Here is a 117,726-nt window from a genome sequence, read left to right as displayed (position 1 = left end):
GGCAGCATTACTTGCTCTGTTACTTTCCCGCCGGAGTGGCACATATTGATCTATTCACATTTGCATTTTTTTTAACTGCTAGGTTGGCAGAAGCTGGGGCTAACAGCAGGAACTCACCCCGCTCCCCGGATTCAAACCACTGACCTTTCGATCAGCAAGTTCAGCAGCTCAGTGGTTTAACCCGCTGTGCCACTGGGGGCTCCAGTTTTATACAGGGGTTCAAATATTAAGGTCTTCCAAATGTTGTGGAACTGCAATTCCCAGCATTAATAGCCAGCACAGCCAACTGATAACTGGGAGCTGCAGTACACTCAATTTTACTGTAACCAAATGGTACATGAATGGTCCTTAAGAAATGCTTGTTGCCTTTCCATCATCACTTTCTATTGTCATCATTTTCAATACCCTGACTCTAAATCCCTTGTGGGAAGAAAATCCTCTTTTCTTATAATATGCAGAACCATGTTTGACAGGTCTAAAGAATGTTGCCTTTGATATGTAGCCCCACTCGATTATATTTTTGCAGCACATAGTGGAGTCATGGAAGACATTTATTCTACGATATTCTCCAAATGTTAACCTGACTGCTTGGCTTTTATTTTCCCTTTTTTCCTAACACACCAATCTCACCTTAGAAGTGTCCTTTCAACAGGGACTCCAGCAATTCTTTTTGGCAGTGAGAACTAGTCAGAAATATGCAAAAGATCTCTCTGGAAGAAATCACCTGCTTTACTTAGGTACCGGGACTGATACCGGTCAATGTTTCCGTGATGCCTTTGCCTCTTCCCTGAGTTCAACCCACTGCTCTTGGGATGAGTCTGGATAATCTCACCACCAGGCTCCAGCACAAAGGCTGAGTTTCTCTGGTGTCTAGGATGGAAAGTTCCTCATTTGTTTCATAATCCACACATTATTGTGGTTTCCTTGGCTGGGGAGTTTCATTTTTATTTCTAATCTCTGCCATGTGTCCATCAATAAGACGAATGCAGGCTTTGCCTAATCAATCCCTCAGCTTTCCTGTGCACGCATCCAGCTCTCCATTCCCTGTTGCCAACACATTGCTCAAACTGGCTGGGAGGCTGCCATGGAAGAGAGCTGGGCTTTTTTTTGTGAGCTGAAAATAAAGGATTCTGGTATGCAACATTTGTTCCATCCCCTACAGAGATTTAGTGGATAACGGCACGTATAAAAGCAATTAGCAATAAGCTCTGCCTGCTTTTCTTTGGTGGCTCCAGAGGTTTAGCCAGTGGACTAACCAGCAAAGTGTCTCTTCTAAAAGGATATAAATAGCCTGTCACTCAGAAACCTGGATCTTTTGTCTTTCTAAGGCCCCTTCTAAACTGCCATATAAAATCCAGATTATCTGCTTTGAAATGGATTATATGGCAATGTAGACTCGGATGATCCAGTTCAAAGTAGATAATGTGGATTATCTGCTTTGATAATTTGGATATGGCAGTGTAGATCCAGCCAAAGTGGTGTCAAACTGCACTCATTCTACAGTGTAGATTCACCCCAAGAGGGAAGAACTTACCATTCAGTTAAAAGGAGGCTGCTGAATGGCAGAACATCCAAGACAGTCTTTAAAATGTCAGCTCCCACTGGAAGAGAAGGTGTTGTTCAAATGTGGCACCAGATTATGGAGCCCCCGGTGGTGCAGTGGGTTAAACCCTTGTGCCAGCAGGACTGCTGACTTGAAGGTTGGGTTGACATGAAGGTTACCGTTTCGAATCTGGAGAGAGTGAGGATGAGTTCCCTCTGTCAGCTCCAGCTCCCCATGCAGGGACATGAGAGAAGCCTCCCATAAGAATGCTAAAAACATCAAACATCAGGGTGTCCCCTGGGCAATATCCTTGCAGACGGCCAATTCTCTCACACCAGAAGCAACTTGCAGTTTCTCAAGTCACTCCTGACATGGAAAAAAACCCAGATTATTTCTAACAATTGTTTTAAAAACACTAAAAATAGAGCAGTGTTTCACAATAGTCTGGGTGGGACACAGGTGTTTTAGTCATAGTATTAAACACCATTCCCCTTAACACTATTGCTATTTTTAAAACTTCCATGATTTGCGCTTGACGGTGACTCCGGCAGTAAAATGCATGTGTGTCTTCGCTTTTCTCCCAAAAGCAGCATTTGAAGAATAATTGTTACTAATTATTTTGCTTTGTTACTCTCAGTAATACTATTTCAATTTTGTGCCCTTAAAATTAGCTGTGAAATAAATTTAATAACAGAGCAAACATATAGATAGCTTTTTCAGAAAAAGTGAGGTTTTAGTTGCCGGCATAATAGGCCCCAGTTTCTTTGATAGATACATTAGTAGAACTTAAGACACAAAAGATAGAGGTCTCCTGACCTAGAGGACATGGCAGTAAACAAACAAAACATTTATAATGCTCCCAAAAACAGAAGGAAAGACCTGAAATACAGGAAAGACCTGACTTCACCAAGTTCAATGTTAGCAGCTAGAGATTTTAACCACAGACTCTGCCAATATAGGCAGTCCCCAAGTTACGAACAAGATAGGTTCTGTAGGTTTGTTCTGAAGTTGAATTTATATGTAAGTCAGAACAGGTGCATTTTTAAGTGCAACTCCAGCCAAAAATATGTATCTTTTAGCTCTGAGTAGTATAAGCAAGGGTGTTTGTTTTGCTGTCTGAGTTCTTGTTCAGAAGATTTCACCTCACTTTGTTCCTGTGATAATTCGATTCTGAAAAATTTTGCTTCTTGTGGAAAAAAAGTGCTAAAGCTTCAGTGGAGACACTTTTCTCCCATGATAATTTCCCTTCCGAAGTCCCGAGTGATATATTTTTCTCACTTCCTGTTGTCTCATCCCTGTTCCTATGTGTAAGTCGGACCTTTGTAACTCAGGGACTGCCTGCACTTCAGTCCAGGATTGTGTACAAACATAAAGGATGCACAGGTCTCAGAGAGTGAGAGAAGAATGCACTCACAGCCCTAATCTCAAACCATTTATTAGTGCAATTCTTAACCCATCTGTCACCACAGTCCAGAAAACAAAGCAAAAACCTGCATTTCCTCAAATCCTTTCCATGGATTTTCTTGAACTCCTTTCAGCATTGGAATTCATTTGAGCCAGAAGATGGTATATTTAGCCTGCTGATGGGCACGGTTTCAATACTGCAGATCCAAACCACAGTTCTCAGATGCATTTAATAGTAGGTTCATAGCCTATTTAGATCTAGGAAAGCTGCTGCCAATGGAGGAGATAAAGAGCAGAAAAGCAATGGAGGGTAAAGCATATACACTACCTTCTCCCTCAAGTTGTTTTTCAATTTCTTCCCCAGTGAATTTTCCAGCCATAGTGTGTTAAATGCATTGAAAAATCAATTTAAAGCAGCTGGGAAAACATTTGCCTTCCAGCTGTTTTGGCCAATGACTTCCATCAGCACCACTTAGCATGGAAAGGGAATATGGGAGTTGTAGTCCAAAACAGCTGGAGGGCCAAAGGTTCCCCATCCAGGAGGGTGACATTGATTAGTTTTACCTACACACACTACCTTTCGACAACTCCTCCATCTGAAAGAATGTAAAAACTATCTGAAACCCAACAGAAAGAAAATCCAAATATTTGTGCCAAGAAAATAAATCAAGAACTTATTTGGTTTGATATATAACAAACTTTAAATATTTAATAATGATCCTATGTAATAGAATCCCGTGTTACAGGTAAGCAAATGTGGTTGCCAAAGCACAACAGGTGGGTTAGTTTTATATTTGGCCAAATGATAGGACCCCAGAAATAAAATCTCAAGATTTAGAAATGCATAGCAAATAACATGGCTTTCAGAGAGGGAGAAACACATAAAAAGGCCAGTACAAATCAACAAAAATACATTTTCAGGAATGTTAACAAGGGAAAAATATCCACAGAGCACACAAGAGTAGTTTAAGTATATAAATAAGCATTGTGCAGGTTAAAATCAGTATTAATCCTATAACAATGTACAGGGTTCTCTTTAAATATATTTGGAATGTGTTGGGAAACAATATGATATTTCAAATCTTTGTATGGTGTTCCCTAACATGGGATTATATTTCAAAGACAAAATTAGTGTAAGTATAAAAATGCAAGCACAGAGTGACAGCCTATTTCTCTGAGTTGGTCTGCTAAATCAGGTTATAAAATCGGCTTAATAAGAATGAATACGTAGGTAAAACCACTTCTGCTGTGTTGGATTTAAACCAGAATTCCCAAGTCAATTCTTCCCTTGACCTCTTTGCAGTGCCTTAGCTGAACCGTGTTGGCAGTGTTGTATCTTCTTTATGGTTTATTGTATGTCATATATGCTCTGAATGCATCACGACCCCATATTATTGCATGTACATATGGATGGAAATTGATACTTCCAAGAACAATCAATCAATCCCATTTCACAGATAAATTTACAAGTCTCTAATATTTGTGCCAGATTCCATAGATTAGGGTGCATTTGCTTTTTGGTCATAAACAAGAGAGGAATGTTATAAAGTGGAAGACAATCCTGGACTATTACCAGTTGCGTGCTGATCAAACAGAAATTATCCCACCAACTAGATAACAACTTATATCTAAATACGTACAGATTTGCTTCATAGGAGAGAGATATACATATGTACATATCCATGTAAACACATATGGTAATTATTTTTTTTACAATGGAAGCTGTAGACAACGGGGAATGCGTACAAGATACACAAAAAAATGATTTCTCTGAAAAGCCTCCCTGCTTTAAAAAGAAGACATCTCAATATACTGCAACAATCAGCTGTAGAAAAATAGATCACCTTCGGTTTAAAAAAAGTCGCTTCATTGAAAGGGGTCTACTATAATAGATCTCTTTCATCATGTAAAACATTTTGAGTCCAAAAGAAAAAAGAAGGAAGGAAGGAAGGAAGGAAGGAAGGAAGGAAGGAAGGAAGGAAGGAAGGAAGGAAGGAAGGAAGGAAGGAAGGAAGGAAGGAAGGAAGGAAAGAAAAATATATAGGGAAAAACATAACTAGGCAATAGTTAAGTGCAAAACAGCAGCAGTCAGCATGGTATTGGTATTGGTTTGGTAGCAATGGCTGTACAGGCTTGTGATTATATGTACATTGATGTTTTGGCCTTCAGACTTCATTTTTATCGAGTATTTGCCCTTCTATTCTGTGCATGGAGCAAGTAAAAGATGCAAAATCAAAGCCCCTTCCAACGGTCAAACTCTAAGATAATTTCACAGTCCGTCAATCAACTTTCTTCCTCTTTGGTTTCCATTCCCATGAGGCAGGGGAAAAAAAGGTGACGGCGGCCGCTGTCTTTCTCCCTGCTTCATGGCCAAAGTTAAACAAAGCTTAAGAGTTCAGAGGTTCGGATGTTTAGCTTACAAATTCACATTCTTTCAGAAATCATTTTGCTAATCTCCCCTGTTTACATTTTGCATAGAGGCATTAGCCAACCGCCCCTCCAAGCCTCTCCCGTCTTCATCCTGTTTACCATCCTGGCTGCTCAGCACAGTTTTAAAATGACCAATCCGTGCCAAGCAGAGGCATTAAGTCTTAATGCTGCAGAAAAACAGATGGTTTCAAAGTGGAGATTTTTGTTCTTTCTTTCGCTCCCTCTCGCGGGTCTTGCTGCCTTTCACGCAGGCATAAAGCAATGGAAAATGAAGCGCTGATCTTCTCCATCCCTCCCACCGACAGAAATGAAGGCTTTGTCAGTAGCTGCCAAACACTGAGAGTCAACACTGTTGCCATGTACTGGAGCCCAGCAAAAATGTCCCACAGAAGAGTCAAAACTCATGCGCTTTCATATCACACTCTTTCAACTCTGGTGGGATCGTACACATCTGTGAAATGGAGAAGATGGATATTATTATTAGCAATTGTAGCAGTCATTTATAATAATTCCCCTGTCTCAGTGTGTTAATGGAGCTCCTTACAATTTCAGTGAGAACAATCCACTTAAACCAACTAGAGCAGGGGTCCTCAAACTTTTAAAGCAAAGGGCCAGTCTACAATCCTTCAGACTGTTGAGGGGCCGAATTATCATTTGGAAAAAAAAATGAATAAATTCCTATGCACACTGCACATGTCTTATTTGTAGTGCAAAACAACAACAACAACAACAACAATGAAAGAACAATACAATATTTAAAAATGAAAACAATCTTAACCAACATAAACCTATCAGGATTTCAATGGAAAGTATGGGCCTGCTACTGGCCAATGAGATAGTCAAGTTAATTAGGATTGTTGTTTGTTGTTGTTGTGTGCCTTCAAGTCATTTCAGAATTTGGGTGAGCCTAAGTCTAAAATTAATTATTTATTTACTTACTACATTTATTCACTACATTTATATCCCACCCTTCTTACCCCGAAGGGGACTCAGAGCAGCTGTATGTACATACAATATATTATATTATTAGCATAGCACAATATTAGCATTATACATTACTATATTGAACTATACCACTATACTGTAATACTATATGTAATATATAACATATAATTAATATTATTATATGGTATTATTATTAGTATTATATTGTATATTATAATATTTTTTATCAATATTAAATGTATATGCAATATATTATATTATTAAAACTGATATAAAATGTATTATCAAACTGAGGTTGGGGACCAGGTAAATGACCTTGGAGGGCCGCATTCGGCCCCCGGGCCTTAGTTTGGGGACCCCTGAACTAGAGTATTTATTTATTTATTTATTTACATTATTTTTACCCCACCTTTCTCTCCTAGGAGACTCAAAGCGGCTTACAGTAAATAGGCAAAAATTCAATGCCTAAAACAATGTAAAAACAGCAATTCATATAAAACAATCTACAAAACAACAGTTCATATAAAACAGATACCATTACAAAATAAAAACACATTATATAAAATTTTAAGAATGTCCAAGATTAAAAACCATTCATCCAGAATCCTCAAGTCTTTGTACAGGTCATGTAAAGTCCATGTTCTCATTCATTAAAAGCCTGTGTGCACAACCATGTCTTTAAGGCTTTCCTGAAGCCTAGGAGAGTTGGTATCTGCCGTATGTTGCTGGGGAGGGTGTTCCACAGCCGAGGAGCCACCACCGAGAAGGCCCTGTCCCTTGTTCCCACCAGCCTTACCTGCGAGGCTGGTGGGACCGAGAGCAGGGCCTCCCCCGATGATCTAAGAGTTCTAGAAGGCTCATAGGGGGAGATACGTTCGGACAGGTAAGATGGGCCAGAACCATTTAGGGCTTTGTAGGTCAAAACCAGCACTTTGAATTGGGCTCGGTAGCATATCGGCAGCCAGTGGAGCTGACTCAACATGGGAGTAGTACGCTCCCTGTAAGCCACTCCTGTTATTAGTCTGGCTGTCGCCCGTTGTACTAGTTGGAGCTTCCGAGCCGTCTTCAAAGGCAGCCCCACGTAGAGCGCGTTGCAGTAGTCCAAACGAGCTGTAACCAGAGCGTGGACCACCGTGGCCAAATCAGACCTCCCAAGGTACGGGCGCAGCTGGTGCACAAGGCGGAGTTGTGCGAAGGCTCCCCTGGCCACCGCCGAGACCTGGGGCTCCAGGCTCAGCGATGAGTCCAGGAGAACCCCCAGACTGCGAACCTGTGTCCTCAGGGGGAGTGCGACCCCATCCAACACAGGCTGTAACCCTATACCCTGTTCAGCCCTGCGACTGACCAGGAGGACCTCTGTCTTGTCTGGATTAAGTTTCAATTTGTTCGACCTCATCCAGTCCGATACAGCGGCCAGACACCGGTTCAGGACCTGAACAGCCTCCTTAGTGACAGGTGGGAAGGAGTGACAGAGCTGGACATCATCTGCGTACAGATGACACCTCACCCTGAAACTCCGGATGATCTCTCCCAGCGGCTTCATGTATATGTTGAACAACATGGGGGACAGTATTGACCCCTGCGGGACCCCACAAGTCAATGGTTGTGGGGCCGAGCAGGTGTCCCCCAATGACACCATCTGGGAACGCCCCTCCAGGAAGAACCGGAGCCACTGCAGAACAGTACCTCCAAGCCCCATCCCGGCAAGGCGCCCCAGAAGGATACCGTCCTGTATTAACATGGGATACATTCTCAGAGTTTGTTTGGCTATATTATACCATAGATAATAGTGAACTCCATTGAAATAAAGAATTTCTGGTGCATGAATACCAAAGAGTCATGCTACACCTTGAAAATTCCTAGTGTGGACATATTTCATTGTACATGGAATAATGAAATTGTAGGTGCTGATCCTGTGGATACTGGAGTTGCTCAACCTCACAACAGCCTAACACATTAATTGCCTTTTACACAGAGATTAACAGCTTGTTCCAAGAACAAAAATTGATCGCAAAGCTATAATAGAACTTGAATCAAGTCCAGTGAACTACACTAGTCAGTTTTATTCATGACATGCTATACTTCACTGGCTGGATTTTGGAAAGGTAAAGCAAAGGTTATCATCACCCCATCCAATGAAACAAAGGCAAAGTTATGTCTTGCTACGATAGATGAAAAAGATACCTTTTCTTTAGTTACAAGTGATTGCTTTTTTAAAAAGTGTATCTTAGAATTATGTATATTCAGTATGGCAAAACTACAAATAATGAGGTTTAAGTATGGCTTTGATTATAGCTTAAGTTGAAACTACATCAATTCTTTGATAAATGTAGCAAGCTTTATAATTGCACAGAACTCTTCTTCAAACAGTGGAACCAGGTGTTGTGATTTGGTTTTAACTTATACCACTGGCTATTACATAGGAAGGCCTTTCTGAATGCATCGCAAACCATTTAAATCAAAATCAAAACTTGTTCTTTTCAAACCACACAACTGTCAAACAAAATGTAATGCAACATAAACAGATAAATGAAGCTGTGTAATACTATGTTGAAGGCACATCTGTTGTCAATATAAAAAGTCTGATGAAGGGTGGGGTGGCAGGGTGTCATATACCTAAGCAAAGGTCTCATTATTTGAATATTGAGCTTTTAGGAAAGGGAAGCTGTGACTTTCACAAGCAGCTTGGATTGATTGCCTCTTCCTCACCACATTATGTTGTTTTCAGATGTGATCAGTACAAAGAAAGCAACTTGATGTATTCATTATGTTTTAGAAACAGTGGGTTGATGGTTTGCCTCCCATGATGTTACATTTCCACTGTTTTCATAATGAGGTATAATGGAGATATTCCAACTAATGCTGCAAGACCTCTTTAACTTTAATCTAACCCAAGCAGTTGTTGTATGCCCTACAGACTGACTATAGTGTGAGATTCCAACATGTCTATGTTGCTCATTATATGGAGGGGCTGTCTTAATTAATATCAAACCAATGTTTATTTTATCTACTTTTGGTAATGGTTCTGCTTCAATCTCTGTTTGCCTCTTTAGTGCAATGAAATCTATGTTGTGCTATGATGACATGCTCTTGTAGACTAACACAAACTGGGGCGCATGGAAGTTGGATACAGAAAACACTTGGAGAGTCATGAGTTTGTCATTTTTGCCTTTTGTTTTTGTTAACTACCATCAAGTTGAGTTCAACTTAGACAACCCTGTGAATGAGAGACCTCCAAATTCCTTAGCGGCTTGTTGGCCGCTAAAGGCAGCAGAATAGAAAGATAACTAGTAAGGATCTGAAGACTTTTCAAAACTGCTGGTTGTGGAAATAAACATTATCTCCTCAATGTGGCTTTTTGGTAAAGCCAGTACTCTCATTACAAAATTATAGATACTTTTTATAGTTATCTTAAAAGTCACTCTGTAAACTGGCCCAGGCTTTTAAAGTAAGTAAGGGCACCAGTTTGGAAAGGCAAGGGGAGGAAGGGACTCACCACATACTTCAAATCACATGTGATCATGCCTCAGCAGTACCTAAATAACTGCCTATTATGAGATAGAAAAATTACACTAATGATACACAATTTCAAAACACACTGCTGTTTGGCAAGGCTTTGAAGCTCACTAGGGTCAACATTTCTGCTACTTTAATCTCTCATCACTACTAGTTTACCCAGGAAGCAGCCCTATTTAAAGTTGCCATCTAAATCGTCCAGATGTGCTGGAATGCAATACCCATCACTTGAAACAACATGCTGGCTGGGGACAAAGAGAGTTTCAGTTCAATATATATGGAAGGTGTCAGGTTGTTGGAAGCCACTTTAGAAAAGAGGCTGTTTCATTAGCACATGTAATATATTTCTTTAAAAATGATCTTACACATTGAGTACTGGAATTTTAGGTAAACACTAAAACCTAAATGCATCCGCTAATACCAATTTAGTTTTGTTCAGATTGAGACTTAACAATGGGATGTACATCTAAAAGATTATTAGGTTAGCATCTCCATTATATTGTTTGTATTTAAAAGGATCTCAAATATATAAAGCACAGAGATGATAAAGGTAGCATGCTGTCACACTGCCTTTCCCTTTCCAAGTGATCCCGATTCACCCTTGAAACCACCTCAAACTAAAAACAGCAGAAGAAGCAGTTCTCATACTGATTTGTTTTGACGAGTAGGAACTATTTTTATTTCAAGTGGAATCTCAGGCCCCTTTTACACTGCCATATAATCCAGATTATCAAAGCAGTAATCTGAATTGTATATGGCAGTGTAGAAGGGGCCTGAGATGGTTTGATAGGAACCCAGTAATATTATGCATATATATCCAACAAAATATTAATACGCAGCAGTGTAGTATTTCTAAAATGGATATTGCAGGATTAAATTCACACAAGTATGTGTACATATAGCAAACCAGTATGAGTTTAATTCACTCTACTGCTTAAAGCATATAGTGCTGGGTTCAGCTTTTACTCATATATGCACAAGTAACAAAATAGTTAGAGTTCAATTCACTCTTTTGCATCTTTCTATAACAATATTATAGTTGCGCAGTATGCTGCAATTAGTTGTCTTCTTTTGCTTTCCTGCATATGAGGAGGAGATTGGTAGGTAGAAATGTGAGAAGTCTCTGATATGAGAAATGTTTGTTTTGTCCTTAAACGGATGCACGACAAAGAGTCCTGGGTTTTTTTGTTTCGGGTCGAGCCCTTCTTCAGGTTTTTTTAAGGTCAATTGGGTTGCAGAGACTCTATATTCTCGTTGAATTCTCGTTCCTACATAAATATCAACAGACAAAAAATATTCATAATATTATTATTTATCTGTCATTCTGTGTGAGTGGGTGCCTTTTGGCATATCTATTGTTTTTTGTCTGTTGATATTTATGCATACTGCGCAACTATAATATTGTTATAGAAAGATGCAAAAGAGTGAATTGAACTCTATTTTGTTACTTGTGCATATATGAGTAAAAGCTTAACCCAGCACTAAATGCTTTAAGCAATAGAGTGAATTAAACTCATACTGGTTTGCTATATGTACACATACTTGTGTTAATTTAATCTTGCAATATCCATTTTAGAAATACTACACTGCTGCGTATTAATATTTTGTTGGATATATATGCATAATATTACTGTGATTTAACAGACACAACCTTTATTTACCTCCTCTATATTGTATAGATATCTGTGATTTTTTGGATTGATAGGAACCCAGCCATCAATTCCTCTTTTAATTCTGTGAAACCATGGTAGGTGAATGGTGAAGAACTAACCAGATGACTCCCATAAGACATAGCAACCATGTCTGGGCATTTAAAAATATAATGAGGGAGCTGAGAGAGTAATTTACATTGGTAATACAATGCAAGAGGACAGCAGGTTTAACCATGCTTTTGCCAGAATTTGTTCTGGCATGTAACATACACAGTCAGCCCACCACATCCACTGAGGTTGGGAGTGCAGGACCCCTGCAAAAATGAAAAAAAATGCAAACAAAAAACCTGTGTTTTTTTCATCTAAGATAACAGCTGTCTAGAAATGTTTGGGTCCTCAAACAGAACTCTATGGCCAACTTCCAATGGAAACTGACCACAATATCATGCTGGAGGACCTAGAGATTCCTAGAGAACATTTTTAATTTTGTCTACAAATAAAATTACTAAGACAAATCACAAAGGACTATATGCATGATATGTACTATATGTATTGTATGTAAGGAAAACAATTGAACTGTTCCTGATATCTCTTCTCCATTCCCAGTTCAACAGCAACAGCAACATTTATACCTAAGGTGAAACCAGTTATGAACTCTTTCCCTTCAAATATTCTTCAGAGAAAATATTTACTCATCTCCCACTAAAGAACTGATTGCAGAAACCCTTGAGCAATCAACATCTCACCTAATGAAAATGAATGCTTTCCAGTTTTCTTCTCATTTCTGTTGTCCAAAAGTCCATTTTCAGCCAGAGAGATGATGCGCTTGGATACAGAACTTCTGTGGGACAACTTACGGGGCAGTTCATTATTCTCAGAAGTGGGATCACTTCCTCTCTCATCTAGGCCCTTCGGCTGTTTCTCCTCCTCTCCATCCTCTCCTGAATCTGTGTTCTTTATGCTCAGACGCCTCATACGAGAAACCGAGTGAACTTCTTTCATCCTCACCAGACGGTCCATGGCGGCTCGGCTCGGAGAGGCTGCAAGTTTGCCTTGTAAGGTCTCGATCACCTTTGAAGTATTTCTGCCTTTCTTTTCTGCATTAGGTGGAACAACCTGCCTCTCAACAAATGGAAGCACAGCAGACTCAAGCGAGGGAATATGGTCTTCTCTTTGTCTGCTAAGGCTTTCATGCTGCTCAAAATGTTCCGCTATCAATGTTTCTTCTCCAGGGATCTGGTCTTCAGTAGACTCCAATGAGATATTGTCTCCAACAAAAAAGGAGCTTTCTGTCCAGCCACACTTTCGTCTTCCTTCAAAAGAAGTCACCTTTGTTTCTGTCATATCCCCCAGTGTCCTTTCAGCTGATAATTTGAGGCTGAAGTTGTCAGAATGTAGGTTTTTGTCCTGAATTGTTCTGTTATTGGGTACAAGTGCCTCCACAGGTACCTCTATTCCCAGGATCCTAGCTGCTCTTGCCTGGAGTGATTCATTGGGGGGAATCTCAGGCACAATAGGCTTTCCATAACAATCGAGCTCACAAGTTCCAGGTCCTTGGTCTTCATCTAATCCCACACTCCTCAAATCAGGTTCAGAAAGACCTTGACTCCTATTCGTTAAAGATAATCGGGTTGCAGATCCTCTTTCCAATGCTAGGTTAATCCTGGGTGCTGCATTTTTCTTCAGCCTATCAAAGTCAACTGCACTCTCATTTTTCACATGGCTTTCATCCCTGAAGTTGAAGCTATTGAATGGATTGTAGTGATTCTCATCATCGTAGGAATCGGACAGAATTCTTTTGGTTGTTTGTGGACTGACAGCATGTTTTATTATCCTTTTCCCAGCTTCCTGTTTTTTTGGTTCAGCAAAAAGGTACCCATTTGTCACCTTGGTGGATTCACCTATCTCTCTGGCCTGCAAACATCTAGAACTCACATGAAATTCACCACCTGTGACTCTAGTATTTGAACTTTCAGAGGCACTTACACTTTCAGATCTACTTTTATCCTTATCCTGTGCACACACAGGAGTGACTGCTATGAGAGGTTCTGACTGTGTACCAAGTCTATGGTCCGGCTCCTGGCTCATCTCATCATTCCTAAAGGTAACACTTTCTTTTCTTCCTATTTTTTCCTCCTTTTCCCTTTCCTGCCTGCCATCATTCTCTATACCATCTTCACTACTTTCTTCTTCTTCCTGAAGCTCCTTATTGAAACTTTCTAGCTCACTTATGATATCCCAAGGGCGGCGGCTAACAGGTTTCAAGAGGAACTGTCCAAACAGTTCCTTGCTTCTAGAAAGGGTGCTTTCTTCCTCCACAAAGACAGAATTACTGTCCTTTTCCTGCCCAGGAAAAGTTGCACTTGAAGCAGGAGGCAGATTGGGACTTGCCTTTGGGTTAAGCACAACAGTCCTAGAATATACACTATTGCTGGCTTTGCCCTGTTCTTTCACACTGGATGTAAATTGTTTACCCTGTCTGTTATCAGCAGACTGTACAGTTAGGGTTGGCTTTGTGGTAGAAGTTCCATCTCTTAACACTTGGAAAGCTCTTGTTGTATTGGATCTCTTGTGTTCTAAACCTTGGAGAAGTTGCATGACTTTGGGGTCTTCAGTGAAGCTGGTCTGTGTTTGTTGGTCCTTGTACTGATCACCTGGCCATGAGCCAGAGTACTGGAGCTCCTTGTGTTTCGCAGGCTGCAGGAATCTGAGGTCATTCGTTTGTTTGAACTTCGGTTTCCATGACTCTTGTTTTTGTAACTCATTCTTATTGGTCATGCTTCCTGTAAGGGCTTGGAGTTCCAAATCAGTGGAAGAAGTGCTTAGGAGACTTTGTTCCCGCAGAACCCCACTGTTATCAAGTCCATTCTTCTCCTCGGCCCCCTGTGTTACGTTGTTGTTCCTGTCGGTATCTGGCAGGTTCAGATCAGATTTGACAGGGATGGAGACCAAGCAAAATATTGTTTCATTTGTTTTTTTCTTTGAACTCTTCTTGCTCTGGATCTCCGTGCCAGGTTCAAATGTTTTCACTTTAGTTATAGTCTCACATGGCAGTTGTGTATGAGGACTTTGTACAGACAGCCGGCCTTTGGAGTATTTGCGATTCAGGTCATTACCTGCATCATAACTGTCTCTTTGGAGAGGCAAGGCACAACTGTCCTGATCTATGGTTGACTCTACTAGCCATCTGCTGCTCTGTGCAGAGCTGCCAGGGACCTGATCACACTTCACAGCAGTACTTAGTGAGTCTGGCATATCTGAAAAGGCACTGTTGTACTCTGGTTCCAGAGAATTCCCTTGGAAGGCATATAGACTTGTCCTATTTGCATCCCCAGCAGCTCTGACATCCTCCTGAAGACCATCTGTGTGTGCTATTTTAATATGCCGGATCCGTGGGTCATCAAAAGGAATATACTGCACAGAAGACAAGTAGTTCTCCACCTGTTTTGGATGGCTTTTATGGTCATAAGAAGTTGGTTCATTTTGATAATGTTCACCCCCACTCTTAAATATGCCAACAGAGTGGGGATGGACAAAGTTGGTTGTTTCAACAGGACTCTGTATGCCATTATTAAAGCACATATCATAGTCAGGCACTTCACTGGGCAAATGCTGATCCATACTTTGCTGAGCTGGTGATTTATAACATGGAGGGGGAACATACAATGGGGGCTCCAGGCTTGAGTCTTGAGTACAAACATCCTGAGTCGGGTCACTAATTTTAGTCAAACTTGAGATGGCTTCATCTTTTCGCAAGTCATCCTGCAGGGAATTGGTTTCCAGACTTCCCCTAGTTTGTTGATGAAGTTCGTAGGAAGGAGGCTTCAGGGGTCTCCCATACTTGGGCTTGGGCAAGGGAAGGAACTGGGCCACTGCATTAGGGTACCTAGAAGTTTCCAGGCTCAGTCCAGTTGGGGGACAAGATACTGTTTTCGTTCCACTGAACGAATGTTTTTTGGTAATGAGGGAGGGCATTTCAACACACCTTAGGCTCTCTGGTGAAAGAACTCTTGGCAACGATTGTGATTTCCCCTTAGCGTGGGAGGTAGCAGCAGCATTGACTTGTCGGCCTGAATATTTATCTTGGAGCAGCCTTTCCTTGTCACCATGAGATACAAGTCCTCCAAATACAGTTGGCTGGTCCCAACTTTCTGTTCTTAAAGTCTGCCATCGATAGTCAGCAGATGGTTTCCACTTCTCCTGCATGTTGGTTCTTCTAATTTTCTCTCCTCCACCTCCTACCTCCCACTGACCTTTTTTGTCATGTCCATACAAAGCACAAGGCACAGCCATTCCCTTTGTTTCAGAGTCCTCCTTGCCAGTGTTGCCCAACAATGCACTAAAATCCTGGCCTCTTCTTCTCCAGTAGGCGAGATCTTTTTCTGTCTTGGGGCAGGAAGACCAGTTTAACTGGGATTGGTCATAAAACCTACAAAAGAAAGAAAGGATCAGTGAAAATGTAATTAAGCATCATATTCGCTTCTAAAAATAAGTATAGTAAGAAATATGAGTGAGCCACCATATGGGTATACCAAGTTGATTTCCTTTCCTAAATGTTTTGAAGAAGCTATGCTTGAAGGTTTTCTGTGAGGAACCACAGCTGAAGTTCTACTTTATTCTGATTTATCTTGATTTCTCTTTTATTGAGATTCCAGCTAAGCATTTGACAAGACTGCCTATATTTTAATTAGCAACTGATAAAATATGGAAATACAGCCAGATGACACCATAACTGGTTGAAAAACTATGCTCAGAGAGTCTAAGACTGCACTTCAAGCTGGAAAGAATCCTTGAGTGTCTCAAGGTTGTGTTCTGGGGCCAACACTCCTCAGTATTTTTATCAATGACTTAGATGACAGGCTGGAGGGAATCCTTAGCAAGTTTGCAGATGATATAAAACTGTACTCCATCTACAGAAGTGGGTTTATATCCATGAAAGCTCATGCAAAAATAAAGATCAGCTTGTCTAAAAGGTTCAACCACATTTCTCTTTCTGTTTTTTCTTCTCTTCACTGCCCCCCTTTTTTTACATTGGGAGAGAGGGACAGAATTCAAAAGGTCCATAATAAACCTGAAGATTAGGCAAAAACTAATGCTCTGAAATTCAATAGAGACAAATGCAAGATTCTACATTTAGGCCGCAAAATCAAGTGCACAGGTATACATGATTCAGGATGTAAAATCCCTTTAGGATCATTGTTGATTATAAGGTAAACATGAGCCAACAGGGTGATGTTGCAATAAAAAGTGAATGATATTTTGTACTGCAATAACAGAAGTGTAGTTTCGAAATCAAGTGAAGTAATAGCCCCACTATATTCTGGACTGATCAAACATCATGTAACGTACCATGTTCAGTTATGGATACATAATTTTTAAAAAATGACATGGACAAGTTAGACCAAGTTCGGAGAAGGACAAGAAGGATAAGGAGAAGTATAGAGATCAAAGTCTATGAGGAAAGGTTGAAAGAGTTGGGCACGTTCAGTTTGGTTAAGAGAAGACTGAGGGCAACATGCTTAAATACCTCAAGGGTTTCCACAAGGGAAAGGCACAGGCCTATTATCTGCTGCCCAGAGATTAGAACCAGGTCTAATGGTTTGAAATTACAGTAGGGTAGGTTTTAACTGAACATCATAAAGAACTTCTTGATGACAGGAGTGGTTAAAGAATGGAAGCAATTGGCTAGAGAAGTGATAGGGTCTCTTTCTCCGGATGCCTTCTAAAAGAAGCTAGCCAGCTACCTGCTGAGATGCTTTAGTTGGAGGACCAACACTTAGCAAGGGTTGATAGCCCATAAGCCCCCTTCCAACACCATAATTACGTTGCAGTGCAGTTTTGTTCCTGGATGGAAGTATTTCCATCCAGATTTGTAGCCATGCCTTTCAGCAAAATAACATTCCCAGACAGACCCCTCTAATTTTCCTTTCCAACTGACACTCAATATTCTATAGCTACTGAGCATGTTCAGTGGACTACTTTGTTGTAAAAAATGTATTTCTTCTTATGCTTCACCTATGCATGCGGATACCTTTTTTTCACCCTCCATGACCCTACTTTAAATTAATTTCTGTTGCCACTCACCAGATGGAAATGCAAGGTGGTCAGAATCTGCACAGCAATGTTTTCTTTCTTTCTTTCTTTCTTTTTTTAGGCAGATGACTTAGAACATAATATCTTCTATTGTTATTCTCTCTTTGTAGGGCATCTTCGGTTCTGGCTGCACTTGGGCCAGTAAAAGATATCAACAGAAACAGACTCATAAACAGTGACTCATCTGGTCACCTGCAGTGAGATTTGTTGTCTTTTGTACTACAGATGTGGTACAAAAGACATGGGGAAAGAAGGAAAAAAGGCAATTTTTTCCACGACACCAGCTTTTCCAAATTTCTAAGGAAGAAAGCTGCTGCATGGGGAAAAGGTGCTTATGTGTCTCACTGCTGGTACTATTTTCCATTGCATATACAATGAAACATACACATATTTGAGACTGTGATTTGAGTCCACATGAAGAAGGTCTTTTCCTAAATTTCATATGTCTTACAAGGAAGCATTACTGAGTTGGGAGCAGGTATCAGTGAAGTAGCTCTTTGTGAGAAATGTGCACAAATTCTTGAAATTCACAAATATAAAGAGGTTTAAATATACAGCTACCAAGCCAAATAAAATACAGGATGTTTGAAAAAGAACCCCCTATCCACCATTTAATTTAAATTTACTTTAATTCTCCATCAATCCTAACACTTAATACTCTGTACCTGGTTGAGAGATTTTGGAGGGGAGGGGGAAACCCAAGAATTCCTTTCATCTTTAAAAAAAATCAAAAATAAAACATGCTCACATAGCCATTGGTAATCCATGTTCTGAGCTCTGTTCAAATTGCTTCCGTTTACGTACATAGATTCATCTCATCAGTTCACTGCAAAAACTGAGGTAATATATTTTGTTTTCAACAGAAAGATTAAAACAAATCATCTGGCAAAATGTCCAGGGTGGAAAATTACTTCCTTTCCAGGCCAGAAATGGCAAATCACTCCAGTCAATACCATACAAGATTAACACAGATGAAAATACATTGTAGGCAGGAAAGTTTAGTACAGCGAGAATAAACACCAACTTTTCTCCCATGTGTACAGGAGACTTCCATCAGCATGATGAGATTGATACAGATCTCTTGCTTTGACTGATGGTGAGAAAGCAACATAGAGATGTTTTATTACAGCTACAGACCACACAGTATAAAGATGGCCCTAAATGATTCTAGAGTATTCAAAGACACAAACACTGTCTTTCCTCAACATAAGTCAAATTGGTGTCCATGGGTTTTGAAGTGGTCTCTTATCCAAACACTAACTTTTTCCTGGTTTCTTCAATCTAGAATGCCTTCTCTTAAGATCCTTAAGCCTTCATTTGAAGGTCTTACCACATGCACCAATAATGAATTGAAGTTGTAATGATATGTTCTCAGAAAAATACTGCACATTTCTTTTTCAGTATGTGTCACCTAAGCATTTTGAACCTTCCCATGAGGTCTTGTTTGCCTGTTTCTTTTCCAAAAAAAATTATGGGTTTTTCAGTGCTCAGTGTTATGCTGAATGTTGTAGGATTAACTCTATTGTACAGTCCATCAATTTAAAATATGGATTGAATTGGTCAAATTGTTTTATTATTGATCCCAGAGTTAGACAAGATGCCTTTTAACTAGAAGATACAGTGCAATCCACAAATCTGTGGAGGATACATTTCTGAACTTCTCATAGATATGCAAAACCGTGGATAATAGAGACATCTACTGAAATGAAGGACTTCTAGCACAGGAATACCGTAGTATTACATGCAGGAGATCCTTGAAAATGTCTATAGAGGGGGGAGACTTGGCTGTCTCTCAGGCATGGAGATGCCATGTTGAAACTGACCTGACAACAGTTAACAGCAACAAAAAGCAGGGTCCCCATGTCTTCTCTGCTCTTTTTTTGGCCAATATCTTTTCTGTTTTTAACAGATATGGATATACCAACCTGTATTCATCCCAACAAAATTAAGGCTGCAAGAAACTGAATTTAATGTAAAAAAATCCCCAAGAAAACATAGAAGGCAGAAAATACTCACCTTGCCTCGGGAGCATAAATATTGGTTGAAGCTGGGACATCTTGATGGTAGACAGAGACTGGCTGCCTCCCTCTGAAGACATGGCTGCTTTCATTGTCATTCAGGGCACTTTTGGTTCCGGTCTTTTTCTTGCTATTTGCAAAGGCTGCAGAGTTGGTCGGGAACCCATTCAGTGGTCCATGACTAACCCGCCTATCTGCGACTTCATGCTGGAATCCATCACTTCTGTTCTCATACAAGTTGGTGGAATTTTTAGACAATTTGTATCCATGAGAAATTAGGAGGTCTTCTACACTGAACATATTGTGTTGGCTTCATTTACCGTGGTACCTCTTGGAAGTTTCTGTGAACTGGGCCCATCACTGAAAGAAAAGGCAAAGGAGTTTGTGAGTATAGGAAGAACCATTTCGTCAACTCTAAAATAGATCAATTCAGTAATCCAATAATAGGAGACATCTATTTCAATGCTCATTTATAAAAAGCCATGAAGTTAATGCAAGATGTTCTTTACACTTTTATTTGATAAATATTTTCAATTCAACATGTGAGGTCAGTTGTTCTATTGAATCTAGGAGCCAATTACTTGTCCATCAAGTTTATGGTTGATATGGAATTCTAATGAAGTTCTTTTGAAAATCAATTTCATGCCAAAGAGATGTCAAGATCTTTGCAACTTTGAAGTGGCATACAGGATGAGGTTTAACACATTTTAAGTTTCTCCTCTTCCTGTTTTAATATAGGAAAAACCCAGCAACATGTCAAAAAACCAGCAATATGTCAAAACCCAGCATCAATATGTTAACAACTCAAACCATAGCTTCATCAAATGCCTGTTATTTTTTGCACATTTCTGGGCTTTATTTAATTGGTTGTTTCACAGATTTATGTATTCATTTATTTTTCATCCTATCTTTCACTATGGGATCCAAGATGGCTTAACAGTACAGCACTAAAATGATTGCAGGTTTCAGAAGACTGGATGGCCATCTGTTGGGGGTGCTTGGAATGTGATTTTCCTGCTTCTTGGCAGGAGGTTGGACTAGATGGCCCGCGAAGTCTCTTCCAACTTTATGATTCTATGACTTCTCCATAAATAATCTGTACCTCTAAGAAAAAATGATAAAATACATAGGAGCTAACTTGAAATTTGTTGACATCTAAATGCACAGATTTCAGAACTATGGTATAAACTCACCTATGCAAAAAAAAAAAAAAAAAAAGGGGGGGGGGAGACCATGGACTGCAGTAACAGTACTAGAAAAAAAAACCTAGTTAAAATGTAATTAAAGAGATTATTTAAAGCCTTAAGACAACACTTAGCTTTTCTTCTCCTTTCTCTGCTGAATGTATAGACAACCTGTGGTAAAGGGTGATGCCAGATGCCAGATTTGTCGAGTGAGTGTGATTTTCAACCCAGAGCTTGTGAATGTATGTATTTATTAGAGGTGTGCGCAAAAAATTTCCTTTGTTTCCTTCATGCTATCATTTCATTTTTACCATTTGTCTACAAAAAACGAATGACGACATTTTTGTAGGAAATGAGAGGCAAGACGAAAATGAAAGCTGCACAGTCATCGTGCTTGCTTTTATTTTCCTTTCGATTCGGCCCCGTAACAATAAGCAGGTACTGATAGAGGGCTGCTTTCCCATTAGAGCTGATGTGTACCACTGGGTGTTAATAATAATATTAATATAAATAACAATAGCTACTCTGAGACCCTAAGCTGAGTCTGGGAGAGGAGTGCCTCCCCATTACATCTGATGTGTGCCGATGGGTGTTAATAATAATATTATTAATAACAGTAGTACTCTGGGAAAGACCCAAACGTTTTAAAAGTTGGTGGGCTAAAAGGAGTCGAAATGCCCTCAGTGTGTGGCGATTTTCAGCCCTCTAGCCCAAAAACCAAGCCGGGGGGGGGGGGGTGAGCCTCGGAAGCCATCCCATTGCCACCAATGGCACACATTTTTTTGTGTTTTTCATTAGCCAGAAAAAAATCATGTCGTATAGGCAGCCCATTTTCGTTAGCGGGAACCAAATACAAAAATGAGACGACGTGAATGAAAATACACAAAACGAACAGCAATTCCATACAAAAGCAGAACACTACTATTTATGTATAGTTGGTCCTTCACAGATGGGACTACAAAACACACGGAATCTAGCAGAAATCTTTCACCACTATCTCCTGGAACTGAGGTTCACAGCATGTGGAGGTGTAAATACTCAAGTCTGAAGGAGAGCCAAAACCCCAAAATGGGTGAAGTATCTACATTTCTGCAGTTTGCAAAGTTCCGTAGGCTCACCATATCCATAGATTGAAAATATTCCTCTTAAAAAAGCAAAATTTGATTTTGCCATATTATATAAGGAATATAATTTCACTATGCCACTGTACATCCACAAATATTGGTACCCATAAGGAGCCAAATCAAATCAGATACCAAAAGCGCACTATATATAGTTTATATTGCACTTTTCTCCCATATGGGGCCTATAGTGACTTACACTAAATGTTAAAACCAGGTATCTCAAACAATTTGTATACAAAAATAATGATAAAACATTTAAAAAGAATCAACTTAAAACCATTAACTTAAAGCAGCAAAAACATGTTAAACACAATTACATATTAAAGCCAGAATGGACCTTCCACTACTCCAACCAGTGAAAAGCTGGGGATGCTCACATTAGGGATATAGCCTTCCCAATAGTCTTCTTTTGAACTACAATATTCAAAAATTTCCAGAAAGCATGGTTAATTGTTCTACTCACTTGGGGATTTTGGGAGTTGTCATCCAAAAGAACAACTTTCCCAGACTGATTTCAGCTAGGCTTTGGTTTCACCAAGCACTCATCACATCTTCAAGCTGCTCAATAACAAGTACATATATGTAAATAATATACTCTAAATTTCATGTAGGAAAATATGGAGGAAATGGATAAAACCTCTGTAAAATCTGAACCAAATCTATCCTTATAAAAAACTACTGTACTCCAAAATGCAACCTACATAAGAAGAAATGAGCCCTCTCTTTTAAATAATGTCTTTGGAAGAATGAACTCACAATACTTGAAAGTATCTTACGGAGCAGAGAGCAGGTTCAGGGCAACTTAAATTATTTCTCCATCCCTAATTGTTTTTTCAAGTGTGAACACCTGGGACTATGTGAGGAACAGCAAGCACAGAACATGGAACAGCTGGCTGCTAGAACAATTTACCCTCGAAAAAGAAGATCCACTGTGACTACCGTAAACAATGGGACGGTGGTTGGCAGGTCACAGGTGCAAGGAAGAAATGTGCTTTTCCTGGCTGCTTATAACACTCAGTTACAGCTTTGTGAGCAGCGTCCATTTTCCGGCCATTGACACATTGCTGTCTGGGCAAAAATAGTTACAGAAGAACCTCATGACAGTTCCTGTAATAAGTGGACAAGCTAAGGAAGAAAATAGCCCCAGCCAAAACTGCAGAGCGAGGGAAATGGGTCTTGGATAATGGCGGAAACTTTTATTATGTCCCTTAGGGTATCTGCTTAGCTTGCTTTCTAGCTGTGAAAGGGATTTAAAATATATATTTCAAAAACACTCTCCTTATAGGTGTGAGGGAAGGAAGATTCATGTGTTGGAATTGGAAATGGGACCCAGAGAAGTGTGAAATCCAAAGGACTTGTTCCAGTCTGACATTATTCAAAGAAAGGTGGATTGGGTCACATTATATTACCGGTAAGTTTAATCAAGAACAAATTCCTTTGGCATTGCTATCTCACAAAGAACAACCACACAACCAACTGCACAGACAGCATGACTAGTATTGCTGATTACCTCCTACATCTTGACACAGCCAAAAACAGAAGGATGATGGCAGCACTTGCAAACATGTATATATTTCCTTGAGCTTGGAAATTTACCAGATTCAGAGACACACCTTTCAAAATGTAAACACATACAGAAACACCATCTTTAGAACTGAATCTTAAAGTAAGATTGTGCACACAGTAAGGACAGAGAACAATGACAAATGTCAATGGACAGACGAGCTAGAAATATTGAGAGCTGTAGTTCAGCATACTTGGGCACTAGTAGGTTGGAGTCCATAATTTGCTTTGTAAAATACTAATTCCACTTATCACTTAACATAATCCAAATTGTACTTTAGTTATAGAATTCTTTTATATACCAAAACCTGCTTTGCACACCATGTTCATAAGCACACGGGACTCAGACATAATTGTTGTGTCAACTCTACATTCTTTAAATATAAAAATCCTTCTTTACATATTCCAACTGCCATTGCTCTGTCCTTTGGGGAGAGAAGAGCAGCCAAGTCCAGCTCCATCATGCCAATGGCATTTAGATTATGGAGTTGGAGTACTCCAACTGATCTTTGAGAAACAGAAGAGCAGCCAGGCATAGCTCCTTCTACTTTTGCCCTCAGGGACTGATGAGATGCCTTCCTTCCATGTTCCAATTGCCATTGCTCTGGTCTCTGAAAGAGGAGAAGAGCAGCCAATATTTTCTGCACTTAATCTTGTTGCACAGTCAGTCCCTTTTCATAATATGCAATGCCTTATTTAGATTACAAGATTAGGGATAAGGAAGCCTTTTTGGTTGCAGAACAGGAAAGAAACTAAATGGACAGACAGACAGGCAAATAAGCATTAAGGACGACTTAAGTAAAGTCACAGAGCTTTGGAAATCAAACCTGCATCCAAGGGGGTAGCAGGTTGGAAGACTAGCTGATGAGATGCTATTTCTACAGCTAGCGGCAAGTATCTGTACAAGAGCCTTTGTTGACCAGAAAATACATTCAGAGGCTACTTTTGTGAGACATTATACCTACATAGGTAAAGGGACAACATAGAGTTTGAAATTGGCCAAGGAAGGACGGACACATTTAAAGGAAATTTCTTCAGTCATCTGGAAGAAGGTTTAGATGGCTTTAAATGGAAGGGTGTTAGAACTCTGGAAAACTTGATGAAGGGCAAATACTATCCACATGGGTACTCACCCAGCTCTACATTTCCACTTGTATGCCATGAAATGCTTGAGGTGCGGAGGTTCTTCGTTACACAGAAGTAAATCAGAGAGCAGTTGTCCCCAAGATGTCCAACTGCTTGATGAAAGCAAGAAGTCCAGGGTTGGATGTGTTTCTGGTCCATAAAGTTTTGCATGAATTTAGTGATAAACCCAATTCTGGCCAATTTCTATATTAGTGTGTGAATTTCAGAAAGAAAGATCAACAGTGGGAAAAGGGCATCATTTTAGATATTAGTAGATTGCAATGTCCACCATTTATCACAATGGCCTGTTGACCTGAACTGATGGGAACAGTAGCTGAAAAAGTTCTGAAGGGACATACTTTAACCATCTCTCTTATAGATAAATATTATGTGTGTTATTTATGTATTCCATATATATTTGAAAAATCAAGAAATAACTAGGCTCCAACCTGTAAAGTGTTCCAGGAACTGAAAATGGGCAAATTGGCTTCAAAATATAGTCCAAATGAGGTTCTCCTGTCTGTGGAATTGGAACATGGAACAAAATGTATTTTTGCTCTTGTCTGCCCCCTTGACTTGGTTCATTGTGGCCCAAGCCAACCATAGAGTACATTCAAAGTGTATAACCACTGATAAATTAATAAATGTAAGAGGCCAAAAACCCATGTGAGAGCAGGCTCTTTCTCTCTTCCTATCCCAAAGTGTCCAAGAATGACTATCCAGGCTTCCAGACCTGATGCAAGGTTTTCTTTTTAAAGGATGGAAAAACGGCGTGCCTTCCTGGAGCTCCTTTGTTTTGTTTGCCAGCGACATCACAGATTTCAGAGAGATCTCACTTCCTCAGGATGCTTGCTATCTCCCCAGAGTTTCCGACTTGTCAAGGTTTAGCCAGGCCAGTTCTGTGGAAACATGAGCCAAGCTCTTTTTGGCTATCTCTAAGCAACACGGGATATATTTTGGTTGGAAATACTTGCTTGCACACAGCCCTTGCAGAAAAAAGATGGGAAGCAATGAGATCAACCTTTCCCTCTTGATCTTTTCTCCCCCCCACCCCCCCCCCCCAACCTTTCCATACAACAGAATTATACACATGTCATAGGACTGATCTGAAGGACGAACAAGCCTGCTGGAGTAATGCAAAGACATTCCCAGCCAACCTCCCTGACACTTATGCAAAAAGGAGCCACCACAGGCAGAGCGGAGCTCTGGAAGCAAGGCTTTTTTCAAAACGGATTACATTTCCAATACATGAACAATAAATGATACGATGGAAAGAGAAAACCAAACAAAATGGTCATTGTTCTCAAAATGCCTCGACATCTTCCCATACCCATTGAAACATTTGGCATTTCACAAAAACAAACCTGCACAACAGACTCCATCATCCCAACCAGCAGAGCCACACTAACTGGATGATTGGAGCTTCACTGGAGGAGATTGGGAGGGTTCCAGTTAGCAAAAGGCTTGATCTGAAATCTAGACTACAAACTCCATCATCCTGGTCAGCACAGCCATGCTAGCTGCATGATTGGAGCTGTAGTTCAACACCTTAGGAGGTAACCAGCTTGGGGAAGGTCTGCCCTTAAATAAGTTTCAACTTCAACAAGAGACTCTGAAATACTGTATAAGAAATGTATGAAATAAAGGCTGTGTATACTGAACCATCAACAAACAAAGGCATCCACTCATGCGGCCAGTTTTGGAGTTTGGCATAGTTCAGGTTTTGAAATCCAGATAAATGATGCTCAACTTGTACATACATCAACATATAGAGAGTTACAAATCTACTGTATTAACAAAAAATAACCTCTATCCATATAAGGAAGATTGTAGTGTGACATTTGTGCTGTCAGCACAGTAGAGAACTATATTTTCCATTAGTCAACAGGGTGGCATATTTCCGCCAATCTCTAAATGCATAGGAGAAAAGTACACATGCAAAAGTGGCATAATTTGTACACATCACAAAATCTATCTTTTGTTTACTGTATTAGTTGGATGCATAATTAATGCCCATGATGATATCCTAGAGCCAGCTAATTTTCTCTCATAGGAAATTGTTAATGTTTATTTTATTTTTATCCCTTTTTTCATATTTTAGTCTTTATTTGTCATTTTGTTTATCAAGCTACAGTTAGTTTGTTTATATTGTCTAATATGTCTTGTCTTGATGTAAAATGTATGAATGTTTTGCTTTGGGCATTGATTGGTTGCTATATTGTTGGAAACCACCCTGAGTCCTTGCGAGGAGATAGGGTGGTCTATAAATAAAGTTTATTATTATTATTATCCTTTTTTCAAGGCAAACAAAGAAATGTTTTTCCATCTTTTAGAGCAATAAAACAAAACATTAGTTTATAAAGGGCTGCCTGCGATTTTTATTTGTTGATGTGCTCCAAGAGTTATATTAGTAACCAAAAATATAATGAAAACTATGTAAGATGTATTCCAAAACCCCACCCTTTCCTTTTCATGGACAAAAATAACAACAACATGATGATGATTAGGATGAAGATGATTAAGAAATGGAAAAAGGAGAAAATGGGGGAGAGAAAACAGAAGGCTGAATCAACTGATGCCACTAGCATTCCATAGCAATTCTCTATCTTATTTCAAGGCAGGGATTGTTATAATGAGGAACAAGGCAGATTAGCAACACAAGACTAAGAAGTACAGCCAAGTGATATCAATCTACGGTGAGTAGCAAATTCCTTAATGCAACTTTCTTTAACCAATTAGTTTCCAGTTGCATTGGCTTACCACTCCTATCATTCCTAGTAGCATGGGAAGCAGCAAACTATGCTTAGAATGAGGCCTATCAGTATTGTTGAAATGCAGCTCCCATCATCCTTTACCAGAGGGGAAATGTGGGTTCCCCCCACAAAAAAGTAGAACTGGAATTTGAAGGTGGTATAGTTCGATCTCTTTGGCTGAGGTCTAACTGTACCAGCCCGAAAGACATACAACAACCCTGTACCACCTTCAATTCCACTCAGTCATATTTACACATCATTTCCATTTCAAGCTGTAAAAGTCTGATCCAGTCAAAGTTGGAAATTGTATTTCAGTAAAAGATGATGTGAATATGTGGATAGCAGCAAATGATTTCATTTTGTCTTGGTGATTTTTCCTCAGAGTTCCAGTATGTCCTAGTGGTTTGAACGTTGCATTACTTCAGACCCACCTTTGAGGGTCTTGAAAGTAGATCACCAGCATCAAAATCAATTCCACTCATTTTTAATGGCACTGACAGCAAGAGAAGATGACAAAGAGCCACATTCCAACTAAAAGAACAGACCACATTTGCTCTTGCAAAGGGGGAGTGATTTCTATGCAGCATTCACTGGCATTCCACACAGAAGATGTCACAGAGAGCCCTTGGCACAGCAGGACGTGCATTTCCTCAAAGTGCAACTCCACTTCCACAGGTTTTGATGAACTAGCTGTAATGCAAGTTGATTGGAAAGTAGACCTACAGACAAAACACCAAAATGAAAAAATCTTAAACCCTGCCAGTCTCTCCTACTGATTAGGAATCACAACCTCATTTCTCCTAAGGCAGTTTTTAAGGATGCTTCAAACTTCTATTCGAACAAAACTACATGTGAACTTTGCAAGAAACTGTAAGTATTATAGGAAGAAAAACAGAAGTTCTATGGGTTGACACACAGCTTTCTACTTGAAGCTTACAATGCTCAGATCTTGAGATTCTCCATCTTCTATGGGTTTATCAACAGTATAGGACTAATGCAGTATGATACAACTTTTAACTGCCATGGCTCAGTACAAAGCCTTTAGACTTCACTGCCAAGGAATGCTGGTGTCTCGCCAAATTACGACTTCCATGATTTCATGGCAATTCAAAAGTGATGTCAAACTACATCTTTTCTACACTGTTGATGTACCCATTAACTAAATATGAACATCGATACCTGGATAGTTTTTGGGTGGTAGGCCTGGTCTTGCTCACAGAAAGCCACCCAAAGTGAAAAGACTAATTGCCAGAAACAGCAGGTCTTGCAAGAGAGTTACAGATATATGAAATAGACTCTGTAAGTGATCTAGAAGCTTACTCTTCTCCCATGTCTACTCAGAAAACACTACTTGCATGGTGTAAGAATATCATGTATGACATCAGGGGTCACATATTGGCTTGACCTCAAGTGTGAAAAATGCCAATATTGGCTAATAATGTTTCACTGCATATTGTACAGGATAAACAGGATACCCTTCTTGCAAATAAGAGGAACTGAACATAGATCTGACATCAGAAGCAGAACAAAAATTGGAAGAACACACCTCAATCTGACAGAACACTCTGTCTCTGACCTCAAGGTGGCTATTCTGAAACAAAACAATATTGAAGACATTGTCCAAGGAAAACAACTAAATAAAGCTGTTTTAAGTTCCAGTTCGGGATTGACAATTCAATACTAAATAAACAAATAAGTAATAAATCATCAAGAGGCGTGGATGTCTCCTGGGATTCAACTGAGTTTTTTTTCCCTCTCACTGCATGTACCAGACAGCTTATTTATGCAGAAATGGCTGTATGACTATTCTTTGTTTTTCGTTCATAGCAATTAAAAGAAATTCCTTTAGCCTTTTTACCACCTGTGTTGTTGTTTATTTGTTCAGTTGCTTCCGACTCTTCGTGACCTCATGGACCAGCCCACGCCAGAGCTCCCTGTCAGCTGTCACCACCCCCAGCTCCTTCAAGGCAAGCCAGTCACTTCAAGGATACCATCCATCCATCTTGCCCTTGGTCGGCCCCTCTTCCTTTTTCCTTAGCATCATTGTCTTCTCCAAGCTTTCCTGTCTTCTCATTATGTAGCCAAAGTACTTCATCTTTGCCTCCAATATCCTTCCCTCCAGTGAGCAGTCGGGCATTATTTCCTGGAGGATGGACTGGTTGGATCTTCTCGCAATCCAAGGCACATGGTGGACAATGAATAGTCTTCCAGATGATTCTAGACTTTAATGAACATCAACCCTGATCTACATAATCAATCAATGCTGAGGATTTTTTTCACCTGAAAGTCTACACTTTTTAAATCTTTGTTCTAATCATTCTTCATGACCTGGCTCAGAAGAATACTTTTTATCATAAATGCGTTAATCTCATCTGTGCTAGGATGTCTGTATTACTTCCCAACTTTTTGCTAAGAAACACTGTGAAAATAATCATCATCGTTTGTAGCTATTCCTTTTCAATTCCCATACTTCTCCCTCCCACTCAAACATGTGTATATATATATATCTGCCTATTGCTGCAGCTCTTAATGCACAGTCCATCAAAGCTTGTGCCAAATCAAAACTAAGTGGATACTAGATTCTTTGTTGATATGACAGATCATTTCTCTAAAACAAATTCAGTACACACAATTCTTGGAAGACCTTGAAAATTAAAAGAAGCACTCCTGTGACGTTAAACATTTTCTTTAAAAACAGAATGCAAAGTTGTTTTCAGGTTTTGTAGGCAAGAGCAAATTCATAACATCTGAATTTAGTTATCAAGTGTAACAAAGTATTTTAATAAAATATAGATCGCAAAGTTTATCAGATGATAAACCTTATGCTCCATAATCAAAAGAAACACACACATTGGCATTTGACAAACCACAGCAAGATTGAAAGGTCATTCACGCTGGGATATAAAAGAAAAGGATGTGATATTTTAAATCTGGTGCAATCTTATGTGGTAGGCTAGCAATTTTTGGTTCTAATGTACGAAGGACTGTGCCCAATTTGTGTCCAATAGCTGGAAGTGCTTCGCTGTTCTTTGGACATTAATCATGGACCAGCAGCTGACGATTCATGGACTACAACTAATCCATGAACCACTACTTTGAGTAGCATTGCTTTAAACAAATGCTTCCTGGTGTTTTTCCAAAGGCGCTTGTTGATTGGGTTGTAGACAGAGCTGAATCCAATTATCCAGAGGGCTAAGAGATAAAGATCACTATACACACTGGGGAGACAGCTTTCTAAGTACATGCTCCACCCAAGTGGTCCGTTTCCTTGTTGGCTCCGTTTTCTTGGCTCACTCACATAACCATGTTGGTGGCTCACTTTTTTGTGGTTAAGGGAGGTGGTCTAGTTTTTATCAAGCCTGAATGAATCAGAGTCACGAAGCTATTGGCATAAATAAGTCTCCTTCACATCCAGCTCAGAATTACAGACGGTCGTAGTTTGAGGATAGAAAACTGCCAATGTGTTTAATCTGAGTGCTTACTTATTGCACAACTGAGTTTTTTCACTGAACTCTAAGAAGCCAGACTTCACCTAAGTCTAGATAAAGACTTAAACCTTTTGATTTCCTGTGACATTATACAGTATTGATCTTTTGTTTCTATAGTGAATTCAATGCGTCTCTCCTGTCCTTCATCTTTTATTGACTAACCTATAGTCACATGTTATGCCCATGTGTGTATTCTCCACATTAGTGCTATAAGCATAGTAGCCCTGCTGACTGGAGACTCTGGCATCGTAGTCCAAAATTATAAGTTTTCACATTGCCTTTAAGTTGTGACACTGAAGGGTGCTCTTACTTTTTGAAGACTAACAAGCTAATTCAGTGTGGAATAAATAGGAACATGGTCAGGTGCTGGAAAACAACATTCAGAGAATTGTCATTATTAATGACTGCACTTCAAACCTGAAGGAGGTCTCAAGTGGATAGGAAATTACTCTTCAACATTTTTATCAATGATTTAAATCACACAGTGGAGGGAATCATCATCAGGTTTGCAGATGACACAAAACTTGTCGTGGGTGTCTACTACAGACCTCCGAGTCAGGATGAAGGACTTGATGAAGCTTTCTGTCAACAGCTGACCAAACAGGCACAAAGAAGAGATATAGTAGTCATGGGCGATTTCAATTATCCCGATATCTGCTGGAAAACAAACTCGGCCAAGAGTACAAAGTCCAACAAATTCCTTACTTGCCTTGCAGACAATTTTATGGTCCAGAAGGTAGAAGAGGCAACAAGGGGATCAGCAACTCTTGATCTAATCTTAACAAATGTGGAAGACCTGATCAATACAGTTGAAGTGGTTGGATCCTTAGGGGCAAGTGACCATGTGCTCCTGCAGTTTGCAATACAAAGGAATGCTGAAACTAAGACAAGTCAAACACACATTCTGGACTTTAAGAGAGCTGACTTCCAAAAAATGAAGGAATTACTGAGCAGCATCCCATGGACGCCGATATTAAAAAACAAGGGAGTTAAGGATGGATGGGAGTTTTTCAAAAGTGAAATACTCTTGGCGCAAATGCAAACAGTACCAACAAAGAAGAAAAATAAGACAAATGCAAAGAAGCCAGAATGGATGTCCAAAGAACTTCTAACTGAGCTAAAGCTCAAAAGTGACATGCACAAGAAGTGGAAAAGGGGAGAAATCACCAAAGAAGAATTCAAACGTATAGCCAACACCTGTAGGGAAAAGGTTCGCAAGGCTAAAGCGCAAAATGAACTCAGGCTTGCCAGGGACATAAAAAACAACAAAAAAGGTTTTTTTGCTTACGTTGGTAGAAAAAGGAAGAAAAAGGAGGCGATAGGGCCTCTGAAAGGAGAAGATGGGGTGATGGTGACAGGGGATAGGGAAAAGGCAGAACTGCTTAATGCCTTCTTTGCCTCGGTCTTCTCACAAAAAGAAAGCCATCTTCAACCTCAGCAACATGGAATGGACGAAGGATTGGGGGAAATCCAACCCCAAATAGGGAAACAAGTTGTCCAGGAACACCTGGTCACTCTAAACGAATTCAAGTCGCCAGGGCCAGATCAGCTACATCCAAGAGTATTGAAGGAACTAGCGGAAGTTATTTCAGAACCACTGGCAATCATCTTCGAGAGTTCTTGGAGAACGGGAGAAGTCCCAGCAGATTGGAGGAGGGCGAATGTGGTCCCTATCTTCAAGAAGGGAAAAAAGAACGACCCAAACAATTACCGTCCGGTCAGCCTCACATCAATACCAGGCAAGATTCTGGAAAAGATCATTAAGGAAGTGGTCTGCAAACACTTAGAAACAAATGCGGTCATTGCTAATAGTCAACACGGATTTACCAAAAACAAGTCATGCCAGACTAATCTGATCTCTTTTTTCGATAGAGTTACGAGTTGGGTCGATACAGGGAATGCCGTGGATGTAGCCTACCTGGATTTCAGTAAGGCCTTCGACAAAGTCCCCCACGATCTTCTGGCAAACAAACTAGTAAAATGTGGGCTAGACAAAACTACGGTTAGGTGGATCTGTAATTGGCTAAGCGAACGAACCCAAAGGGTGCTCACCAATGCGTCGTCTTCATCATGGAAAGAAGTGACAAGTGGAGTGCCGCAGGGCTCAGTCCTGGGCCCGGTTCTGTTCAACATCTTTATTAACGACTTAGACGAAGGGTTAGAAGGCACGATCAACAAGTTTGCAGATGACACCAAACTCGGAGGGATAGCTAACACTCCAGAAGACAGGAGCAGAATTCAAAACGATCTTGACAGACTAGAGAGATGGGCCGAAACTAACAAAATGAAGTTCAACAGGGACAAATGCAAAATACTTCACTTCGGCAGAAAAAATGGAAATCAAAGATACAGAATGGGGGACGCCTGGCTTGACAGCAGTGTGTGTGAAAAAGACCTTGGAGTCCTCGTGGACAACAAGTTAAACATGAGCCTACAATGTGATGCGGCAGCTAAAAAAGCCAATGGGATTTTGGCCTGCATCAATAGGGGAATAGCGTCTAGATCCAGGGAAGTTATGCTCCCCCTCTATTCTGCCTTGGTCAGACCACACCTGGAATACTGTGTCCAATTTTGGGCACCGCAGATGAAGGGAGATGTTGACAAGCTGGAAAGCGTCCAGAGAGGGCGACTAAAATGATTAAGGGTCTGGAGAACAAGCCCTATGAGGAGAGGCTTAAAGAGCTGGGCATTAGGCTTGCTCAAATAATTTGATTTTCCCGTTACCCGTTATTAATTCGTTATTTTCGTTTGTTTTGAAGCAATATAGAACCTTGGTTGTCCACACGTCTGGATATCGCGGTTTCGAATCGCGAGAGGCCGTTTTTTTCTTATTTCTTCGTTTTTTTCGTTAAGAAAAAAAGCTTTTGCAAATCACCCAAACTCCTTTCCTTTTGCCCCTCAGCCAATGGGAGGCTCAGCCAATGGGAGGGGGCGAGGGGGAAGGAGGCCGAGGAGGAGGAGGAAGACGGAGGGGGGAAATGGCCGCCGCCGCCGCCTCGCCTCAGCTCAGGCCTGGAGAGACCGAGAGGGGCCCGGCGGTGAGGAGGAAGAGGCCCGGGATGCGAGGGGGTGTGGGCCAGGCCCGTCCTCGGCTGCTCCCAGGGGCCCAGATTCGCACCCTCCCTCCCCCCAATACAGGTCTCCAGTCCATACCACGCTACATGAACTTGAATGGATACTGTGGTTGTGTTGTCGAAAGCTTTCATGGCCTGGATCACACTGTTGTGGTATGTATTCCGGGCTCTATGGCCATGTGCCAGAAGCATTCTCTCCTGACGTTTCACCCACATCTGTGGCAGACATAGAGGTTTTGACGTCTGTGCGAAGCTAGGCAAGTGGGGTTTATATATCTGTGGAAGGTCCAGGGTGGAAGAAAGAACTCTTGTCTGTGGGAGGCAAGTGTGAATGTTGCAATTGGTCACCTTGATTAGCATTGAATAGCCTTGCAGCTTCAAAGCCTGGCTGCTTCCTACCTGGGGGAATCCTTTGTTGGGAGGTATTAGCTGGCCCTGATTGTTTCCTGTCTGGAATTCCCATTTTCTGGGTGTTTCTGGGAAGGTAATGGCACTCCATGTAGTCATGCCGGCCACATGACCTTGGAGGTGTCTATGGACAACACTGGCTCTTGGGCTTAGAAATGGAGATGAGCACCAACCCCCAGAGTCAGACATGACTGAACTTAACGTCAAGGGATACCTTTACCTTTACCTACACACACACACACACACACACACACACACACACACACACACACACAAGCAGGGACTATATATATATATATACACAATATATATCACACACACACCAATTTAACAAAGTTTCAGCCACAAAAACAAAGTTTCTGAAGTAGAACAATGACTTTCACAGTAAAGACAACCCAATTTAACAGGAAATAAGACTTTCAAACCAGGAACAGATTTCTGCAATTATTAAAAAATGGTTTATTATAAAAGCTATGAAAATTTGCCAAAACTCAGAGGATAAGGGAAACGTTCCACATTTTGGTGAGCTATCAGTGTTAAATGTGTTCTACCACTGTACCAAGTTTGAAGAAGATCACTCAAAAAATGAGGGCGGGAGAGCCCCCTAAGTCCCCCCCCTTCGGGCTGTTTTTGGGCCACCGCGCATGCGCGTCCGCCATTAACGAATTAATTTAGAAAATAACGAATTTTCGTTAATTTCGAAAAATTTTGGGGGCCAAATTCGTTATTAGCAACAAAAACGAAAAACTGCCCCCTCTAGTTTTGAAACGAGTTTAGAATCAAATTTTTCATGGATCGATCAAGCCTACTGGGCATGTTTAGCCTGCAGAAGAGAAGGCTGAGAGGAGACATGATAGCCATGTACAAATATGTGAGGGGAAGTCATAGGCAGGAGGGAGCAAGCTTATTTTCTGCTGCCCTGCAGACTAGGACACGGAACAATGGCTTCAAACTACAGGAAAGGAGATTCCACCTGAACATTAGGAAGAACTTCCTCACAGTGAGGGCTGTTCGGCAGTGGAACTCTCTCCCCCGGACTGTAGTGGAGGCTCCTTCTTTGAAAGCTTTTAAGCAGAGGCTGGATGGCCATCTGTCGGGGGTGCTTTGAATGCGATTTCCTGCTTCTTAGCGGGGGGGGGGGGGGTTTGGACTACATGGCCCATGAGGTCTCTTCCAACTCTACTATTCTATGATTCTATGATTCTAACTAGGAATGGTGGCTAACGGATTTTAGATAGGAATAGAATTCGAAAAGGGCCTTGAAAAACAAGAAAATATAAAATTTTAATGATTATCATCACTTTGCAGAGGAAGGTTCTGATGATGTGATTACTAGAAGACCACAGTTCAACACACTTGCTGTATCTTAGTACAGCTCTTGAATGGTAGGGATTTCAATTAATGTTATTCTTCACACCTGTAGAGTAAATTTTGCAGACATTTAATTTTGAACCATATTTTCACAGGCTGCGTTTGAACTTTGTTGCCAGCTGACCCCACTGGTTACAATGCTTTGCTTTTTTTTTTTTTTTACAGCAAAGAGATAATACCATCAACTACAAACAGAAACTTCAAGCATCTAATAGAATGGAGTTTGCCAAGTCTCTGAAATCTTATAATAGCAGAATGATTAATTTAGATTTCCTGATTCATTCTCTTTTAGCAGCCCATGAAGAACACTGCCAAAGTGTTTGGAGGAGGAGGAGGAGGAGGAGGAGGAGGAGGAGGAGGAGGAGGAGGAATTAAACCTTGCTAAATATATCCCAAAAATTATATTCTCTTACATCAGTCTCCAATCCTATCAATCCATCAATCCTATCCCGTTACGGATATGTCAGGCATTCCTATGTCCATGTGCCTTTAAGTTCCCTGTGTACATTGACTAAAATGTCACCAGAAAGCCCCTGACACAAACCACTGACGGGGAACTCAACTTTCACTAGATTATCAATTGCCCTCTGTTTACAAGAGTTCACTCAAAAATGAAAATGGTGTTTATGGTTTTCAAGATGCCTCAGATTTCAAGTCCCTAACTCTCTCACAAGGTGCATACTGGCCAAAGTCTAAGAGAGTTGTAGACCAAAATCATCTGTAGGGTCACTACTTCCCATGCCAGTTGTAAAGTATATCATAAACATACATGCTAATATAGTCTTCAGTTACATACCATTATGATTATGGCTTTACTTTACTTTACTGTGCTTTTGAGATCGCCACCAGCCTAAACAGTCCTCCAGCTAGATCCTAAAGACTGCAGATCCAAGCTATTGATGACTAACCTACCCTTTTCCTTGCAGCTGAAACAAGCAAGAAAACAAACTTCTCCCAGAATTACACGAAGCCATGAGCCTTTGAAACAATGCACAATGGTGAGCAAGATAACCTTTTCCACCGAGAGGATGGAAAACAACATCTGTTAAAGTCCAAATCAATGGCTTGACTTAAGACACCCAAAGGATTGTGGAGGTGCAGTTTGAAAAGAAAAGTTAGAACATAACAACTTTTGCATGTCATCCCATATTTCCACCACCCATCAAATACATGCACACCAACGCAAATTAATTAGGCTGGATTCCAACCAGATCTGACGACATGGGAGATGTGGACAGCATTTCCTAGTGAGTGGGTCAATTCTCCAAAGGACTTCAGAAATCACCATCCTGAATGGATTTATATTTGGGCCAGAAGGAAGCCTTCATTTGTGCAGGTGGCAGTCTTGGCAATCCAAAAAAGAAAAATAATATTAGTAAAGCGATCTTGCCTTAAGAAGAATCTGGAAAAGATTGTTTGCTTTCTCTTCTGTAGAACAAAAAGCCCTTTGTTTCCATCCCCTTGCGTTTCTTAGATCATCAGAGTCTAATTATGTATCTGTAGAACAATTTACCACTGTAATCTTTCAAAACTGAAGATACGTCAACATCACTTCAGCTCCATTAGCTATTCCAAAGCACTTAGAGGGAGGTTGTTGAAGAGATCCAGATACTACTTGTAACAGTTTTTCCAGGCACATGTGGTTATTTCTTCCCTTTTCCTCCCTCCCACACTGTCAGTCGTATTAGGTCACAGGAAGGCAATTTGCAAATCTAAGGGCCCTTCATCACACTACACAGTTATACTACAATGATTCCTCTGACATGGCAAAAATCCTATGCAGTCCTGAGATCTGTAGTTTGGGAAGGGTCAAGAGCTCTCTGGCTGAAAATTTGAGTACTGCTCCTTCAATTGCAAGTCCTAGGATTTTGTAAAGTATACGAAGGTGAGTCGCAACACTATAATTATGTAGTGTAGCCTTAAGACTTATGGTTCTATTCACAACTGCAGTCAGCTCGCCGCATTTACTGTATTTAGGAGCACAGGATCCAGGAAAAGTGGGGAAACAGTGAATAAAAACCACTATTTTTTAAGTGGAGAGAACACTTTTCTAGGGATCTTTAGGTCCTCCAGTGTGACTCTATGGTGGAGTATAAATATAAACAACCAGAGGAACGTATCCTACCAAAAAAAATCTCATGAAAAATTGGTCTTAGAATAAAGATAACTGGGAAATATCAAATAGTTTATCCTTTTCCTTGATGTCCTCCTAGAATTCTGAGATGAGAAATTCCTTCTATAATTTTAGCCTGCTTCCCGCAACCTTAAGGAAAGAGAAGGGACAATCCACAACAGTTTTCTGTCTGATATATCACATGTACAGATGATGGGACTGGAAATAGAAATGTATGCCAACACTAGCCACGAGAGCATCCTCCAGAACACCAGAGATAGCAGTTTAGTTTTTTGGCGGGAAAAACAAGGAAAGTTGTGGGATCGCTGGAAACATCTGTAAAGTCCACAAGGAACTAGTGGGAAGCTGTCATTGTTCTTCGCTTTAGCTTCTGGCACCTGAGGGGGTTGCCTCTCTTTGTTTTCAAGACAGAAGCAACCCTGGAAAATGGTATTACTAGAAAGACAAATGCTTGGACCATACCAAAATGAGTTCTCCAGCAATGTCAATTAAGGCAAGCTCATCCAGGTAGGAAACCAAGTTCTGCTTGAGACCAAAGAGTGTTTCTAGGTGAAGAACAATTCCCAATAGCCCTTTTTCTGATTTTGGTGTATAAACTACAGGCATAACTTTTTGCTTTCATGTAAGAAAATACATTTACATGTCAAAAAAATCAAAAAGTATCTGCAGAGAGCATTTCGTGAGTCTTTAGTTCATCTTTGTGACTCTTTGGTGGGGATGCACATGCACCAAGCTATGCTGTCAGGTACTATTTTGCTGGATTATGGCTGAAAATCCCTCAATCCTCCTTGTGAACAAAAATATGATTTCACACACACACCACAGGAAAGAAAGGGGTTTGTGGCAATCCAAAGCAAGCATGAGATCCGCTGCTAGTCAGAAATGTAGAGCCTGGCAACCTGGCAGCCAGTTTTTAATCAGGAGACTGGGAGGGCAGTATTTTGCTTTTAAACTGCACACATCCAAGTTCAAATGTATCTTGTACTTTTTCTCTGATCAGATTACAGCTCCCAATTAAACAGAACAGGGTTACCAACTTTTCATCAGGTGTCTGCAACTATGCCTCCAACACGATCTTGCTTTACAGCGACTGCAGTTGGATGGGATGCCTATTATTACTGACTTAGAAAAAGATGTGTTTCAAAGACTTTCATGGCTGGAATCACTAGGTTGCTGTGAGTTTTCCGGATTGTATAGCCATGTTCCAGAAGCATTATCTCCTGACGTTTTGTCCAAATCTAAACAGATCTACAGGCCAATGGATACTCTACCTCAGACATGAGAAGAGCTGCAAGACCAAGAACAAGCCATGAGAGTAAAGACAAAGATCCACCCAGAGGAAAAGTGTTCTTACCACACATCAAGGGAACCACTGACCACATAGGAAAGCTGATGAAGAAACACAACCTACAAACTATCTACAGACCCACTAAGAAAATCCAACAAATGCTATGTTCAGCAAAGGACAAGAGGGATCCTCTCACCTCTGCAGAAGTCTACCATATACCATGCAGCTGTGGACAAGTCTACATAGGGACCACCAAATGCAGCAGCATTGCCCAAACACGAATCAAGGAACATGAAAAGCACTGCAGAGTAATCCAACCAGAGAAGTCAGCCATAGCAGAGCCCTTGATGAACCAACCTGGACACAGCATATTATTACAGAACACAGAAATGCTGGACCACTATAACAATCACCATGTCAGACTACACAGAGAAGTCATTGTAATGCACAAGCATGTGGACAATTTCAGCAGAAAGGAGGAAACCATGAAAATGAAAAAAAATCTGGCTACCAGTATTAAAAACTCTAAAATCAGGACAGTAAATAAAGAAAAATACTCAAAAACAGGGGAATTCCAGACAAGAAACAATCAGGGCCAGTTAATCACCTCCCAACAAAGGATTCCCCCAGGCCAGAAGCAGCCAGGCTTTGAAGCTGCATTGCTATTCAATGCTAATCAAGGTTATCAACTGCAACATTCACACTTGCCTCAAGCAGACAAGAGTTCTTTCTCCCACCCTGGGCATTCCACAGATATATAAACCCCACTTGCCTAGTTTCCAACAGACCTCACAACCTCTGAGGACACCTGCCATAGATGTGGGCGAAAAGTCAGGAGAGAATGCTTTTCAAACTTGGCCACACAATCTGGGATACTCACAGCAACCTTAAGAAAAAGATGTTCTGATGATTTCCTCCTGAAAACCATGCTGTTGTTGGGAAGGCACTTGAGGATGCTGGACTTGTTAAAAAATTGGCCAGCTGGGCACAGAAAGACACAAAAACCCCACATTTGAACGAACTACATACAGTGGGCATTTGCCCAAGTTTGTGCCAGGACTCCTGTGGATACCAAAGTTCCGTTAGATACAATGATAAAACGCTGTTGGTTACATAAAAATGACCCAAATCAAAGTCTGCTTTCGGGAATGTCTTTTTTAAGACTGTAGAAATAAGACAGTTAGTTGGGCACCACTTGAACTGGCATGGCTCAGTGCTAGGGAACCGTGGGGGTTATAGTTTGGTGAGACACCTCCACTCTTCGGCGGAGAAGACGTTGAAAAACTACAACTCCCAGGGTCCCACGGCATTGAGCCGGGAGTGGAAGGGACCCCGGCCAAAGCCAGAAAAGGCCATGGATTAGATGGATGGTTTTCTGCGGCTCCGGAAAGGCAGCTGAAACTTTGGCACCGGGAGAGGCCGGGCTGGGAGCCCTCCGCCTGGGCTGATGCGGGTCGGAGAGAAGCCTGAGAAGGGAGAGAAGGGAGGACTTACCCTGCGGATCGGCGCCCATGGTGGCCAATGGACCGGGCAGCCCGGCAATGAGGAGCCTCTGGACTGAGCAGAAGGAAGGAAGGAAGGAAAAAAGGACGGAGGAGAGATGCTGCGCGCCGCCGCCTCTGCCTTCTGCGCGCCCCTCCGGCGCTGCCGACTGACTGGCTGGCTCTCGGGGCAAGTTTCCCAAGCCTCTCCTCTCCTCTCCTCCGACCCGCCTCTCCTCTCCTCCCCGAGCACCTTGCCGCTTTCCTTGGGCTTCCTTCTCCGCCTTCTTTCGAGGGGAAGCCAAACTCCGGCTTAGTAGAGACAAGGCAATTGCTGCTGGGTCGCGCCGGGCTTCTCCATCTCCACCGGAGAATGAAGGCAGGCAGAGCCCGCTTCAAGGCTCAAGGCGGTGGGATCCTGGGAGGAGGCGTCTTCGGCAGAGACCCCGTCGATCTACCACTCCCAGGATTCCAGAGCAATGAGCCAGGGCAGTTTAAGTGGTGTCAGACTGTATTAATTCTGCAGTGTAGATGAGTGCTAAGACTGATGCCTAAATCAGGCTCCTTCGACTTTTTCCACTCGTCGCGAGTGGAAAAAGTCGAAGGAGCCTGATTTAGGCATCAGTCCCTTTCCACCTAAGAAATGTTGACTCGACTCCAGTTATATAAAATACGTAAAATACTGATAATAGACCAGCATTTGCAAGGCTTGCTAAACTGGCTGGTTTCCCTTTTTGTGGAGTACAGCTGAAGCATCATTTTCAGAGCCCACTGTAAACACTGCATCATGATATTGGTAACAAATGATGGAGTGCTCAAGAGGGATTCCAATGGATGAGACTGTGACGTCATGAAAAATCAAAATATGTAGTCTACGCACTGCCTTGCCAGAGAAAGAAGAGAATGTGCCACGCAGATGAACAGTAAAGAACAAGTGGTCAGGTTTATTCTTTTTAACCCCAGAACAACATACAGTAGAGTCTCACTTATCCAACATAAACGGGCCGGCAGAAGGTTGGATAAGTGAATATGTTGGATAATAAGGAGGGATTAAGGAAAAGCCTATTAAACATCAAATTAGGTTATGATTTTACAAATAAAGCACCAAAACATCATGTTATACAACAAATTTGACAGAAAAAGTAGTTCAATATGCAGTAATGCTATGTAGTAATTAACTATTTACGAATTTAGCACCAAACTATCACAGCATCGACTACAGAAACATTGACTACTAAAATAGTACTTATAATATTGATAATATTATAATGTAATACAATATTATACTAATTAATAATTCAATATAATATTAATTATATATTATATATTAAATGTAATATTGCTAATAATATTACCATAAAATTATATAGTACAATATAGTAATTTAATGCTTATATTGTGCTATGTTAATAATATATTGTATGTTCATTTGATTTGTAAGCCGCTCTGAGTCCCCTTTGGCATGAGAAGAGTGGCATATAAATGTAGTAAATAAATAAATGGCCGACTGTGTTGGATAATCCAGAATGTTGGATAAGAGGATGTTGGATAAGTGAGACTCTACTGTATGTACAATGTCCTCAGTTGCACCAACTCAGATCATGTCCTTCCTTTGTCCATGTGGATAAATTCCTTCCAGCAGCTCATGAAGCAAGAGCACACTTCAGACTTGGTGTCTCTCTTCCCTGCTTCTCTCTTCAAACTAACTCTGCACCTACTTAGCTCCAGCCTGAACAAAATTGCAACAGTATCAAAGCTCCCAGGCTTAACGACTCTCCAGACTTCAATCAATCAGCTTTATGAATCTTATTTTGCCGTTGACACAGACACATTAACTGATTTCTTACATATCTTATGACAGTGGTTCTCAACCTTCCTAATGCTACAGCCCTTTCTAGTATTTTCTGTTGGTCATGGGAGTTGTGTGTGCCAAGTTTGGTTCAATTCCATCATTGGTGGAGTTCAGAATGCTCTTTGATTGTAGGTGAACTATAAATCCCAGCGACTACAATTTCCAAATGATAAAATACATCCCTTCCCAACCCCACCATTATTCACATTTGAGCGTGTCGGATATTTGTGCCAAATTTGGACCAGTGAATAAAAATACATCTTGCATGTCAGATATTTACATTAGGTTCATAACAGTAGCAAAATTACAGTTATGAAGTAGCAACAAAAATAATTTTATGGTTGGGGGTCACCACAACATGAGGAACTGTATTAAGGGGTTGCGGCATTAGGAAGGTTGAGGACCACTGGTCTACACTGTAGAATGAATGCAATTCAGTACTATTTTAACTGCCATGGCAAAGGCTCTGGAATCCTGGAAGCAGTCCTTTGGTGAGGCATCACAACCCCTTGGCAGAGAAGCCTAAAGGCCTTCTAAAACTACAACCATCATGGATCTAGAGCACTGAGGGTGAGAGTAGATACACCCTACAACGGTAGATTCTGAGTTCAAATCCCTGCTTGACCATGTTATCTTTGAGTGAGTCACACTCTCTCAGTGTCAGAGGAAAGTAAAGGCCTTTGAGCCAATCTGGCCATGAAACTAAGACAACAATGTTTCAAGCCCATTTGACTTTAATTTTGAAACAAAATGAAAACTCCATGCAGCCATTCAAACGCATCTTTATTGACCTAGAGTTGAGATGTCAAAAGATTTGACACTGAAACCTGAAGAATGATAATGTAGTTGGCCCTTCATATCCACAGATTCAGTAGTCTGGAAATCAACACCAGTGGATATCAAGAGCCCACTGTTATTTGTTCAAGAGGATTTTTTTGTGGGGGGAATCAACAGAGGATTTTTTTCTTGGTTCAATAATAATATGCACCCCACCCATCTGTTATCGCTATAAAGCAAAATCCTGTTGGAAGCATAGTTACAGACACCCGATGAAAAGTTGGCAACCCTGATCATTCCATTGTGGGCTGTAATCCAACCAGAGACAATGATTGGAAAAAAGGGAAAAAATACATGTGAACTTGGATGTGTGTGGTTTAAAAGCAAAATACTGTACTTCTCCCAAGTTTATCCTGCATACAGAAGAAGAGTTAATAACTAAAATATATATTCATTGGAGTCATTAACAAACAGAACTGAAAAGTAGCCACATGCTTTGATTTTTTCTTTCTGCCATTGCAAAGGATAAAACTGAGCTGCATCCAAGGTGACAGATTAGACAACCTGCTTCCAACATTCTTCAGTGAAGGATGGTTTTATGTATTATCAGGTGGAGGCCAATTACACACAGACACAAGTGTGTACACATATGGAGTACATATGTTTACAGCACCAAAATGCCTCTCTTCAGTTACTTTTAATGCACTTAACACTGTTGTCTTTTTTCTAGCTTGATGATTAACACCAAATTTCATAGATTAAAAAAAAAGAAAATTAAAGAATTATCTCAGGTGAATCACATTTATGATGGACACTCTTAAAGTGAATGGAAACTAATACAGATTTGCTTGCATATTTTCTGCTTATCAGAGCTGTTGGTGCATTTAGTTGGCCACCAACTATAGCAGGCATGGGCAAACTTTGGCCCTCCAAACAGCCTACTGTTAGGAATTGTGGGAGTTGAAGTCCAAAACACCTGGAGGGCCAAAGTTCGCCCATGCCTGAACTATAGGGTTTGCGAACTAAAATTCAAGACAAATGTTATGGGATTTCAAGGCTGCCACCCCTATTGACACAAATCAGAGCCATTGAACAGAGTGGAACTGTCATAAGTATAAATGAATCAGAATGTTCTGCAAAATAGGAGATTAAAGGTATACTCTCCCATAGGATTCTTGCTGACTTTTGGGATGGACATGCTCAAACTGTGTGCAAAAATGAGGTGACAGTGTTATACCATGAAATACTGTTTTACCTCATTGGAATAATACCCATCATTACTAGGGATTCAGAAGTTACTTTTTGGGCCCTTTGTTTATTGCCATATAAAATCCATACTATCTCCTTTGATTGGATTATCTGGCATTGTAGACTGTGGATTATCTGCTTTGATGATCGGGATTGTATGATAGTGTAGAAAGGGCCCTGCATTACATCTGCTAGAATGTAATACTAAGGTAAAGGTAAAGGTTTCCCCTGATGTTAAGTCCAGTCATGTCTGACTCTGGGGGTTGGTGCTCATCTCCATTTCCGAAGAGCCAGCGTTGTCCATAGACACCTCCAGGTCATGTGGCCGGCATGATTGCATGGAGCACTGTTACCTTCCTGCCGGAGCGGTACCTATTGATCTACTCACATTGGCATGTTTTTGAACTGCTAGGTTGGCAGGAGCTGGGGTGAACAGCAGGCGCTCATTCTGCTCCTGGGATTTGAACCTGGGACCTTTTGATCTGCAAGTTCAGCAGCTCAGCGCTTTAACACATTGTGCTACCAGGGGCCCAGAATGTAATACTAGCTGGAGAATTTTGGGAGTTGCAGTCCAAAAAGTAACTTTTTTCAAATTGTGAGTCTCGCATGCAGCAATGAATCATGGAATCTTAGAACTGAAAGGGAAGTTGATGTCCACTCAATTCTTTGCCCACCATCCCTGAAATATGATCATTTATCCTGAGTCCACCACTGAAGCAGGCTGTTCCACTGCCAAACAGCTCTTTCCATCAGGACAGGATCCTTCAGGTGGTGACAACTTAACATACTTTGGCCTAAATTCCGTTCCTAATAAGAGCAAGTCAGTTGGATCTGTCATATCTACATATGCATTAATTCACTATCTGTTAATTCTAGTTAGGATTAACAGGTTGGATTCAAGACAAAAGCACCTAGGATGATAATGTCACCACTTTCCTTACCCAGCAAAGTGTAGTGCAGGTTGGCACAGAGCTAAGCCATACCTCCCTGTTCTTTGCCTGATTTCAGGCCGGTCTGCAGAGTGCCAGGAAGGGAGAGCACCAGCCAATCAGTTTAAACCTTCTGTTTGAATTGATTGGCTGGTGGGCCTGACCAGAATACCAGATGTCCTGCCAAGACATCCAGTCAAGACTGACCAGGACCAAAGCCAGAAAAAAATGGGGGGGGGGGGGGTGAAACCTTTTTTTTTTTAGTGAATCATGAAGAGTAGTTCCATAACACAAAATAATTTAGAACTCAGGCTACATCGATAAACTTCAGTGGACACTCATGGGGATTTGGTTAACTAGTTAATATTCATTAGTAAACCAGGTTTTTTAAAACCTGAAAAATTTGGGGGGGGGGAGGTTAAACCCCTAACCCCCCCTCCCTTGGCTACAGCCCTGAGACTGACCTCTAGATATTTAGAGAAGGGTTCCCCAAAATTCAGCAGACTGCACCTTCACAGTGTGCTATGCACCCTCCTCTTGTATTGGCTGAGTTTTAGAAGTGTCATGGATTCTAGATGTAAGCATGCCATCATAACTGTTGGGACATGAGTCCTGGATCTGGGGTGGACATGGTCTAGGATCAAGAAACAAAGTAGGAGAGTGACCTTTGTGACACCAGCATGTTCTTCAGGCAACCAAACAGTGGCTGTATATATGTGGACATCACTAGAAACCCAGTACTAAAACCACAGATGAGATATATATAACTTTAAAATGAGTGAAGTAAATATGACATTAAAATAGTTAACTATTTGCCATTAATAAAAATGGAGACTTCAACTTCCAGAACTCTCCAGCCAACAGAGCTACTGGCCACGTGGCTGAGAGATGCTGGAGGACATAGTCCCCAAAAAATAACATTTCTAGGAACCAGAGGACTATTGCTTTTGGGCCCCAATTGTCAACTTTCCAATGGCATCTGGTTGGCCACTGATTGAAACAGAATGTTATTTCCCCATCCCATAATACCACTGCCTTCTACTTTCCTGTATTTTTTTGTTTCCTGTCTATGGTGGATTCATTTCCTATTAGCAGAGCCTCTGCCCTCTGTTTGGCATCTTCATCTGTGTTATCTACATGAACCAAGAGCAAAATCTCCGGCAGGAGCTTGATGGGTTTCCTGCCAGCTGGACACACCAATTTTGCTCCCCAGAAAGGTTCATCAAAAGGCTTAGACTTGTATTAGGAGAATATAGCCCTCAACGTTAGGGCCTCTCAATAAAAATGAGTATTCATATGCCCCCGTTAGACCTGATTTTCATCAGTAACAGCTGTATTTTTGAAAACTTGCTGCACAAACAGCTGGTTTTCAGGAGCCCAAGCAGACCTGCATCTATTCTCTTGGAAAAACAATGCAGAGGAAGCCTCAAGCCTCTGCCTCATACATCCTGGAACAAGAAGCAACTTGCTCCACCATGATCAGTTTTGGCAACAACAGAATTTATGAACAGGGATTGCATTTATAAAGTTGATTTTGCACCAGAATTGATGCTGCTGGTTGCTGAACAAATATTTGCAGTTCCTTCTTGGATGAGACACAAATGTCATTGTGTACCCAAGGAGAAAGAAAAGCCCTCTACCTTAACTTTTCTGGAAAATATACCATATATCAACCATTATAGTATAACAAGGGAAGAAAGAAAGGATGCATTTACATATTTAACACACTTTGGGATGCTACCCAAGACAACCTAGCAATCCTGTCACTTCAGAGATTTTTATTCTAGGGCTTCCCAGAAGCCAAGAATCTAATTAAAGGTAATGGCAGCATGTTTTTAAAGGCAGACAGGGAGTTTCTTTTTAAAGGAAGGGCACAAGGGCAATTGTCCCAGGCTGGCATAAGGAGCAGAATCATATGTGGAAGGGCCCACATCAATATTGGCACTGTTGCATTGGCGCCAACTCCTTTCTTTCAGAAACCTACCCACCTGAGTTACTTACACCTAATGGGATTTTTTAAATTGTTGTATGTCTTCAATTCACTTTCAGCTTTTGGTGTATATCTGGAGATAAAGGACAACTGACATTCTAGGAAATAATGTTATGGGACGCAGGATATTTTATTTAAATACAGGACTATTTCTTAAAATCTGGGATGCCTGGCAAGCCAACGCGAATCTATCCCAGTATAATCTTAGTAAGAGTGGGGTTGTCTTTCTTTCAGGAGGAGAGAATGTGACTGGCCCAGGATCACCCACTGTGTTTCCATGGCCAAGAAAGGATTCAAACCCTGACCTCCCAGACCTCCAATTGTTAAACCATTACACCACACATGTTTTTATTTATTTATGGCAATATCATTTTGTCATGTCAATGTGGGTAAGATGGTTACAACCACATGCAGTAGTATTAGTAGCAACTCAGCCCAAACATGGTCATAGTCAGATATATTTTTCATTGTGATATTTATAGGAAAAGCTTCATTTATCACAATAGCTTATCCCTCCTCCTCCCAGAAAAACGAGGAAATTGTTTTTAAAAAGAAAGAAAAGAGCTATCAAGAAGAAAAGGAGTTAATAGACAAGGCTGATCACAGAGAAGTGGGATGGAAAACCATTATTTTGTCCTGCATCTACAGCTAACTGTAAATATTTGGATCTAATAAATGGATATTTTGGAAAATAACAGCAAAACAACCAATATCTGTTAGAGGCGTGGGTTGGCTTGAATGTGGGAGCCTAAATTGGGGTTTCTAATTTGGCATGAGGAGCTAAATCATTCCGCCTTCAGTTTTATGACACAGCATGAGTTTTATGAGTCACTTGATGCCAAGTTAAGTTCTGGATTTGTTAAACATCAAGAAAGAAGAGCCACACTATTGTCTTCAACCACAGCAAGGATCAAGGCACGTAATCCTTCCAAACACAGGCACCCTAATTTCTTAGCCCTTTCCATCTTTGACCAAAGCCAGTTATTTTCCTCCCTGTTCAGAAGAGACTGGACTTTTAATCTATTGCTTTATTTTCTGATCATTATTATCTTTGGAACTAGTAAGATTTAGGCAGAATTTGGGGAGGAGAGCATACAAAATGCCTAGTAGTCCCATGGTGATGATGACGACAACGATGAATATAAAGATGATGACATAACACTTCTGGAAATTACATTTATATGTTTATGTGCTTCTAGCAAGTTGCCCAACTGGGAATAATAGCTACTAACAGTGCATAGGATACACTTCAACATTTAACAGATGAAAACTGGAAAATGTTGGGTCAAGCAATGTGTGGTCAAGATGACAAATATTATTAATAAGAACACACACACTAGGAGTTTGCTTTTTGCATGATTCTATTTGGGAAGGCAAAATTCAGCCTCCTCTTCTCTTTTGCACCCTAGGTGCAGACTACATTTGTAATTTGACCCTTTGTACAGTAATTGAAGTCAACTATTGTTGTAGTCTGACAAGCGTCAGAAGATTTTTCTGAAAGTTCAGAGGATAAAGGGGGATGATGGGCTCCAAAATGAGGCATCTGTGAGTGTTCAGGGGGAATGGCAGGCAGATCAGGCTGACCAGGTTGATGTTTGGAATTCTTTAGATCGTTCCCAGGCAACTGGGGAAACTGAAAGTACCAGTTCCCTTGAGAAAAAGCCTTGGGAAGATGAGAAGGTTTCAAGGAAGTGTCAATTAGACTTGAGAACACAGGACGTGAAAAGCAGCCAAACTAGGTCTTCCCAGCGGATCTGAGATAAGATTTTGAAGTCCAGGTGTGTTAGACATGATCTCATGGGAGCCTGAATGGGCTTAAATTAAGTGGTTTGGCTTAAAGTATCTCAGAGGAGACAGCGTTGCTAATAGGGATCGGTCTCCTATTCATGTTTTCAAATTCCTGGTTCCTGTATTGCCAAGATTTATATTTCTGTCTATGCTTATATACCTTTGGAGAGTTTACCTGGGAGAGATTCCTATGTTCATGTTCATGGAAATACCTTCCATTAATTCTGTGTTTTTGAATTCCTTGGTTCTGGGATTTACCCTAACATTATTGGATTACTGCTACTGAATTCTGGTTTATTTTCTGTATTTTTATACCTGACTGTCTCTTTTGGCTTTGCCCTCGTCTCCCTTTTTATATACTTTCTTAAATAAACATTTTAATACTGGATCACTGGAGTCTGGTGTGATGATGGGTGAAAAGATGTCTCAGTGCTTGGGTTCAACAACTGCAGACAAAGGGGGAAAGTAGGTAAGATAAACTGGGATGTTTTGAAAGCAGCTGAAAAAAAAGCAGAAAATTAATTGGGACTATCCCTGCCAAATTGAGATAGAGGGTAAGATGTATCTCTCTCCCTCTCTCTCTCTCTCTCTCTCTCTCTCTCTCTATATATATATATATATATATATATATATATATATGTTTTATATTTGTAAGCCGCCCTGAGTCCCCTTGGCGAGATGGAGGTGGGATATAAAAATAACATCATCATCATCATCATCATCATCATCATCATCATCATCATCATCATTATTATTATTATACACACACACATGCACACATTCAGAAATAACCCTCTTTAAGGTCAGTAGTTACAGGGTTGGAGCCTACACAGTACTTGTGAACTTATGCATCTGGTTTCACTTTGCAATGTTACTAAGTGTGTTAATTTTTCATTTGAGCCTTTTAACAGTTTTTTGCTGTAGCCCTTGAGTTCTGGTTTGTATTTCAGCGCATACACTAAAACCACCAAATGCCTGAAGGCTACCATAACTAACTTAGCACATATGTAGATTAAATGTATAACTGTTCTCTACCAACCTCCACTCCTAATTTACATGACCAATTTTCCCAGAGCTATTGCTGTGCAGTATATGCTGTTGCAAACCACAATGGTCATTTCTCTCTTGGTGCAAAACGTGTCCCTAGATGGCTAGTCACCTGTTTAGAAAAATGTGGTGACTCTTTTTTTCATTGGGCCCAAAGGAGTACCCAATATTTTACTGCCACGGTGCAAGGAGGGGTCAACTGCTGTACAGGAGACATTCCATGGTTTGCTTTCTTTTTAGCAGCATTTTTGACCCCGGTCATGCAGTGATTACATTTCTTAACAGCTTTTCCAGCTTCCGAAACATTCCTTCACCTGTGAAACATTGGAGCTTGTGAATGGCAGGGAATCCATGTAAGGAATTGTTTTCAGAGTGGGGTGTTTGGCATACTAAATAGATTTATTTACTGCTTCCCCATGTGAAGCAAAGTGCACCTTGCAGTCCTCAGATCATTTACTCCAGAACTATCCCACATGAATCTGCTTAGTTACCTTCAAGAAATGTGTTAGCCTACTAAGTAGTAAAACAACCACAGAGTAACTATTTTTTGCAACTTATATACAACAAATGAATATGTATACAAAGAATATAAGACTGTCATATAAAGTGATTGATTATAGCCAAGAGAGTTCTCCAAAATAATCTTATAGCAATAATTTTCTTCTGGAGAGCTGCGTAAAGATCTTCAAAGAATGTCAAGAGTTTATAACATTAAGTTTTCCCATCTCATTCTCTCCTTCCCCAAGCCTCTTCGTTCCTTATCAAACATTATTTTGTGAGGCTCCTTGACTTTCCAGAAAAGTTTTTGGGTTTTTGCAGGTGGCTGTGGAGGGAGAGGACACAAAGCCTTCTTCCCATGAGCTTTGTTAAATTGAGTGATCCTGGCTATATTAAATATTTTTGAATTGTGTAATAGTAAATCAGGTGATTTTGCACACAATTAGAAGATAATCTTTTCAGCAGACTTTCAGAAAATGTCCATATCATATCCCTGAACCACTGGACATCCTACTTTGATGACATTCAATTAGAAAGACAATCAAAAAACTGTTTCGGCTGTAATTTCATCTAGAGAATGGTGTAAAAAAGACTAGAAAGAATCAAGGGTAGCTTGAGACACTGCCCAAATTTAATACCGCTTTGAGTCTTCTTGAGGAGACATAATGAACATAACAACAACAACAACAACAACAACAACAACAACGTGTCCCTAGATGCCTACTTACACAAAGGTTAGCTGAAAAATAAATCCAATTTCGAAGCTTTTTGGTTTCTCTAAAATAGCCTTTCCCAAACTGTGAAATGGCCACAATGGCAGTGGATGATAAACATTGTGGCTTGTGATACCCAGAGAGCATTCGCTTAAACAAGGAATTACGAATTCAGCTAAACAACATTTGATCCTCTAAATCAAAGCTGACATTGTGTGAGTTCTCAGGTTCTCTGTAGTTCAATTAAGATGCAGCAGATAACTTTAATAAGAGGTTAACTGCACATCAGTTAAGGTTAAAACCTACCCAGTCAACATTTAACTATGAAATTTAAACTCATGTCTTGTGTTTTCTGTATTTTAATCTTTGTTCTGTGTATTTTGATATATGTATTTCACAGAAATACATTTTAATATATGTCTTTTACATAATGTTATATAATTATGTGTTCTTAACAGTGTTGTGCCCCACCTCGAACCTCGAGAAGAGGTGGGTAAGAAATCATCATCATGTTACTAGAAGAACAACATATGTTAAAATCTACCATTCAGTTTCAAGGGAATGCTTTAATATATTTTGCTTATATATACCGTACATGCTGCAAGGTTTCTGAATTAAAATTAAAATGTTTACACTTTTTGGTTTCACTTTCCAACCAGTAATCATGGAATTCTGGGAAAGGGAAGGGCAAAAATAATCATCACAAGCAAGACAACATAAAACATAAGTTACTAGTCCGCCTACAATATATACATATGTTAATTATCCATGTTCAAAATAAGAAAAAAAAACTCAGAATCTTTGCAGTTACTTTTCCTGCAGAAGAAATAAACTTCCATAGGCTATATATTTAACCTAATTTTATGCTATTTGGACTTTAAAATCTGTGCAAATTATACCACAGCAAGCAAATGGACAGGTAAATTCGAGGCCAACTTCTTTGACACGAACAGCAGAAGGAGTGGGACGTCCACCTTCTTGCCACAGAGGTTTTCCAACTTTCCACAGTTTGTGAATCATACTGATCTGCACACATGATAATGTTACTCTTGTCTTTTAACAACAGAAGGTATGTGGGCACTGTTTGGCAGAAGAGGAAAAAAGGGAGACATTATTCAGTGTTAAGTAAAAAGTTTTGAGTTGAAGCTGAATTCATTTTAGGAGGTGCACAGAAGAGAAGTTTTCCATCCCATCTGCTCCTTCTCTCGTCAGACTCCAAGTCTCATCCCATGTAGCTGAGGGAGACTCCTGCCCTCTGGCCCCAAAAAGTGCCAGAAGTTCATTTTGGTTTTATGAAGTCCTGGAGGTTGTGACAGAACTTTTAGCCAGGTAGCAATGAAATACAGCAGCCGTCAGAGGGAGTAAAACAGCCAAAATATATTTCCATAGCAGTTGAACACTGGTTCCAAACTCATCTCCTCAAATACAGTTTATTCCAGTGCTTTCAAATCATAATCTCAGAATGAGATGGGGTGAAACAGAAGATTTACTCCAACTTCCAGAGCTCAATCCAACCAGAGCTTCCAGAGCTCAATCTAGCTCAACTTCCAGAGCTCAATCTAGTTTCTCACTAGATTGAATAGAGAAAAAATGATTTCCCTATATATGAGCCTCACAAAGGAATGAATATATAAATATGAGATAACCACACCATAGGTAAACACATCATGGCTTTGTTCCCTATCCTTTAACATTTCAGTCAGGTTTAGACTGACTAAAAATGCCCTGTTTGTCCAAGTACAGATATCTCAATCTGATCATTTTTGGAAATACTCAGCAAGAACACATGCATTGCAACATGTGCATGGAAATCGCTTGATTTCTTATCACTGGAATCTATCTAGCACCTTTATGTGTAACTGGACTGTACAAAAGGGGATCCAAACTGAGCCATGAAACTAGGTGTATATTGTAGCTGTGATTGCCTGCTCACATATGAATATACTTTCTTGATGCTGGAATACTACACCATTGAATATTGTTTCTGTCATTTGCCATTAAGTCGTCTTTGATTAATGGCAACCCTATGAACACGAATAAGTCCTTGCAAACTTAGACCTGTGGCTTTATTGACTGAATCAAGCTTCAACACAACAATTACACCACTCTAAAAGACAATTACATAAACTAATCTGTATGGATGAATATTCCACAAATATTGCCATATATCTGAAATGACATAATACAACCTGCTTGTCACAGATTGTGTATTTATGTGTTTTTAGGTCACCTGTTGATTTATGGTAACCGCATGAATTTCATAGGGTTTTCTTAGGCAAGGAATAAGTGCCACTTCTTTCCCACATTAGGGTTGTCATAAATTGAAAGCAACTTGACTAAATGGCTCTGTGTCTCTTCCTACATGCAAACAGCTGTATAGCATTCATCTAACATTTTCCCACCTTCCTGCTTGATGTTCAGCTAGTAATCTGAGCTTGGGTTATGATATGTGGGGAGCCAGCTTTATTGAAAGTACCTTAAGTCAGAGTTTCTCACTAGATTGAATAGAGAAAAAATGATTTCCCTATATATGAGCCTCACAAAGGAATGAATGGTTGAGAAACTTATGCGGCGAGTTTGTTTGATCTGCTGGCTATGCTCCCTCACTGGAATTTGGCTATCTGGTTGGGTGATCTGACAGAAAGCTTTCAAATGCAGCCATATGAGAACTGCCAGATTTCTCTGCCCATATGATAAAGCAGTTACAGACCCATGAAACAGCAACTCTTGCACTTTTCCCTCTGGTAAGACCCTGTGCGAACAATATGCTTTATTCATTATTTCATGCAGTTTGGGGATCTTTCAATACACCCTCTATAAATGTTCTCTGACTACAGGAAAGCCTAGATGATTTAGCAGCTCCAAACCTACTCCCACGAGCAGTTCTTTCATTAGATCTGCCATCAGTAGATTAGTCAACACTTGGGTTTAGCTCACGTGTGCATGCCATGATGTGGTTGAGTAATCTGCATTCTGGGTTTAAGTGCCCTGGATGGTGGTAAGGCCTCTTAGATGTTAACATGGAACTTTCCATTTAAAAATGTGGTAAGCCTGCTGTACTGTGCTGCCTTGCCCTATCCCCATTATATTGCATGGAGACCTAGGCTTCTGCTTCCATGCCAATGGTGTCAAAATTGTGACCCTCGAGGTGTTTTGGACTTCAGATCCTAGAATTCCAGGCCAATGGATAAGCTGACTAGGACTTCTGGGAGTTGGAAGCCCAACCATTTGGAGGGCCACAAGTTTGATACGTTTGCTCTATGCATGTCACTGCCTGCATTCATGTAGCAAGGTTGAATATTCCCATTGGGACAACACCAGGGATTAGAAAGGCTCTCTCCTTCTTTGCATATGTGTGTGGTAAACTTATCCTGACAGCCAACTGAGCCTCCAGGTTCAGAGGAATTTGTTGGAAAACAACAGAACACTTTCTCACTTCTCAGAGTCATTTGTTGGAAGATAACAATGGCTAAAAGTATTGTCTGCATACTCTGCTGGTGGGCCTCCCAGAGACATCTGGCTACCCACTATTGGAAACACATTGTGCCATCCTTGATCAAATGAAAGGCTTCCTTGAAATAAAAAAAATGAACACTGTATATTGAAGGAATGCTTGGATGCTAGTACGTGCTACAACAACAGAGACCTTAAGGAGGATTCTGGGAGGTCTGAAGATACCATGAAGCAAGATGAATTCCCTCCTTCAGGGTGGCAGAAGAGCAACACAGCAAATTACATCCCCACTGCAGGATCACTACCATCACTACAGAGGGCTTTGGCAGCAAATGCCATAGACAGGGGAAGCCTAACAAAAAGTGGCTGATGTGGCTGGGCATGACATATTGCTACTGTTCAGTTGTTGATTCTGTAGAGCAGTAGTTCCCAATCTTTGGTCCTGTAAGTGTTTCAGACTTCAACTGCTAGAATCCCAACCAGCTTGGCCAAGTCTTGGGAATTCTGCAAACTAAAGTCGAAACTATCTGGAAGATCAAAATGTGAAAATCACTGTTCTAGAGCAGGCATCCTCAAACTTTGGCCCTCCAGCTATCTTGGCCTCCAAATCCCAAAAGCCCTAGCCAGCTTGTTCAATGGTCTGGAATTCTGGGAGTTGAAGGCCCGAACTGTAGGAGGGCTACAGTTTGAGGATACCTGCTCCAGAAAGTCAGTCTGGCTGAGTTGACGGCAACACTTGCTGCTTTCCTGCTGAAGAGAATGCCACACACAAACAAACATCTAAAATGGCTCTCCACAGGTTCTACCAGTCTACATGTGTCTGGCTCTGACAGGTCTTTCCTTAGAGCAGTGGTTCCCAAACTTTAGGCCACCAGGTGTTTTGGGCTTCAACTCCTAGAAATCCCAGCCAACTTACCACCTTTTAGGAACTGTGGAAGCTGAAGTCCAAAACACCTGGATGCCCAAGGTTGGGAGCTACTGCCTTAGAGCAAGCAATTATGGGTGGGCCATGAAGACTACCTGATCCGTAGCAGGACAATCAGTCTCCTTCACAGATTTCTGTCTTGTGAAAATACAAGGATGAAGTAGTAGAAACAGAAGGGAATGTTACAGGTGAAGGACATCATTGTTTGAAATCTCTATACAATTTAAGAAACTAGAAAGAGTGATTCCACGATAAAAGCATTGCCCGAAACCATTCTAACTCTTAATCTAACCCCTTGTCTTCAAGTAGCTTATGTTTTCCTGATGCTAATGTAAAAACATAGGAGGAACATGGATTTTGGTCCTGGGTTCTTAGAATGCTTGCAAAAATATGGGCAAGCACATTTAAGAGCACATAATTTTCAATGAAAAACAAACTATGCTCACGTCAATACAATTGATGGAGAACATGAGCTTAAACTCAGGAGGGAAGGAAATTATTTGGCAGAGTCATGCTCAGTCTCAGCATCTTCTTTGCCAGCCAGTACAGAAATGTGTCCTGCATAAAATATGCATGCACATGTACACAACAGGGAACAGAATAAAAAGGACTAACATGAGGGTGAACAGTTCTGAAGATTAAAGAGGTCTATGGTCCTGTGTACTTGTTACCCAGTTTGTTCCTTGCAGCTGACAGCTATTCTGCTACAGAGGCATTACATTCTCTCTTTCTAAGGGACCATAAGCTCTCCTAAAATTACCAGGCACCGTGGAGTTGGCAAAGGTTGCTTCAGGGAGCAAACGTGTCTTTGGGTCCAAATGAAAGAGGTCCAAGTAGCAATTTTCGTTAAGATCTGGCATCAGATGGAAGCAAGAAAGCAACTTGTATTGTCGAAAAATAATTATGGTTTCTTTCCTCTTTCCTGAATTATGTTGTTTGCAATAATTACAGCAGTGATATGCTATCCTTCTGTCAAGTTCAAAGTCTTCATGTTTAGAACAGTCAGTCACATGGAGATAAATAATACAGTGCTTGCAACCAACTAGGAGGGGGCACCCTTAGCAGCAGCTGGCTGGCAATGGCCTACTTTTGCAAATCTACAGGGAGACGTGGATGCCAGTGTACCCCAGGACATGTCCCTGGATAAAAAATAAATAAATACTCTGCCTCTTTGCAGCAACCCTTGAGCAGCAACACAGTTGAAAGAAACAGTACTCGGTAATCAGCCACCAGCATCCTAATACATCCACTACCTTGAGAGAAACTGGTTGTGCATTGTTTTGTGAGAATGTTAAAGAATCTGACATCTTTTCATTGAAAATCTGAAATGATTACAAGCAAGGATTTCTCTTGACAAGCCAGGAGGCAGCACCCATAGGAATGCTGCCTTTTGTGCATGTCTACCATTATTTCCCAGAACGTCTACCAAATATTTTTTTGCCTCAGAGTTCAACGGTCCTTTGTAGTGCATTGACTGAGAAACTGAACTGCAAACCAGAAATCCCCATTTCAAAGGATCATCCTGATGAGCTCATTTTGAATGATTTGTGTTATATTATCATCTGACTTGAATTTTGTTCCTTGTCGCTCCTCCTCTCAAATGCTGTTACATTTTCTTCCATATTAAAAAAGCCTTAGCTAGTGGGAAGTCCTCAACACTACAGCAGTTCAAGTTGCAGTTCAAGTTATTAGTGATAAATCATTGAAATGGTGGAAATGTAGAGAGGGGGCACACCCACTCTCCAGCTTTTTTCGGGGGGGGAAAAACACCCTTCTCTACATGAGACCTAGATCACCATGGTATATCTCATCCTTTATTTCCTCCCTCCTATTTTACTATTTCGTCATTTTACGTTGGAAACTCAATGCTACTTATCTTATCAGCCGTAATGGGAGGAAGGAAAGAGAGGCTAAAGCAGAGGTACCATGAGCCAAATGATGACTGCACTGGCCTGCAAGTGAATTTTATCTTAAAAGTTGAGCAATAACACTGTGGAGAAGTTTCTTCAAAATTAAATATAAAGCAGGAACCCTTGAAAGTGTACACCATAAAAATTCCAAACCAAACATATGTGGAAACAGAAGAAAAAGTCAAGAGCAGCAGGGAGATTGGATGTACCCACAGCTAACAGTTTAGCCCACATCACTAGCAGATGTCTCCAAGGCGACTGGAACAAACCATTATTAATTATATTACTGTACCTATATTTGAACTTCATTAGAAATAAACAGTTGGGGGAAAAGTAGAAAATGAGGTAATTATCTGATGATTAGCAGAAGGAAAGTGGTTGGCTCAGGAGGAGGGAGAATAGTAAGTATAGCAAAAGACCCAACCACACAAATAATACTTTTGATCTCTCTGGATCAGGGGTCCCCAAACTAAGGCCCACAGGCTTGATGTGGCCTTCCAAAGACTTTTACCTGCCCCTCACCACCACCACCACCCTAAATTGTAGACTTAGGGTCACCCTAAGCCTGAAATGACTTGAAGGCACAAAACAACAACAACAATCCTAGTTAACTTGACTATCTCATCAACCAAAAGCAGGCCCACAATTCCCATTGAAATACTGGTAAGTTTATGTTAGTTAAAATTGTTCTCCATTTTAAATATTGTATTATCCTTTCATTTTTGTTGCACAACAAAAAAGACACGTTCACGCTATAGTCTGGCCCCCCAACAATCTGAAGGACTGTGAACTGGCCCGTTGCTTAAAAAGTTTGAGGAGCCCTGCTCTGAATGAACCCAAAACCCTAACCCTTGTTTCTATCTCTAGTCAGTATTTAACAAAGCAATCATTCGCCTCAGTCTGATTATATAATGTCAACAATATTGATTCGTGTTCAAGAATTACAGCAAACTGAAATCATGTATTAAGATAATGTACATAAAGACCATGGTGAGTTTAGATACCCTGGATCCATAGTCTTCTCAATCATATAACAGGCCCCTAGATTGGTCACCTTACCTACACCACATAGTAGATCTCTCTTTTCAATGAAAGAAGACTTCAGAGGAACACAATAACCTAGGAAGTACAGGAAGAAAGTGGGGTTACCTCACATCTCCTACCCTGTGTGTGATGAATAACGGAGGTGTCTGAGTCCATCCATGACCCTAGACATACTTTTTATTGATTAGCCCATTGGCCATATCAAGACATTTAACAAACACATTTAACACATACACATACAGCATAAAACCCACATTACAATCAAAGTTAAAATAAGCAGGCTGTTAACAAGGGGTCAAAATCATGATCCAGATCAAATATCTGTATCACCCCTACAGTTTACCCCAATTGCCATCCATGACGCTGAAAACCCCCTACTAGGGATTGCATTCTGATTGTTTCAGATGCCATTCTCAGAGCTAGATCCAGATGTAGGCATGGGCCATGGTTGCAATAAGTGGCCCATGCCTACATCTTTATGACTAGCCCCTCTCCTCAGCCTCTGAAAATGCTGAACAAGGGGGGGGGGGTGTCAAGAGGGGTCGGAAGGAGGAGGCCATAGTACAGACGTTTGAAGGGGAAGGGTTCATTCCTCCAAATTTAATAGCACGATCTTCCATGAATGTAGTTCTGCACCTCTGTTCAATAAATTTAGCAGTTCCCCATTTCTTTCTGCATCACAACATCCATTTGGCAGAATTCCTTGATTCCTACACACATTTTTTGTAAGGTTAGCAGGACCACCGTCAAGAGGGGTATGCTGCTCTAGCAGCTCAGTTTAATGTAGCTGATCTTTATGAAGAAGTTTTAACTAGATTGTTCTTCCAGAATCTGGAAATGAAACTTGTTTCTCAAGTTTCCCCTCCTTTCCAGGCAAGTACCAAAGCCATATATCTTATTAGTCAACGTTCATAACCTTATTGGAGATGTAGTAAATTTTTGACTTATAATACTATAGTGCAGTTGACTATTATTACGTAACAAGCTGATACTTTCCTGAAATATGCCTTAGGCACATAGCAGGGGGAACTCATTTTCAATCTACACCAAGAAGTAAATTGCTGAAAAGCACAGCAACTTTTCTTCAACCTTGATCTTTCTTAGCAGTAAATAGTTACATGTAACACTAGTTTCCTATGGAATCTCAAAAATCCTTCTCTGTAGGGCTTTCACCTTTTACTGGACCAATATTATTAAGTCAGAGCTGCTAGACAAGGGGCAATTATTTGAATATTTTTTCATCACGATCTGGGAAGGATTGAGTGAATTGACTCATCTTTTTAAGGCATTATCTTTGCAAATCCTTGCAACTTCCAGTAGTCAAAGAAATAAGTTTTACACCAAGGATGGAGGTGTAGGATTATCTGTTTGGATCAGAATGGGACTTAATGGTATTAAAGAACTGGTTCATACAAGTCTGTAGGTTACTTGAATTCATATGAATATATTTGTGTCATTCATTTGCAAAACTGGTACCAGCAAAGGCTCCCTTCTGGCGCAAATAGGAGCTTTGGGCGGGTGGATATCCATCAAGAAGACAGCGAGTGAACAAGAAAGATAGAGCTCATTATTCCACCCCCGGCACACCCACCCACTGCTGCTTAGAGCCCTGCTATTTACATTAACATGTTTATTCTGATACAAAGGTGATTGCGCATAAGATGATGAGTTTCAAGCTACTCACCCATTTTAACTTATTTCTCTCCCACCCTCCAGAAGCTCATAACCAACCCCCAATCCTTCCCATATCTTATTCTCAGGAGTATCAAACAGTGCTGGTATAGAACAACTGTAGCAGTGCATAGTACCTTCTGTGGTCATTTTTAAATCACACAACAGTGTGACTCTCCTGTTGCTGCTGTGTATTCCAAATGTTATTGTGTCACACCTTTTCATAACTGAATAGCTCCAAATATTTCTGCTTTTCTACTTCTGCTCCAGATTGGTAGGGCCTCCCTCTGCAGTTCCTATGTTGAGGAAGCCACATGTTGTTAATCGGTATTACTTTCCTCTTTTTCCCTTTCCCATTCCCAAGTTGGGCTATGTCAGTCAACATCTGGCAAACAGACATAGAGGACTTCATGGCGCACTTGAAAATAACATCCTCTAGGAGATTCACCAATGTACAAGTATATATATGTGCACAAATACACACAGAGAGAAGATTCTTGCAATAACTGACCAAAACCCATAATTGCACAATTCCACCAAAATAATAAAGCTGCATAATCCGAGAAGGGAAAACATGGGCAAGAAGTTCAACGATGTAATGTGGAATGTTGGTCATAAAAAAAATTCATAACCAAAAGTGCTATTATAGAAAGGGTGTGAAAGAAAGAAATGCTCTGCTATTATATTTGCCTTTAAGTACACTATCCATTTGCCTTAAAGGACACTATCACTTCTATAAAAGAACCTGGAAAAGAACCTACTAATCTAGCCCAACTCATTGGAGAATTGCCCTCATCCCCAATCTAGGCAGCCATGTGCTGTGAAACTCAGGATGGCAGAAGTTGAATTTCCAAAAAATCAATTTCCAGTCAACTATAAAAGAAAGAATTAAAATATATGTTGTATTACACATTCTGACGGCGCTCCATGCAGTCATGCCAGTCACATGACCTAGGAGGTGCCTATGGACAACGCCAGCTCTTCGGCTTAGAAATGGAGATGAGCACGAACCTCCAGAGTTGGACACAACTAGACTTAATGTCAAGGGGAAACCTTTACCTACACACACTGACAAATAAGTATTCTCATACACACTGACCAACTCCCTGATGCTCATGCCATTGCTTCAGAAGGCTGTTCTGCTCTGCCTAAAGGTAGGACCACACTGTCCTGATATAGATCAAATGGGAAGAGTTTCCAGAATCTAATGACTATGGACAGCGAAATGTGAACCAAAGAGGATAACATATAATTACACAGTCTAAGCATCTTTGTAATTCTATGTGTATGATCCATGTATCAGTAGGAGGTTAAACCAACTCAGAAGAGCTGGTACGTCTGTAAAAGGATTAGTTGCATAACTGAAATACCACATGAGTGGATTCTGCCTGTGTTTCTACCTAAATCATATGCTTTGCTCAGTCCCTCCCACAGCTTGATTGTGAGATCCCTGGACAGGTTATTATTTATTTCAGCACTAACTGGTAGTACCAGTCATGCCTCTTCAGCTAGGAAGACAGATGCAAGTCCAAGCACTCTTCCCCCACAACATATGTATATGATGAGATAATACACATCTGGAACTGAACACTCACTGTGTAAATCTTTGTCATGCAGCTCTGGGCAGAGCAAATTTTACAACTGTATATATTATAAGATAGCACTTTGTAATAAATTAATCACATGGCTGGTTGGTCTGGAGTAGTTGTTTTTTGTTTTGTTTTTTTTAAAATCAACCCAGCACTTATTTGTTTTGTATACACCTGATTATGTAGAATTTAAGAAATACTTATAATATTCAGATTGAGCATAGCTTATCCAAAACTATTGGGACCTGAAGTACTAGGGATTCTGGAATACTTATATTTGCATATTATGCACACACATTGAGATGGGAGATGGGACCAGTGTCTACATACAATATATTTCATATCCTTGCTACACACTTATTTGAATGTAGTTTTATATAAAATTTTAAAATAATTTTGTGCATAGGACAAAGTTTGTGTACATTGAATTACCAGAAAGCAAAGATGTCACTCTCTCAGCCACCCATCTGGGATTTCAAAATTCAGAGCATTTTGGGAGTCATTATAAGGAATGCTCAATCTGCAAATCAAAACCCCTTTCCTAGGGAATGTCAATTAACTCAGCAAGAGGAGCAAAAGGGGTGGGATATCCTATCCTTAACCGAAGTGAACTAAAATAGGCCATATATTTCATATTGGAAAGTATTACTAATATTGTGCCTCACTTCTTAGAAGTTACAGAATCATAGAATTGGAAGAGACCTCATGGGCCATCCAGTCCAACCCCCTGCCAAGAAACAGGAAAATCGCATTCAAAGCAACCCTGACAGATGGCCATCCAGCCTCTGCTTAAAAGCCTCCAAAGAAGGAGCCTCCACCACACTCTGAAGCAGAGAGTTCCACTGCTGAACAGCTCTCACAGTAAGGAAGTTCTTCCTAATGTTCAGGTGGAATCTCCTTTCCATCTGATTTTTCTTATTTTCTGTTGATGTATTAAATTCTAGCAGGATCGAGATTCCTGGAGATTTACAAGAAATAAGATTGAGTAGGGCTGAAGAGCCTTCTCTTTTTTGGCACATACATCATTAGATTCTCATACCAAAAAAAATCCTACCTAGATAGCCTTTCTCCATGGCTTCAATAATCAGATAAATTTTTGATACAACTAAACTCTTCTTTACTAGCGGGTGGGAAATTAATCCTTTAAGGCTGCTGCTGATTATGATTGACAACATTTTAAACAAATGTTTTCATGTTATATTTTAAAGTATTTGTTGCTTTTTAAAGTATTTTTCCCATTTCTTCTAAACAGCTTTGAATATATAGTGTATGTGCATAAAAAATTAAAATGCATCAAAAATGAACCAAAATGCATACATAAAGAGTCGTGATGGTTTTCCACTTAATTCTGTCCCCCACGCAACTCAGTTTGAAAACAACAGTTGGAAAGACTGTGTCAAGTTGACTTTAGCTTTTCTTGCTGTAATGTGATTCCCTTCTTCCCCGGGAAGTGAACCTTGAGGGGCTGAAGAAACAAAATAGTCATAGAAGGTATCAATGATTGTAAAGAGAATAACACAGAAAGCCACACTGTGTGGATAAAAATGTGCTATGGAGCAGATCAGGGCGGAGGTCTTTTTCCTTTGCAGGCAGCCCTTCTACTGTATAAAGGGCGCAGTCCTGTCAAGGAAGAGGGCTGATGGAGTTCCCAGCTGGACTTCTTTGGCTCACAGTGACCTCTGACTTCTCCCTCCATGAACAGGTGATACCAACCAAGCAAGAGCATTAAGGTCCTGCTGTTCAAGGCTCAGCCAACAGTCAAGCAGATCCACTGATCAGACTTTGTCTTATCTCTCTGAACTGTAATTCTGACTAATTACACTTATTAGTATAATTTCTCTCCACTCCTACCATCCCATTTTTAAAGAAAGGTAAGTGAGTTGATCTCTGCAGCCAAAAGGAAAAATTTCGGATTGAGGACATGCCCTGAATCATTATGAGGAGATGTTATTTTAATTTAGTCCACTATTAAATTGGTTCTTTTATCATACTATTAGTCATCATTATTATTTTTTTCTCGTCAGGAGCGACTTGAAAAACTGCAAGTTGCTTCTGGTGTGAGAGAATTGGTCGTCTGCAAGGACGTTGCCCAGGGGACGTCTGGTTGTTTGATGTTTTACCATCCTTTGGGAGGCTTCTCTCAAGTCCCCGCATGGGGAGCTGGAGCTGACAGAGGAGGCTCACCCACTCTCCACGGATTCGAACAGCCCAACTTGTTGGTCAGCAGTCCTGCCGGCACAAGGGTTTAACCCATTGCACCACCAGGTGCTCCTTCATCATTATTAATCCCTGTCATGCCATTTTTCAAATATTTTTTGAAATGTCCCAGTTTATCTCTCCTGCTCCTACTTTTTCCCCTTGTCCTTGGTTTACTTCAGTTACCACAAAGCGAATGCCAAAGATGTTTGTACTCAATGAAAGTGAACAGGGGGAAAAGAGAGGAGCAGTTGGGATCTTGTCCTTCCCTGCAGGCTCTGGCAAAAAGCAAACTGCTGAGATCTCTCCTAGCTTATGTGTTCCTACTTTTGCCATTTTACCGTATTCTAATATTGCTTAGCCACACAGGCCCCAGTTTTCATCTGTGACATGTTGGAGGTTACTGTAGCTGAAATTTTCGAAACATGGGAAGCCACTAAAACTGTACAAAAGCAATAAACATTTGACTTACAAGCAAAGGTTGCAGTGGGAAGGATTTCAGTTTAGCTGGACTATGTTCAGAGAGGAAACGACATATATGACAGCGGCTAAATCTCAGTATATTTAGGTACTGAATTATTTATGTTGCAATGTACTTGGGTGGGTTAAAGAGAATGATCTTTTAATCGTTTAATGTTAAATCTCTTCCTCGCCATCCAATTCTCTTTGGCCACTCTTAGGTCCCTTCCACACAGCTGAATAAAATCCCACATTATCTCTTTGAACTGGAATATATGGCAGTGTGGACTCAGATAATCCAGTTCAAAGCAGATATTGTAGGATTTTCTGCCTTGATATTTTTGGTTATATGGTTGTGTGGAAGGGCCCTTAGATGGCAAAAACTAGCACTGCTTTTTTATTTGGTGTTGGAAAACTGATTGGAGCCATTTGGTTTAAAAAAAGGTCACCTGACCCCAGATTATTTAAACCCCAAGTTGATAAACTGAAGCAGGTCATCGGGGCAGTCTTAGTTTCAGATAATTGTTTCTGGTCCTGTTATAGATAAGAACACATTGAGAGCCTTGTGTCACTTTGAAAGTCTTGTTGATGGCTCCATTGGGAAGGAAAACAGACCAATGGATAGAAATTCCAGAGTTAAAACTGAAATATAAATACAGAAGTCATTTCAGTACCTGAATACATGTGAATCAATAATGTTGATCCACCAAGATAACTTGAATAGGGAACAGAGAAATAAAACTTTTTTGGCCATGGATCAAGAAACTGCTGCCAAGTTTTTAGGTCACAAAATTCATAGTTTGCCTATGTATACAAGTGTGAAGTTAGAATTCTGTATCATCTAAGCAAAAAATAAAAAATAAAAAATCTAATATCCAGCTAACCCATATTGGGAGTGTATTCTTAACAACTAAAAAAACTAGCAAATCTCTGCACAATTTACCTACTTCCTGCACACTTTCAAATTGGGGATTATTTAATCTATGTAGTCTATCTATACTATTGGCCTGGGTGCCTGCCCACCTGCTCTAAGCATATATTCCTTGGACTTAGCTGCATGATAAGCTTTTGTTTTGTTAGAGATTTGAGGTAATGAATCTTCACTGGACTTCACTGAAACCATGATTCTGAGCTTTTTAGTATTTAAGATTTGCTTTGTGGCACCACATGATTACTTGGAGAATTCTGGACTATTAAATTCATGTTCCAGCTCTACCTACATGCAGTTGCTTTTTGCCAGCCTGGTGCAGAAGGAGATGAGAACTAGTGCCAGGCATTAGTTGAGTCCTCGAGTGTTTAAAAATAAATATAGCATTAAAAGAACACTGAGTATATTTTCAAGTAGTTCCTTCATTGCCTTCCTTTGCACATGTCCACAGAGGTAACACATGGCTACAACTGTAAAAAGCCTAAAGCGCTTTACCCATCTTTGTATGGCATGATTTTTCTGGACTCACAGATCTTCCAGTAGATGCTGCAAGTGGAGAGACAAAAAGCTCGAATAATCAACACTGACATAATCACAGGATGCTTGGTTGAACATGCGGGATGACTAGGCAGTGGCTACAAGCATCCCTATGAGGATAATGTGCCCGCATAGTCAATTTGGATGAAGAATCCTTTCCACATCAGAAATTAAATTGTAGAAAAATGTGTCTAAATGCCCAACCCGTGATTCCCTCATTGTCAAAGCATTTAGACTTAAATTGATGGGTATCCCTCTGATTCCAGTTGGCTTGGCTCTCACTGCCAATTTCAGAGTGACTCTTTTCTCCACAGAAAAAACCTACTGGGGAAAACCACCTTTAAAAAACTGAATCAGAAACTAAGGTGTAAGTGAGGGAGAGAAAACAAGTGGAAATAAAAATTCAGATATCAATCAGTATGAATGCTAAAAAGACAGAAATCCAAGCAGAGTTTCTGACTACATATATGAGATCCTTGGGACCTTCCCATAAATGAGGATACTATCCCTGCTTCGCTTCACACAAAATGAGTTCCAGTGTACATCTTGAATCTCCAGAAGAGAAATGCAAAACTCGGTGGCTATAAATATGAATGAATTATGAAATGAAAGCAAGGACACATGTAGATTTAACAGCTGATATCTTCTGTAGTGGCATGGATCTTTACATCACTGGTGGACAAAATCATGTTTAGTGAATAGGAGACACAGTACCTGCTTAGTTTTTTTTTTAATCGTGTCAGAAGCGACTTGAGAACATACTGCAAGTCGCTTCTGGTGTGAGAGAATTGGTTGTCTACAGAGATGTTGCCCAGGGAACATCCGGATGTGTTACCATCCTACTGGGGGGCTACTCTCATGTCTCCGCAAGCTAGAGCTGACAGACTAGAGCTCACCCCATCTCACAAATTTGAACCATTAATCTTCAGGTCAGCAGCCCAACCTTCAGGTCAGTAGCCTAGCTGGCACAAGAATTTAACCCACTCATACCTTTACAATTCCCTCCTCAGAGAAATATATATGGAACTAATAAAATAAAGATAGTTTGAAATAGAAAACAGGTTTTCTATTTCAAAGTTATTTTTGATTGATATGCTGGTTTCCTCAATGCTACATTTTTAAATCTCATCCCCACCCACTGATATGTTTCATATAGAAAGCATCATCAATATGACATCAATATAAAACTTATTAAATCCTTTATTATATCATATCCCAAAAGTTTGGATATTGGATAATATAGAATCACAGTCAAGAAATGAAATAAAATATGTCACTGCTCATTAGAAGCTTGGAAGTATGTTCTTTGTGGTTTTATTGAACATATTTTGTGAAGTGCTTTGGGGAGACCAGTTAGACCAATAAATAACGAATACAATGGATTTTGAAGGAGGTAGGGAATCAGTGCTTTCCTTGGCGAGAGTGACTATCATGAGCTATGCAGCAGACCACAGGTTTTTGCTGTGAGATGGTGGAGCACCACTTTTCTTTGACATCCTTCAATAACACAATGAGTTGAAGCCATGCACACGGATTCCCCTCCAAAGGCTCTTATTGTTTGGCCCAAACCCAAAAGAGTCTATTTTCTAAGGAAGCTCTTAGTTACAAAGAACTGTAGCACTGTTCCAAGAGAATGAATACATAGAACATAACTCAAAAGTACCATTTTCATAAAGATTCTAATTAAGACTATAAGGACACTTTGAAAATGGTTTTGTAAATCAATTAGAAAGCAAAGTCACACAAGACCCTTGTTTTTCCTACATATGTAATCCAAATCCTGTTTAAAAAGGATAAAATACTTCCCTGGCAGTTCCCCATAAATATTTTCCACAAAAGTTCATTTTTCCACATGAGCAGACTCTGAGTATGCCTGAGTATGTGTGCGAATTTCAAATTAACTCTTGATATGGAAGCGAGAAAATTCTTGGCACCATTATGTGGAGTTGAAATGACATCAGCTGGACTTTCTCTGCTGAGACGTAACCACATTTCTTTGTTCTGAACACACTGGATTTAGGCTGCGTCTTTCCTGCAGCCCTGACCATATATAGGATTTGAACTCCAAGTGGCCATCTGCATCCAGAATATCTTGATTTACTAGCCACAAAGATGGGAAATGCTAAAGTAGCATTTCTCATAACACAAAGAATGATTACTTCCAGCATTAAAGATATGTTACATCTGCCAACCGGTTGGATTCGTGATAACTGTTGCCCAGTCCTGATGTCAGAAGAACCCTTTGCATCTTTCTCAACTATGGGTGCATCTACACTATAAAATGAACTATGAGACTGTTTTAACTGCCATGGCTCCATGTTACAGAGTCATGGGAGCTGTAGTTTTGCAAGGTATTTAACCTTCTCTGCCAAAGAGTGCTGGTGTGACACCAACTCCCATGATTCCATAGCATTGAGCCATGGCAGTTAAAGTGGCATAAAACTGCATTCATTTTACAATGTAGATCAGGCATGGGCAAATTTTGGCCCTCTGGGTGTTTTGGACTTCAACTCCCACAATTCCTAACAGCCGGTAGGCTGTTAGGAATTGTGGGAGTTGAAGTCCAAAACACCCAGAGGGCCAAAATTTGCCCATGCCTGATGTAGATGCACTCCAAGAGTCTCAGCAAATTAGTGAAATAAAAATGTAAGCAGCTTGAAGCTAGCAAATGCATTATGACACCAGATTTTATGGGCTGATTTTATGGGATGTATAACATTTTTTCCTAAATTATAGTTGTGTATATGAGAAGATATACACAGAATGGGGAGGCTGGGTTGTAAACATATAGAGGAAAATGAGACACAGGCAATATGGGCAGTGACGATTAATTGTGGCGACTGACAAAACAGCTTTGTGCCAAGTTTGAGACCTCCGCACACTGACAAATGTGATGGAAGATAGCATATCTTTTAGTAGATTAAAGATTAATCCTCTTGCTTGGTTTTCTTTTTATGGCACCATAACGGAACAGGGTGATATTATATTATTCTGTTGTATTGTACACCAACTTGAGGCCATTTGCAGATAGCTGATGCATTTTTAAAAAATGCCCTAGCTCTTTCTACCCTGTTTCCCCTAAAATAAGACATCCCCAAAAAATAAGACCTAGTATAGGTTTTGCTTAGTTGCTAAATATAAGGCCTCCCCTGAAAGTAAGACCTAGCACCATTTGTGTTTGGAAGCATGCCCGCCGAACAGAACACCAGAGCATGCAGGTTTGGTAAATGTACATACCATAGATTGTTGTACATGGAAATAATGGTAGTAACAAGAAATTCTTGATAGGATTCAGAGTTTGTCTGGTTATGCTGGTTTGTGATGACAACTACTGTGTAGTATATAATAAATGTTAATTTTTTTGTTCAACAATAAATGTGAATTCTTCTTCATGGAAAAATAAGACATCCCCTGAAAATAAGACCTAGAGCATCTTTGGGAGCAAAAATTAATATAAGACACTGTCTTATTTTTGGGGAGCACACGGTATTTACAGGCTGGATTCAGGCTTGAGTATAAAGTCAAGTTAAATCAGTGGGACTAAAGTCAATCATTAACAGCATCAACCCTATTGATTTCAATGGGAATTAAGTATTTAATTAATTAATTAATTTCTATCCTGTTTCAGCCCAGTATGGGACTCAAAATAAGACAATGTGATGATGCATCCCAGTGTGTAATGATGTAACTCTGTTGCATTAGTGTCGACAGAAGGAGACTTCACAGATGGAGACTATCCTATCACCAATGGTCATTGTTGGCTTCCAGATCTGTCAGGCAATGAACCCACCTTTTAGTTTTAGTTCAGACATTAAAGGTACCATCTGAGGTATAAACCTTTATTTTCCAAATGAGATCTTGCATAAACCCTTTAAACCCTAAATAGCCCCTTTAAACCCCACAAAGGACTTTTCCAGAAAGAGAAAAGTCCCTGGAAGTATCGATCCTTTTGTTTTGATTTGATTTTATCTACATATATCTACATATATCTTGGTGTCCCTCATTCCCCTCCCTTATGTTCTTCCTTCTTCCCTTTCCACAGATCAGACCTCATGCCTAGACTCAGGCAACATTTTAGAAACTGATTTCTATCCATTTCCACTAAGCCCTTTTTGACTATTATTCAGAAGTTGTAGTCAAAGTGTTAATGTTTTTTGGTAATATTATACGAGTTAAGCTTTGAGATTCTTTCATTGCTAGCATTCCTCATTCCCTGGCTGAATCTGCTCTCCTGCAAACGGATACTGTGCTTCTTGGCATCTACCGTCTTAGCTAATTTTGGGATCACATAGCTTGCCAGCCATGGATAGGTATAATTTATTTGGGAAAGATTGTGTTAATGTAAACTGACCTGGTGAGTGGGAATAAAACAATCTTTGTAAATGCTGGGAATACTTCAGAATTACAGGAAAGTCAAGTAAATCTCTTTTTTCAAAAATTCAAAAGAGACCTTTGGTTTCAGTCTAGATGGGCATTAACAGGAGAGATATCAATTGCCAATCATCCTCTATTGCGGATCTACTACTCCCATATAAGGAGTGGCGTCAGGGATCAAAACACAATATTTGGAGGCAGGAAATGTGGAGTAATGGTTAGAGTACTAGACTGGGACTTGGGAGATCCAAGCTCAGGTCTCCAAGACATGCAACTCTGGGTGAGCTTGGGCCAGTTACTCGCACTCAGCTTGACTTATAGCACTGCTATGAAGATAGAAGCAAAGTGAGCGAGGAACCAAGAATGCCACTTTGACCTCATTGAAGGAAGGGCGGCATATAAATGCAAATAAATACATAGGAGACCTTTAGAGGTGCCAATAAAAAACAAGAAAGAGTGGAGCAAAATGTTCTTTTCTCCCTCCTGAAACCCCTGATCTGCTGTTCTAAGAAGCTCTTGTATGTGAGACATCTTTATTCTCCTTGCTGCCCTTTTTCTTCACAGGCTTTCAATGCCCATCAAATTATGGTGAGATTTAAAGAAGAGAAAGCAGCAGTGAGCCAACAAAGCAGCCATGCACATCACTGCTGGCTGAACTCAAAAAGTATCTGATCCCAAACTATCAAGTATGGTGGCTTTGACTTAGACCAGTAGTTCCCAACCTTTGGTCCTCCAGGTGTTTTGGACTTCAACTCTCACAATTCCTAACAGCTGATAAAATGGCTGGGATTTCTGGGAGTTGAAGTCCAAAACAACTGCAGGACCAACGGTTGAGAACTACTGACCTAGCCCATGTTAGCTGAATTTAGTTGCCACTAAGTTAGCCCAGTGTTTTATGTTTTTTAAAAACACTTCATTCAAATTTTACACATGTGAATTAATCTTCATGTGATGCATAGGAAGGGGAAGGCCTATTTCAGGTACTATACGGGATAAAACAAGTTGAGGAGGAAATTATTTCAGATTCTAGATCTATCAACAAACATGGATTTCTGCAAAAGAATGAACTGAATGTAGGAGTGGGTCATGAAAATACCTTGCTTACTGCTCAATTTTAAAAGTGTTTACTTATGTGCTTTTATATATTAAAATTAAATGCAAAATAATATAAAAATGAAGATCGGGCACATAAATGTTAAAGAAACCCAATTCTGTAATATGGAGTAACTGTGCTGGTGGCGCAAAGCCTTAAAGAAAACTGGGTTGCTCCAGCACTGAAGTGACACAGAGTTCTGTGTTCAGACTTAAACTAAAAGACATTGCTTATCAGAATAATCCACAAGCACTTACAAAATGACATGTAATGCTGGCATACTTGGAAAACTATGACAAGGTATGTTCCAAACAAAAAGGTTAGGGTTCTTTCTGGAAATTTGTTTGGATGTTCATTTCTCAGGAAGCTGAGAAATGAACGTTAAACAAATAATATTAATTATCTGCAGGATTAGACCAAACATCAATTTAAAACATAATTTAAGTCAAGAAGTTCCTGCCTCCAAAGAAAGTAGTATGTTGCAATCACACTAAGAATTGTTGTCCATCTAGTGGAATTTGATTCTCTCAGCATCAAATAATGTAATCTGAGTGGTGGGATTATGCAATATGTCCACAAGAAAAATGCTGTATTTTGAAAGGAGGTTTTTAGATCTCTGGGGAAAAGAGGGGAATCATATCTATACGTATATTTATTGAGGTGGAGATCAGAGCCCCCATAAATGATATGTTTTTTAAAATTCACAACAATGATATGTCATATACAATAGACATCATTTGGATTAATTCCCCCATTGGATATATGAGGATATAACAGTTGTGATAAAGCCTCCTTCAAAAGTTAGCAAACCAATTACTTTGTTTTCTGAACATATTTTTAAAGTGTCACCAATTTCTACTCACAGAGAAAAAATGTGGTCCAGCATTTCCCTCTCATCATCTGTATGGCACAGAAAGGAGGAAAAGGGAGCAGGTACTATTTACTCAGTTGAACAGTGTGTGCATACCGTTTTTTGAAAGTGGGTATTTGCAACAATGCTTTGTAATTTGCCTTTCAGTATCAAAGAGGTTTTTCATAAAAAATGAACCCTCACTGTGCCTTTGAAAGAGGTGCTCAATTATCCGTCAGCATTGCATTAAAGAAATACTCCAGAACACAGGGCTGTCTTGTTACTATAACAGCATTAAGATGTACACTGTAAACACAGCTAGTGTGATCAGGTCAGGCACAGCTTTAGCTCATGGCACAGAGGAATTGCACCGGTGGCAGATGGACTTGGAGAGTGACCACACTCCACATATACCCCTCCACCAGTAAAAATAATCAAGCTGTGATTGTGACTATTTCAATCAAAGAACATCCAATTTTACCACTGTCCTTAGCTTCACAGTTGCCCAAACATATACACACATCCTTTTTCTCCACATGTCACAAACGTCCTGGTGTGACTCCATCCATGTGGTGTCCTTTCACTGGTCCACTCAGGATGAATGTACAGAAATAGGCATCAGATCAGTTGAACAGTTCAAAGTCCTGAATACTTTGCCAGAAGTACTGTTAAGTGTATTAACACAAGGCTTTTTCTAGCTGCTTTTGTACATATAAACACATATAAACAGAGAGAGAGAGAGAGAGAAGAAAACCTTTACCTTGAAAGCAAACAGGAAAACACCTTGCTTTCCACTCATGGATCAGAACAAGCCGGATAAACCCTCCTCCCAGCAGATTCGTCTGCGGAGAAGTCTTTCAATCCCAGCGAGCGGCTCTAAGTTTGCACTCTGAATAGAGGCTGTGTTATTTTAACCGCAGGATTTCTAGTCATGGGGGGAGGAGAGATGGATTAGGTACGTTTGCAATCTAATGCTCCGAGTTCCTTGCACGAGAAGAGAACAGCCTGAAGCTTGCTGGAAAGAACTTTTGTGTGTGTGTCAAGAGGTACATTTCATGAGACCCCCCTCAAAGCAATTATGCTTAAACTAACATGCTAAAGAACTGTAAAATTCCAGAGGAGTAAGATAACGTATGTGTGTGTGTGCTCTTTCCCAAATAAAAGGCATGTGTGGAATTTCTGGCCAAAGAGTGACACAAGGAAGATGGAACAGATGTACTCCATGTGAGCCGACCTGTATATCAAGGGCAAGGACCATGTGTTATGGAAGAACATCTCCAGCATTGGTCCATTTGAAGTATTATATTTGGCACATATCCACATAACACCTTCTTCCATTCTCAGGTCAGTGCAAACAGACATCAGATAGAGCATTAATTCAACATTTTCTTACATCCATATTTGTAAAGGCTCGGTTATAAGTACCTACCAAAGGTTGTCTGGGAACTAAACCAGGAAGAATTTCATGGCCAGATAAAGTCATTTATCTTATCAACCTTCTGTCTAAGAAGACCCAATGGCTGAGCAAGGTCAGCGAGACCAAATTAGATTAGAAGAGGAAAGGCTTCACTGCCAAGATGGTCCAAATTGTGATCATCACATGGAACAGCTATATAGTTGGCTCTTGACAAGAGATATGTGAGAATTTCATTGAATTCCCTTTTCAATATAATCTTTTAACCTCATCACACAACTAATTTTTAGCATCACATGTGATGGGGAAGTGTCACTGTCGGCTGGCCAGGGTGCTGGGATTGCCCTGCCATTTCGCCATGGAGGTTGGCAAATTTGGGAGGTCCTTTGCAAAATTTGCAAACTTCCTCATAATTCTTATGGAAAAAAATGTAGGGTCTTGATAGCTTAGCTTTTAAAAGCCAGGCTGTGCATACCTGACTTTTGCAGACTGGCTCAAGCAACCTGTTCATGACATGGATGGTACTATCTGGCCAGAAGGCAAAACATGTGATTAAGGACATGGTTGGCAAAAACTAGATCCTAGTAAGAAATTTTTAAAAGAGGCATAAGACTCCCATCAGTTTGCATCTCCTGTCACATTTGTCAATCCTTTCTGAGTGATATCCCTGGAAACCAAGGAAAGTAAATACTGGAACTCTAATTAGATTGCTGAGCCACAGCTCTAACTTTCAGTAGGAGGAGCAGTTTAAGAAGAAACTCGAGTAGACACTATACCTGGAGGTAAAGAAAGCTTAAACTAGTAGACAGCCCCCAGCATACAAACATCTAAAGCAAAACCAGCCAGAATTTCCTAGAAAGCCTAATTATGTTACAAATCCTGCAAGTAATCATATTGCAAGTGGTCAAAAAGGATCAGGTGAAACTGAGGCACCAGAACAAAACAGGGATGATAAAGCCCAGTCAATTACTCCAATTGCTGACTGGTTGCTTAAATTGTTCTTTGAAAAGCACCAGAATTAAAAAGCATCTATTTGGTTTCCACATTTTGTTGCTAGAATATAGGTACAGCAATAACAGGGAATCTGCTAACATGTCTTAACACAGCCATGTGTGCTACAAATAATTACAGGCAGAAGTCAAAGCAAAGATTAGATAATGCTGGAAAAACTGGCTTGGAACCAGTTTAGATAATATATGTCCCTGATATTACTATATTTCCCAGAGAGAGATAGCATTGTGTTTTCATACACACATCAGAAGCAATTCTTAAAGGACGTTATCACACGAGGCAGGAAATCGAGCATGAAAGCTTGATGTTGATGCGCATCCTATTGTCATTCTGCCTCTTTCCTGAAATTAACTAATACATTATTACTGATGAGCAAAACCTAGCAAAAGCTATTAATCCCACAACATTCCCATCACTTAATTTGTCTAATAGGGCTGCTCCGCCCTGCTATCTCTTCTTGCGCCAATTCCCTGATCCATGCTCCTGCAATCGTACTTCTGAGATAATGAAGTGTGTTAATGAAGGTGCTCATGTTGTATTTGATGTATTTGATATCATGATTGCACAACTGCTGTGGAATGGTGTCTTCATGCAATAAAGTCCCAAAATCACTTAATGATTTAAGACAAATGGCCCTCTTTTGAAGATAAGACAGAATTGTGTGGCTGGGAAATAAAACTACACGCTAAAACTAACATCAGTTCTAATCCACCATGTGAAACAAATGCACCCGAGTTGACTTCCATTTACAAACTCCAGATCTATAAATAAACAAGTCATATGAAAACCACTTGTAGAGAGGCATAATTTTGCTTGCCCTTTAAATGGAAGCTTCTCTTTTCTGACAAGCAGTGCATAGATGCAAGAATGCTGCACAGCCAGAGTCAAGAGCAAAGGAGAGCAAATCCAACTGAAACCGCAAGGGGGATTTATGGAGGCTGAATGGCCTGTAATTACCTACCCTGGAACTGGGCCAGCGTGTCAAAACTAATACTCTTACTCTGGTGACAATGACATGGCGGAGAAGAGCCAATCCTCAGCTAACACCAGCCTCATATATACGTGTACAGCTTTTTTGTGACTCCGAACAGCACACTCCAATTAAGCGCAGGACAAATCTGTTTAAGGATATATCACAATGTTATTCCTATCAGGTCAGAGCTTCTGTTTGCCCTTTTCCACTAAACATTGCTTAGTGTTGTCTTCATGGGCGAAGTGGCATCTCCAGATTATTACAACTGGACCATGAAAGAACTCTAGAAGACATTGGGGATCTGTTTCATATTGTCTTGTTTTATTTGAAAGCTTTACAAGTTGAACCAGGGTTACAGTGCTGGCAGAGCCAGCCCTAGGTATTTTTCAAGTGTAGGCAAACAGAATTTTGCCCCCCCCCCAAACCAATCACTGAAAAATAAAAGCGTTGGATAAGCGAAAATGTTTGATAATAAGGAGGGATTAAGGAAAAGCCTATTAAACATCAAATTACATTAAGATTTTACACATTAAGCACTAAAATATCATGTTTTACAACAAATCAACAGAAAAAGCAATTCAATACCTTGCGGAGGCAGGCCGCAGGAGACAGGAGTTGCCTCGATGGCGCCCCCAACAAGATGGCGCCACAGGCAACTGCCTAGTTGGCCTGGTGGTTGAACCGCCTCTGAGTGCTGGGGAGGAGGTGTTTCACCCCTTCCACTTGGACTGTTTCCCATCTCAATAGCCAGGCCACCACTGGATGAGTGTGAGGCCCATTTTTCAGGCAGCAGATACTGGGACACAAGAGGTTGCATCTACACTGTAAAATTAATGCAGTTTGACAACAATTTAATTCCATGACTCAATGCCGTGGAATCATGATAATGGTAGTTTGGTGAGGCACTAAAACTATTAGGCAGGGAAGACTAGGTAAAGGTAAAGGTTTTCCCCTGACGTTAAGTCCAGTCGTGACCGACTTTGGGGATTGGTGCTCATCTCCATTTCTAAGCCAAAGAGCTGGCGTTGTCCGTAGACACCTCCAAGGTCATGTGGCCAGCATGACTGCATGGAGCGCCGTTACCTTCCTGCCTGAGCGGTACCTATTTATCTACTCACATTTGCATGTTTTCGAACTGCTAGGTTGGCAGGAAGGGAAGACTAAAGACACCATAAATCTATGGGGCCGGGCTGTGGCGCAGCTGGCTAGTAACCAGCTGCTATAAATCACTACTGACCGAGAGGTCATGAGTTCGAAGCCCGGGTCGGGTTAAGCCTCCGACCATTAATAGCCCCGGCTTGCTGTTGACCTATGCAGCCCTGAAAGACAGTTGCATCTGTCAATTAGGGAAATTTAGGGATGCTTTATGCGGGAGGCTAATTTACAACACCATAAAACTGCCAGCAAAACACGAGGAAAGGAATGAGGAAGTACAGCCTCTACTGGATGGTGAAGCAACAGCTCCCCCTGTGGCCGGAATCGTGAAGCTGGAAAAATGTTAAAAATGCCTCTGAGTCTGTCTAATGTATGTTGTCTGTCTGTTGGCACTGAATGTTTGCCATATATGTGTTCACTGTAATCCGCCCTGAGTCCCCTTCGGGGTGAGAAGGGCGGAATATAAATACTGTAAATAAATAAATAAATATCTCCCACGATTCCATAGCACGTAGCCATGGTAGTTAAAGTGATATCAAACAGCATTCATTTTACAGTGTAGATGCCCCCAGAGAGCAGGCATAAGGAATTGGCTGACAGAGCTCTGTGCAGGTGTCTCTGTACCTCCTGTTATTCTGTTTTGCAGTTTGGGATACTATTCAATCCAGTAGTCAAGCAAGATTCAGCCACCAATCCAGCTAGCTACTGTGAATGGAAAGAAAATGAGCTCTTTGTCTTTTGAGCAAGCCCTATAAATACTAACTTAGAGAAAACATGGGACAATAGCCAAACATCAGCCTACTCTGTTTAAGAAAGCATGGGATTAGGTCCTTCTGGCCAAAGATTATGTACTCCAACATGTTTGGATAGTTACCAGGTTGTGGGGCGATGATATATGTTACTCCAATCAAGGAGCAGAAAGGCTTGGAGGAGAAATTTAAAGCTGGGGAGATTTCACAGGTAGAGGATTTTAAAAATCTTTGTTGTCACTTTCCCTGGCTAATTCTTTTTAGCATATATGTTTTTAAAGAGCTAGATAAGTAAGAAGACTCATTATGACTTCTAGCTTGGATCTGATTCAGATCATCCTAGATGCTCCTCCAAGAGTTAAAATCAGATGAGGCTTATGGGGCGTCTGCTCAAAAATCAAAGTAGGTGGGTAAGCAGTGCACATCAAATATCATGTTATAACTGTGGAAACTGAACAGGAACAGCAGGTTAGAAAGCATTCTAGCCATACTACATATGTATAATGGGTGCCGCTTTCATAGACCATTTACGCATCTTCTAGAGCTTCTATCAAACCTAGGCCTTGATACTGGACAGCACTACAAAGGACTGCAATGGATCCAGACATTGAAATAAGCTTTTGGAAATAAACTAATAGTGACTGTAGTTGAACAGGCAGGATGCCACAGCTGTGGTGAGTGAAGAAATATTTCCTTGTTACAGAAAGCCCTCCCTTGACCACTTTAGCACCAAAATATTTAACCGAGCTTCCACTCAGGCCTTTTATAAGTTTCCCACAACCCAAACAAAACTTGGAAGCTCCAGTTTTTTATGATTCCACCAGTTCTCACACTGAACACTTGAAGCCACAATTTCATCCAAGACCCCACCACACAAAGTATATGAAGTTTATCCAGCTTGGGTAAATTTAACTACATGTCCATAACCCAGCATTGCAGATAATGAATGAAGCCACATAGAAACAGAATACCTTGCTCAAGGCTCCTCATTATCCAAGAGACGTCTATTCCCCCTCTATTAGCTAGTTTATTTTTATGCTTCCTTCCTTCCCTCCTCTCCTTGTCCCAGTAGATTACTGACACATCAGCATTTCAAAATCAAACAAAAACTAAGGAACTGCATTAACACATACACTGTTATCTACTCCTCCTTGCCCTTAAAGAATACAAATGTCACCAGAATTTTCCAACAAAGATTTTTCTCTGCTAAGCATTAAGTCTTTGGATGGAGTGAGTAAAATAGAACCCTCCACATTTTGCTGCAATGCAGTTTCCATCATATTTCACAGTTGGCTATACTAGTTAGGGCTGATGGGATTTCACCATCTAAAATCATCTGGAGGACTTCACTTTGTCTAACTTGCTTCCCAGTATAAACTTGAACAGTGAAAACTGATAGTAGGAATTAATTGCTCTCCAGAGTGCCTGAAATTGTTGAATGCATTACTCTTTCCAAGGTCACAAAGGAATCCTGGCAATGGAAGATTCTTTCTTCTATCAGCCTGATAACATGAGACCAAGCTTAAGACTGCTCAGTGCTTATTTCCACGATGCTTATGACTCAGATGGGAGAAAGCATTCCTGAAAAATAGATTCACTTAACCATAGTATTCCTGATAATTCAAAGTAACTACAGCTGGAAATAATAATGCTAATAGTTCTAAAAGCCAATAGCTCAAAACTGTATAAAGATGAACATTGAGAGCTCCTTTCTAAGGGTCAGTTCAGAAGATCATCTCCAATGAAATGAAAATAGTCCAGAGAGTTGTAACATGTGGATTCCATGAGCATTGGTAATGCCAAAGGAAAACGCTCCTAGGAAGATAGTACATCCACGCTATTAGTTATGTTTCACAAGCTTGCCCCAAAAAATACACTCTAGGCTTTCTGAGATGCTCTCCAGATTTTTCCCTGGTGTTTCTACTGACTAGAAGTGTTTCCATGAAGGAAGTTTTGCATACACAGAATTAAGGCCATTTTACACAATCTTACAGTTCTGCTTATCACATGATAGGCAACTTTTTTTTTTTTTAGCCTTCATCACATCATGGTTTTTAACACATGGGCATATATACATACAAACAGCTCCTGGACACTAGCTGCAATTGGTTCTTGCAGGTTATTTGAAAAATTGGAGTTGTTATAAGTCTTCTGACCTATCAGGCCACCTTGGTGAAAAACACTGTCCATTCTTGTGCAAGACTAATGTCCCAGTGTATTGTGGTAGCAACAGAATGGGCAGTTTGTATAAGGACAGCTGTGTAAGGTGGTCCATTTACTGTGACTTTGGACCTCCTTGAAAGTACCAGGTGTTATCCCTGCATCAACATATTTTATTTTAGAGAGCCACACAACATTTCCTTCATTCTGAAGTTTTTTTCTGGGAACTCCTAGCATTATTAAGGACTTTTTATTCCCATTCCCCAGGTTATCTGAAATCAACCCAGTAGTATTTCCCAAAATGAAATGGATCCCTGCTTGGCTGTCTGTTGCATAGGAAAGATGACCACCACTAGTAAATGCAGCAGTTGGTTTCAAGAGACAAACTCAAAGAAGATCAAGTAAGAAAAAGATGAATGTTGGCACCAAAACAAAATGATCCTGATGTTTAACTAATCTAATACTGCACTAATAACACTTTGGCAATTTGATTTGTGTGTGTGTCAGGAGTGACTTGAGAAAATGCAAGTTGCTTCTGGTGTGAGAGAATTGGCCATCTGCAAGGACGTTCCACAGGGGACACCCGGATGTTTAATGTATTACCATCCTGTGGGAGGCTTCTCATGTCCTCACAGAGGGAGCTGGAGCTGACAGAGGGAGCACATCCGTTCTCCCCGGATTCGAACCACCGATCTGTCAGTCAACAGTCCTGCCAGCACAAGGGTTTAAGCCATTGCACCACCTTGATTATGGCTCTTGAATAATAATAAGGATGTGGAAATGGGTGAAAATCAATTTCTGAAATGTTGTATGAGTCTAGCTCTATATGGGATCAATGGGTGGAGAAGAAGGAAGGGAAGAGGGAGGTGAGGAAAACATGTGATAGTTCAAGAAATAATTCAGGTGCCATTCTGGATCTATGCGGGTAAAATCAAAACCAAAAAATGTGGAAATTGTTGATGTTTCTAGAGACTTTTCCCTTACTGGACAAGCCCTTTGGTGAATTATCTCCTTCCATTCCTCATAATCTTGGTTTGACTCAGCCTGATTCCAAGCCAACTTGGCTTCTACTACATGAGTAACTTCCTTTTCAATATTTAACTAGAGACTGGGGAGGTGGGGTGGAGACCATGAAAAGAAATGAATACGAAACAAAAACATTCTTCTTTCTTTCTTTCCTTCCCAATCCCTGCTTCCAGAATCAGAAACCACCCAGTGTGTTTTGCTTAATTAAAGGCTGAAGGTTCATGTATCTATTTTGATAAGTTTGCTATTAAATATCTCCCTTCCGCAGAAAGAAAATATTTTTTTTTATTTTACGTGAGACCTTTACAAAATAATTTTGAACTTTTACTATATTATTTTTATACACCACAAGAACATGGTAGAGAAAATTGAGGAAAACCCTGCAGTTTTCCATGTAGGTAGGCAAATTTGCTTTAAATATGTTTTTGACTTGGCAGTGCTAAAACAATCAAGCAATTCAACCATTTCCATTTTCATATTTTATGCTTGCATCTTATCTGCAGTTTCCAGTATTCATGTGTGACTTCCACTGTGTTGCTTGCATCTCAATGCATTGCAGAAATTACATATGCTTGCTAACATATAGACATACATGGATGAAAGTGTGTTAGGACCTCACATGGGTCAAAATAGCCTTGTTTTGCTGCTTTTATTTGTGGCTTGAATGGGGCCATCGAGCACCATCAGAAAACGCATGATCCAGCTAGGCAAAGACTGTATCACTCCCACTGGACCATCACCTCATCTTCTGTGTCACTGTCACTGTCCTAGTCATCCCAGACCTCTGTGTGAACTCCTCTTTGACATTTGCAGAGATGCCAATTTGACAAGAAACAAGGAGATAACTGATCTCCAGACCCGCTTCCTAGTCATGTGGGCACCTTTACTGTTGTCATCATGGTGTCAAGTGGTTTCGGCTACGCAAGGACCATGAGTTCAGAAGCCCAGCGTGTCAAGTTCCCCAAGGGAAGACACAGAAGGAGTGAAGGTAAAGAAAAGAGGCTTTTATTCATCTTGGCCAAGTGTGGATACCAACAAAGTCTTCTCTCTGAAAACTAGCATACCTGCAACTGCAAACATACAGATTTATTTATTGTACTTTGACAGCTATTCAAAACAAAGAGACTCTGCCACACCACTTGTTGATTAGTCCAGATTGGTGCTGGCTAGGATCCACTCCCTGATAGGTGGACAAACACCATCAGTTGCTGTCGCTGACTGGTTCTGGGTATGAAGTTTAATAAACTGTCATTGCCTGATCTGAAGTCAAGCTGCTGTTTTTGGTCTGCCCAGGGAAGAGATGCAGGAGGAAATGAATATGGTTGGTATGGGGCTAATTGCATTAATGGTTCTTGTCCAGAATAGGGGAATGGTAGGCATGTAGCCGGGGGGGGGGGGCCTTGAGGGGCTTCAGCCCCCCCCCAAATTCTCAGGGTGGTCCACGAGAAGGCCTTACATTTATTATTTAAACTGCTATGTTTATTCATATCATGATCTGATCACCATGCTCAATATATCCCATATGCATGGGGGTATTGGGATAACGATACAGACGTTTTGCTAGGGTAGACCCTCTCCCACTCAGAATCAGCCCCCCCCCCCCAAAAAAAACCCAAAATCCCAGCCCCTCCCGAAACAAAATCCTGGCTACGGGCCTGGGGAATGGGTTTCATTTGGTCACATAATGGGTGTCGTGGGTGTTGGCACAGTTTCAATGCAGACCCTAGGGAGGGTGTCTGATCTGGCAATTGGGATATGGAAATGTTCCTAGGAATAAAGTGAGATAGAATCTGGGAAAACCCCATGACTCTTCCTAAGCCCATTATGTGTATCCCAGGGCATTGTGTGGGGGATTAAAACTTTTCCTAAACTGAATGTTGTAACATGCCCTGAGGTGTGAGGTGCATATGTAGTGCTTGTGTAACACTTGGCAAGTTCATTGGGAAGCTGTCAGGAATTGGGGAAAAGATCATTGCAGACTCCCTTGCTGAGTTGCTTTGGAGCCACAGGTTTTGGCTGGTGTTTGGGGTCATGATTTTTGACAACAATGGGATCTCCACAATGGCTAGAAACGTACATGGAACCCTATAGTGAACTATGAGCAGCAACAGCGGCAACATGGGCACAACCCATTCTCTTTTTTCTGCGCTGATACATGTATCAGTGCAGGAAAAAGGGAATCGATGGCTAGCTTGGATGGTGAGGACATGGAGTTGCTGGAAGGGCCAGCAGAGGGGATGGAGGCCAACAGCTCCCAGCAGTCTGCTATGCCTAGCTCAGCTACTACCGCATACAAGCCTTTAGCACAGTGGTTCTCAATGTGTTTTGGCCTACAACTCCCAGAAATCCCAACCAGTTTACCAGATGTTATGATTTCTGGGAGTTGAAGGACAAAATGTCTGGGGACTCACAGGCTGAGAACCACTGCTTTAGTAAAAGGAAAACACTCCCCAGCAGTCTATGCAAGCCCCTCTAGAAGAAGCTGAAGCTAACATGTCTGAGCAAGTGATAGAGGAGTTAAGCATACCCACACCTCTAGAGCGTAGGAAAGAATGGGCAGGGTATCACAGGTCTCAAAGATTAGCTGGGAAATGCTGATTAATCAAGCAACAGCTGAGATCTTAAAATACACATCCCTCAGTATTGTGACGCTTTTATAACAGACAATGTTGTTATTGGACTCCAACACCTGTGTGTTCCTAATTTGGCTCTGTTGCTGTACCTAGTGGCTTGATTTCAAAGAATTCAGACTTTGGTTACTTGGACTTCAGATCTCAGCAGGGGCTCACACATCTCTGATTGTGGTTTGTATGTTGTGCTTCTGAATTCAGACCTGACCTTGTTGTTATTCTGGTTTGATCTCCAAGAATTCCCAAATTTGGCTTCTCTGAATTATGACAAAGTAGTGCAATAGTCACTGACAATTGACTGACTGTCTTACAATAGGAAGTAGGAAGAAAGGATAGACCTCCATCAAGTCCTTGTATGCACAACTACTGCATGAATATGTCCTTCTTCAACACATTCCTAATTGTTTGAAATGTTCTGCATATCACAATTTTAAAGAACGCACCAATATAAAATCTGTGAAATCCTATAGGCACCATTCACACAGATTTCATCCATTTTTCCTATACACATACAATCAGTTGCAGGGGGCCACCCAGTCCAATCCCCAGTAATGTCTGAGTATTTTTTTTGAAGCAGCTTGAAACCATTTCATTTGGTTTTCATGAACTGGATCAAACTTTAAAGTCAAAATCTGGGCTTTTTTAAATCTGGCCTTTGGTTATTTTAAAACTGTAGCACACTCCAAGCACTAGGGATGGATTGTGTGAGAAATTGAACTACCATACATAAATACATAAACTTCACTCTCTTTCTTCATAGCGATAGGACATTTTATGGGACTTTGTGAACCATCACCTAATTTGACAAAAGAGCAAAGTGAAGACGTACTTTGCTAGTCTGTGTATTTGTTATCCTCGGTGGGAAAGCTGCCACATTTATAGTCATTACAGAACTACAACGTTTATTAATACTGATGAGCTTTCTAGAGTTCATGCCTAGTCCATCTCAGGATTAATTTGGGAGAAGATTTTTTTTCTTTGCTTAGAATATTTATACCTGCCTCAAACAAGTGATCTCTCCGGGAGACTCAATTAGAGGGGAAACAGTCAAGCTTCGCTCGGGTTTTCATTTGGCAGAACAATGCTAGGGATTAAATGCTGCTTAAGTGCAGAGTCCTGTCATATGAAAAACAAAAACAACACTACAACCATTATTTTATCTAACTAAAACAATACTGTCTCCAGAAGCAATTGTATATTTGAAAGGAAAGAAAACAAAACCATATGTTTGTGCATGAGGGCATGCACCCACACTTTAAAACACTAATGTTAAAAATGAAGATCTATGGAAGTAGATAGAAATGGTCATGGAGAGGAGGTTCAAGCTTAAGGAACAAACCTCAGAAATGTTACTTTTTTGGATTACAGCTTTCAGATTAACAAGGCTGGTTCTTTATTTCCACTCTCTAATGTTTTTGAGGAATGGACATGTGCACACAAACATTTCTGGGTTTTCCCTCCATTTTCATATGTATAAGTTCTTCAGTTGGCAGAAAGTCGTTTCTGTGAAAAGGAGATGTGAGTCTTGATTTCTGTCTTACCCAAAACTCTGTATGGTTGGATCTAGGCCAAAAAAAAAAAAAGATCCCTGATTCAGGAATACATTCACTTTGTAATTACCAGCTCATAATTAATCTGTATTTATATGCCTAAGAAAAAAACTGTAAATGCCTAGGGTTGCTATAAGTTGACAGGCAACTTAAAGGTAGATACATACACATGTTTTCAAGCTTTCTTTTTCATGTCAGGAGCAACTTGACAAACTGCAAGTTGCTTCTGGTATGAGAGAATTGGCCGTCTGTAAGGATGTTCCCCAGGGGACATCCTTTATTTTTTGTTTTTGCCATCTTTGTAGGAGGCTTCTTTCACGTCCCCGCATAGAGCTGTAGCTGACAGAGGGAGCTCATCTGCACTCTCCCCTGGTAGGATTCGAACCTACAACCTTAAGGTCAGCAACCACCCAACCTTCAAGTCATCAGTCCTGCTGGCACAAGAGTTTAACCCACTGGGCCAGCAGGGTCTCCGTTTTCTAGCTGCCGGTCGGCTTATGTCAACTTCATGAACATCATATGGTTTTCTTAGACAAGGAATACTCAAATGAGAGCTCACCCTTTGTCGGACCTCTGGGAAACCACACTTGCTGCGTCTTCCAGTCCCGCCGGAGAGCATCTGCACATTTTCCTTGCTAGGGAAAGGTAAGAGCTGATGTTCTTTGCTTTAACCCTCTTTAGATTTTGTGGTGGATTGTGGCTTGTTCAGCTCTGACACAAGGCATCCCCAAGTCTCCAATGATTCCTTAGGGGACTTGCTTCTTCCATTCCTGTCAGTCTCAATTTATATCCTAAGCCCAGAAAGCAACCTTAATGTAAATCAAGATCTGTCTGTCTTCTGCAGCAGTGGTTGCCTTTGATGAACAGTGATGAATACGGGGGAATTTTGTGTGGTCTGCACTATCATGTAAATAGATCCAAATTGGTCCTGTGTTTCCAGGGATTCTCTATCTATTGATTCAATTATCCTCAGCTTGATTTTTTTTAAAGGAAACAAAAGGTAAACCTCAATTCTGATATTCTATATAAGGGATACCATTTTACCACACCATTCTGTGTAATGGGACTTGATCATCCATGGATTTTGGCATGCATGGGAGGCCCTGGGACCAAACCCCATTAGATTCCAAGAGCCCTCTGTAAAGATTGAGCATTTCCGACTTGGAATTCCAAAATTTGAAATACTCCAAAATCATCCAAATGAGTAGCTGAGAGTGAGACATCTTTGCTTCCCGATGGTTTACTGTACTCAAATTGTTTTGTGTGCACAAAATTATTTTAAAAATTGTATAAAATTACCTTCAGACTGTGTATACAAGATATACACAAAACATAAATGAATTTCATGTTTAGACTTCAGTCCCAACTCATCATGTACATATATGCAAATACAGGGATTCTAAAATCTTAATACTGTAATAATAAAATCTTAAATTCAAAACACATCTGGTCCCAAGCTTTTCAGATAAAGGATACTCAAACTGTATTGATCCCTCAAAGAGTACATGGGTTGGAACACAGTTATCCTTTGGACTTGTCACATCTATAGATTTGGAGATGCTGACTTCAGCACAGAAATCCTTAATAAAATACATTAGGGGAAACATAGTGCCAAAAATATCACAAAATAGAGAACGCTGCAAACAAAAATGTATTTTAAAGGAAAAACCAAGACAAATACAAACTTTCATGGTTTTGTTAGTTTTTAATTGCAGAATCTTACAGAACCAGGAATCCAGAACAGAACATATTTTCAATTATCCACATGTAAAACACCTGCAAAACTAAAATACAAATTCATTTCAACAATGTGCAGCTATTATGTTCACTTTTACATAGCCATTTATCCCTAAGAAGACAATTTTTAGAAGTTTTAGAAGGGAATAAAACAACAAAAAAATTCAGTGGTTCCAAAGCCATGTAGACCTGGGTCCCAACTATACTGCCCTGCATTTTATTATCAGTGTAGAGTCATATAATGCAGTTCAATGCAGTTAAACTGCATTATATGAGTCTACTTGCCCTGAATGTTACTCCAGCATTAAAGAGCGTGGAGTCGTGTTTAGGAATCCTGATGATTCATTCAGAAAGTTACAGTAAATTTATCTACATAAGTGTACAGTAATTAATTGGCTACGCTTTTGTATGAAACCTCAGCCAAAGCAGTTGAATTCCAAGTGATTTCAACTTAAGAGGCTGAAGATACTAAATTTCAAAGCGGACTCTGTAAATTATTGCGTATTTGGCAAAAATGATAACCGTAGACCAGGGACAGATGTGAAGTATACCAAGAGAAATATCGAGCATTACTTGAGACCATCCAGTTCACCACAGACACACAGAAAGCCCAGGAAAGAAATAGTTGCGGTCCTATGAAATAACACTGCCTCATTTCAATCTCCCCCAAAACTTCTGGAACTTTAGAAGAAATAAATATACACCTCCAATATCCTTGGCATTGGGACACAGTGGTCCATTTTAACAACACAGAGAAATAATTCCAACCTTCACATTTCTTGGGTTTGGTAAGATTAAGTCAGATGCTCAAGTTTGTTTTTGTGAGGAAGCTAATACATAACATCTTTAATGCATGAATTATTTTTAAGGAAAAAGTGTGGTCTTCGTATGGAAAATTCTGCCTCCATATGATGTTACAGTTAGAAAACAGAGATAGAACTGAGTAGAAAAGAGTCTTACACATACAATTAAGTTGAGACAGAATAAATTGGTGAAATCAATACAATGTCCATATGTGACATAGAGGCAGCCTGTTGAACTGACCACAGAGTTGAGGTTGAAATTCTTCTTCAACCATGAAGCTCCCATAGAAGCGACTTTTCAGGCAACCCTACTCTACATGTCTCTTGAGAAAATAATATGTTATCTCCTTGGGGAAAAAAACCCAAAGACCTTGAAATAAATTGTGGAAAAAACAATCCGTTTGAATGCAGTTAGGTTTGATGTGTCGTTGCCTCTTCATTTCTGTCTTCACAACTTTGTATACATTATGGAGAGCAAAAATGAAATGAGGATTTATGTCTTGAAAAACATGTACACTCCATGTGTAATGGTGAGGAGGACTAAATTTTAAGTAATTACCAGGTTCTAGTTCAGGAAAGAGTTTTTCATACTATACCTCAATTGTGGAATCTGTGGGCCCTTCCATGTAGCCATATAACCCAGAATATCAAGGCAGAAAATCCTACAATATCTGCTTTGAACTGGGTTGTGTGAGTCCACACTGCCATATATTCCAGTTCAAAGCAAATAATGTGGGATTTTATGCAGCTGTGTGAAAGGGGCCTTAAGAATGAATCTACTGTAGAACAAATGCAGTTTGACACCACTTTCACAGTCATACCTCAATGCTATAGAATAATGGAAATTGTAGTTTGGCAAGTCACCAGCACTCTTTGGCCGAGAAGGTGAAGACCTTTTAAAGCTGCAACTCCCATGATTCCGTAATATTGGCCATGGCAGTTAAAGTGGGATCAAACTGCATGAATTTGACAATGTAAATGTGCCTTAAGAAAGAAAAGTGGGAAAAAGACATGGAGAGTGTATGCTTTCCAGAACCATGTAAACATAGCAATGGGAAATACAGTGGCCCTTGGTATCTGCTGCAGTTTGGTTCCAGCTACCAAAATATGTAGATACGCAAACTTCCATTATATATAGCACTATAATAAAATGATGTCCTTTATATAAAGTGTGAAAATCAATATTGGCTTTTTTGGATTTTTTTGGTGGGGGAATATTTACAAGCCAGAGGTGTTAGAATCTGTGGATGCAGAATCTGTGGAGAGCCAACTGTATTGGAAAGCCATAGAATATGATTCCCTATGTGGTGAATTTAAGGATGTTGTTGCTTTGAGTGCACCTTAAGATGCTTTCCCAAGACACTAGGTTAACGGGAATGCTCAAAAATGGATGCCACTGAAACTAAATGGGATCAGTCCTTTGAATCTCATCAGGAAGATACCTTATAATGGAAAACCTATAGGGAAAGCAAGGGGCTGTGAGCAGCAGTGACTAGATGCCATCTCATGGCTGTCTGAACTTTTGAACTTTCCTTAATTCTTTGTACCTGGCTAATATCACTTGATCCCATGCAGGGAAAAGACCCAGACCTACTGACAGCATTTAATTACTTTCCAGCCATGCTTTCTGCTAAGAGCAAAGAAATGTGTTCTGGTGGCCTCTTGAAGTCCTTTGAGCACAATGACAACACCGAGGAGTGGGATCTACACATTTTGAAGCTGGTTTTATGTGTGGTTCACCTCCTAATTTATCAATAGATCTTAAACTGTTTTTTAAAGTATATGACAGCAAAAATTTGCCTATCTAGGCCCATCCATTACGATTCAGCAGGCCAACAGGGTCATAGAAGTGGATTGATCTCCCCGTGTTTATCATCTTGTGACAGTGTTTCAAGGCACATTTCTTTTTCACTTTATCAAGCTCATCTAACTGATCAGAAACATTAACCAGTACAGTGGTTCCTTGGTATCTGCTGGAATTTGGTTCTAGGACCCCCCCCCCCCCACACACACACACTCCAGTATATATTCTCCAGCATTTCACAGATGAAAATCAGGAACATTTGTGGCCAAACAACATCAAAGTATAGTCAAAAAGCAAAGGATATTAGTGAGGAGAAACACACAAGTTGTGAGAGGCTGCTACAATTTGTTTTTGTCTGACTGAATAAGGAAAACCAAGATTCTGTCCCTTCCTTTCCTCCCAGCTGAGTTAACCTTGTTACACTTTCTAGCAATTGACATAGCAAAAGGGAAAGGTGGGAGGAGAGAAGCCAGGACTTTTTAAAACCAGCTGAAAATGTGGGACAATAGAGCAGGGCTTCTTAAACCTTTTCTGCTTGCAACCCTTTTCTACCCAAGAAATTTTTATGCAGTCCCAGGTACATAAAATAGGTATAACAGCCAAACATTTACTAATAATAGCATTGCAAGGCTTGCTAAGCAAACTGCTTTTTTATGAAGTACAGCTGAAGCATTATCTGCAGAGTTACTGTAAACAGTGCACATTGTTACTAACAAATTCATGTAAATGTCTAATGGATGGCGTTCAGAAACCTTTTACTGTTGCCCAATATTTTGTGACCCCCTTTTTCTCTTATGGGACCCTATTTGGGGTCAGGAACCATAGCTTAAGAAACAGTGCAATAAGGATTAGGACATGTCGCTGCCAAATGAGCAAAGTTAGAGGGCATGCTGTTGCTGGCTGGAATTTCTCTTACATTAATTATGACACTAAAAACGACATCTCTGATCTATGTCAGGTTCTCTGATAAGACTAAGACATTTTGCTAGTTGGGGGAGAGATGCAAATTACACCCACCCAAACTTCCAAAGTACATCAAGCCAGCCAAATTACACAATACCTCCTACATTCATGGCAGTAAACGTAAAACAATAACACATTAAATAACTAAGAATTTGCTCCCCTTTCAGAACAACCACAATTTGCAGGCAGAATTCTGAATAATAGTGAGGCTGACCCTTTTGCTTATCCTTATATTAAAATAAGAAAGAAAGAAAAAGTGTGGTTTCCAGCTGTCTCTGAAGCACTGTGTCAGTAGTTTTCAACATCTGCATATTTAAACATTAATTCTTAGAATTACTGGCATGATCTTCCTAGTTGTAGAAGTCCCAAACCTAAACAGCGGTAATAGCTCTGGTTTGAACCTGAACAGCAATAGTTTTCCAGCATTTCTGTTAGAAATCTTACTTATCATTTGGTGCCTTATTCTTTTTGCAGATGGATTTACCAACAAGGATTGAATGTTTCTGCCTGAAATAAATTCAAACTCTACCATCGAACTGTAGTTCACCCAAAACCAGGAAAATCTGCTAGATACAAAAAAGGGAGCCAGGACGAACACAGTTGGTTATGCCCAAACTTCTGGAAGTTAACTGACTATACAAAAGTTCACAACAGTTCCTTAAAAGAACACAGATTCTAGTTGGGCTAGGGCTATTGTTGAGTGTAGGACAGTGGCTCCCAACCTTTAGGCCTCCAGGTCTTTTGGACTTCAGATCCCACAGTTCCTAACAGCTGGTAAGCTAGCTGGAATTTCTGAGAGTTAAAGTCCAAAACACCTGGATGCCCAAAGGTTGGGAACCACTGGTGTAGAATGAGCTCACGTAAGAATGACCTTTGCTCAGCACCAATAGGATACACGTCTGAAGAAGAAATGACCTAAGTCCTATTCAAATATTCAAAATGTGTGCAATTAATGCATGGCAATATAGAGAAGGGGAATCAAAGTGCTATAAATGCAGTAATTCCCTGCAGATGTTCTCATGAACACACACATAGATTGGGGATGGAGCCTTCCCATTCATCGGATGTGCCTGAGTGTCTGAGCAGAGTTTACAGTAAACGTTGGAAAGACATTCATCTTGGCAATAAAGAAACCTACATTTATGTTCTTTACTTTAAAAGAAATCAGAAATGCACACCAGAGATTTAGCCCACAACCAATATTTCTTTCTTGCACTAGTTTCAAAAGCAGCATTCCACGAGGATATGAAATAGGTGTTCTGGGTGCATTTCTCGACACGCTTATTGCTCCTACATACCATAGCAGCTCATCAGTGCTAGAATTTCCTGGCATGCATGAAACATATGGCCCAGGTGAGGTCATTCAGAGTAGATAGACCAGGTAACATATGTTGCACAGATGCACTTTTCATTCAGAGTATGAATTAAAGCAAGTACAGCAACTCATTTCAGTGGAAGATAATGCCGTGATACGATCAGCATCAGATTTTTTTCCGCCAAAGAGAGAAACAAAGTGCACAAACAAAGTTTATCGTTGGGTGCCTTTAAGTTATTTCTTTGGCAGAATTTCTTTAGAGAGTGTAATTTTGCTTTCTTCTGTGGCTGAGTAGGTTTTCTGTTGCCCAAGTAGGTTTTCATGGCAAAGCGGGATTTAAACTTTGGTTTCCAAAAGTCCAACATCTAGACTACTGACTCCCATACACACCGAAACATAAAAACAATGGCAAATCCTCTAATTTTCTCATGGATCTGAGCACTCAAACTTTAGATTTTTAGCATATGCAGCCTCTTAGGAAAGATGAGGTGTGATTTCAAAGTTTTTCTTTGTTGTGCATCTAATGATCTGGCAACTTAATATAACACTTCAGCTCTTGATTTTGTCTGTGAAACTAACTTGTATGAATCTCTTCCTAGCAAACTACATGCAATTGATGTTCATTTATTTCTGCCATATACAACTTACTGTTCTGATCCGTACTAAGCAGCTTTTAGTACTTGCAATTCTGTTGTCTAAAGGATTCTTGGATTTGAGGAATAAATATGAGGGTAAACATATCTGATTAATCCAACAACAACAGTGCTATTGAGCGCCATAGCTGGTAATGCCAATGTTTGTTCTATTTTTAGAGAGAACAAGCTCTGATTAGCGATGGGTGCCCATCAAGAAACCAACCATCAACACTTCTGATCCCCTCCTCAGGTTCAGAGAGAGTTTCTCATGGATAGAGAAAAACAGAATTTCATCTATTCATTAGGAGTACTATCAAATTGTAACTGGGATTACTTCTTTTAGTCATGAAGCCAACAAGCAGCTTCTAAGGACTTTATTGCACAAGCAGGCAAACTGGCAGTGAAGCTGGGCTGTCACTTTTAGTGATGGTTCCTTTAGTGACAGTGTGTGCATTCTACTGCTGGTCTGCCTCCTCTCCATGATTAACCTGTCCCTTGCTATTGATGGGAAAACACCATCAATAGCTTGGAATCCCATCATGTTTGTTTTCATTTTTTATTTAATACTTTGCAAGTATATTTGCCTTTTCATTTTTCTTTCTTTGCTGAAACTATGAAACAGCTCAAAGAAATTACAGAGTAGCAAAAGTCTGGGGTTGTAGGGTTATAAATATATGTGGAAGGATGATCGCAGGACCATGGATTAGCAAATTGGTGCAATTACACAAATGAAGAGAAGTGCAATATCGCAGGTTCACAATATCACAGGTTCCCAGCAAGTTTCTACTATTCCTGATTGCACAATTGCAGTGTAAAGTCCTAAGACTTGTTTGTTTGTGCAACCTAGCCCATTTCTGAGTGGAAAGCAGCCTTCTGATACCTTCTGATTCTTTAAAGCACTATGTTTTAAGTTTTCCAATTTAGGGGGAACCAGTAGTTTTTTTTCTCTCTAGTGTGCCAGTGTGTTTTCTGCCTTGCGCGATAACACCTCTGCTTATTGATTACACTTGTTTGTTTCTTTCCTGAAATCTTTCCACTGACAGGCAGCCAGCGATGACTCACACAGTAGCACTGGCCCATGGAGCTTCTAGCTCATGGTTGCTGGGAAGCCAAATCTCGTGGACACAGCTCAACATGTCAGTCTAATCAAGTTTTCCAATTTTCTGGAAAAATCCAGACCATCAGTGAAAACTTGGCCTCTTTAAAATCATCGTCTAAACATTGATAATGTTTATCCTGAATGATGATTGTTGAACTAGTGCCAACTTTGAGACACCTGCATGCTTTTGTGTAGTATGAAAAAAGTCTCTGTATGATTTGGTGACTGAAGGTAAAGGCAGAAATGCTTCAGGGTATGTTGGTGAACAAAGAAAAATCAGCATTAGGCCATTTTCCCAGCTGCAAATGAACACTAAAGGAAATCTGGCTTGGTGACTTGGTGACTCATACAATGCTAGTCAAACAATTGAAGGAACTCTCCAAAGGAAGTGACCAAAATAGTCCTCGAGGTACAGCTTGAGGCTGTTTAAATAAATAAAAGGCCAGACTCCAAGGGGAAAGGGACAAACTAGAAACCTAGGTTTGAGAACTGGTGCAACTTCAGGCATCCCCAAGCATGCCTGCTTCCCCAGAAGTTTGTTTATTTTTCTACATCTTCTGATGTATACATGGGATATTCAGAGACCAGTGGAAGAAGGTTGGGTAGAGAATGCTGGTGCAGCATTTCCATTTCTGCTATTTTACTGATAGTTGCTGTAGGGGAAATGAAGAAACAGCTGGCACTGCCTCAAAAATCCTATGAAAAGCCTAGAGAGAGGGTCTGCGACAAAAATGATGGATAGGGTAATATTTTGGGACCAAATGGATATGTCTGCTAGAACCCCATGACTAAAAGTCACCTAGGTTGTGAATTCACCACAAATTGCTTGAGGCAGTGCAAACAGCTGTGAGGCTGCAAGAGATATACAAGAGTCAAGACAATAAAGGGCCCATCCTCAGGTTCTCATTAGGTCACTGGACTTTTTAACAGTCTCAGAATGGACTATCAAGGAAGGATGGGGCTTTTTTTCTTGCTTTCCTCTCTAAGAAACCTTGCAGCATGGTATAGTTTGAGTGTTGGGTTATGACTCTGTGAGATCAAGGTTCAAGTCCCTGTTTCACCAGGGAAACCCTTTGGAAGACTCACTGAGTGGCCGCCCCCTCAGCCTCACAGGAAAACCAAAAGGAAATCCCCTTTAAACAAAGCTTGCCAAGAAAACCCCATGACCTCTTTGGTTTAGGTCACCATACATCAGAAGAGACTTGAGGACACACAACAACAACAAGAAAACCCTTAGCTAAAGGATGATATCTTTCCCTACCCAACATAGCTGGGTTTATTGTTTTAATATACATTGTGTATTTTATGTGTTTTGTGTTTTGGTTGTTTTCCATTGTAATGCTTTAAAATAGTGTTAACCAAACTATTAAATGCTTTTTAAAACTGTTTTACCTGCTGTTATAATTTATAGTGTAAGATGCATTGAATTCTATTCAAAAGAAAAATGGGATATTAATATGGTTTATTAATATGATTCAGTGGGAATGGCATGATGATTAGACCAGAATTGCAAGCCAAGGGAGGTAATAGTTACACTGTAACTTCCCCCAGAAAAGCTAGTTCAGCACTTTCTCTATTTTCTTTTTGCAAACAATTTTTCAACAGAAATTTGAAGCCATGATATGATGCAGTTCTAGCTGGAACAATGCTTTGTATGAGGTTATGTTATTTGCCTATATGTGCATATGGACCATTAAGTTGCCAGCTAAGTTATAGTGATCCTTTGAACCCCATAGGTTTTTCTTAGGCAAGACTTCAGTAAGTCAATATGAACTCCCCATTTGAAGAAAGTTGGTATATACAAAGGTAAACTTGTCAAGCTATTAGCCCAAAGAATCAGGACTCTTTTTTAACAAGAATGTAACCTTTTGTTTTTTTTACCGGTATACTAATGTTTTTATATTGTGGAATGATATTTTAAATTGTAAGTCGCTCGAAGCACTCTGGTGGAGAGCGACTAATTAAGAAATAAAGTGAAGTGAAGTGAACTTACACTTCGGCAACATTGAAGCCTCTCAAGGCTAATACGAACTTCCATAAAAGGCCTGACTTAATGTGGATTCACAATATTTATGCAAATGGGTGGCCAATGTTTATAAAGAGCAGAGAAGTAAAAACAAATTTCTCCGGGCTTTCCTACTGTTAGGAGTGATACGGCCAGCTTCCTTTGTGGCATAATCCCACTGCAGTCTGAATTTCCTTGTAAAAGTTAAAAGCTTAAACTATTCCCCGTAGGAGAGCTGCAGCACCAGCTTTCCAGATTTAAATCAGAAATCCGGTTTCAAGCTTTCTGATGTTAGTTTTCAAAGCATGATGCTACTTTGTTATGTGCCTTCGAATTGTTTCCGACTTGTGGCGACCCTAAGGTGAACTTATTACAGGGTGTTTTTTGGCAAGATTTGTTCCCAGGAGGTTTGTCTTAATCTTCCTCTGAGGCTAAGGGAATGTGACTTGCCCAAGATCACTCTGGGTTTCATGGCCAAGTGGGAATTCGAACCCTGATCCCTAGAGTCGTGGTCCAAAGCTCAACCCACTATATCACACTGACTCTATGATGCTTCTTACCATACCCTTTTAATCCCAAGCTTCAAAGAAGACACATATTTACACAAAGAACCTAACACTTTGCTGAGTTTATCTTAACAAATGTGTTGCAATAAGCAGGACTTCCAGCAAAAACAAAATCCTAGCAGTGCATCTTCTTTTGTTTCCATTTGGTATTTGTAATACAGTTCTTCCCTCCAGCTAGACTTTAAACATGCTCTCCTTCCTCCTGCTTTTTTTGTTGTTGTTGCAAAGATTGCCTTCATATAAAGTAAAAATATATGTTATTGGCTTTGATCTCCTTGCTGGCAGCACTTGAATTTGGTCCAGACCCCTGTATCGCTAAATGTTATCATATGCTATACAGTATTTCCTGTGAACTGGATTAAAACAGAATGTGCCATTCATACATGGCCTGCTGTAAAGTACAGGGCATGGTCTGAGCTTTGTTTTGTTTTTCAAATCGATTCAGCCTTGCCTTTCTTTTACTTAGTTTACTCATACACCAGCCGCTCTGCTGTGTTGTCGTTGCCTGGCTCTGAGCCATATAACCCAGTTAAACTATGGTTCCTTCCTTTAGAAAGATACATTGTTGTCCACTTGCTTTCAATGGGAGCAAATCTACTTAAGACTAATTCCTTCAGGTCTAAAGAGGATATGGAATTGGGCTCGGCAGGTTCCTATTATTGTTACCTATAGTAACACTGCAGCAATGGGGAAAGCTCAACAAATACATCAGCCCCAACCAGAAGCAGCTATTAAAGTCTTCCTGATCCTCATTAATCCCTTGGCAGTTTGGTTTTGTTTAGCACACAAAAACCAAAGAGACATAGAAAATAGTTATGAGGCACAGGGAGCCACACTGCAGAACGACAGCGGTTTGACCCCACTTTGAGTGCCATGGATCAATGCTATCCGATTCTGCAATTTGTAGTTTATTATGTCACCAGAGCATCCTGGCAAAGAAGGCTCTGGGGTCTCTCTCCCCCACCTTCTCCAACCGCCTCGTCGCTCTGGCCAATGTCACTCAAGGTAGTAAGCAATGGCAGAGCCCATTTTGTGCTCCTGGTTGCACAATGAGGAGAACGAGAGGGACGATGAGTGCCATCTTATGTCCCCGAGCCTCCCAAACCAAGGGAACACAGAATGGCTGAGTAAATAGTTGTAGCCTGTTCCATCTTGGACCCGGTTCCACTGTTTACATGGACCCAAAGTCATCTTTTGCTCTGGATTCTAGGGAGAATTTGGAACAAACCAAAGTTATTTACCAAGATTCCAGTCCGTATTAAGCAGCTTTGGCCCACATTAATCTAGATCAGTTCTGTGCATTGTTTAGCCACCATGGAGTTTATTCAACATCCTTTTGAACTAAGTGGTCAGTGTAGATGTGCCCCTAGTTTAGAGGGAGGAGCAAGATTTCGCCTCTTCCTCTCCTTTCTCCCTTTCTTTTGCTCTTTTGCTCAATTTTCTGCAGCCAAATGAGTTCAGAACAAAGGGAAAAGGAAGCAAGAGCAACTGGCATATTAGAAAATCAGTGGAAAAAGTGGATGCAGATAATTTTTTAAATCATGTCAGAAGCGAATGTGTTGCAAGTCACTTCTGGTGTGAGAGAATCAGCCATCTATAAAAACGTTGCCCAGGGAGGCTTCTCTCATTTCCTCATAAGCTAGGGCTGACAGATGGGAGCTCACCCTGTCTTGCAAATTTGAACTGCCAAACTTCAGGTCAGCAGTTCAGCTGGCACAAGGGTTTAACCCATTGCGCCACCTGCCAAATTGGGATACTTGGAGGCTATGGGAACCGTTAGGCTTTCCCCGCTGCTTTAAATTGCTTCCTCAGAGAGGCTTTACTTTTCTTTCTAAGTGGGTTTTTATTTTCCTGGTAGTAATTTGCCTTTCCTTTGAACATTCGCTGAGGGTTGCTTGGGAACTCAGCACAGTAATTGTTTTCTACCAGCTCTAATTATTGCCGTCACTTCATTAAATAGTTTAAAAGTTCATTAACTCTTCAGCTTTAGAACCCTAAACTGATTAATTAACTCCTAAAAGCAATGGGAAAAAAACATTCTTTCAAATTTTGAGGAAAAATAAGATGTTCATTGTTTTTGAAAAAAGAAAAATAAGGGTTTTTTTTGGCAAAATCCTCTAAATTCATGCACATGCTTCAATAACACAATATGGATTTTGACATGTTTAAACAGACAACTGCCAAAGTTTTTCTCAATTACTATTTTAATCTGCAGAAGTGTTATTGGGCTTTGTAATTTTTTTCCTTGTTTAAGGGAGTATTCATGGTTGTCAATTGTTTTTGTTTTTCCAGATGTTTCTTATTTTAACTCCCAGAAGCCCCAGGCAGCTTGCCCAATGGTCAGGGATTCTGGGAGCTGAAGTCAAAAACATCTGGACAACAGATTGAGACCCAGCAGTCTAGACCAGGTTTAGCATGGGGAATCCTTATGGATTGTGGTTAGGTGCTAATGCACCAGTGATATTGTATCTTTGCACACAACTAATTAAAAAAATCAAAGGAGAAATGTGCCCTCCAAACCATAGGGTCATCTCAGAAAGAACAAAAAAAAATAGAAATTACCTACAACAAATCTGAAAAATTGCTACAAATAGCTTTACAAAGAATGGAACTGGTGGAGACAGATAAGACAACTGGTGATGGAGACAGTATTCCAGCTAAGACCTGACAGAAGCAGAATATAATTGGTACTAACTATTAGTGCCCGCAATCCAGGCAGTTTTTCATATGCATATTTTTACATAGCTTATTAGCCCGTCATGAAGAATGGGCTTACAATTAAAACAAATAAATGAATGAATGTGGCAAGCAAATATCATCAACATGGGTCCATTAAAAATATCCTTTAGAACAGTGGTTCCCAATCTTTGGGCCTCCAGGTGTTTTCGACTTCAACTCCCAGAAATGCCAGCCAGCTTACCAGCTGTTAGGAACTGCTTTAGGATTAAGAATCACTTTGGAGCAGAGGATAATAGAATGGACTCAGATCTGATTGACATTTCAAGAGTATGTTGGTTTTCTATGTCAGTCGCTCATCTCTTTTATATTGAAACACTGCTGCTCAATTTTTGAAAAAGGTATTCAAAAGTAAATTAGCACAAAATAAAATTATGTCAGGGCTATTTGGTTCAGGCTTCAGTTTTCCAAGTTGGAAGATTGCTCTTATGGAAGAAACGGCTCCTGATTGTAGACTGCATACCCTCCAACATGAAACATGTGTGGCACTAGCTGAGCTACATCAGAGTGTTTTCAAAATGCCGGAAATTATTAATGGGAGAAAACACAGAAGATAAAAGAGACTGCAGCAGTTTGCTTTTGCCTGAATCTACTGGAAGGGCAAGATTTAATTGATGAAAACATCATTCAACATGCCAAAGTAGTTTCCACTCAGTTTCCACCAACAGAGGGGAGAAGAGTAAGTGAGAGAAGTAGAAGAAAGCTGGGACATTTAAAAATGGATCAAAAAGTCAAAGAATAGATGATTAATATGGTTCTTTTTTATTTTGCAAGATCACAACAGTTGGAAAGTGTGATTGGATTTTTTTTCTTAGCACACAGAATCAACTGAGCCACTGGTGGCGCAATGGGTTAAACTCTTGTGCCGGCAGGACTGCTGACCAAAAGTTGGTGGTTCAAATCCGGGGAGCGGGATGAGCTCTCGTCTGTCATCTCTAACTCCATGCAGAGACATGAGAGAAGTCTCTCACAAGGATGATAAAACATCAAATATCCAGGCCTCGCCTGGGCAACGTCCTTGCAGACAGTCAATTATCTCACACTAGAAACGACTTGTAGTTTCTCAAGTTGCTCCTGACATGGAAAAAAACACAGAATCAACCTAAGCCAACATGGCCGGGAATTATGGAAGTAAAGGTCCAAGGATATTGGGAGACACAGAATATACAATAAAATCCAAAATATGCATCAGGGACACACCTTACTTAGGCCAACGAAAAGGCACAAAATACATTGCACTACCTTTCAGAGGTCACTGGCTTTCACATCAATGAAAGATAGTGAGGAATAAATTATGTGGAAGAAATGAAATCTGAGTAAGAGATTTTGTTTCCGTTTGCAGAATGCATATGTATTGCAGCTATATTGGGTAGCGATATGGAACGTTTCAACCATTCAATTTAAAAGACAAAACAGTACTCCAAAGTGGCTTTCCCTTGTGCTTCAAATAGAAATCCTTTATCTGTCTTTTGTCACCTAGCTCTCCCTTTGATTTCTCTCTGTGTTTTGAGTATACCTTATGCACTAATGGCTCACAGGGGGAATTAAGCTGTAGGACAGAAGTTACAATTTTGAAGCTGGTGTTTGAAATCCAAATCTGCTTTGAAGTTGCCAGGTTTGTGCGGATTCATTAGGAAAAAGCCGAGGTTCTCGGTAAGGAAGGTCACCTTGTGATTATTACTACAAATGTATTGTTTTCCGGTTGTCAGAAGCTGAAACTTGAGCCACCCAACTGTGTGGCAGACATGCATTAGCCACCGTTTGAAGAGCAGTTTATTAAACAAGAGAATGTGCTGAAGCCTGGGCTTTGCAAGATAAAAGGCAGATTTGTTATTAATGCCCATCACACAACTAAGACTTACATTACCATCTGCTTTATGCCAGATGCAATGATCTCTAGCACAGTAGTTAGGAACCATCCAGTTCATGTCTTTGAAGGTGGCTGTTGTATCACCTCTTCATTGTCTTTTCCTCTGGCAAAACATATTCTACTTCTTCAGGTGAGCCTCATAAGATTTGGTTTCCAGGCCTTTGCCATCTTGTGCTGAGTCTATATTTATCCAATTAATCTGGAGTAAACTGTTGGAGATGCCCCAGTGCAGCCCAGGAGCATTCCCAGAGCCCTTTGGTGTCCAGACAACCAACTGGGCCGAGGCTCCATTGGAGCTGCCACCACTGTCATATTGCCAATCACATGCACCTCTCTTGCAAAGGCTTGTTGGTGAATTTGCTTTTCCTGGTCAAGGATTTAGGAGTCTAAGGCCCCTTCCGCACAGCTGAATAAAATCCCACATTTTCTGCTTTGAACTGGAACATATGGCAGTGTGGGTTTTTCTGCCTTGATATTCTGGGTTATATGGCTCTGTGGAAGGGCCCTAAGTAGACCACACGCCGAACATGAGACAACAGTGTGGTGTGGCAGTTAAAAAAGCCAATGCAATGCTAAGCCTTTCTATTTTCTGCCTGGGCGTGGCCCCATGTAAGCCACCCCAAGTCCCTTTGGGGAGATGGGGTGGGGTATAAAATTATTATTATTATTATTATTTTATTATGACACAGCAAACAAGATAGATATGCTAGATTTCGTATCACAAAATCACAAGTCGAACACTTCCCAAGTGTCTAGGACTGTGTGATGTATTTTTGGATGATGTGTGCAGATCCCAGTAGGGTGGCCTTTTGCAGTTGACAGATCGTGATTTTGTCAATGTCTATTGTTTCCAAATGCCAGCTGAGATCTTTTGGCACGGCACCCAATGTGCCAATCACCACCAGGACCACCTGCACTAGTTTCTGCCATAGTCTTTGAAGTTCAATCTTGAGGTCCTGATATCGGCTGAGTTTTTCCTGTTGTTTTTCGTCAATGCGACTGTCACCTGGGATGGCAACATCAATGATCCAGACCTTTTTCTTTTCCACAACTGTGATGTCTGGTGTGTTGTGTTCCAGAACCACCACCACCTCCTCCTCCTCCTCCTCCTCCTCCTCTTCTTCTTCTTCTTCTTCTTCTTATTATTATTATTATTATTATTATCTGCATTAATAGGAGTATTATGTCTAGATTGAAGGGAAGAATGGTCCCACTATTCTCATTGGGTCAGTTCTCACTTAGAATACTGTGTCAAGTTCTGTGCACCACAATTCAAGAAGGATACTGACAAGCTAGAAAACATGTCCGGAGAAGGCTGATCAAAAAGGTAAAAGGTCTGGAAACAAAGCCCTATGAAGAATGGCACAGATGGACATATATATCTTGGAAAAGAGAAATTTAAGAGGGGCATGACAGCCATGTTTAAATATTTGAAAGGCTGTCAAATTGAGGCAAGGGCAAGGTTGTTTTCTGCTGATCTGGAGAATAGGACACGGAGCAATGGATTCAGATTGCAGAAAAGGTATTCCATCTAAATATTAGTAAGAACTTCATGATGTTAAGAGTAGTTTGGTAGAGAAATATTCAACCTCAGAAGGTGATGGAGTCTCCTTCTCTGGAGGTTTTTAAGCAGAGGCTGTGAGTGTACTGAACATGTGGACAAATGATCAGACAAGATCCAGTCTGATCCATCTGTTCACATCTCTGATACTTGTCGAGATCAAGAGCAAGTGGAGATTGCCTATATAATCTGAAGTGCCAATTTGAAATCGTGCTTCTGATTATGAGAACCTTATGGAGCAAAATTACTTGTAAAAGCCTTTACCTCCAGAGAGAATAACAGAGGCCCCTTCAACACAGCTGAATAAAATCCCACATTATCTGCTTTGAACTGGAATATATGGCAATGTGGACTCTGCCTTGATATTCTGGGTTATATGGCTGTGTGGAAGGGCACAGAATCTTAAGAGTTTTGAGGGACCACAGGAGACATCTAGATCACTTCCTTGCCATGCTGTAATACACAGCTAAAGCACACCTGCTGGTTTTCCGCATACAGGGAGTAACTGTCAAGCCTAAGATTTCATCCTTCAGGAGCATTTCTGATGTTGTTCAGTTATGAGTGGAAACTTGTACTATTCTAGGTGATCCAGAATCAGTGACCATGCTATCAGGGGAATCTGGGAGTTGCATTCCAAAAAAAGATTAATTATTCCAAAGTCTGAGTACAGAACTGAAGGGAAAGCAACAAAAATCACTGAATAATGACTAAATAGCCAGGGGCATGCAATAGTGTCTTTCCTTGCACCTGGCTTATATTAGCAGGCTGCTGATCCCAGGATTCATGCCCTCCATCACCTCTGTTGTCACGTTCGCACTGGGGCAGCTGTCAGGGCTTATCAGCGTCTTTCAGAACAGTGCGCCAGGAAGCCCTTGCACTTTTTATGTGTTAATCTTTGCATCTTCCTTTATCTTTGGGCTCACTTGACAGGCCATGGCAGTGGCTTCAGAAAGACAACTGGATTGTTTCTGTAAGATTCCTGCCAGATTTCAGGCAATGGGGAGGGGGTGGGAGGTCAGGGTCCATTTTCTTCCCGCTTTGCTCCCCTTTGGAAAATGCTTTGTTGCCTAGTATCTCGATGTGCCACGATGCAGCCTTCCAGGTGGCTCTCAGTTTTAAACAGTGCTTATATTCCATTTGCTTTCTGTTGGGAATATAAAGAAACAGCTCATTTTTTCCTGCATTGTATACCCCCAGGATGTCACGACGATGGAGAAAGATTGATTTGGGTCTGCTACAGGAGAAAGAAATGTGTAAGCTAAAATAGCAACAATGATGGTAACAACAGCAACAAAAATCAAAAGGAGACACACAGACAGTCCCAAGTTATATTATATAAGCTTTAGATAGCATAGGGAAGGATTAACCTCCCTGTGATGTTTGTTTTGTTGGCTGTCTCCTGTTCAGAAGATTTCACCTTACTTTCTGTCCCTTTGATAATTAAGGATTTTGAAAAATGTGGCTTCTTGTGGAAACAAGGACTGGTACTAAAGCTTCAGTGGAGACATCTTTCCCCCAGGATAACTCTTTCAGGAGTGAATTTCCCTTCCTAGGGGAAAATTTCTCTCATTTCCTGTTGTCTCACCTTGTTCTTAACTATAAGTTGTTTGCAAGTTGAATGCATGGATTCAATATAAACAGCAATGCAGCTAGCCAGCTTTGCACACAACTTTTAGTGTGGCAAAACATCTCCATTGAGAGTCAAAACATGTAGAAATTATTTTCAGGTCTTGAAGTATAGTGATATTTTTTTACCAATCACATTTGTTGCTATTGCCATTGATTTTTGTTGTTGTTGTTCTATGACTACAAGTTTACTATGACTTCTAGTACCCATATACTGGGGTTTTCTTGGCAAGATTTACATTTATGTGATGTAATGATTTGAATGTTGGCTTAGGATTCCAGGAAAGCAGGGTTCAATTCCCCCTTTGACCATGGAGATCCACTGGGCAGATCACTCTCTCTCAACATCAGAGGAAAGCAAAGGCAAAGCCCCAGTGAACGTTTGCCTAGAAACACCTATGTTGAGTTTACCCTAGAGTTGGCATATGTTGGGAACAACTTGAAGGCACACAACATCCACAAATATTCTGAGGAGATTTACCATTGCCTTCCTCTGCATTTGAGAGAATGTGACCAAGATAACTCAGTGGGTTTCCATGACTGAGCAGGGATTTGATCTCTCATCTCCCATAGTCCAGATCCAGTGCTCAATAACTTTAGTTTAGATCCAGTGCTCAATAACTTTAGTTTAGCCTCTCCTTTGTTGTTGTTAAGAGAGTTCAAGTTTTTGTGATTTTAGAGAAGCCCTATCCTAAACTGTTCTTAGCCAAATATTCAGAGGTTTGTCATTCCCTTCCTCTAAGGTTGAGAAAGTGACATGTCCAAGGATACTCACTGAGTTTTCATGGCTGAGCAAGGGCTTGAACCGGTGGTCTTCTAGAACACCTGAATGCAATGATGGCTCCCAGGAGGAAAATCAGGGGAAAACATTTTAAAGTTACGTATGTGGCATTATACTATTGCACAAAAGGCACTAATACTCCATGTACTGTGGCCTTGAAAACACATATACAAGGGTAACAGAACTTTGCATCTGTATCATTACTACCAGTTACTGAAACAGCCATACTTTCCCCAGTCTATCAGCACAGGATGACCATTATTCATTCAGGATATAACAGTAAACAAGATGTTCTTCACAGGCAGCTGTCAGGAACTATAGCAAGACCTTTATGTTCAAAACCATATCTATGTATATTATGCCTTTGCTTAAGTTGGAATTTCTTTTTCTACCCAAAACATCCACATTCTGCTGAGCCTCTGGTTAGGACACAGTATTGTTCTGAATGCGCAAGACTTTAAAAGAGGTTATGATGGATCTTATGTTCAACTGGTCAACAAGATGGGCGTGGGAAATTCACCCACTTGATCACATTTCCCAGCAATTGCTGTATGGAAGAATACTCCCTTTGGTACTAAAGGGAACATTCTATTCTTTACTAATCTGAAATCCTGATTCCCATTTAACTATCACCTTGTTTCAATTGTGCCTTTTCAAGTATATGGTAGTTTGGTCCCAGTTCTGCCATGGTGACTGTCACAGGCCTCTATTTAGTTTTTCAAAAAGCTGTTTCAGTTTCTAGCAATATATGTTCCTAGCACTTACTTTCTTCAGCAAATCTTCCTCTCCCAACAGCTGGAAATTGCTATTTCTATGTAAGATCATTTGCTGTGAGGGTTACTAATATTCCTCTGGGGCTGGTGTCCGATTTTGCCTAGCTACCTCATTAGGCAGGTCAGGACTTTGATCTTTTGTTCTTTGAACTTCTGTTTCACAGGATTTAGAGATGCTTGTAAAAGGAGAGGCCTATAAAATGGTCAACATATCTGCTCTGGATTAGCAACTATTTTAGCATCCCCATGTTAATATTCAGCATTTAAGGACCCCATTAAGTTATGTAAGGAGAGCTAACCCTACATCAAAACAAACACCACCATGTAATCTAGTACATAATACATGTTGAGTATCCCTTATCAAAAATGCTTGGTACCAGAAGTGTTTTAGGGTGGGTTTTTGTTTTGTTTTTTTGGATTTTGGAATATTTGCATGCATGTAATAAGATACCTTGGAAATGGGACCCAAGTCTAAACATGAAATACATTTGTTTAATATGTCCCCCGTACACATAATCAGAATATTATTTTATTCACATCCTTATTCTTATTATGTTTATTATTTTTTATACCCTGCTTTTTCTCTCTGCAAGGAGACTCAAAATGGCACAAATAACTTTGTGCACAAAACCAAATGTATGTCCACTGAACCATCAGAAAGTTAAGGTACCCCTATTTCAGCTTCCCATGTGGACAATTTCAGATTTTTGAGTATTTTGGATTTCAACGTTCTGCATAAGGGATGTGCAGGCTGTACTACTTCATTCTTGCACAGCATTTCCAAGTTTGCTTTGTAGCCATTCTCATAATAATTTTCACAACTACTTCTATAGCATCAGTATTACTGTGTGGAAATATTGGAATCATATTGAACCAGGCTAAATCATGGCTGAGGAACCAAGATGTGAACTTCTTTCATGCTGCATTCTGTTCACAATTACATTGCATGAAAGGTCCTTGATTCTGCCCTAATCTTTCAGACATAATTGGAGCGTATGTGAAATTTCATGCAAAGCTGCAGGAAGTGCCCACTTTGGAGTGAAATACATGCCACCGTAATGAGCGTGCAATTAAGTGGAATGTTAACTTCTTTGAGCTGTTTGGCTTCCGAGGAGATACTGCTCCACTTGTTTGGGTTGGTGGGTGCGCAGGAAGCTATTTTGCTGGCCCCAGTTCTGTTTTGCCCTGGAGAGCCGCCAGATACTCTCCAAGTGCAACCCTGCCTGCTCGTAAACATGTCCGAAAGGGTGAGGGCAGAAGGAGGACAAACACGCCAGTGGCTGCACATAAATAAATAAAAGCAGGCTCTCCAGCCTATGTTGGCATAGAGTCTCCAGGGAGCTGCCTCTCCATTTGATGCTGTTGAACTTTGAAGGTTCTCTCTCTCTCTCCTTCTTTCTCTTTTGTTGTTATTTTCTCTTTTAAGGAAGATTTTATTTGGCAAGGTGGAGTTGCTACGGAGGGTCTGCAACACATAAGAATCATGGGAAGTTTTGAGATGGAGCCAATATAGGAACACACTTGTAGAGCCGGACTAAGGGGCAACGTTGGAAGACACTATAAAGAAGATATATACCTATAGATAAGCTATAGATCAAAGTTACTTCAAGTAACTGTTATGATGACAGTACTGGGGAATTTTACCAACCAGCCCCTCTTTGACCATCAAATTAGTACTGAAACTCTCTTCTGTACCAATGCTCAACGTTCGACTCTTGTTCCTCCTGGGCTTTAGTGGGGACTTTAGTTTTTGTTTTATTTTCAGATTTTATTTTTATTTATTTATTCTGTGCAGACTTCTCTTAATTTTCTTGCTGGCTTATGTTTATCGCTGAGTATAGTGAAATATATATATTATTTAATTGATGAGTCTCCGCAATAATTGTCATTGGTTTTAAATGTTTTTAATGCTTAATATTTATTTATACCTTATTTCCAGATGTTATTATGCTTTGGTGATTTTTGTCTTGTATTTTATGTTAAATGTGCTTTGATTTGTATTGTATTATATTTAAATACTGTTTATTTGTGATGTGGCACTGAAGTGGCCAAACTGTAAGCTGCTCCGAGTCCCCTTCAGGGTAAGAAGAGCGGGATAGAAATGTAGTAAGTAAATAAATAAATAAAAAGTATTGGAGATGTGTTTTCCTCTCTTTCTCTCTCTAAAATAGTGGTTCTCAACCTGGGGTCCCCAGATGTTTTTGGCCTACAACTCCCAGAATTCCCCCCAGTTTACCAACGGTTAGGTTTTCTGAGAGTTGAAGGCCAGAAATATCTGGGGACCCCAGGTTGGGAACCACTGCTCTAAAGTAAACGTATGGGAACTGATACAGATTAGGATCCCAGTATTTCATTCTAGAAATCTCTAATTGCTCCAGCATGACTGAAGGAAGGTGACCACAGTCTTACTAGAGGACCCAGAGTTCTAGAGAGAAGATTTTAATCAAATCCATGAATAATCAAACCCACAAAAGTTAAAACTGCAAATGTGGATGGACAACTTGTACTAGACTTGATGCTACCTCTTGACTATTCTTGTAACAGCAACACAGCTGCCACTATGTTATTACAATTCTCTTTTCTATCATCACACAGAAGTGAATGTGAATATATATATATATATATATATATATATATATATATACACACACACACACACACACACACACACACACACACACACACACACACACCACACACACACACACATACAGGAGAGGCCCGGTTAACCGAGCTATGATTAACCGAGGCTCTGGATTATCTGAGGCTCTGCCGGGGGTGCCCCTCCCTCTCCCTCTCCTCTTGGGTTCGCTGCTGCCTAGTAGCGATGGTGAGGCACTTCCCAAGGGGCAAGGTCTCACGGAGGGACGTCCCTGGGCGAGACTTCGGCCCAGCAAACCCCTCGCCATTGCGCCTGCCTAGACAGGAGTGATGGCGAGTGGCTTTCTAATGGGTGAGGTCTCATGGAGGGACGTCCCTGGGCGAGACTTCGGCCCAGGCAAGCCCTTCGCCATCACTCCTGCCTAGACAGGAGCGATGGCGAGAGGTTTCCCAAGGGGCGGACCCTCCCCGAGGGAGATCAAGGGAGATGTCCCTCGGCAAGGGCTCACCCCTTCGGAGGAAGCCCACGAGCACTACTGCCTAGCAGCACTCATGGGCTGCTTCCCAAGTGGCGAGCCCTCACCGAGGGATGTCTCGCCAGATCTCCCTTGGCCAGGCCACTGCTGAAGGAAACTCTTTCCCCCAGCAAGGGCCTGGCCGAGGGTGATCCGGGGAGACGTCCCTCAGCTAGGGCTCACCCTATCCGAGCCATTCGGTTATCCTAGATCGGGTTCATCTGTTTATCTTGGATAACTACAGGGAGAGATCTACTCCCCTGTTCAAGGAGCTCCACTGGCTACCGATTATTTTCCGGTCCCAATTCAAGGTGCAGGTTCTTACCTATAAAACCCTAAACGGTTTGGGACCCGCCTACCTTTGTGACCGCATCTCCCGCTATGAACCCACTCGTCCTCTTCGTTCATCCGGTAGGGCACTTCTTTCGCTCCCGCCACCATCCCAGGCTCGGTTGGCGGGGACGAGGGAGCAGGCCTTTTCTATTGTTGCTCCCCGGATCTGGAATTCCCTTCCGGAGGAGATCCGGCAAGCACCCACCCTGGCTTCCTTCAAAAAGCTGCTTAAAACCTGGCTCTTCCGCTGCGCCTTTGGATAACCGAGCCCATAGCTATAGTAGTCACACAGGCCACCTCTTTGACTTGAAACACTGCACTTTATTCCTCTGCCCCAAAGCATCTTAGAATATCACATTGCATTTTAGTTCTAGTGGTCCCTCCAGGCCATCCTCTCCTCCATCCCAGTGGTCTTTTTTTCCCCTCTTTCTTTGCGGATTCATGTTATTTGAGTGATTATATTCCTTCTGCTTATGTGATTGTTTTAGTCAATTGTTATGTTTTGTTTTCGTTTCTAATTCTTATAGCGTTTTATAGTGTTTTCAGTGTTTTATTGTACAATGTTTTATGCTGATTTTATATTGGAAACCGCCCTGAGTCCCTTTTGGGAGAGACGGCGGTATACAAATAAATTTTTACTTACTTACTTACTTACTTACTAACCGGGGCTCTACTGTATGTGTGTGTGTATGTGTGTGTGCGTGTGTGTGTGTATATATATATATATATATATATATGTGTGTGTGTGTGTGTGTGTGTATGTATATATGTGTGTGTATATGTGTGTGTGTGTGTGTGGTATGTCTGATAATGGCATTGAATGTTTGACATGTATATGTGCATTGTAATCTGCCCTGAGTCCCCTTCAGGGTGAGAAGGTGGAATATAAATACTATGTGTGTACATCTCAGAAATTACTGAAATAAGAAGGCATATTTTAGCGCTTGCTCAACTCTTAAGTAAATAGAGGTCAGCCATCTCAAATAACAGATGCTGAAATGGGCTGAAGCCACTAGAATCAGCATTCACTCAGGTAAGGTAAGGTACGGTAAGGTAAAGATTTCCCCTGACGTTAAGTCCAGTCTTGTCTGACTCTGGGGGTTGGTGCTCATCTCCATTTCTAAGCCGAAGAGCCGGCATTGTCCGTAGACACCTCCAAGGTCATGTGGCCGGCATGACTGCATGGAGCGCCGTTACCTTCCCGCGGAGTGGTACCTATTGATCTACTCACACTGGCATGTTTTCGAACTGCTAGGTTGGCAGGAGCTGGAGCTAACAGCAGCCGCTCATGCCGCTCCCGGGGTTTGAACCTGGGACCTTTCGGTCTCCAGCTCAGTGCTTTAACACACTTCGCCACCTTTGAAAGGTGCAGCCGTGGGCACCATGCAGCTGGAACTGGTTTAAGATAAAATAATAATAATAATAATAATAATAATAATAATAATAATAATAACAACAGCAACAACAATTTATTTGTTTTCTGCCCTATCTCCCTGAGGGGTAGATTCCAGCAATCACAGATTCCAGTAAGGCAGTCTATTGGTCAGAACTGGGAAAATTACTTTTAAAAAACTAATTAATTTTACTTATTATTTGAAGATCCCTAAAAGTTGCCAATTGCCACTACAGGTATAATTTTACAACTTACGTAACTTATTCTCAAAAGCAATTAGAATAGTTACTTTTTGTTTCTGAAAAATCTCATCTGACAATCAAAGTTGTCCTGCAGCGCCAAAGACACTTTGTGAAGAAATAAGAAGAAACCACTGACATGAAAAAGTTTCCTTTCTAATAAGAAGTGGGTATTGTGCTCATTTAGAGTTTTAAAACTGTCACTGTTTCTGATAGTCTGGCCTTTCAAGAGATTCATCCTCTCTTCCGGCATGGCTTCCCCATGGGAATACCGCCAGCTTTAGGCTCCCATTTACTGTAGGCTTAGATCTAACATGAAAGGACATCCGTGGGCTTAGGAAAAGGCACTCAAGGGGATTTGACATCACTTCAAAACCTGATATTCCACTGTCATGTATGTCTTTTCAAACCCCTCATTCTTTCAAGGAAAGACTAGGATATATTTACAGAAGAGACACATTGCTGTTAACTTAACAAAGGCGGCAAGAATGAAATACGACAACCACGCCATGCTCTGTCGCCAGATGCTGAAACATCAGGATTAGAGCAACATTGGCCTTTGTCAAGACCTCAGAAATAGCAAAACATTTTATTCAATGTTAGCTACTAGGCTAGAGCAAATTTTTCATTATTTCGTTAAATTCGTTAAAAATTCGTTTCGTAAGCAATTTTGAATTAATATTGAACCATCTGCTCACTGCCCTTACAAATATTACGAATTTGAATAATAAAAGTACCTTTTTTCGTTTGTTTCTGATGTCTTCGGATGAAGCTGTAGCCCCTCTGAGAGGAGAAGCCATGTTGGCATGCCTCTCAGCCAATCAGAGCGGAAGAGGGAGGGAGGGAGAGGCATGGACATCGATCTGCTAGCATTTTAAAAAAAATGTTGCTTCAAAAATCCCCAAAAATCAGTGGATGGGTCAAACATTATGAAACTTGATAGGCAAAGAGTACTTAATTTTTGCTTCCATTCTGGCAAATTTCATCATAATAGCTTTCATAATGCAGGAGAACGAAGCCTCTGAATATTGACCATTAATGAAGCAATTCGCCATAACGAGAGAAAAAACTCCATTTCCCAGAAGCCTTAGCAAGCCAATCAAAGTGGAAGGAAGAAGGACAGGGAGGCGTGGCTATCGATCTGCTAACATTTTAAAAAAATGTTGCTTCAGAAATCCCCAAAAATCAGTGGATGGGTCAAACATTATGAAACTTGATAGACTAAGAGTACTTAATCTTTGCTTCCATTCTGGCAAATTTCATCATAATAGCTTTCAAAATGCAGGAGAAGGAAGCCTCTGAATATTGACCATTTATAAAAGCATTGGGCTGAAGCAAACGTTTCTCCAATAGTACTATGCCCACTTGCAAACTACAATTCCCTGGTGTTCCAGGCCCTCTCTCCTCTTAACATTCCCCACCCCCTTTTGTCCTCACTTAGAATCATAGCGTCATTGAACAGTAGAGTTGGAAGAGACCTCATGGGCCATCCAGCCCAACCCCTTCTGCCAGGCAGGAAGACACCATCCAATCCCTCCCAACAGATGGCCATCCAGCCTCTGCTTAAAAGCCTCCAAAGAAGAAACCTCCACCACAGCCCGGGGAGAGAGTTCCACAGCTGAACAGCTCACAGTGAGGAAGTTCTTCCTAATGTTCAGGTGAAATCTCCTTTCCTGTAGTTTAAAGCCATTGTTCAGTGTCCTAGTCTGCAGGGCAGCAGAAAACAAGCTTGCTCCCTCCTCTCTATGACTTCCCCTCACATATTATACATCATGTCTCCTCTCAGCCTTCTTTTCTGCAGGCTAAACATGCCCAGTTCTTCAAGCCACTCCTCATAGGGCTTGTTCTCCAGACCCTAGATCATTTTAGTTGCCCTCCTCTGACCATCTTGACCAAACTTTCATACAGTATGTGAATTCTTGGAAGGTATGAGAAGTTTAGAGAGAAGGAGGGAGGAAGAGGTTTGAATTTTGGACTCCAATTGTGGCATGATTCCCCACTCTGCCACCCACTTGGGCAAGTCACACACTCTCAGCCCAGAAAAGCCAATGGAACAGGAAATAGCACTTTCAAACCAGGAACTAATTTCCTTTTTCAGAGGCTGATGGCCATCTGTCAGGAAGGATTTGATGGTGTACTATGATTTCTGTTCCTGGGTGATAAATGTCATTTCCTAATTGGTTCTGTCATGGAAACATGGCAAAATCTATGACACTGCCTGAACTTTGTGCAAGCGACATGGATGGAACATATTATGGTTTGGTCCACCAATTTAACAAAGTTTCAGCCACAAAAACAAAGTTTCTGAAGTAGAACAATGACTTTCACAGTAAAGACAACCCAATGAAACAGGAAATAAGACTTTCAAACCAGGAACAGATTTCTGCAATTATTAAAAAATGGTTTATTATAAAAGCTATGAAAATTCGCCAAAAATCAGAGGATAAGGGAAACGTTCGAAATTTTGGTGAGCTATCAGTGTTAAATGTGTTCTACCACTGTACCAAGTTTGAAGAAGATCACTCAAAAAATGAGGGCGGGAGAGTCCTGTAAAATCTCCCCTCGTGCTGTTTTTTTTTGGCCACTGCGCATGCGCGTCCGCCATTAACGAATTAATTTAGAAAATAACGAATTTTCGTTAATTTCAAATTTTTTGGGGGGCAAAATTCGGAAATGACATCAGAAACGAAACGCTGGCGCCCCCTACTTTTGAAACGAGTTTAGAATCAATTTTTTCATGGATCGCTCAAGCCTATTAGCTACATTAACCAGGCTTTAACTGTTGGACTGGAAACACAGAAGGGGTTTATTGAGAAGTGCCTTTTTTTCTTTGACTAGTACACGATCACCACAAAAACTAAATGTGTTCTTCAGCTGGTTATATTTTCCCCAGCATTTGCTGAAACTAGTCAAATTCCTGTTCAAAAAGTTGCCAAATTAAAACCTGCCTATTATTAGTATTCTAATTGCCTTTCCTGAGGCATATTTTTAATGTATATCTTGTGCTTCACAGCAAAGTCTTTCTCATAATGTTTAATTACAGGTGCCAAGAAAAGCAGTCTCCTTGCACAACTGCATGCTCCAACCGTGAAAATGTATATTTCTTTTGCCTAAGAGAAAAACAGGCTGATACGTAATGTGACACAGGAAGACGGAGGGTAATTTCCTTGTCTCAATTCAAAAGCTTATGTGGAAAAGGATAAATAGGTACACAAACAGGTACTGTTTCAAATGAGTAGTAAAAATGCAGTAAAAAGCAATTTTTCTTTTTCTGTCATATCTGGTGCTTCGGCTCTGGTTTATTTTGGATCAAAAGATAAAGCCACACTTTGGGTGGGTTTTTAAAAAAATTCTTTGGAGGTGAGTCACCACTGACTGTAATATGGCAAATCAACAATGTCAGAAATGTAATTTCAGAATCTGATAAACTTTGCATAGAGCTTGGATCTAGCTAGTTATATTTGAATTAGGATACCGGGGACAGTAACTATGAATTCATTTATTTCATTTACACCCCACTTTTCCTCCAATAATGGGACTCAAAGCAGCTAATAACACATTTTAAAACAACACAGATTAAATATTTTTTAAAATATTAATAAAGGCATAAATATAAGGACAGAATGTGATGCCATTTGTTTGAGACGGAAAAATGAAATTCAGTAGTCAATCCTGATGGGATGGGGATTAGGGGAAAAGAAGTAGTTACTGAAAAAAACCAAGAAACACCATAATTCCTTCAAAGGCAAACTCTCCAAGCTTTGTATTTTCAAGCTCAGTAATGTCTTCCAAGGGGATGAAGCCTCATGGATTCCATATTTAGAAATGCAATAAGTGAGTGGGGCCCCAGGTGTTTTAAATTATTTTGCTAACTTCTACATTGGCCTCTCCCCTCAGAAAATGGCTTGGAATATCATCAACACCAACATTTTAGCTACTTAAATAAATACATCCCAGTTTAAGGTATACTTAAGAAGTGGGAGCTGTCACCTCTACCATTTCCCTAAAGCACAGAAAAGCTACAATATACATTTATGGAGTATTTGGGAATAAAGAGTGTATTGGAAGCAGTCTCCCAGGCCCCATCTACACTGCAATATAAACTCAAGATTATCTGCTTTGAACTGGATTATATGACAGTGTAGACTCATATAATCCAGTTCAAAGCAGATAATTAGGATTATCTTCTTTGATAATCTGGATTATATGGCAGTGTAGAAGAGGCCTCAGGCAAATGACTGAGGGTCTTCCAAGATAGCAATACCTCACATTGTCATTCATTTTCTCAGATGGTGTCTTTCCATCCCAGTCAGGAAGAGAAGACAGGCAGACCTATAGATAGGCTGGATATTGATCAGAGAACACAGTGTTGCCTGGAAGTTCTTTGTTCCTATAAACCAGTGGTTCTTAACTTGTGGGTCCTCAGATGTTTTTGGGCTACAACTCCCAGAAATCCCAACCAGTTTACCAGCTGTTAAGATTTCTGGGAGTTGAAGGCCAATACATCTGGGGACCCACAGGTTGAGAACTACTGATATAAACCCTGGATTTCCTTTTAGGCTCCTTCTACATTGCTATATAATCCAGATTATCAAAGCACATAATCCACATTATCTGCTTTGAACTGCATTGAGTCTACACTGCTATATAATCCAGTTCAAAGCAGATAACCTGGATTTTATATGGCCTTTGAAGGCTTCCAAACTTTGAAATCTGATCCAATGCCCATTAACTTTATCCAAAGATCTTCATGCATATTACGCATACCTGAAAAACACACACACCCTTCCTTGGCTATCAACTCCTCACTAGAAAAATCCAAAACCAATTGTATGTTAATGAACAAAATAAAGCATCAACTTCCCATTCAGCTTAAAAGAAGCAGTTGTAAAATGGTTGGTATATGACCAGAAAGAAGGAATCTGAACATTTAACAGCTGGTGCTGGTTAATTATTATTATTATCTGCTAAATGCATAGAAGAGTTTCAAGTAGTTCTGGAGATAGAGGTTAGGTGTCTTTGAATCAAGTCAATTTGGCCTATGTGATCTGAAGCATCTCTGACCAGTATTTGGAGCATAAAATCCTATCATTTCTGCTTAACTGTCACATCCAAGAAATTCTGCGCAAGTAAAATAGAACTTGAGTAATGTGAAACAAGGAGTCAGTTTTCTCCACTTGCCAATCAGTATGACAACGTGCATTTCTGCACATTAGTACCATGGTTTCTGGCCAAGAACTGACATTTGGTCATCTACTTAGATAAAGTGTAATTATAATTACAATATAAGATCCACCACATTCAGCAGGATTGCATTATTAAGGTTAGCAAGTATTCAAAAGATCAAGCTAACAAGTCACTGCTATCTAGACCAGTGTTTCTCAAACTCTGCTCCTCTATTTTGGGCTTCAACTTCTGGAAATCCCAGCCAAGCAAGGATCTCTCATAAGCAACCTTTAGAACAAGGTGAAACACATGGCATTAAAGGAATTGTTCCCCATGAGATGAACATGTGGCCTTCTAAATGTTTTTGACTCTAGTTCCCAACAGCCATTAGAGCATTGCTAATAATCCTACCTGATCAGAATTGGAGTCTAAAAACATCTGGAGGGTCAGTGTATCCACTGCATTAAATGCCAATGTTCCACTGACCCTTGTCATAAGACTCCCTTTATGTAAACTGTATCAACTCCACACATCAAAGGCTCTTCGCATTCTTTTTTTCTGTAGAACTGGCAATGTTTGAATAACACTTTCCTGTATTATTTTAAATCAAAACACATCCACCCACCCACCATAAAGCTAGTAAAAAGATCACCCACAATCTCATGACACTGCTTTTCTATCTTGGAAGATGTAGTCCAATGTAAACAAAACCAGCATTATCCCAAAGAAGATCGGTTTGATCACAAATCAAAGTCCTAGAACACTTTAAAGACCGGTAAATTTTTTGGGCCATGAACTTCGGTATCCCACTTCACCGGATGCATGGAGTGTAGAAGCTGAGATCAGAAGGAAACTAAATGCAGAACGTACTGAGAGTGACAATCACCTTATCAACACTGGCTGCTTGCAAAAACGTTGCTGATAATGCAGAGCAACAGCTCTGTCATCCACACTCCCACTGTAACTTATTATGAAGTGCACTCTATGTGTCATATTCGATTGCTTAATAGCTGGAGAAATAGCACCATAAAAGATCTGACAATCTGGAATTCCCAAAGTGCTTTCAAATCTATTTAATGCAGTGCAGTGTTGCACACTGTATAATCTCAAGTGTGTTGGGATGACACAGCATCCAGGACAAGCAAACTACGCAGACTTTTTCAGAAGTTGGGAAGTAAAACTTCATTTTAGTGAATGGTAGTCAAGTTCTGAAATGAGACGTATTCCATGCCAACCCTCATTTGTCATCTTTACAGTCCACTTTTCCTTCAATGAGACAAGGCTTGCTTTCTTCACACTGATATCCTCACAACCTTGTGATGAAGAAGAGCCCAAGAGAAAGTGTGTAGTAGGCTCAAAGTGAACTGGAATGTTTAGTTGTTCAAGGGGGACTAAATGTTTAAGGGAGATTCCAGTGACTTACTTACTCACAAATGAATGTATTAATTGATCCTACTACTGTGTGGAGAACATTAAAAGGAATTTTAAAAGTAGTAGTAGTTAGGCCACTGCTGAAAAGGCCTCCCTGGATCCCCTGGACCTTAGAGATGTGTCAACCAGTCCGGGATGGGTTTACACTCCCCCTGAAAGACTGTGTTCACAGCTTGGGAATGCTCCTGGATCGCCTCTCCAAATGTCAGTCCAGGTAGATGCAACGGTCAGGAGTGCTTACTATCAGTTTTGTCTGATACGCCAGCTGTGCCCCTTCCTAGATATGGAGGACCAGAAGATGGTAGTGCACACACTGGGAACATCAAGACTGGACTTCTGCAATGTGTTTTACATTGGGCTACCTTTGTACCAAATTAGGAAACTCCAGCTGGTTCAAAATATGCCAGCCAGATTGGTTACGGGAACACCTAAGAGTGAGCATATTACATCTATCCTAAAGTCACTCCATTGGCTGCCAATTAGTTTCCAGGCAAAGTACAAGGTGTGGGTTTTGACCTTTAAAGCCCTACATGGTTTGGGCCCAGGTAACCTAAAGGATCGCCTTCTCCCATACAATCTGTCCTGCACACTTAGGTCCTCTGGGGGAAGTTACTCCAACTAGCCGGAATCCGACTGGCAAC

At 40.5% G+C, this 117,726-nt stretch overlaps 1 protein-coding gene across 2 annotated transcripts; it reads right to left on the bottom strand.

Annotated features, from left to right (window-relative positions):
- Nucleotides 1-2,962: 2,962 nt before the first annotated feature.
- On the bottom strand, nt 2,963-73,505 carry jcad (junctional cadherin 5 associated). 2 transcript variants are annotated; one of them, XM_008112374.3, is made up of 4 exons: nt 73,226-73,505; nt 19,600-19,961; nt 12,237-15,919; nt 2,963-5,828 (listed from the first exon to the last, which is right to left on the bottom strand). In XM_008112374.3, exons 2-4 carry the CDS (start codon nt 19,899-19,901, stop codon nt 5,794-5,796), a joined length of 4,020 nt encoding a protein of 1,339 aa, XP_008110581.2. In that variant the 5' UTR covers nt 19,902-19,961; nt 73,226-73,505; the 3' UTR covers nt 2,963-5,793. The 2 variants fall into 2 exon arrangements, with proteins under 2 accessions (XP_008110581.2, XP_008110580.2); XM_008112373.3 differs by lacking the exon at nt 73,226-73,505 and adding an exon at nt 40,608-41,112.
- Between the last annotated feature and the right edge of the window lie 44,221 nt (nt 73,506-117,726).

The sequence above is a fragment of the Anolis carolinensis genome, chromosome 6 (assembly GCF_035594765.1).
Source record: "Anolis carolinensis isolate JA03-04 chromosome 6, rAnoCar3.1.pri, whole genome shotgun sequence".
Classification (NCBI taxonomy): Eukaryota; Metazoa; Chordata; class Lepidosauria; order Squamata; family Dactyloidae; genus Anolis; species Anolis carolinensis.
This window is presented reverse-complemented; position numbering and strand designations above follow the sequence as displayed.

Bases quoted from the DNA above. Each gene is read 5' to 3' on its own strand.
- jcad (XM_008112374.3), bottom strand. From the start codon at position 19,901: ATGTTCAGTGTAGAAGACCTCCTAATTTCTCATGGATACAAATTGTCT. The intron at 15,920-19,599 runs GTGAGTATTTTC...TTTCTTTTGTAG, and splicing joins ATTTATGCTCCCGAGGCAAG to GTTTTATGACCAATCCCAGT. The intron at 5,829-12,236 runs GTGAGATGTTGA...TCCATTTCACAG, and splicing joins AAAGCATTCATTTTCATTAG to ATGTGTACGATCCCACCAGA.